The sequence below is a fragment of the Ascaphus truei genome, chromosome 4 (assembly GCF_040206685.1).
Source record: "Ascaphus truei isolate aAscTru1 chromosome 4, aAscTru1.hap1, whole genome shotgun sequence".
In the NCBI taxonomy this organism is placed as follows: Eukaryota; Metazoa; Chordata; class Amphibia; order Anura; family Ascaphidae; genus Ascaphus; species Ascaphus truei.
This window is the reverse complement of record NC_134486.1, coordinates 30,206,548-30,328,993: the sequence shown is the minus strand read 5'-3', so window position 1 is coordinate 30,328,993 and position 122,446 is coordinate 30,206,548. Positions and strand designations below refer to the sequence as shown.

Genomic DNA, 122,446 nt, shown 5'->3' with positions numbered 1-122,446 from the left:
GATGTTGCCCTAGTTTTCTCTGGCTGTGGCACATGGGAAGGTTACCATTGGGAAATCAATAGGTTTATTTTTTTAATTACAGAGAATATCCCCTGGAAGATTTGCCCTAGAGCAGGGCTGCCCCACTTCCAAGCAGTGAGGCACTGCGCATGTCACGGGTTTGAAGGGTTAACTGCTGCTGTGTACCCAGCACCACATCTGCCCGGGATTTCATCTGCCTTCTAACCCCCAGGACACGCTGGCATATTGCGGGTCCAACATACAGAGAACATTTCATTTGATCACAATTTGGCCTTTTCTGTTGTTTTTGAACTTGAACTCTGCTCATAAAACCTCCATATGTATTTAAAGTAAAGTAAAACAGATGGGTGCTGGCGCCACACGAGAGGGATTCAGTGGTACTGTAGGCCAATATATTTTGGGCTATTCTGGCAGTTACCGGGTTAATAGTTTTGGGCGTCTGAGTCCCTTTGCTACCAGAGGGGATAGCAGCATATTGATGCTTAGAGAGGCATCTCATATAAGGTCATTTTCAGCACCGGCTCATCCGGACCCCTCAATATCGCGGGGTGTTTTGGGGGAGAGGTTACGGGAGGAGTTGGCGGACGCGCGTTATATAATACGATGTATAAAATTCTGTCTGACGCTTTATAAGCTGGGATAAAGAGGACGCACCCAAATTTGTGCACGTCTGACAGAACGTCCTCTAACTAATGACTTGTACACTGCAAGACCGTAACGGTGTGTGTGTGTGTGTGTGTGTGTGTGTGTGTGTGTGTGTGTGTGTGTGTGTGTGTGTGTGTGTGTGTGTGTGTGTGTGTGTTTGTGTGTGTCATCTATTGACTCTCTTCCCCCATTGTGAAGCATAACGTATGCCTGAATACATTCACTCAGAATAAAATTCAAAACAGCTTTGCTTTTTTGAGAAGGCTGAAAGTGATTAATATTTTTAATGTAAAATTATAGTTTTGTTTAAAATAGGTGTTGTACAGTATAAGCATTTTTGAAAGGTTTCTTATATTGATATTGGTAAAAAAATCACTTTTATAACTCAAAATGACTACTACTTTTACATTTCTACAGTATTCTTCCTCACTATGAGTCCTGGGCAACGATTATGTGTTGGTTTTGTCTGTGGTATTTCACAAATAGGTTCTCGAGTTCCTATTCCGTGTGAACTGCTTTCATTTGGCTGGAGCTCGGAGCTTCCCTGACAGGGATAAACCGCTTCACCGGCTATTCAGTCAATCAATGTTTTTTAGCGTGCTGATTACCGAAGGGTTTTGCTGTGTAAATGAATATGGTGAGCCATTGAGGCTACTGCCCATATACATAGAAGAGGTTGGTCTCCAGTGATTTCTTTAATGTTTTTAAGGTAGACGTGATTTACTGACGTCGCTAGAAGGCTGCACCAAGGTCCTTGGTCCTTTTGGGATGTGCTGCCACCTGGTGATTAAATGATAACACTTTTTAACCTTTCTCTCGACAGGTATCGATATCCACTTTGTGCACGTGAAGCCCGTGAATCTGCCGGCGGGTCGCACTGCAAAGCCCATCATTATGGTGCATGGCTGGCCAGGATCCTTCTATGAGTTCTACAAGATGATCCCTCTGCTGACGGATCCTGCGAGCCACGGGCTGAGCGATGAGCACGTCTTTGAGGTCATCTGCCCATCCATTCCTGGCTACGGCTTCTCTGAAGCGTCCCACAAACAAGGTGCGTCTTCAGCGCAGAAGCTGATCTGTCACTTGTGTGCAATGGGGGGTTTGACACGCTTTACATACTGGCATTTATAATGTGGTGGTCCTGTGGCTTTTTGGGGTATAAAGAGTTACATCTGTTGAGCACAGAGCCAAAGCTATTTCGACAGAAATAAAGCTGGATACCATTCTAAAATTGCAAAAGTGCCAGAGTCTTCGTAAAATAAAACGCTCTTAATCTAAAGAAGGGTGACGTGTACGTTCAGAAATTAAAATGTTGGGGCACCCTGCATTTGGTAAATAAAACCAGTTGTAGTACACTCTACCCCCAGTAACGCTGACCGCTGTCCGTAACTGGCTACTTCCAAGTAAGTGTTTGTGAGTCATGACGGTTGTGTACCCCAGGGGAGCGCAAAGTGGGGGGCACGGTGGTTACGGAGGCCCCGCGCTTACCCAAAGGCATTTAAATTAAATGCCGGGAATCGCGTTACCTTGCCTTCCAGCGACGCGTCGTCATGGCAACCCGGCATCGAATGACACCCCAGGGTCACATGATGTCACATGACCCAGCGGCGTCATTTGACGTCGGAGCTGAGCAGAGTGGGGGGGGGGGGGGTCGGGGACGCAGGAAGAAAACCCAACATCACTGAAAGCCTTTTCTTCCAAATGTACTGCTCTGCAGTGTGATCTTGGGTATTCCTTCCAGAAAAGGTTTAGTAACGGAAGTATAGTAACGCTGAATTCAGAATGATCCGGCCCTGCGCCCGAGTCCATTGCTTTATTTTCCTCCATGCACTGCATGCTCTACTAGGGTCACCTTGAAAATGGTGCGGACACACCTTGCGATGCAACTGAGGCTTCAAAAGATGGCAACTCCCATGTGAGTTTATAGGGCGGTGTATATGCTCTAATATTGCCTTGGTACATAGGGGGCAGTCATCAAGCGTCAATACCGATTAGCACGCCCAATCCAGGGGTTACCTGCCATACAAGTCAGTAGGTGCTAACCCTGGGGTTCTCAACTCAAGTCCTCAACCTTCCCCTCCCCCCCCTCCCAACAGGTCAGGTTTTCAGCCGTGCTGAGGCTGGGTTATCCTGAAAACCTGACCTGTTGGTGGGGGGGGGGGGGGGGGAGGTGCTTGAGAACTGGAGTTCAGTACCCCTGTGCTAACCCATACTACAACTGGATGAACCTGCCTTATACTGTAGACCCCATTGTTTCTGCTCCATTGAAGCCTTGATGAAGAACATGTCCCACTTACCCCAAGGTCATTTTAACTTTTTGTTTCATGGCTCATTAACACATTTTTTTTAAATTTTGACCCTACTACTTTTCGGTTTGGGAGCGTCATTGTTACTTTGTACACATGTTCTTCTGGCAATAAAATGGTGAGACTTGGGTGCCGTCCCTCAGAATTCAGACTGACCAGGCCCTAGGCTCGTGGAGATCTTACTCTGTTGCTTGAGACGTGTTTCCCAGACTTGCTTCTCGATCCCGTTTTCTTAAGGGATTTCTCCCAGTGCCTTTAGTCACCGAGCTATGAAAAAAGTAGTGGCATTGCTCTGATGTTCAGGAGAACCTGTATTTATTATATAAAGGCGCAAAAGCTCTCATTTTAAGGAGGTTGTCTTAGGCTAGAGAGACGTCTATTTTGATATAAATCTCCTTTAAAAACATACAGGTTTGTAAATGAAGAAACCGTGATACTCCCTAACCTCGTGTAATATCACAAATCAATCTCCTCTGGGGGCGTCTGCAGTACGTTGTGCGGCCCATATTTACTTAGCAATGCTGTGCCTTAAGACCCCTTCTAGCACTGGAAGACGCCTCACAGCCTATTCTCTTGAGTAGACCATAATGATTCTTCCAGCCATGGAAGTTGTAGCACTGTTTGGTAAATATTGTCCCTATTTGACCCCGAATGTCTGATCACTCCAGCAGTTGGCTTGATATGCAGCCCGGCAGGCAGCTGAGGCTGGGGGGGAACTTCTTATTCCGTTTGAGACTCTTAGGTTCACAATTAAAGGCTTGCAAATTCTCAAGGAACATTTCCATAGTATTGTCTGTAAATGTTCCTGCAGCCTGGCCAGGTTATCTTCCATACTCCACGTTCACCCCTCAATTCCTCATTGTCTTTGTTGTTCAGCTGTCTGTTGACACAGAAGAAACTCGACTGGTGGAGACAAGGTGTAAGGGCCATAAAAATACAGGGCAACACTGACCATTTCGTAATGTCCTAAAACGGCTACATTATGTTTCCTAGCTTCCTTTTTAAAAGCATAAAGTACCTAAAACAACATAATAAAAAATAATATTAATTCTGTAGCAGTGCTAGAAGTACAACAATTAACTTCTTGTACCTAATGGTGAATTAATCTTAATATAATTCGGTTCTGGCCTGGCAGAGTACAATATAACTTTTGCTATTGCTACGGTATATAGAGGGGTACGCTGAATGCTTTGCAGGGTTAACATTCCTTAAAAAGAGATGACGTTATTTTTAGATGCATAATACAGCAATGCTGTCATTAGTTTACAATATCTTATCTAATACAGGGTTGCTAACCATGCACAGAACAGAGACTGCGGGCTTCCATTGAGAGCACAATAAAGGGGGTATAGCGATCAGAAAGATTGGAGAATAACTGCACTGAAGGACACAGATAAAAGTGAAACGTGATCATTCATATGCCACATACAAGCTTCTCACCTAGTTCCAAATGTTGCATGCCGCACAGGCAGAGCAAAGGATTCTGGGAAATGTCAGTTAAGTGAGCCTATGAAGCATGCCCGTACTGAACAAGAGTATCAAGGAAAAGCTCCACGAAAACATGTCATGTGGGGCAAAGCGAACCTGACCATTCTATTATTCTACTGAACCTCACATGCCAATAGATTTTTCTCTAGGGCAATCTGCAAGTAATCTGAATAAGCAATGAGAGCTGCAACACTGGATGGAGCGATCCAGCCGACTGCTCTGCTCTGTTCCAATGATGTTTAGAAAGAATCTGTGATATCAGCCATGAGTAGTAGCTGATGACCATTTGGGCCACTTAGTAGGTTCAATATATCTGTATTCTTCGCAGCCCGGAGGCTGTCCCAAATTCCAAACATCCCATTTTCCTTTCACCAAATCCAAAAGGATTAAAATAAAAGTTATCATTGGGTGGGTTATTGGCTCTATTCTTCCTGACCTAGGCTAGCTAGTCACCTAAGGTGGCAGTCCCACTCGGCAGACAAAAGTATTTGTTAAGCCACCTGCCAATGGTATTGACTTCCTTGAACAGATCTAATCACCGTTCATGGGACAATGTCCCTATTGTGACATGTAGAACACTGCATCTTATTCATGAGGAATTCAGCGTCAATCCGGTCTTCATGGTTCTTGTTGGCAAAGGAAGGGATAATGTGGGATGTTGGATGCGAAAAATGAGGCTCGGCAAATATCTTATAAAAGAGATGAGCTAAAGATTGTAAACCAACGCATAGCACTTCATTCGAACAACTAAACTTCTATAAATAAAGATAAGGTGCAAAGCTATACTTCTACACTAGTACAGAATGAAGTTGAGCTGTCTGTGTGTTTAACCTGCCTAGAGCCAGTAGGTAGCCATCTTGGATTTGTGAGGTCATTAGTTATACTGGGAGAGTGAAAGGAATCGAGCTACATTGTAACACGAGTGTTCTGCTTCTAACGCAGTACTACTGTCCATATTCCCCTTTTCACCTGGTGAATCGGCTGTAGTACCCGTGCCCTAGTGCTTGCCTCCTCTGAAACCTTGCATGGCTTAGTGTCACTTCCTCAAAGGGGAGGCACGGGGATGTCTTTAATACATGGTTCATTCAAGCATACATGAAATCCCTTTCCATGTAAAAGAGAGACTGAGCGCTATTTCACCTGCATCCACCCAGCGGGCGCAGGCGTCTGCTTCCATTTGGATGTGGGAGGTATCCAGTACAGGTAAGATGGGTCTCACTGGGTCTTCCTGGATACAACAAAGTCCTACAAAGGTATATTGACATAACTGGTTCTGCCATGGAGGCAGTGCGATGATTTCCTGATGATGGCTTTACACTATACTGGACTATTTTTAACATGAGTATAGTATAGCACCGCTTTTAATCTTTACTGCTCTAACTCCCTTACCAGCATAGCTCTGCCGGCCGATATTACTTTAGGACTCCTTTTTATTTGACCCAGTGTGACCCATATCACCTACAGTACATTAAATCAGAGGTGCTTAACTGAAGTATCCTTCAATCGGTCCCTGCTTCAGCACAGGTGCCTCAATCAGGGGCTCAATCTTTGCTGATGCTGGGCTATCCTGAAAATCTGACCTGTTGGGGGGGCTTGAGGACTAGAGTTGAGCGCCCCTGTATTAAATAACTCCCATATCTCACATGGTAGGGGACTTCTTTTGTGCTTGTATATAGACACTGCTTTGGCATTGAGCACTCAACATTTGGCTCTCCTTCCACTGCAGCAATTCATGATTGCAAAGACTAAATGACAACAAGAAGTGATAAACATTTAAAATGGCGCCTTCATTTTCTATGGAGGTTTTCAGTGGAACCGATTTGTATCTTTGATGTGTTCATATACATGAAGCGTTGTTGGGTTGTTCATATACATGAAGCGTTGTTGGGTTGTTCATATACATGAAGCGTTGTTGGGTTGTTCATATACATGAAGCGTTGTTGGGTGTCACGCTTGTGCTCTCCTCACAAGCGCAGGGAAGAAAGGGAAGGACCCGCTAGCGAGGTGGGGAGGCCGCAGGGGATACGAAGGGAGTAAGTTGCCGTGCAGCTGGGGATCGGCACACGCAGTCACGTGACCGCGCCGCGCGCATGAGAATGCGCGACGCGTCCGGAAGTGCGGTGCCTGCTCAGAGACACAAGTGATACAGCTGCACGCGCGCGCATGCTCTGACAGCAGAGCGGGAGTGCGCGCGCTCTCAGGCACCAACGCGGGGGTTGCGGGAAGCCATTGCTTCAGCACAGGAGTCTGGAAACGGAAACCAGGAAACATGGAACATGGAGTCCAGAGCACAAGGTAACATCCAGAGAAGGACTGCTTCTTGGAGAACGTCCAGACTTCTTAAAGGCATAGTGACAGAAACAGCAAGGTGCAGCAAAACTAAACATAACATAAGGGTTCTTAGTCTAATCCATTGGCCAAGGAATTATAAGCCTGCTACCACGTCAAGGTGAACCCTACTAAGCAGGTACCTACACTACCCGACGATAAACTAACCTCAGTAGTATAAGAGTGACTGTCTCAGTCTTCCGGAATCCACAGGAGATAAGTAAAGGTCCCAAGTAGGTCCAGACAGGAACAGTATGCGATGAGTACTAGCAGGCACCAGGGCTGGTAGCAAAAGACTAAATGCAAAGAGAAAGTCAAAGAGAGGCTTACTTCCTGTCAGGAGGAAGAGGGCAGGGTTTGCCAGAAAGCAAGATGGCGTTGCTTGCTTTAGAATCCTTAAAGACACAGGATCTTGACTCGCAGCTAGAGGGTGGCGATCAGAAGTAAACAGGTAAGGAAGGAACACGCCGCAGAGGCGTGTTCCGCGCATCGTTACATTGGGTTGTTCATATACATGAAGCGTTGTTGGGTTGTTCATATACATGAAGCGTTGTTGGGTTGTTCATATACATGAAGCGTTGTTGGGTTGTTCATATACATGAAGCGTTGTTGGGTTGTTCATATACATGCATCATTGTTGGGTTGTTCATATACATGCATCGTTGTTGGGTTGTTCATATACATGAAGCGTTGTTGGGTTGTTCATATACATGAAGCGTTGTTGGGTTGTTCATATACATGCATCGTTGTTGGGTTGTTCATATACATGCATCGTTGTTGGGTTGTTCATATACATGAAGCGTTGTTGGGTTGTTCATATACATGAAGCGTTGTTGGGTTGTTCATATACATGCATCGTTGTTGGGTTGTTCATATACATGCATCGTTGTTGGGTTGTTCATATACATGCATCGTTGTTGGGTTGTTCATATACATGCATCGTTGTTGGGTTTTCAGACCATTCTTGCTCTGAGTATCTTCTCCCCCTCCAGGCTGTAATTCTGTGGCGGTAGCCCGTGTGTTTTACAAGCTGATGCTGAGGTTGGGATTTCGGGAGTTCTATGCCCAGGGCGGGGACTGGGGATCCTTGGTCTGTACAAACCTTGCACAGATCGCGCCAAGGTAAGAACGAAGTCTTCTGCATCTTTGTTTCGTTTAGCCCTTTAAAGCTGCAGTTCAAGGAATATCCTACGTGTGTTTTAAAAAATAAAAAAAAATCAGTTCTGTGCTATGAGAAAATACTTGTAGCCTTAAAAAAAAAAAAAAAAAAAAAAACTCTGCAAGACATTTTTAATGTATTCTAATGTAACAAGCATTTTTGTTTCTACAGAAACCATTTACAAAGTCACATCCCCTTCCTCTTCTGAAACAGGCTCTGGCTCTTGAGCCCTGCCCTCTCTCTGGCAGTGCACCAATTGTATCTAATGCCTGAAAAACAAATGACAGGCAGGCGCACTGAGGGATAATGAACACTTTATTGTTAAAAAAGGGTGATACGACAATAGACAACCAAGGTCTACTGATAGGTAAATAATAAAAACAAAACGAAGGTAAATAGTGTTAGAATTACTGGTTTTGACACCAGTACGATCGGGGGATAACAACAGGTCAAAACTACATCACTTAGCACTACAGAGAGGGTCCGGACCGGTCTGAGTACATACCCTGTTGGAAGGAGGGAAGTGAAGTGTAGAGACCCGCTCCCTCCGACTGCAAAACTCCACAGGAACTGTCACACGTGACCTCTACGCGTTTCGCACGTAGTGCTTCGTCAGGAGGTCACGTGATGACGCTGTCCCTGGAGTTTAAATGAATAATGTCCAAGAATAAGGAGCAACCCCATGCACTTTCTTGCGGTTTTAAGCCATTGCTTAGTTTGTCACGCCGAGCGCCGCCAATATTTACTATACTACCTGCTACTAATACTTGGTATACACATTTCATCTTACCTTCCAGCCACGTGAAGGGTCTGCACCTTAACATGGTCATGGCCTCTGCTGCGAGTCTGCCACAGCTGCTGTCCATCCTGTTGGGACAACGCTTCCCGGGGCTATTTGGCTTCCAAGACGAAGACGTCAGGAGGATGTTTCCTTTCTTAAAGAAAGTTTTCTATCACATTGTGAAGGAGTCGGGGTACATGCACATCCAGGCCACCAAGCCTGACACCGCAGGTGAGCAAAAGGAACACACACTTTGATTGCTCGGGGGAGTAGGACATGTGGACTGTGTGTGTATTTTTGTACGTATGTATGTGTGGACGTGCCAATCTTTGCACACAATTGTAGGTATGTCAATGTGTCGGTGTTAGGACTGAAGCCCGGATTTACAAAGTGGTGCTATCCCATATGGCATCTTCCTGCATCAAGACTCCTTATGGCCCCAGCCAAGTAAATGGGCCATGTGGGGTCTTCCAGCACTGGAATTGCACCACTTAGTAAATATGGCCCTATTTGTATTAATGTGTGAGTACATCAGTGTGCCTGTGTGTCTTGGCAAAAAGTGGGGTTTAAGATCAGGTACTGGTGTTATGGGTCAGCAGAGGTAGAGGGCAGCATTAACCCCCTCACTCCCACTGTCACTCCCCTATTACAATAATGGTGCGGATCCCAGCATAGCTTTTTGGTCGACCTGCAGGTTTAGGAATTATCGCTGAGAAAAGCAATAAACACCCGAGTGTTATCCTGCTTAATGCTGGAGGGGACGTCAGGGTCTTGCAGTGCTTTGGCTGCACTCCTGAATTGAAGAGGTGAACTTTCTATCTCATTACAGAAAGATTGTGAAGGTATCTCCCCTTAAAATAAATACGAAACACCTTTTCTCTGACAGTGAAGGGGTTAAAGCAGAACGGCACCTAAACATATACGTGTTGCATTACAGCCGGAGTGTGACTGCACATCTATTTACTGAGAGTAAACCAGCCTACACCTCCCAGGATGAACAATGCAATACCCAGTGTGCTTTCTTCTGGTCAGATCACTCCATGTTAACCGATTGGAGGGTTACTGTACAGAACTTCCTTAGTTCTATTTGTCAATAGATTTCTAAGTAAACATATACTGGGCCCAGATCCAGACCTGTCAACTCTTACCGATTTTTCTGAGGGTCTCACTGATTCAGAGTCCGTCTTACCGATTTTTAGCCCCATAGACATCAAGGGAAGTCGTACTGATCGTACGCTTCCATTAAAATGCCATATTTCAGTCCCTCATTCCCCAAAATCACTGATTTTGGGGCCCTGGAGGTTGACGCCAGTTTGACTCTACAAATTGGGCACCAGGTCTGGCATGCTGGCAGTGATAGAGCTGGCAGTGATAGAGCTGGCAGTGATAGAGCTGCCAGTGACTGCAGTGAGATTTGTATTCTGAGAGGTTTTGGTGAACACCATTAAAATCTCCAGGGATCAATGGTGATAGATCAGATATCGAAAGCTTCATCTGACGAAGGGGTCACTCCCCAAAACGTTATGCAGTCCAGGGAGGGTCTCTCTGCTACTGTTAGTCTGTCTTTAGTTTTTTTGTTGTTGCATATATTGTACGTATGATGTTGCTTGTATGATAGTTTTATACATTGTATACGTTTTGGAGTGTGCAGTGTGTTTTGTCATCCTTAATGGGAGGTTGATACTATGTTCGGTATATGAGATATATCACGCAACTTGATGCTCTTCAGAGGTCCTTCCTTTTTATATATATATATATATATATACACATACATGTATGTGTATATATATATATATATATATATATATATATATATATATATATATATATATATATATATATATATATATATATATATATATATATATATATATATATATATATATATATATATACACATGTAGAGGTATCAGTACCGTGTTAGCCGAGCTTCAATAATCAAAAAATAAATAGACGATACCATTTTGTGGCTAACGAAATGCTTTTATTTGTGCGAGCTTTCGAGATACACTGATCTCTTCTTCCGGCGATGTTACAATGAATGAAGCAAGGGTATCAGACACTGTTTTTAAGTATACCCTTTGCTTACTTCATTCATTGTAACATCGCCGGAAGAAGAGATCAGTGTATCTCGAAAGCTCGCACAAATAAAAGCATTTCGTTAGCCACAGAACGGTATCATCTATTTATTTTTTGATTATATATATATATATATATATATATACACACACACACACAAACACACACACACACACACACACACACACACACACACACACACACACACGTGTCGACAAATCACCAAAAAATCTACTCACCACCTAGTACCAAACGTGTGCTGCTTGGGCTAATAGGAGCTCACCACGATGTTAAATCCACTCGCCCGGGGCGTGCAAATGTATAGGTTTGTTGAACACTGTATATATATGTATATGTATATGTATAGGCATTGGAGGTTACATTTAGATACTCTGCATTGTTACTCTAAGGACCATTTTCACACTGTCGGTTAACAATTTTGCTCCCAAAACACACAATACCCTTTCAACGCTGTCTGGCAGCAAAGGGCTCGAGCTGCATTTATCAGCCGTTCAAACTTCACCCACAATGCATCTGTGAATAGTAATTAGATGCAATTGAACATTTCAATATGTAAGCAAATCAAAACTGAGCGCAGGGCCGCAGGCCCCATCACTTCCGGATACAAAAGCATTGAAACACGAGTGAAAGGTAATTGCACCCGGTGACGTCTTTCAGCCATCTCTTGGCCAGTAAATGTTTCAAATTGCAGAGCTATTTAATGGATTGAATAATTCTATTTGCAGGGCATACTTGGAAACCAGCCGCTCGCCCGAACTTCCCATTCGCAGTAAAACCTGTACACTTCTATAAATAATGTGCTGCTTTGTGCAAATGAGTCAGATCTGGCAGATTGCATTGTAACGAAGTTACCGCGATGGGATTCTTTGTTGTTTCCATTGCAGCTGTACAATAAGAGAGCTGGAAATGGGGAAGCGTGCTCTTCTTGACACATTATGCACTAGTGCAGGGGTCTCTAAACTCAGTCCTCAAGTGCCGCCAACAGGGCGGCTTTTATGGATATCCCTGTTTCAACACAGGTGTCTCAGTCAAAGACTGAGCCACTGATTGAGCCACCTGTGGTGAAACAGGGTTATCCATAAAAGCCGGCCTGTTGGGGGCTCTTGAGGGCTGAGTTTGGAGACCCCCTGCCCTAGGGTAGGGTTCATACCCATGCATCCGGTGTGCCTGCGAATCAGTTCTGGCTCATTTCAATGAGATTTCTCAACCAGTTGATATGTCATTTGTTTCAGACTGCTAGAAAGCCCTTTATTATATTAAAATATATGAATGAGAACTTCTATCAAGACAATTAAAGGAGAATATGTTTAAAGCTGCAGTTCAGTCAATATCCTGCATGTGTGTTTTTTTTCATAAATCAGTTCTGTAGTAAGAAAAATACTTTTAGCATTTTCTGTTTTTAAAAAAACAACTTTGAAAGACCAATTTTCTTGTATTCTATTTTAACAGCCATTTGCTAAGGCGCTGCCCCTTCATGTCCTGTCACAAGCCCTGGCACACCCCTTTGTCAGCCCTGCCCTCCCTCTAGCACATGTCAGTGCAGGAGTGCTCATGAATATTCATGAGCTTCCACTGCCAGTCAAGCAGATTATAAACAAATCCCAGCTTTTAATATGTCACCAAATTTCGACCTATCAATACATGGAGAACGAATTGACCTGCAGCTATACAGTTCTTTAGGTAATTAGAGATTGCACACATAAAACTATTGAAGTAAAAAAATAAATGTAAAAAAAAAAAAAAAAAGACTGAACTGCAGCTTTAAGGTTTAGAATGCATATGTAGCCCAAAGAGATTAATTGCTGTTGAGGTTTAATGCATAACGGATGTGGGAGGTTGGTTTAGGAATCGCATTTCAGGCCTAGTCTGAAGTGGCTAGAGTTCTTCGTTACATGAAAACCATGAGGAGAAAGGGGGTGGAGTTAGTGATCAATAAATAAGTTGTATCCTGATCGGTTCTCTCTTCCCAAGACCTCATCTAAGGCTGCGCTTATAGTGCCGGCCACAGCGATGCAACGCCGCGTTAAAACAAACGCATTGCCGCCGTCGTGTGCGCTTGTAGTAAGCGCGAAGCGACAACGGCTTGGTCGCAATCGCTGGAAGTCATCTCAATTTGATTTTTCCAGCGACCGTAGCCTGACGTTGCGTCGCCGTCGCTGGCACTATAAACGTAGCCTTAGCTGCAATGTGGGAGACGAAAGGTTTCTTTCTCTGCTTTGTTCTCTCATTACCATCTGAGAGGGAGCACATGTTATCATCATAGATTGAATTTCCATCTGTAAGTAACGCGGTAAGAATAAACCATAACTTTTTCTGCTGAACAACAATCTTATGAAGCTTTGGAGTCTTTATGAACATGGAATAAAATAATTTCACTTGACAGACTGAAACTTACTTTTCAGTTAAGAAGGTGAAATTCTATTTTTATCATTCATTGCATATGTTGTTTTAAAGTATACGGATTTGTAAGTCTTGTTCAGTATACCGTTATAATTGTTTATACAATTATTGCTCTCACCCTCCTTCTCGTTAATCTGACACTTTTTTTAGCAAACGCCTTTAAAAAGCTCTACACTTCTGTATGTAGCGTACACCCGGTTACCATATACCAATCCGCCGTAGGATTGCGCATCCGATGTTAATCCGCAGCGGATAATGCGTTCAGCGGAATGCATTATCTGGCGTCGGGAAATCCCGTTCGGATAACGGACCGACGGATAGCAAGGACTGCCTGTATTGTACCCTCGTATGGCTTAAACTGTGATGGATACTTATCCTATATTTGTATTTAGCAAACAAAAAAACCCAGTGAAACCTCATCCAGTGATGTCGCATAAGAGGAAAAATAAATGATTTCCTGACTCCACACAACGGCAATAAGATTTTTCCCGGGATCAACATCCTTCCCGTGTTTACTTATTCGGCATATCCCTCTATACTTTTCCATTCTAAAAAGATTTTGAGCAGGTTATTTAAAGATCTTGGAACACGTACAGATATCGTGTAATGTTACAATCGTTAATGTAGAGTTAAATATTGGGGTGGCTTGTTTTGTTAAGTAGTAGAGGGGTAATTTAACCAAAGTGACTGCCTTTGCACGTTTCTTGTTCTTTGTAAGTAATGAGATATGTTAACCCCAGATTCCCTTTTACTTGTCAGCCTGCGTCGGACAGGGGTGTCAAGGGCACACAGAGCGAATCTGATTGTAAGGGGCCATTACAGGACAGGAATGAACAACAATGTGATAATAGAACTTACACTCATGCTAATAGGACTTGCAAACACACTCTGACATGTATTCACTCGTCTATACACGCATACACTTATGCACACAAACACACATAGATACGTTAAATGCAGAGCCGACTGGCATAGATGGACGTTCACATAAAGGGTTAGATCCACAGAGATCCATAACCGGCACATTGTACCTTGACGTGCATCTTCAAAGTCCAATAATTAGTCATGTTTTTGGCCAGGAACCGCTTTGCATTACGTTCAGCGCCTGTTATATGTGGGGGATGGGTGGGAGGTGAGAGAGAGGAAATATGCTCATTATAAATCTGTTCAATATAATCAGATTAGCATATATCCCAAGTATCTCAGGTGTGTTGTATAACTGGGTGTTTAGAGAGGTATAGAAGTCAGTAAGAACTCTTTATCCTACTCCCTCTTCCCTCCCGTTCGTAATTAATTCTGGACTTTGAGCACCCATCTGCTGCCTGAGCCCACAGATGCCCAGTAGGCCAATCCAAGCATGGTAGACTCCGTACAAGACCTGGGCTGAATCTGTGTTTCAGAGGTACAGAAGCATAATTTTATACACATTTAGACCACTCATTTAGTGTTTCCCAACCCTCTCCCTGGGACACAGACCAGATTTAAGGAATAATCCATCATATATTTATAGATGGGATTGTCTGGTTCTCCTTAAAACTTGACCTAGCTGGGGTGTTCCGAGAAGAGTGTTGAGAAACATTGATTTATATGCAAGGAATAATGTCTGTATAAACATATGGAGCACATTTCATGCAAATATTTCTTAGAGGAGATTCTCAGAACTGATTAATCCCAGGAATCCTGTTAACAAGGCACTCTTCTGTTATCTCAAGATAGGCCCCCCTGAACTTATACTAATATGCAGCATAACGTTTAGAATGTAAATCATTAGGCTAGGAACTTACCCCTTGTAAAGGGTCCTTATTTCTCTGTTTTCTATCAACCTAGCATCACAGACTCAGACATTTTGGTCACATCACATATAAAAAGAATTTATTTTTAAGATAAATGCTCGCATACAAAAATAGTACAAAATGGCGGTGACGTTCCAAATAAGTTAGGATATTCTTAAAGATAGTTGCATAGTTTTCTGTTTCTGAGTGGGATCCTTGTATTTGATCTTAATATCATGATACAATTCTCTCCATATTTGCAGGTGTTATCCCCTCTCTTTCCTTATGGTGGAATCCTTCTGTGCCTCTCCTGTGCTACCCTGCTACCTATTTATACAGATAATATCCTGTAGCAAGAGCTGATTATCACTAATTCTATTGCCTGATAAGGTCCTTCACCTTCAAACTGATGTCATCTGCTATGGAACTGCCTACACCTCCATACAGAGAATAACCTAATATGGCTTGCCTTATAGAAAGATCTCAGAACTCCTTGTTAATTCTACCTACTGCCATCGTCTCTTCCGGTTGCATCAGCCTCTAACCAGTTGTCCATAGTCACTCAAATGTCACCTAAACAGGGCTACTCTATAGAGAACTCAGGTCAACTGCACCTGCACTTCCAATATAACTAAATATATAATCCCAATGTAATTCAATCTATCAGACTAATTCTAATTCACATTTAAAACACAGAGCCCAAGAGACTTTACTTTCAGGTTAATGTGAACACCACTGAGCAGGTCTGTTTTCAAAGCGGCCACTGTCCCAGGTCTTGCCAATGCAGTTTTGTTCAATAAAAGGAACGATTTAAACCCATATACGCATTAAACCTGCTGAAGATAAAAAGGAAGTTTGCATGAATTGGTAACTTTCTTTTATAAAAGCCCAATTTATAATCCATTAACTACAATACCAGATGGGCATGTGACGCGTGGTGGTGTTGGGTGTTCCAGTCCCCTCCTTGGATGCGAAGGGGTTGAATATAATTTATAGTTTTCAACAAATTAATGTTTATAGCTCATCACGATTTCTAAAGCAGATTATGTGTAGGCTCAAACGCACACAAAGGTATGATATCTGTGCCGCAGTCATGGAATGATCTGGATTTTTGCCCTGTAATTTCAGTAATTGATCTTCATTTAAACAGCATCTGCTCCTGTCAGAAGCCCAAGTCCCAGTTAGTAGCATATTTGCAATTAAGTGAAAACACGATGTCTAATTTATTAACTTACATGTTTCATAGTTTACAATGTTTAGTCGCTTTTGCCAGCAGCACCAAATTTGATGTCAGTGCATGCATATGTAGAAGTGCTTATGTACGTTTATGTATATGTGCGTGTATGTATGTTTGTGCTCAGGAGTACATTTGTGTATGCATGAGTGTCTATGTATTTTTAAATGCATGATTGCCTACATGCAGTGCATACGGGTGTGCGTCTGTATGCGTCTATATGCATGTGTGCCCAAATGTGGTAACAAAACGGGTGAAAAAAGGAAAATGGTAAGATGTGTAGGTGGGGTAGGAATGATTTTTGGGCAATATGGTGTCCAGAGAATGAGAGGCTGCTAGCAGGGTGCCCAAACAAAGGCGGAACTACCCTATGTGTAGCTGCCCCAGGGTCCACCACCTTTAGAGGCCTATCCTCCGCACACCGGAACAATGTGCCTGCTCTTCTTTTAGCAGCTAGAACAGCGTTCTGACATTTCTAAAGGCCCCTCTCTGCACACACCCTCCCCGGACCCTACCTGTGGTACGTGGTCTTACCTGGCGGCAGTGGGAGCCCACACAGGTGGTCCTAACACGGAAATTAGGCTTCATTGTGTCAGGCCCAACTTCCGCAATCACTACCTGGGTGGGATCTAGAACAATAAAAAAAAATCAATACAACTACCAGTGCTCATGGTCCAGGCATCTGTGATTGGTATTCCAACTGAATATAGATAGGTAGAAGAAGCAAGGCACTACGGATTTTATATTAATGCAAATTTATTGCCAATATATCTATTGGCAATAAATGTGCATTAATATAAAACCCATAGTGCCTTGCTTCTTCTACCTATTTCCTTCCATAGTCACCACCGCACCCACTCCACAGGTGGTGCCCCATGGGGAGATGCATTGTACGGAACCACAAACCTCTCTAGTAGTGTGTCGGAGATCAGATGCATTGTAAGGAACCCCAACCCTCTCTAATAGCGCATCTGAGATCAGATGCATTGTAATTTTTTTCTCTATTTGTACAATTTTTAAATGACCTGAAAATTGCAGGGAACCATTAAAGGATGCCAGGGGAACCACTGTTAAACAAGTCCATGCACAATTTTAGTAGCCCTCCGGAGAATTCCATAGCTGAATTCAAAGGTCAATGAGTCTCATTACAGAACCCTCTTATCAAATAAGAGGTAGGTCGGGTTGTCCGGGCCTTGCTGACTCAGAGAACCCCCCCCCCCCCTCGCGGTTTCGCATATTCTACTTGCAGCAGCAACAAAAAGGGGGATTTAAAATGAGATTTGGTCTTTTAGCAAAGTTTCATGAAAAAGTATTTAAACCGCACGTGCCTTCGCCTGATTTAGACCTTGTAGTTTTCTGTGTACAGGTTTGTAGCGCTATGCATGTGGAGGACAAGAACAAGCAGGCCAGATACAAATATAATCGGACAACACCCAGCCACCCTTTGGTGGGTAAAGACTGCCATGGGAAACAGAATCTATGCTTTATACAATGAGCATGGACAATAACAAATTGAAGCTTTAACCGTGAAAGTAACATGCATGTTCCCGATGTTTAAAACGTGTTTGTGTGTGTGGTGCCAATGGTGTCAGCCATGACAGAACATGTGTGAATCTGGTATCAAGACAAAATGTCAAAGTATACAGTATATTGCCTGGTTCTTTTACATACTTATTATATATGACATATTATGTCACATATTCTTAATTAGAATTAGTCTGACGTAGTTTAAGTGACGAAACATGGAAAGTAGGGAGTGAATCATACAGGGAGTGGGGGTTTGGGTCAGAAATTGCAGCGTTTCGTAGGCCCTGGGTTGTGTTGGCCATGATAGCATCTCCTCAAGGCTACATGAATATTTAAGTAGCCTTTCCACACACGTGTGTGCAACTGCCTGCATCAAAATCACAGGCACCATAAACCCTTGTGTGAAGAGCTTGCAATCTAATTTTGAGACACATGGGTAAACAAATGTTTTGCTTAATGGTCACATGGCACGAACACCCTACATCCGGATCTTCCAGTTCCAATATTGTGCAGTTACTGTGAGCTTTCAATATTTTATCACATTCCTACTGTACATTTCTCCATATAGCCCCTATTGAACACGTAGAAAATCTGATCTCGGGTCTCTTCTGGTAAATGGCAGGAATACATGGCAGACTGGCTTGTGGTATTACTGGTAATGAGGACTGTAAACATACTGACTGGGACTATTTATCAGAAAGACTCGTTGATCATTAGATAAAGATGTACAGTATATAGATTGTTACTATAATTCTCCCTTAGGGGGGAAAAAAAATGTTTCTGTTGCAACCGGAAATCAATGGACGTTTACCAGATCTGTCATATTTCTCAAAAAATCTCCCAGGTATAAGTTTGCACATGTTGGACCATATGAATATCAACCAGCAAAAGAATAGGCGTCTTTCCAATGGTCTTGTGAAAATAAGGGCAAAGTGTATGCGACAAAGATCAACGTTTCGGTCCTACTTTTAGTGAAAACTTGGATCTTTGTTGAATAAATGTTGCACTTATTTTCACAAGACCATTGGCGTGCCACATATTCTTCTGATCTACATTGACTTTTCATCTATTGCTGGCAGGATGGGCGCCCTTGGTAGTAATTTGACAATACCATGAGTGCTCATCTCCAATACTATCAAAATAATAGCCGGTAGTTTGCCAGAGTCCATCATCCTCTTGCTAGGAGACTTTCTGCTGTTCTCAAAGTGGTTCTTGGACTAAATGAGATCCAGATACCTTCTAGTGTGTCCCAGAAGATGAAATGGTGATGGGAGAATTAACAAGGGCTAAATACGGAGTCCTTCCTTTAAGTGGCCTAGTAAAGGGGAAGGGTCAATGTGTAAAGGTACCTAATTTCCAGTCTGTTCACAGGAAGGTTATCAAACATAAAAAAAATGTTTTTAGTTCCCTTGTTTTATCTTGTACTCCACAAAACCGCATCGAACAAGAACGGACACAGTGGTAACATGTTCCTCATTTTCCTTTGTAAGATACATAAAGTAATAATAAAAACAAATAGCGCCACTTTATAAAAGTAAACACAACTGCAATCCGATTTTTTTTATTAATGCAACATCATTGTGGATAAGTACTATGCCCAGTATTGAGACATTCAACGTTTTATGCTGTGACGCAACGAATAGAAAAGAAACGTCTAAAACTATGTAAAAAATGCTGTCAATTTCCGTTCCCTGGACTTTCTCACTACTCATCCTCTACATCTCCAGTCTACACTGGTCTGCTTCTAAACACAGTCAAGAGCATTGTAAGGCAAGTGGTTCTCAAGTTCAACTTTGTTTGGACAGTCCTTGCAGAATCCCTCACACGTCAGTACAGTCTACAGAGCCAACCCACTGTTTGCATTACTTTCTCCTCATGCTATGGTCCTCTCTTTCCCCTTCAGGCTGTAGTTTGAATGACTCCCCAGTTGGACTTGCTGCCTACATCTTGGAGAAATTCTCCACCTGGACTGACGAGGAATTCCGTGATCATGAAGACGGAGGACTTGAGAGGTAAACTGGGAAATAATGTCCTTTATGGCCTGACATGGGTGACAGAAAATGTAATGGATAAACCTTTTGCTGCTAGAATGACCTACAACTTGCACAAATATTTTGACTGGGATTGCACTTCTAAATATTGGCGTTTATGTAGTCAAATGTATGTAAAGGTTACAGACATTACAGGGCATATTTACTAAATGGTGCTAAATCATACAGTAAGTTGTCTTACAGCTTGGCACTGCTGAGTAAATATGGCTGTGGGTGCCTTTTGGTTTTCTTTCACTTTTTAGCTTCTATCATGTATTACCACTTGCTTAGGAGATATAATATTTGCTCCCAAACAATGCCCGTACGATGTGAGATGTAGTTTCTTTGTTCTTGGTAGATATCCTTGTAGTTCTTTATTGGGTTTTATCACTAAAACTTATCCCCGTTTTTGTCCCGGCATATTTTAGGAAGTTCTCCTTGGATGACCTTCTGACCAACGTCATGATCTACTGGCTGACGGGCTCCATCGTTTCTTCCATGAGGTTCTACAAGGAGAACGTTGGGAAAGGGATCGGCGTTGCCAAGCATGAGAAGTAAGACCATCGTCCCTCTGCATTGCAGCTCTCATTATTTTTATATCCTTTTACGGATGCAAAGTTAAGTTATGTGAGAGGCAGAAGGAAATTTAGAGGGGAAAACATCATGATATATCATGATAAACATTTGCCGGAAGTTATTATTTCTACGTTCTATTATCTGTATTGGTCTTGAGGATGAGCAGATTTATCTCTGACTGTGATGTTTAGCACAACAAGAGTTATTTGTGTATATAACCATGTGTACAGAGGTTTGAAACCACATAGAACCCTTGTACATACAAACGAGAGACCTGTGAGATCCGATAGTTCTGTATATACAACGCTATTTAGCTGGTACATGAAAAAGCATTGTAGGGTATATTTACTCAAAAGTGCTACTCGATAAGACGCTGTGCATGCTGTAATACACTTGACAGGCCCCGTTCTAGTGAACGAGACATCGTTACGAAGCGGTGTGACTCCATAAGACACCCTCTGTGCCGGGAGACAGATTGTTTACCTGAATAGGGTATAAAAGAACACATTTACTAAGTAGTGGAGGAAGGGTTCTCATGGAGTAGCACTGCTTGGTAAATATGGCCCAATCTATCTTGTGATACACCTGTAAAAAGATAATACAATCTCACAGGGAGAAAATTAATCAAAAGTCATTTATAAACATGTTGTGCCATTTACCTGTCTAACTTGCAATTACCTGCTTCAGCACAATCAGTGGCTTTGCCTCTGATTGAGCCTCCTGTGCTGAAGCAGGGATATCCTTAAAACCTAGCCTGTTGGTGGTTCTTGAGGACTGATTTTGATACCCCTGCCTTAGAGGCTTAGGCTGCGGATATAGTAGGTGTGAGCGCGTGGCGCGTGCCTGTCCCAGAGGCAATCCATGGCCTGTAGGATGGAGAGGGGGAGGCGTGGCCGTGACGTAACGTGAGCGGGTCACCCTCATTGGCTGAACCGCTCACGTGACCCGGCCGCCGTAACAACATAATCAAATTATTTTGTCTGCCCGGAAATGGCGCGCGCACTCGTGCTCCAGCGCACGCTCTATGGCCTTCCTCATTGAGGTACAGCGTTTTGTTAGCCGCGCGCACGGTTTCACGAGCTATGGGCGCGGGAGGAGAAGGCAAAGTACAGCTCATTTGGACATGCAGAGGTGGCTGCGCCTAAAGTCTGTTCAGTTGGTAACGCGCTCTGGGATGGGACGGTGCCGCGCAAGTACAGAATTGTCGCTATTCGGAACGTTCACAAGTTAAATGTATTTAGTTCTTTCTCTCTCTGTCTTTTAATGTTTTGCAGAATACCAGTGAAAGTGCCCACAGGCATTGCCTCGTTCCCCAACGAGCTGGTGCATTGTCCTCTCTTCTGGGCCAAAAAGAAATACGTCAACATCGTCTCGTTTAATTACATGCCTCGAGGGGGGCACTTCGGCGCCTTTGAAGAACCAGAAATGCTGGCTAAAGATATCCTCCAATTTGTAGGGAAACTGGAACAAAAATAACTGCAGCCTGAATAACAGAGGAGGAGGAGGAGGAGGAGGTTTAGAATTGAGCTCTTTGAGCAATGCTTGTGGGTGATTTTGTTTTACAAATGATAGGATCACTTTGCATTATAATCAGAGCATAGGAAATGTAAGGCTACTACATACATATGTTTGTTTAAAAAAGGTATCTTGTATAGAAAAAAAAACAGATTTATATATATATATATATATATATATATATATATATATATATATATATATATATATATATATATAGCATGGTATACAAGTCCCTCACTGGATGTAATTTCTGCACTATATATATATATATATATATATATATATATATATATATATATATATATATATATATATATATATATAGTGCAGAAATTACATCCAGTGAGGGACTTGTATACCATGCCTTATACCCCCCGCGCAGAATAAAAGACCAAATAAGATATACCAATATCACAAGATTTTCATAGTAGTCAGGGATTGTTTTGAAGGTAAATCCTTGTAGGTTATTGGCCATATTTACTGAGCCATGTTCACTTGAATAGGCCATAGGGTGCCTTTATGGCTTGGTACACTTTAGAAAATATGGCCCCCTATCTTTATTTTTTGGTATGAAGATATTTTGAGGGTACATCAAGGGAAAATAATCAGAACACTTTAATGACCAAAACACAGTTTTTGAGCAGTAATGCTAAAAAAGTGCATTTTAAATGCACATCGAGATACTGAGTCCATTATGATGGCTTTATCATCAGGAAGTGACGGGAACTTCGGGAAGATGCCGTATTATACTGCGGTGTTTCAAATGCTTGTTTAATTTGTTTAAGAACTTTCAACGTGGCACAATCAGCAGAGTATGTTTAATTATTGAGGGCTATTAGAAATTTAAGTGTAAGACATATTACACGTACACTTGTGTAATCAGTAGACCAAATAAAAATGCCAAAGGTAACCTGATGGTGTCAACTTGCTTTTCCGTTTGTGAGCCGAGTCTCTCAGATTCTCTCTCGTGTGGTGGCAGCTGCTGCCAATTAAACACGACGCGTTCCACGACACGATGCAGTCTCGCGTGTCTTCAAACCGGCAATGCCGGCCCTAGGGCATGGCGACCGGCCAACCCCCACGCGTTCGGGGGGGAACCGGCACTACCTTCTCTTCATGCTCCTCCTGCCGGTGTCGGGATTGAGCTTTCCAAGATCGGAGGGGAGAGCTGGGGGTGGGAGCGCAGGGCCCCCCGTACCATCAGGACCACTTCTCACCCCAAAGGTGAGAGGTTTTTTTTTTTGAGAGGGAGGGGGGCTCTTGCCTTCTCCGGAGCGGCCCTTGTCATGGCAACTGATGACACATTGCCATGGCGATGTGCCGGAGCAGGCTGCCGTGATATCATGATGCCGCTTTATGGTACAGGAGGGAGGTCGCTCAAGGAGTCTCTCTTAAATACTTCTACCGGCGGGCCCCCCGCTGCCAGCATGCCACCTTGGGCCCCGCTAAGGCTGGCCCTGTAATTCAAGGCTTAAGTTTTGCAATTGCAGCATAAATTATGCTTTTGCAATCGTTACCACTGCAGGGGTGCACGTCGTCATAAATAGTCTACATCTGTAGATAACCAAGCAAACTTGTACCATACAAATGTATTTTTATTAGGTTATATTATTATAGACCAGAATTTAATGGATTGAATATAGTGGTTCTCATCCATATTTCATTATAAATATTGGTACTAAAGATTATATCTTATTTATCTAAAAATCTAAGAGCTTCCTGTACAAAGGATGACATAGCACTAGATCATTCTAAAATTACAGTTTTGTCCTTTTTAACGTATTAATAATTCACATTCCAACTTTAAAATATGTCCAAATCCATTTTACAGACATATATTTTTTTGAATGGAATGGTGTTTTTGTGTTTAACCTTTTTTAAGTCACTGGTTGTGGTTTAACATTCAAGATTTTGATGGATCACGTGGGTTCAATTTGCTACTGTCCCTTTTGGAGAAAAAGAAAAATCCAAGAGCCCCCAAATTTATTGATGGAATTTCACTGGTGCCTATATTTTTTATTTTTCGGGACTGTTCAGTGGATCGAATTCAAGGACTCATTTTTGGCATCAGAAATTCAGTCAACTTTAAACAATCCCGTAGACTTCAACTCAGTCTTGGTTTCACAACAGGGTTTTTAACACAAAATTGGCACATATCAAACTGCTTTTCCATTGCGCTTGTGTGCGCTTATTGATTAACCTCAAATTTCTGTACGCATCACCTGTATTAAAAATACCATTTCACAGAAATGGACTGCGCTTGGCGTACAGAGTTCAACTTGACATAAACCCCACAAATACTGTGGGGTTGGTGCCGATCTGCAAATGTAATGCCGCCCTAAATCCTCTCTTGGTTCCTCAATCCCTAATCTCGTCGCGGACATACCCCAACATTGCACCACTAAGATTATTACTAAAATGCAGCCGATCATGGGTATATTGCGGCGCGAGTTGCAACAACATAATGACACCGCGCCAATATTTCAGTTTTGGTACGTACAACCCAAAGTCTTTTCAGGTATTAAGCATCCGCCAGGAGCCCGCCATCTGTTTCAGCTGCAGCAGTGACGACCCATCCAATGCAGGGATCCTTATGAAGGACAATATTTATTAGTCAGTGCTACTCCATGATAAAAGATTGTAGCACAATTTAGTAAACATGGCCCCTTATTCTCATTTAAGTGAATGGGCTGTAGAGTAGAGCACAGGTGGTGTCATAGAGTGGCGCCAGTACATAGGGCTCTATATGTGCTGTTTGTCCTCTGTCTTTCCTTCACTCTCGGCTGGGAGCGGGCAGTGACGTTGGACTGTACGTAAGCAATTGAAGTAAATGAGCAGAGCATTGTCTCATGTTCTTTAGCGCTGCTTGTTGTAACTCTCACCATATCCACCTTACAGACTTACAACTATCGCTGAGGCTCTGGCCCCTTGTTACTTTCTGGGCCGCATGTGGACAACGGTCAGACGGCAGGAATAATACAAACACAGTATGGGTAATTCACTTGGTTTACTACACACTTATTAAACTGAGGAACCTTGTGATCCTCCGCAGAGCATCACTACACGCTGTACACTCGGCTATTCACCAACACCGCCTATTCACCAACACCACCTATTTACCACCTACCACTTAGGCCCATAATGTTTTCAGTGAATATTTGTATGGGAGCAGTTTTCCCAAGTACAGAAGCTATTGCTACGAGCACCTGTGCCTTCAAGAAGAAAATGTAAGCAACCACACACGCTCACTGGTTTGAGAAGGATTTGAAGTTCTAAACGTTTGTAAATCTAGCTCTAAAGTGAAGGCCCCAACTGCTACCGCTATTATCACCAGGGGAACGTGCGGGTTGGGGATCAAGAAAGCGTCCGTCTTTACAATTCCAATACCGTAAACACTTAATACCTGCGACGTGTATACATATTTTTAATGAGAAAAATTCAAGAAAGTGTGCGTGTAGGTTATAGTGACTATGTATTTTTATTTTTTTCCTGGTTTGGCCCGAGTCTTGCAGTCGGATTTAAGAATTGGCCCCCACGCTAATCTGAGTTTGACGGGCCTGTTGCAGAGAGTAACGGAATGACAAAATGGAACTGTGCAAAACTGCAATAAACGCCAACGGAGGGACCGAATTGTGGGTTGTAGGAAGTTTGAGGACAATACCCTCAGATTTTTTTTTATTGTTTAATCCTAAGAGAAGTATAAACTTCAAAATGTTGGTCCAACTCACGGTTTTCACTATATTAATTTCCAAGCCATATCCCCGGTCTGTCCCCAAATATCCCTAATTAAAAGAAACCTGGGTCTCATCCCAGCAGCCAATTTATCAGCCTTAGTGTATGGTTCAATTATTACAATACTAAGGCTTCTAATCATTGATTAATCTCAAATAACATACAATGTGCAATACATGCATCATTATTTAGGGATTCATTAAGTGGAAAATAAATAGTGCAACAATTCCAGTTGAATTAATCAAGGCTGACTTCTGACATACTCGGCAAACAGTACAATTAGCAGCCTTTACATGAACCTTGAAAATGATTTGCAAGTGTTTGTGCAATATAAAAAAAAAAATTCGGAAGTTTTTACAATGATCTAATTACAAAGAAGCAACAAAAAATAAAATAAAAAATTGGAAGCAAATCAACTTTTCCTGTATTTCCTCCCCCTTTAAAAACAAAAACCCATTAAGCGAGTGCCGGAAAGCCTTTTCATGCACCTGTCCCTCCTGACCTGCGACCCCCAGCACGGCCTGACCTAAGCTAATCACTCTGCCCCTGTGTGAGCAGCTGTTTCACTATCCCACACGATGGGGTGATGGGCAGTGCAGGAGGACACTAGAAGCATTCTTAGCTCTTTCACTTCTTGCACTCTGGATTCTATTGATTAGTCCAACATATGTCACTGCTAGTTTTGCGGGATAACCTTTGCTTTTCTTATTTGCAGCGTAAGCCTGGATCATATAAAGCGTCCGTGTTAATAACAAGCTCATTTAATCCTTTTTGCTCTCTGGCCGTTGTTCTACTCTTGGGATAGGAGAATAAACTCAGACACCAGGAAGTGGCTGATGAATAGTCTACTGCTATCTAAGAGCCTAGTTCAGGAGTCTCCAAACTCAGTCCTCGAGAGCAGCACACAGGGCGGCTTTTATGGATATCCCTGTTTCAGCACAGGTGGCTCAATCAGTGGCTCAGTCAAAGACTGAGCCACGTGTGCTGAACCAGGGATATCCATAAAAGCCGGCCTGTGGGCGGCTCTCGAGGACTGTGTTTGGAGACCCCTGGTCTAGTTATACAAATGGGTCACGTCTACTGTACATTTCTTAGGCAGATATGTGATGCCAGTTTGGGACAATACATTAAACTGATAAAAAAAAGAAAAGAAAGGTAATGGATGAATGTTACTTTTCTTCTTATTGCTTAATATCATCGTTTTCTAAATGTTAACAAACGCTGTAAGTTCATTTTTCTATTCAGTGTCTGGCCCAGGAGTACCTGCTATCCAAATAACCGCGGGTGGCATTGAATTGGCCAAAAAGCGTAGCGCTCGGGATTTAATTCAGGCATATGAAATCTATATAAAAAAAAGAATGAGAGAATATTTATGTCTACACTGTTCTAATTTATAGTGTGTGACAGCGGGATAGCATCATTCCCAAGCGTAATCTTTCACTTTTTTCAAAAATATAAAGTCCTTTTGCAACAGAATCTTACCCACTGTGTTTTTAAAAAAAAAAAAGTGTGTGTGTGTGTGTGTGTGTGTGTGTGTGTGTGTGTGTGTGTGTGTGTGTGTGTGTGTGTGTTTTCAGAAAAAACGGCCAATTTTATTTATTTTTCAGCACACCATGTAGAAGAATCACAACATTTTCATGTAAGTGTGAGCAATTGTAGGTCTGCCACAGTAGATTACATTTAAGAATTATTTAATCATCTAATACGTATTCTTTGTAATTGGTGACGGCGTGATGACCTCATCAAGCACATAGTTACAAAATCGTGCTTAGCAAAGACGATAAAGTAATGGAGACAGAGCAAGAATTATGATCCAAAACGCTGACATAAAATGACCCCTGATGAAGGGCGGTCGCTAGGAGGACTGAAAAAAACTACTTTGTTAAAACAAATTACCGTATCGTTCAGGAGTGGGAGCAGCTGGATCAGCGCGTTATCGATCATGCAATCGGACAGCGGTGTTCTCGTGTTCAGCCGGGCATTTCAGAGAAGGACATTTTGAACACACACTTTGAACCATTCTTTGATCTCGAACGTTATAGTCATCTTAGTATTTCGGATTAAATTACACCAGTTTAACACGTTTACGAGCTAGTTTAATGAACAGGAACCGCCCGCGGGGTATCTGGTAATTGTTGGCATGATACAGTGACATCAATTTAGTTAACATCAGTTGATGGTCTACTTTGTGCTTCTTATATAGTTATTATCTACATAAGAGACCTACAACTGTGCAGATTTTCATGGGGATGTAGTGAGAAATATATCAGATATGATGAAAAACAAGAGGTCTCACTTTCCCTGAACACAGTGTATATATCTTGCACCATCCTAAATTTCAGGTGCATACTAACCTTTCAAAATGAATTATTGCTACATCTCTTCAACCTTTCTCAGTAAGCACTGTGAGTGACTTTTTCTATTCAATCATTGCGCGTACTATTTGATCAATTTGTGTATACATTTTCAATCAGTGCCACTATTTTTATTTATGTTCTTCATTCAATGAACATACACAACTTCAAATGGTTTAACAGAAGTTGTTGATGTTGTGTGCATATGGATACACTTTCAGCAGATATCATATGCCCAAGTTTCCGTAACTAATTGTAATGAACTATTCTTGAATATGTATTTAAAAAAAATTAAATAAAGGGGGGCGCATGCGTGCGATCCAGGAAATAGTCACGCAGTGAATAAGCTCCGTGCAGGAGGGCAACAAAATCAGGGAGAAAGATAGACCATAAAATGTTTCTTTAAGTATGTCCTGGGCACAGAGTTATGATGACAAATACATGGTTACAAAATGCATATGTAGTTACATTAAGTGAGCAGGGTATACATTATATACAAGACATTGCACGCACAGTTAGAGATAATATATATTATTGGCGTATGTAACAGTTACAGACCAGATTAAAATGTGAGACCGCTTTAGTTTTGAAAGAATTTAGACTGGTGGTGGCTGTGAGAGTCTCTGCTAGATTGTTCCAGGGTGCACGGTAAGAGGAGGAGGAGCGGCCGAATACTTTGCTGAACCTTGGGACCATGAACAGTCTTTTGGAGTCAGATCTCAGATGATAAGTGCTGCATGTGGTAGGGGTGAGGAGATTGTTCAGATAAAATGCTCCCAAATGACACATGAACGTCCAAAACACCCAGTCATGCCCTTCAAGCCAAAAAAGACCCACATCAGAGGGAGGACTTGCTCTTACAGAACTTAAAAGATATTACAGGGAAGCCCAACTAGGACAACTAATTAGGTCGCATAGTAACCCAGCCAAAAAAAGGTGGGTGGAACTCGAAGACAGTTTGTTATCCCAAGGAGTTCCAGCACATTTTATGGCTAGAAAAGAAATCCAGACCTCAATCGATTTATATGAAAAACTTAATCTTCTCAAGTAATTTATGGGATTCCCTGAAGACCACAAATTATTTGACCACCCCTTTTTCCATGATGTACCCTTAAAATATTCCTTTTCACCGGGTTACAATAGGAACTGCCCAAATTTATGAACTCTACATGTAGTCTGTAGGGTGAAAGATGTGATGGACTTGAATGCCATCAATCCTTCCCTAAACTACAGCTAACATTCAAGATCCCGAATCCTTTATTCTTTGGATATTTACAACTTAGGTAACTCATTCAAACTCCCCTACCCTCCCCCCCCCCCCCCCCCCCTTCCTCTCTGGCTGCAAGGATAGTGTGTACTAATAATACTTGAGGTAGATATACAGTCTTTTGCCCTTGACACAGTGTTTTGTACCTGTTCCAAGGTGTGTGCTAGCTCAGTCAGTTACCTGTCTTCCCAGGGTATCCTTGATGGTATCCGTGCCAAGGCTGTGGTTGAGGAATGATAGAACAAAATAGAAAAGACGCCGGGAACATTTAACTTGATCTTTATTGAAGAGCAGCAGTATCATTCATCAACAAGACAGGTTGTAGCATACACTCATTTTTCGCCGGCTTACTAACCCCCCATTGGTTGAAGTCCATGTCTGATCCCAACTTAAACCAGAACATGGAACCCACTCCAGGACCTTGCATATCCCTGGGACAGGATTACTTCCTACACCAATGCAGATCATTGCAGCCTAGGCCTCCACAGGAATCACCTCCTAGGCATCTTCACCGTGAAGTCTGGGTATAGAGAAGCTTTCCTCCTTCACCCTTCTGTGATAGAACGCCGCACACTCCTGTAGTTATGGGGCCCTATTCTTGAGTAATACTTTCCCTGCCTGGAAAATAATAAAGTGTCTGCTCCTTACCCCACAGGCCAGGTGGACCTGGAGACCTTCCTGGAGTCCCTCTGGATGGAACAGGATCTCCTGATATTAACTGGGGTTCCTGGATTTAATGGAAGCCTCCCTGAGTCCAGTGGTCTGAATAAAAGAAGGTGGATCCCCACCTTTTCTATCAGGGAAATTGACCAATGATCTACCCCCAGTAACTGGGCAGATCTGAATCATGCCACATGCCAAGCAACCAGATGTGACCCTCCAGCACTTTCCCGATATCACCAGGCCAAACATGTGCCTGGAAGTGCAACATTGTAATTATGGAACTGACTCGCATGCACAGCCTTGTGATTTGCTGTTAACCCTGGCACTGCCTGCAGCTACCAGGGATGACATGCAGGACAGGGGAATCATTTAGCAGGGTGCTACATACACATTTGGTGGGAATGTCCAAAGATCAAACCCCTATGGGATAAATCCTCAGTTTGACAGAGGACATGTTCGGAATTAGTGTTCCCAGAGACCCCTTTCTTGTGATTTTGGGGGCGTCAATTCCCAATTTAAGCAATCTGGAGTCTAGATTAATCACCCATATTTTTAATGCTGCAAGGTGCTCCATAGCCCGCTTCTGAAACATAAAACCCTACCTCCTTTCCAGTGTGTCTGCAATAAGATATAGGATGTAGCGTATCTAGAGAGACTATCGGCTTATCTTCATGATTCCACCAACAGCTTTATAGCCACCTGGGAGCCCTGGCTCACACATTTCAATAAACATATAAGGTTTTAAATTATGTATAGATCTATAGCACAGAACCTGAAACATTGAAAAGCCTAAATATCTCCTTAAAAATGTATACATTTTAATAACTGTACGATATACTCTTTACTCTCATGACCCCCCCTCCCCCCCCCTTTCTTATCCAAATATTATTTAACATTTGTTCTTTGTTCTGTAAACCATGATATAATATGTTGATTTTGTTGTGAAACTGTCATGAAAATGTTAAACAGTAGTACAAAATAATAATAAATAAAGCATCCATCTAATATAGGGTACCTCTTAAACATATCCATACACCTTTCATTGGAAATGGTACCCTTTTTATATTATCTCCCTGATAACATTTCCCTCAGCCCAATGCAGGTCAAGAACATCCCATCCTTAAGCTTTGTTGTGCTGATCTGTCTCTCCAGCAATCAGGCTTTCTTCAGAGTGACATGTAGCGTAGTAACGGTGGTGAAGGCTCCTGCACTGGTCAGTGAACGGTTCCAGTGTGTGGATACAGATTTAGCTGTGTCTGTTGCACCGAGCAGGATGTTCATGCTCACTTATGGACTGCCATTAGGATTCACTTTCCTGCTGCATAATGTAAATCAGAAATCAAGACCTTGCTGAAAAGACCTTGTGGAGCCATTGCTAATATATATATATATATATATATATATATATATATATATATATATATATATATATATATATATATATATATATTATATAATACAGTGTATATATATAAAAAAAATTAAATGTGATTTATTTAAACATTTCCCATTGTAATACTTGTCTCCATATTTATTTATTTTTTCTTTATTCTTGTATAGCGCTGAACATGTACTCAGCGCTGAACATGTACTCGGCGCTGAACATGTACTTGACGCTGAACATGTACTCAGCGCTGTACAAAATGCGATACTCAATGACTGAACACGACAACCCAAGGTCAATGCAAGGACGGGTGCTTGTATAGGTTGAAACAATGGGAGTGGGAATCCCTGCCCCAAGAGCTTACATTCTAAGCAGTGTAAGGGGAGCAGATACAATAAGATATTATATACCTGCACAGGGTTTAACACGCTGAACGAGTGGAATCAGAGAGAGGCGGCTGCTGCAGGAAAGGTTAATAAGTCAATAAAAAGAGACGGAGAGAGTGCAACATTTGAATTTAGACCACTCAATATTCACCCAGCACCATCACTATCTGCATTCAAAGCCGAACAATCACCTTTTACAAGAAGTCTCTCATTAAATTATCTGCAAGTCTCCCACGGGCTCCACGTGCCCCTGACCTCCCTGACTGCTCTTTTTAATGAATGCAAGTTTACCCTTACTGCGCCTGCACGTCTCCCAGCACAGCACTCAGGCTGCGAGCTCTCGGGACAGGGCCTCTCTTACCTTAGGGCGTCATTTACCTGTCGCGCTTATCCCCATTGTTTGTACTGTATTTATTTTTGTATTATGTATACAATTAAACATATTGACTACATAGCAGAGGAGATTCATTGGGGTTGTGATCGTCTTCTGAAGAGCCAACAACGGAACCGAAAGCAGCGACATGAAGGAGACACAATCCACGCTGTTAGGCCGCGATTATACTGGGCGCGCGCCGGACCGCATGGCGTCGCGTGCGCCTGTCGCCCGAGCGATGGGTGCACTGCGAGGGAGCGGTTGGGGAGGCTTGGCGGACGCATCCCCAGGCTGGTTCGCCCTCATTGGCTGGATCGCTCACGTGACGCGGCGGCCGCTGCGTGAAAATGACAAATTCATTTGTAGCTTGAAAATGATGGCCGCCCTCATTAACTTCCACTAGTTTGTCCCCGAGGCGCGCGCCGTCGCGGCTACTGTAATGGCGGCCTTAGCCTGAGAAAGAACTGATTTAGGATGAATTCTGACCTGAAATAAATCCATCTGAGCAAAAAATGCCCCCAAATATTTTACAGACCAATGTTTTGGGATTAATAGAAGTTTACGTTTGCGAGCTTCATATACTCAGACGGATTATGCGGGTTGGAGACTCCAATATAGTTAAATGTCTCTTCCAACCTTTGCATCTCACAGTAATTTACAAACAGCCTCTCGGCATATTCAGCAGAGCTAGGAGGGGCCGCAGCAAGGTGTTGAAATCATTTTTTAATTATTTCATTGGCATTTGGCCAAGAACCTTTTAAATGTCGTCGTTCGGGTCATTGGACCGGGAGGTAGTGGTCGGTGGGTAATTAATTGTAAGAATCAGAATTGACTAAACCAAAACCTAAAAAGAATCCACCTCTTATCTGACCTATATTTGGAGACAGGTAACAATGAAGCGTGCGGGAGTAATGGGTGAGCGGAGTGGGGAAGAAACCCTCAGAGTATTCCTGGTTAGAAGCCAAAACAGAAGGCTGAATGCAGAGCTCCCCCTGCAGGTGAACGCTAGGTGAAGTCTGTCTTATTTACTGTGTCATCTGGAAGGATTCTCCGTCCCCTTTGTACAGTAACTGCAATAATAAAACCACCACGCTGTGCATCCGAGCTCATTACAGAGGCCGAAACAGCGCGCATGCGTGCTCTATGTCCCAGAACATACCAAAACCAGATTCATATCCCTGCGTCATACTTTATAGATAAACAAGCAATCACTTAGATTGTAAGCTCTGCGGGGCAGGGATTCCTTTTCTGAATGTTACTTTAATGTCGGAAGCGCTTATTCCCATTATGTGTTATATCATTATGTCACGTGTATTACTGCTGTGAAGCGCTGTGCATATGGATGGCGCTATATAAATAAAGATATACATACATTCATAGACCTAAAATCGTGAAACAGCTTGGGGTGAAAATAGTAAAGTTTCCCCCAGCTGCAAAACAGGGGCAAAAATGTTTCACCGGCATTACCATTTGCCCAAGTTATTCACAGCCATAGACTCACAATAGAGCATTAGCACATTGAATGTGGCGTTAAGTTAACATGCGTTATAAGTAACGCCATAGTCACTAAAGAACAGAAGGTGGTATTAATGATATTTTACTCCCGCTAAAAGGCTGGTGTTGATTTTTACTCCCGGTATATAAAATTGGATGGAAATTAGCTCATTACAACCTTACTCATACTCCCCCCAGATTCACTGAGCAGCGCTGTGGTTAAATCTGGGGAATAACGCTATGTTATTGTAAAAAAACAAAAAAGAATATACTCGGCGCCTAGTGATAAAGTCCATACGTTGTGTGATAATGGTCACACTGGTCTAATATACAACCGTTAGTTGACAAATGTCCTGGTTGCTGCCAGTGTTGAATTCAGTGATGGTGGATTACCAATGCATGAAATTAGATAAAAAAACATATATAGCAGAATACTGTAAGGTAGCTGGAAAGCACTAAATATTGTGCTAAATTAGAGCTTTAGAGGATTTGAATAAAAGTGACCGGTAAGTGAAAAAAAGAAAAGTACATTTATTTTAAAAAATATATATAAAACCAAATACAATGACGGTACAATATAACCACAAAATTAATAGTCGTATTGACGGCTTCCAATGGCAATCTGTTGCAGTAAATAAATCCCTACTTATTAGACATAAGTAGGATAAGCGCGGCGGATCATCTGAGAGTATCCCCTCTCATACACGTCAGGGTAGCCCAATAGTCCCAGACCTGCTGATGGCGACAAGCTGGATGGTGCCTGATTCGCGCCGTTTGCTCCTACTGCCTCCCGTAGTCTCCACAGGTTCCCTCACGTCTCGCGAGAGAGTGAGAAGCCGGTTCTGGTATCCGGAGATCAGCTGGAGTTAGTCACTAAGTGACAGCTTCAGTATGCTGACCAGCTCTGCTGTGCAGGGCCAAATGGAGTTAACCCTACGCGTTTCGAGAGATACACTCTCTTCCTCAGAGGTGTGAGTTATGTTATTGTGCCTTCATTTTGGTGTTATTGACACATTAGGCTGCGCTTATAGTGCCTTGTGACGGCGACGCGACGTCGCTCCAAAACAAATTCATTGACTCCGTCGCAATCGCTTACATTAAGCGCGACAGCGGCTGAGTGACGGAATGACCAAAAATTTTGAGGGCGGGTACATTTGATTTTTTAGAGACAGTCGCCACATGCGACTGTCTCTAAACCAATCAGATTGCGCTGCCCGCCCCCTTCGTGACATCACTGGCCTTGTCGCTGAAAACTAAATTATTACTTTTTCTAGTGGCAACGGCGACGGGTGACGTCATCGGTCGTGTCGCCGTCGCCAGCACTATAAGCGCGGCCTTTGCTGTGTTCCAGTAGATGTGTTGCTGGGCCTGGAAATGTGCAGGTTTGTTGTAAGTTGTACAGTAATGTTAAAGATCACATAAGCACGTCTCAGACAAGTCCCCGAACCTGCTTTACCCAATTATTGCACAGTGCTTCCGCTGCACTCAGGGATTCTGGGTAATAATATGCACAGCTTTTACTGCAACCCTACTTACATACAGCTGTTTCAAACTTTCGGTGTCACCGGTGTGGGGCTGGTTACTGGCCCGGGACTGGGAAGAATGTGTGTCTGGTTTGTAGCCACAACCACGTTTTTAGTGAGTAAAAAAAGTGACAAAGACCCTCCAACGTGCAGTAACAATAAAGAACACATTTCTGTGACAGTGGAAGGTTTTGTCACCCTAACCTGTTTGTGTACCTTGTGTAATTGTAAAAACACTCGTGAAGTATCAATATATCATCAAAAAAAATCTCCCTTTAACCATATTCCTTCCATTAACCAAAAAGGAATTACTGGAGTCATTGCTGCATGTAATTATTTACCTGAATCTGGCGTCAACTCAGGGAAAATACCACATGTTCCTGGTATGTGAACGCTGCATTGTGCATTTCTCTTCTAGACGTTTTAATGTGTCACATACACATACAAGAGTTTGTCTGACATCAGATCATCTCTTCATTATGGGCCTGAAAAAAGTGTCCGTTCTAGACAACTTTGAAACTGCCACAGAGTCCTAGAACCTGAACAGGACGGCAATTTGCATGTGATCTGGAACCTGAACTGGCATCAAAGTGGTACAACAAACAGGACTTTCTACTGGTGAAAAGTCAACCCTCGGACACCAAAATGTTAATTACAGTGCATGAAGATTAAATGAATTTTCAGTTTAACAACACACAGAACCCCAAGACGCTCATTTTGGGAACCCCTGGGCCCCCACAAAAATATATATGTATATAAGTGTCAAAAAGGAGCGCTACTGAGCGTGACAGATACATAAAACAAAGAACAAAAAAGCCCAATGCTACATCCAATATGATAAAAATACACAGTAAAATACTTATATATTCTCTTGAAAAAGGGTAATTTAGTTTAACCCTTTGGCCAAAGCGTCGTAAGCCTGTGAGCCACGACAAGGTAGACCCAGTTCACAGGTCCTAGCACTACCAGATAAAATACTAATACATCTATACTAGGATTATAATTCTCATTTACCTCTATTAGGAGGGAGAAGGGCCAACATTGGATCCATATCCAGTAAAATGAAAGAGACAGAACCAAAGTATGGTAGAAAGTGACACCGTTGACGACTAAAAACAGTGCAATCTCTCAGAACCACGCCTGGAGAAGGGACTTTAGTTGTACTGAAAGTATACACACGTTTTAATCATTGTAGCCTTTAAAGGTATCACTTGAACCTTATTTTAGTTGTGTTTATTCTACAGGCTGACACTGATCTTCTATCTAGTGTTAGTTCAGCATGAGATTTAGGGGGCGGGGAAACTGAATGACAAAACAATGGTATTTTTCATTTTTAGTGTCCGTTTTAGGTTATCCATCGTTTTAAAGAAAAAATATATATATATGTACAAAATGTACATTTTTGATCACTAAAGAAGGAGAAAACCAATGCACGTTCCCAGTATAAAAGCATGAGTATACATGATCAGCAGGTAGAGTTTAGCTGTGGGTTTAATCATGAAAGTGGAATAAGAAGTATACAGTATTGCAAATAATATGACAGCCCCCATAACTAACAGTCACAACCATCTGAGCAGGTGACGCTATATCCCCAGGGAGAGACTGTCTGCCTTAATGTCCTGGTCTCCGCAGCATATGTTCCCCAGGAACCTATCATGTGTGTTCTTTGTTCATAAGCAGCTGTCCCATGAGTAGGATAAAAAAACAAGGCCAGTTGTCTTTGAACTATGCGCCTCTGATGTGTGCAGCTGTTCTTCGGAGACAGGCCTGGGTTTTGCTGCTCGGGCACTGTACGGTTATATATAAATAGAATATGATTTCCCTTTATTTACATTTGATGCATATAAACACAATGGGAATATTTATCGGATAAAATCTGCTGGCTGCAAAACGGGCACAAAAATGCACCAAATGTATCCAGGGGAAGACATTCTCACGGAGATCGATCGGATATTCTTGTACTAGTAAATACTAGTATTATTTGCACTAGTTTTGTAACTGGGAGATTTTGATAAATGACCCCCTCGGGGGATAAATACCCCCATATTTGCTAAGCTTCACTGGAGTGGGCAATAAGGTGTCCCTGGCCCCGGAAAGATGGCTGTATGTCATTAGATAGCATTGTCACACCCGCCGTTCTCTCCCCCACGGTGCAATATGCTGCAGCTCCAACAATGTAAAAGTACTCAATCGTTTAAAAAATAAAAAAATAAAAGCAACAATACATTCAAAATCCTGGGTGTATTTTTTTAACATTTTTATAAATCAGTTGTGTAGTATTAGATAAAAATTACTGCATTCCCCCCCTCCCCCCCACTCATGGTGCATTTTAAAATGGGTTTTAATCTATTAAGCTTACATTCAAACTCCTATGTGGGTTTTTTTTTAGTACATTAGTCTGCGTAGTATTAGATATTGCTGTATGCTGTACGGTGGAGGATTTCTGTAAACTTTGTACTCACCATAACTTATTTAATATATGGTTGAAACCTATCCCAGCATCAAGTTGCAAAACCAGTATAGCCAGCCTCCCGCTGAAGAGACCCAAAAAGGTAGAAACAGCTGTCTGTGCGGCAGGTTTACTGGCTCTGCACTTTAACCCAGGCTGTGCATAAGCTTACAGGGGTCCATGTTAAAATGGATAAGAAGCAAAAGGTGACAGTGTGCTCCTTTGCATGTCATTTCCCAGAATCCCTTGCTGCAGTGGTAGCACTGTATGCTAAGAGATAATGGGGAAAAGCAGCGTGGCAGACCTGCCTGAGATGTGAACGTGCTCACATGTGCTTTTTCGTTTGCTGTAGTATTAGATAAAACTTACTGCATGTTTACATTTTTATCCCCCCGCTCTCTGTGTCCTTTTTTTTTAAATGAGTTTTAACATCTGAAGCTTCCTTGGGTTGCTATAGCAACCATTTACAAAAGCACAGCTCTTCATCTTTTGATCCCGGGGAAGCAGGATCTCTGCCGATTGATCACGGGAGAAGGGATCAAATACCTCATTACATTGCCCTAAAGCTAAGTAACTGCGGCATCTAATTTAAAACATGCACACAAACAAGGCAAACAGGTTTGCCACTTTACCTGCTCTGCCTTGCATGACCTTTCTGTCTCAACTCGACTCAACTTGATACGGTTTCACACAAGAGGTTGGTGTACAAAATAAAGCAAATTGGACTCAGTAATAATATATGCACCTGGATTGAAAACTGGTTAAAGGACGGACAACAGAGGGCTGTCATAAATGGAACTTTTTCAGGTTGGGCTAAAGTCGTGAGTGGAGTACCTCAGGGATCGGTACTGGGATCCCTTCTTTTTAACTTGTTTATTAATGACCTTGAGGTTGGGATCGAGAGCAAAGTCTCCATCTTTGCCGATGATACTAAATTGTGTAAGGTAATAGAATCAGAGCAGGATGTAATTTCTCTTCAGAAGGACTTGGAGAGACTGGAAACGTGGGCAGGTAAATGGCAGATGAGGTTTAATACAGATAAATGTAAGCTTATGCATTTGGGAAGCAAGAATAAAAAGGCGACTTACAAATTAAATGGGGATAAATTGGGGGAATCCTTGATGGAGAAGGATTTAGGAGTGCTTGTAGACAGCAGGCTTCGCAATAGTGCCCAAAGTCATGCAGTAGCTGCAAAGGCAAACAAGATCTTATCTTGCATTAAACGGGCAATGGATGGAAGGGCAGTAAACATCATTATGCCCCTTTACATAGCATTAGTGAGACCACACCTTGAATATGGTGTACAATTTTGGGCACCAATCCTAAGAAAAGACATTATGGAACTAGAGAGAGTGCATACTTTTGTAACCTCGCAATGTTCATGAGGGAGGAGATCGTAGAACTAATTATTGTGTATATAGATGGGATTTCACTTATGTCTTAATCAATGTCAATGAATGTATGTTCTTTTTAAGCATGTCATCTCCCCACGCGCTTTACTTACGCTTGTGATGGTCCTTATCGACCGACGCATAATATTTTGGTCTTTAGTTACTATATGTAATATGGATGAGAAGTAAAGAGTGGCACACGGTGCACATTTGGATGTAATTTCCCAGAATCCCTGGCTGCACTGTATGCGTAGAGATAATGGGGAAAGACAGGGTTGCAGACCTGTATGAGACTTGCGAATGTGCTCACATGTGGTATTTGTATTTACTGTATATGTAATATGTAACCTTTCTTTGCATTCAAGAGCACTCTGTATCTTTACTTGTTATGAGAGGATTCACCTTCCCGCTGCTAAAAGGGCCAGCAAAATAGTGACGCATCATATTGGCCAGTTTTAAACTTCTGCAGTAAGACGACAACCTTTTCTACTTCCTCCCAGTGCAAAGTTATTTGAACTACATCTGAGACAATGGAAGATGAAGAAATGTCCCAAATGTTCCCTCCAAATATCCCTGAAAGGAGCTTTCTCATATTGGTCACTGTCCAATTTGACCCCGGTTATGTGCTCAGGGCTGTTCAGTATTTTGCTTTTAGGCACGCATATGAAATGTACTTAAACACATCTTCAGTTGTATCCCCCCCGCAGCTCAACACTGTCCCAGGCGCCAAAGACTTTTGCTTGTCTGCAGCGACGAGGACAATACGTCTTCATACAACTGTACATATTTGTTGTGCTCATTGGTCCAATATTGAAGTCCCTTTGCACATTTGCGGCATGTTATTTACTTCGGCACATTAGCTGTGGTCGCGTAACACCAGCCATTCTTAAGTGATTTCAGGTTGTGTCAGCTATCTCCACTTTGGACATTAAGGCCTTGTTCAGGGTGCCTGCTTCGCGACGTGCGCGCGCTTACGTGTACGCGCTTACGTGTGCGCGCACGTTCGAAACAAAGTGTTTCAACTGAATAGCAGTTGCCAGGGTACCAGCTTTCATTGTCTCTCGAAGTACGGAGTTGACGCTTGCTACAGTTTCCATAAACAACTCAAGTAGTTTTTTTTCAGGCTGCAGCAGCGTCACTGGTACTTCGGCAGCCAATGAAATCATTCGGGAAATTGTAGTGAGAAGAGCAACACCCATCCCTAACCTCAGGTCTGCAGCCCCGCCTCCCCCAACGTTAGCAAAGGTCTGCTGGGGATGATGAGCACACATCGCTCAGCAGACTGACGCGCAGCCGCACACCCTCCACCTCCTGTCTCCGCCACCCTGAACGAGGCCTAACCCGATTCTGTATATTCACAGGAAGCCCAAAATGTGGGGGTGGCCAGAACACGAGTGCACTAATGTGTTCACTTTGTTCAAGAACGAGTTTAAATCTTTTAATAGCTGGAACAGTTTATATTGATTGTTTTAATCAAGTACATACCCCATCATGTCAATCCTAAGTACATAAAGGGTCGGTCATACATAGTTAAACATGTTAACGCAACTGGCTTGCAAATCGCCCATCGTGCTTGAACTTATTTGCGTCATGTAAAAATTGATATTTGACCTGGTTATCATTGCTGTCAAAGGGTCGGACAAGGGGTGGGGAGGGCAATACCAACCCCCCTTGCCAGTGCTCAAGATGATTGATAGGGACAAAAAAAAAAAAACTTTAATAAAGTCCTAATGTTAGCCACAATAAAGATCCAATAACGTAATGATGTTGATGACAGCCTGCATGCATATGACGTAATAAAGCAGGCAGGAGGGACCGGGGGGAGGAGAAGGAACCGGCTGCCGGGGCCCCTGTGGTGAGAACGCGGTATAACCACTCCCGTCACTAAGGCCTCGTTCAGGGTGCTGGCTTCGGAGGGAGGGCGTGCTGACGTGCGAGCTACCGTGGGACACAAAGTATTCAAATTGAATACTGGTTGTCAGGGTAGCAGCTGCCCTGTCTCCGAAGCCCGGAGTTGACGCTGGCTACAGTTTCAATAAACAAAAAATTCGTTTTTTGAAGCTGCAGCAGCGTTACTGGGACCTCGGCAGCCAATGAAATCATTCTTGAGAATGATTTCAAGACTGCAGCCTCGATCCCTAACCTCAGGTCTGTAGCCCTCCCCGCCTCCTCAACTCCTGAAAACGTCTGCTGGGGATAAACACACATCGCCCAGCAGACTGCCGCCCGCCCTCCCGAACGCCCGCCCTCCAACTCCTGCCTCTGGCACCCTGAACGAGGCCTTACTGATCCCCAGACGAATCCGGCTGTCCCACTGGGGCATTGCATCACTGAAAGGACAAGATAATAAAGCGACTCACAGTAGTCCGTGATCTCTGTCCTGTAGCCAAGTATAAGGCAGCGTTGCAGTTCCTGGTCAGCGCGTGCTTCAGCAAATGAAGATATACAGAGTAGAAAAAGAACAAAAAAAGCCGAGCACAGCAAAACGGTATAAAGACTGGACAGAAGCCGCGAAGAAAAAAATGTTTATTGAACTACAAAAAGAATCGCAACATGCCCACAGTCATCTCTCGACTTCATACCGTTTTTGCTGTGCTCGGCTTTTCCCCCCCTATTTTTCTAGTCAAAGACTGAGCCACTTGTGCTGAAGCAGGGATATCCATCAAAAGCTGGCCTGTTGGTGTGGCCCTTGAGGACGGAGTTTGAGACCCCTGGTTTAAACCAACAAAGGGGGAAGAGTGTAGCTAAGGGTTTGGAAACAGCCTCATCACAAAAGAAAGTAGATTTACATCGTAAAAACACTCCAAAGCATTTGGGTTCTACAAAGAGATTAAAAGTAATTAAAAAAAAAAAAAACAATTTACGTGATTGTTTGTATTTATCATTTAATAATCTATATATCTAATATAATTTTTATAGTGTATTGTACGGTTTTGTAGTGTATTATATTGTGTTGTATGTTCACTGCTATAAATATGTGGATAATAAAGAATTAAAAAAAAAACCAATAATTTAACAATGCTTATATTTGTCCGATTTAAAAAAATTATAGTAGTGTCTGTCACCTATAATTAATCTAATAAACATGTTACTGACATGAGTTCACCTTTGTCCTGGGTCTATTTCAAATATAAGCGACATTAATTTTTTTTTACTTTTTTACAACTTTATTGAATAGAGCACAAAATACAAAAAGGTCCAAAAATATCCGCCTTTTTTATTTTTATACAAAATTCCTGAATCTTTCCCTAAAAAAACCTCAGAGGATCCACAGAAAAGAACGTGAAAAAAAACCCACCTAAGTTTTATCCACTTTCACTGACAGGGGGGGGGGGGGGGCCTGCAACACCACTCCGGCAGTGGAGAGGTTAATGAGTTATCACCATGAGCTAGAATTCCCAATTAATTATAGGTTTGCATAAAAATATAGGTGGAAAAAAACTGAAAAGCACAATGACGTGTCAAGTAATATATATTTGACAGATTCTGCCTTTTTTTAAAAAATTTTTTATGGTTAGATTATCTCAAATCACTGAGGAAACAATGTAGCAGAAGTGGTAAAATTGCAGCAATCCGGGATATTACAGTATAAGGCAAGTCCCTGCAAACCAATATTCCCCCCCCCCCCCCCCCAAAAAAAGAGAACAGGCGATGACATTCATAGTGAAGTACAGAAGAACATGTTTGATCTGCTTGTGGTGGTCTGAGTTTGACATTGGTAAGCTTCAATGAAGCGAAGCTGGGGGTCAGAGCATCCGTTAGAAGTTTCCAGCTTTATATTACACATTATACACGTAACGGTGGGTAAAAAAGTGACAAAAGCCCTCTACCGTAGTGTACAGTAAATAAACTAGCACTTGTGAGCACATTCACGTCTCAAGAGGCTCCGAGTCAGCAGGCTCTGTGACGCCAGATGCCGTGACGCCGGACCTCTGACGTCAGCCTCCCCCCACGAGGACGCTGCGATCGGCGGTTTGGCTGCATTTGCGGCTGTCCTGATAGGGCTTTCTCCCTGCTCGGTCCCCTACGCCCTTGTTATCCCCTGACCTAAGCACCCCCTCCCCCCCCCCCCGCGCCTCGGCCATCCCCTATCCCTTTCCATCTGGGTGCATGGGAGACAATTCCTCCCTCTTTCCATCGGCTGGGACCTATCTGATTAAACAACTGGGGCCCGTTTAGAGGGAGATCAGAACCGATTATATCTTGTGATATGTACGTTTCTATAATGTACATTTATTTTACATAAAGTACTATATATTTTTATTGATAGCTCTCTCCTTGCGCTTTCCTTTTTTGCTCTAGTGTCAATTATTGATCACGGGAGAACCGACAAGCTGCAGGAGACATCCACTATAAGGGATATTAGGCGAACTAAGGGTCAGCGCGCACCAACTAGTAGCAAACATGTATCAGACAGGTTTAGAATCCCTGCTTTTCCCCATTATCTCTTAGTATGCAGTGCTTCCACTGCAGCAAGGGATTCTGGGTAATGACATGTAGATGAGCACTCAGTGTCACCTTTTGCTTCAAATCCATTTTAACATGGACCCCTACAGTAGCGGCACACTTTATTCTAACTCGGCTAGTTCCGCAAATTTGGGTATATCCCGGTGATATTCGGTTTTGTACTGTTTTCGGCCGGAGTGTATTGCGTTACTTTCCCGGCTGTGATTTAAGCATTTTATTCCCGCTGGCTGCAATACTGCAATGCCGTGTAAAAACACATGGGGGCGTTTGAGAGCTGTTGTCTTTAAAGCCGTCCCCTATAACCCCTAACATACAGTACTGTACATTTTTATTTATACTGTACATGTGCAGAGGGTCTCCGGAGCAGAACCGCTGTGGTTTTAGGTCCGGGGACCCCCTGCTCCCCGAGATACAGGCCCCTTTAGGGGGTGCCGGTATCCCTCTGCTTGGTTTACAGGCCGCGGTCACGTGATCGGGACCTTTAAACGCAGAGGGATACCGGCACCTCATAAAGGGGGCTGTATCTCGGGGAGCACGGGGTCCCCCAACCTGAAACCAACGCGCTTCAGCTACGGAGACCCCCTGCACATCTACACTATAAATAAAAATGTATTTCAAATGTATTAATTTATAGTCAATTATTTATTTATATTTATTTATTTGTTGGCGGCTGCTGTGTGTGAGTTTTTTTTATTGTGGGTAGTGGGGGTGGGTGAAGGGGGTATTAGCCCCAACGGTCGTTGTTTAGGGCTTGCGGGGGGTAGCGGGAGGGCTTAACCCCTTCATGACCGTAGCGGTATTAACTGCTACGGTCGTGAAGGGGTTAAGTGCACCCGCAACCCCCCGCAAGCCCTAAACTCACACCAAGGGCCAAATACCCTTCACCCATCCCCGCTACCCACAATAAAGCGGGCACGGTGGGTTAACCCCTTCATTGCCTTAGCGGCTATACGCTATGGTAATGAAGCAGCATTTCTGTATTTTTAATAATATTGTGCAGGAGCAGGGGGTCCCCTGAGCATTAATTTCTAGCTCAGGGAACCCCCTGCTCACTGTACAATATTATTAAAATACAGAAATGCTGCTTCGTTACCGTAGCACATAGCCGCTAAGGTAAGAAACGAGTGTTTATTTATATATGTTTTTATTCACAGTGTAGATGTGCAGAGGGTCTCCGGAGCAGAACCGCTGTGGTTTTAGGTCCGGGGACCCCCTGCTCCCCGAGATACAGGCCCCTTTAGGGGGTGCCGGTATCCCTCTGCTTTGTTTACAGGTCGCGGTCACGTGATCGGGACCTTTAAACGCAGAGGGATACCGGCACCTCATAAAGGGGTCTGTATCTCGGGAAGCAGGGGGTCCCCCGACCTGAAACCAACGCGGTTCAGCTCCGGAGACCCCCTGCACATGTACACTATGAATAAAAATGTATTTAAATAAATTTTAATGTGCCGATGTTTGCGCAGAGAGAGCAGCGGATCTCTCTCTGCTGCAAACACATCTCGCCCCCGCCGGCCCATAGTATCATTGATGTGCATATACAGTACTGTATGTGTACAGTACTGTATGTAAGGGGTTATAGGGGTTGTTATACAGTATATATATATATACTATACAGTATATATATATACTGCATTACAATTCATGCATTTATGCCATCTGGCAGACACGCAAAGCATTGCAGCCTAATAAATCCTGAACCATTTTAAATTAACACACCAGCCGCGCGTCAGCCGGGCATCACCCCTGGTTTGGAACGCGGCATGCTCCAGGTGAACAGTGTCACATTCCAGGAACCTGCCGGGTACAAACCGGTGATTTGTTAGAATAAAGTGTGCCGCTACTGTATAAGCTTATGCCTGTACACCATCATCTCTTAGCACACAGCGCTTCCACTGCAGCCAGTACGTGTTTTTACACTTGAAGGGATTTCCACGAAACGTTGTGCATTATATCTGCATCGTTAAAAAGACTTTAAATGTCTATTTGACTTTTGTCACTGAGTGTTTGAGTGCCACAGGATCCTGTTCTCCGTCTAATTCAATCCCAGAAGTCTGCAGGTGGGGGGGAAGGAGGGGGGTGGACACGCTGGAAATAATACTGGTGTCATGAAAATTCTATGTTTGGCAGCAACGCTTTTAGTTCGTGCTAAATGCTTCCTGTCTCATTGGATCATCTGTCAGCACCACTTCCTAGCATTTGCAAATGAGATAAGCACTAACCAAATATATCGTGTCTCAAAGTACTGTGTGTGTGTGTGCGTGCGTGCGCACGCAAGCACTCACGCACACACAGCAGAAACCTATTTTGTGTCTAACGTCCATAGGCTGGAGACGCAAACGCGCGCGCTCTGAGAACCCCCAAGTTGCCGAGATGCGACATGTTAACTTTACATTACATTTGCAACAGTAGAGAGGCAGGAATTCCCCACACTCATGGTGATGATAATGTAGCTGTACGTGTAAAATGTGTTGGGCATTATTTAATCCAACTTGTAAACCACTTCTTCTGCAGCATTGGCTGCTGGTAAATGACAATCCATATGGAGAGGGCTTCCTATAAAAAATAATACTGAAAACCAATTGCATTTTGGTCCAGAAAATGTCTATTTACCAATATTAAAAACCACTTCAAATGACAAAAAGGAATCAATCACTCAGATCTCTTTGCTGCGAGATCACTTCTTTGCTGCGAGATCACTTCAGTTCTAGGTGGGACGGCACCTTTCCCAAAATTTTCCTGTGATTTTTATGGCAAAGAAGGGTGGGGGGCCGTGCTGGTCCTTTCCTCCATGTAGTAACAAAGGAGAGAGAGGGAGTAGGGGGTATGATACCTTTTATTGGACCAGCAAGTAGTTATGTTACAAGCTTTCAATCCTCTCACGGTCCTTCATCAGGTATCACACTTGTAGGTCCAATATCATATCCCTTACTCCCTCTCCCTCCTTTGGTACTACATGTGACTTTTATAGCTTTACTTAGCTTTCTTCTAAAGCTGGAGGACTTCAAATGTGCCTGTTTGTGGTGCTTTAGGTATTAATGTGCCTGTCTGCGGTGCTTTGGGTATTAATGTGCCTGTTTGTGGTGCTTTGGGTATTAATGTGCCAGTCTGCGGTGCTTTGGGTATTAATGTGCCCGTCTGCGGTGCTTTGGGTATTAATGTGCCAGTCTGCGGTGCTTTGGGTATTAATGTGCCCGTCTGCGGTGCTTTGGGTATTAATGTGCCTGTCTGCGGTGCTTTGGGTATTAATGTGCCTGTTTGTGGTGCTTTGGGTATTAATGTGCCTGTCTGCGGTGCTTTGGGTATTAATGTGCCTGTCTGCGGTGCTTTGGGTATTAATGTGCCTGTCTGCGGTGCTTTGGGTATTAATGTGCCTGTCTGCGGTGCTTTGGGTATTAATGTGCCTGTCTGCGGTGCTTTGGGTATTAATGTGCCTGTCTGCGGTGCTTTGGGTATTAATGTGGCTGTCTGCCATGCTTTGGGTATTAATGTGCCTGTCTGCGGTGCTTTGGATATTAATGTGGCTGTCTGCGGTGCTTTGGGTATTAATGTGCCTGTCTGCCATGCTTTGGGTATTAATGTGCCTGTCTGCGGTGCTTTGGGTATTAATGTGCCTGTCTGCGGTGCTTTGGGCATTAATGTGCCCGTCTGCGGTGCTTTGGGTATTAATGTGCCAGTCTGCGGTGCTTTGGGTATTAATGTGCCAGTCTGTGGTGCTTTGGGTATTAATGTGCCAGTCTGCGGTGCTTTGGGTATTAATGTGCCTGTCTGCCATGCTTTGGGTATTAATGTGCCCGTCTGCGGTGCTTTGGGTATTAATGTGCCTGTCTGCGGTGCTTTGGGTATTAATGTGCCCGTCTGCGGTGCTTTGGGTATTAATGTGCCCGTCTGCGGTGCTTTGGGTATTAATGTGCCTGTCTGCGGTGCTTTGGGTATTAATGTGCCCGTCTGCGGTGCTTTGGGTATTAATGTGCCCGTCTGCGGTGCTTTGGTTATTAATGTGCCCGTCTGCGGTGCTTTGGGTATTAATGTGCCAGTCTGCGGTGCTTTGGGTATTAATGTGCCCGTCTGCGGTGCTTTGGGTATTAATGTGCCAGTCTGCGGTGCTTTGGGTATTAATGTGCCCGTCTGCGGTGCTTTGGGTATTAATGTGCCCGTCTGCGGTGCTTTGGGTATTAATGTGCCAGTCTGCGGTGCTTTGGGTATTAATGTGCCCGTCTGCGGTGCTTTGGGTATTAATGTGCCCGTCTGCGGTGCTTTGGGTATTAATGTGCCTGTCTGCGGTGCTTTGGGTATTAATGTGCCAGTCTGCGGTGCTTTGGGTATTAATGTGCCTGTCTGCGGTGCTTTGGGTATTAATGTGCCAGTCTGCGGTGCTTTGGGTATTAATGTGCCAGTCTGCGGTGCTTTGGGTATTAATGTGCCCGTCTGCGGTGCTTTGGGTATTAATGTGCCTGTCTGCGGTGCTTTAGGTATTAATGTGCCTGTCTGCGGTGCTTTGGGTATTAATGTGCCTGTCTGCGGTGCTTTGGGTATTAATGTGCCCGTCTGCGGTGCTTTGGGTATTAATGTGCCTGTCTGCGGTGCTTTGGGTATTAATGTGCCTGTCTGCGGTGCTTTGGGTATTAATGTGCCTGTCTGCGGTGCTTTGGGTATTAATGTGCCTGTCTGCGGTGCTTTAGGTATTAATGTGCCTGTCTGCGGTGCTTTGGGTATTAATGTGCCAGTCTGCGGTGCTTTAGGTATTAATGTGCCTGTCTGCGGTGCTTTGGGTATTAATGTGCCAGTCTGCGGTGCTTTGGATATTAATGTGGCTGTCTGCCATGCTTTGGGTATTAATGTGCCCGTCTGCGGTGCTTTGGGTATTAATGTGCCTGTCTGCGGTGCTTTGGGTATTAATGTGCCTGTCTGCCATGCTTTGGGTATTAATGTGCCTGTCTGCGGTGCTTTGGGTATTAATGTGCCTGTCTGCGGTGCTTTGGGTATTAATGTGCCAGTCTGCGGTGCTTTGGGTATTAATGTGCCCGTCTGCGGTGCTTTGGGTATTAATGTGCCTGTCTGCCATGCTTTGGGTATTAATGTGCCAGTCTGCGGTGCTTTGGATATTAATGTGGCTGTCTGCCATGCTTTGGGTATTAATGTGCCCGTCTGCGGTGCTTTGGGTATTAATGTGCCCGTCTGCGGTGCTTTGGGTATTAATGTGCCCGTCTGCGGTGCTTTGGGTATTAATGTGCCTGTCTGCGGTGCTTTGGGTATTAATGTGCCCGTCTGCGGTGCTTTGGGTATTAATGTGCCCGTCTGCGGTGCTTTGGGTATTAATGTGCCTGTCTGCCATGCTTTGGGTATTAATGTGCCAGTCTGCGGTGCTTTGGATATTAATGTGGCTGTCTGCCATGCTTTGGGTATTAATGTGCCCGTCTGCGGTGCTTTGGGTATTAATGTGCCCGTCTGCGGTGCTTTGGGTATTAATGTGCCCGTCTGCGGTGCTTTGGGTATTAATGTGCCTGTCTGCGGTGCTTTGGGTATTAATGTGCCTGTTTGTGGTGCTTTGGGTATTAATGTGCCAGTCTGCGGTGCTTTGGGTATTAATGTGCCTGTCTGCGGTGCTTTGGGTATTAATGTGCCCGTCTGCGGTGCTTTGGGTATTAATGTGCCCGTCTGCGGTGCTTTGGGTATTAATGTGCCCGTCTGCGGTGCTTTGGGTATTAATGTGCCTGTCTGCGGTGCTTTAGGTATTAATGTGCCTGTCTGCGGTGCTTTGGGTATTAATGTGCCCGTCTGCGGTGCTTTGGGTATTAATGTGCCCGTCTGCGGTGCTTTGGGTATTAATGTGCCTGTCTGCGGTGCTTTAGGTATTAATGTGCCCGTCTGCGGTGCTTTGGGTATTAATGTGCCCGTCTGCGGTGCTTTGGGTATTAATGTGCCTGTCTGCGGTGCTTTGGGTATTAATGTGCCTGTCTGCGGTGCTTTGGGTATTAATGTGCCCGTCTGCGGTGCTTTGGGTATTAATGTGCCCGTCTGCGGTGCTTTGGGTATTAATGTGCCTGTCTGCGGTGCTTTGGGTATTAATGTGCCAGTCTGCGGTGCTTTGGGTATTAATGTGCCAGTCTGCGGTGCTTTGGGTATTAATGTGCCAGTCTGCGGTGCTTTGGGTATTAATGTGCCCGTCTGCGGTGCTTTGGGTATTAATGTGCCTGTCTGCGGTGCTTTAGGTATTAATGTGCCTGTCTGCGGTGCTTTGGGTATTAATGTGCCTGTCTGCGGTGCTTTGGGTATTAATGTGCCCGTCTGCGGTGCTTTGGGTATTAATGTGCCTGTCTGCGGTGCTTTGGGTATTAATGTGCCAGTCTGCGGTGCTTTGGGTATTAATGTGCCTGTCTGCGGTGCTTTGGATATTAATGTGGCTGTCTGCGGTGCTTTGGGTATTAATGTGCCTGTCTGCGGTGCTTTGGGTATTAATGTGCCCGTCTGCGGTGCTTTGGGTATTAATGTGCCTGTCTGCGGTGCTTTGGGTATTAATGTGCCCGTCTGCGGTGCTTTGGGTATTAATGTGCCTGTCTGCGGTGCTTTGGGTATTAATGTGCCTGTCTGCGGTGCTTTGGGTATTAATGTGCCTGTCTGCGGTGCTTTAGGTATTAATGTGCCTGTCTGCGGTGCTTTGGGTATTAATGTGCCTGTCTGCGGTGCTTTGGGTATTAATGTGCCTGTCTGCCATGCTTTGGGTATTAATGTGCCCGTCTGCGGTGCTTTGGGTATTAATGTGCCTGTCTGCCATGCTTTGGGTATTAATGTGCCAGTCTGCGGTGCTTTGGGTATTAATGTGCCTGTCTGCCATGCTTTGGGTATTAATGTGCCAGTCTGCGGTGCTTTGGGTATTAATGTGCCTGTCTGCGGTGCTTTAGGTATTAATGTGCCTGTCTGCGGTGCTTTGGGTATTAATGTGCCTGTCTGCGGTGCTTTGGGTATTAATGTGCCTGTCTGCCATGCTTTGGGTATTAATGTGCCTGTCTGCGGTGCTTTGGGTATTAATGTGCCTGTCTGCCATGCTTTGGGTATTAATGTGCCTGTCTGCGGTGCTTTGGGTATTAATGTGCCAGTCTGCGGTGCTTTGGGTATTAATGTGCCCGTCTGCGGTGCTTTGGGTATTAATGTGCCTGTCTGCCATGCTTTGGGTATTAATGTGCCAGTCTGCGGTGCTTTGGATATTAATGTGGCTGTCTGCCATGCTTTGGGTATTAATGTGCCCGTCTGCGGTGCTTTGGGTATTAATGTGCCCGTCTGCGGTGCTTTGGGTATTAATGTGCCCGTCTGCGGTGCTTTGGGTATTAATGTGCCTGTCTGCGGTGCTTTGGGTATTAATGTGCCCGTCTGCGGTGCTTTGGGTATTAATGTGCCCGTCTGCGGTGCTTTGGGTATTAATGTGCCTGTCTGCCATGCTTTGGGTATTAATGTGCCTGTCTGCGGTGCTTTGGGTATTAATGTGCCTGTTTGTGGTGCTTTGGGTATTAATGTGCCAGTCTGCGGTGCTTTGGGTATTAATGTGCCTGTCTGCGGTGCTTTGGGTATTAATGTGCCCGTCTGCGGTGCTTTGGGTATTAATGTGCCCGTCTGCGGTGCTTTGGGTATTAATGTGCCCGTCTGCGGTGCTTTGGGTATTAATGTGCCTGTCTGCGGTGCTTTAGGTATTAATGTGCCTGTCTGCGGTGCTTTGGGTATTAATGTGCCCGTCTGCGGTGCTTTGGGTATTAATGTGCCTGTCTGCGGTGCTTTGGGTATTAATGTGCCTGTCTGCGGTGCTTTGGGTATTAATGTGCCTGTCTGCGGTGCTTTGGGTATTAATGTGCCTGTCTGCGGTGCTTTGGGTATTAATGTGCCTGTCTGCCGTGCTTTGGGTATTAATGTGCCTGTCTGCGGTGCTTTGGGTATTAATGTGCCTGTCTGCGGTGCTTTGGGTATTAATGTGCCTGGCTGCAGTGCTTTGGGTATTAATGTGCCTGTCTGCGGTGCTTTGGGTATTAATGTGCCAGTCTGCGGTGCTTTGGGTATTAATGTGCCCGTCTGCGGTGCTTTGGGTATTAATGTGCCAGTCTGCGGTGCTTTGGGTATTAATGTGCCTGTCTGCGGTGCTTTGGGTATTAATGTGCCCGTCTGCGGTGCTTTGGGTATTAATGTGCCAGTCTGCGGTGCTTTGGGTATTAATGTGCCTGTCTGCGGTGCTTTGGGTATTAATGTGCCTGTCTGCGGTGCTTTGGGTATTAATGTGCCAGTCTGCGGTGCTTTGGGTATTAATGTGCCTGGCTGCAGTGCTTTGGGTATTAATGTGCCAGTCTGCGGTGCTTTGGGTATTAATGTGCCTGTCTGCGGCGCTTTGGGTATTAATGTGCCTGGCTGCAGTGCTTTGGGTATTAATGTGCCTGTCTGCGGTGCTTTGGGTATTAATGTGCCCGTCTGCGGTGCTTTGGGTATTAATGTGCCCGTCTGCGGTGCTTTGGGTATTAATGTGCCTGTCTGCGGTGCTTTGGGTATTAATGTGCCTGTCTGCGGTGCTTTGGGTATTAATGTGCCTGTCTGCGGTGCTTTGGGTATTAATGTGCCTGTCTGCGGTGCTTTGGGTATTAATGTGCCTGTCTGCGGTGCTTTGGATATTAATGTGGCTGTCTGCGGTGCTTTGGGTATTAATGTGCCCGTCTGCGGTGCTTTGGGTATTAATGTGCCAGTCTGCGGTGCTTTGGGTATTAATGTGCCTGTCTGCGGTGCTTTGGGTATTAATGTGCCAGTCTGCGGTGCTTTGGGTATTAATGTGCCTGTCTGCGGTGCTTTGGGTATTAATGTGCCTGTCTGCGGTGCTTTGGGTATTAATGTGCCTGTCTGCGGTGCTTTGGGTATTAATGTGCCAGTCTGCGGTGCTTTGGGTATTAATGTGCCCGTCTGCGGTGCTTTGGGTATTAATGTGCCCGTCTGCGGTGCTTTGGGTATTAATGTGCCCGTCTGCGGTGCTTTAGGTATTAATGTGCCTGTCTGCGGTGCTTTGGGTATTAATGTGCCCGTCTGCGGTGCTTTAGGTATTAATGTGCCTGTCTGCGGTGCTTTGGGTATTAATGTGCCAGTCTGCGGTGCTTTGGGTATTAATGTGCCTGTCTGCGGTGCTTTGGGTATTAATGTGCCAGTCTGCGGTGCTTTGGGTATTAATGTGCCAGTCTGCGGTGCTTTGGGTATTAATGTGCCCGTCTGCGGTGCTTTGGGTATTAATGTGCCCGTCTGCGGTGCTTTGGGTATTAATGTGCCTGTCTGCGGTGCTTTGGGTATTAATGTGCCCGTCTGCGGTGCTTTGGGTATTAATGTGCCAGTCTGCGGTGCTTTGGGTATTAATGTGCCAGTCTGCGGTGCTTTGGGTATTAATGTGCCCGTCTGCGGTGCTTTGGGTATTAATGTGCCCGTCTGCGGTGCTTTGGGTATTAATGTGCCAGTCTGCGGTGCTTTGGGTATTAATGTGCCCGTCTGCGGTGCTTTGGGTATTAATGTGCCAGTCTGCGGTGCTTTGGGTATTAATGTGCCCGTCTGCGGTGCTTTGGGTATTAATGTGCCTGTCTGCGGTGCTTTGGGTATTAATGTGCCCGTCTGCGGTGCTTTGGGTATTAATGTGCCCGTCTGCGGTGCTTTGGGTATTAATGTGCCAGTCTGCCATGCTTTGGGTATTAATGTGCCCGTCTGCGGTGCTTTGGGTATTAATGTGCCCGTCTGCGGTGCTTTGGGTATTAATGTGCCCGTCTGCGGTGCTTTGGGTATTAATGTGCACACTGGGTCTAGTTTCTTTTGGCAGATTACTGTATGTTGCTTGTTGATTACATTTCTAAGAAGAAAAAAAAAACCACAGAAATCCAAAGCAAGAGATGTAAGTTTGGGGGCATTACCAAAACAGAACAATATGCTTTTCCCCTCTGACATTTGAAGTCACAAAAGAAACATTAAATAATAGATGCCTTCATGACAGAAAACAGGAGTCATTAAAAAAAGGGTGCTGAAACTATACCAAAACATCTAATGTTACCCGGTCGTGGGACTGGAATAGTAACAAGATATTGGTGAGATTTGGTAACCCAACTGGTTGAGTGTAGTTATCTGCTGGGGAAACGCCTTGGGCCGTGCGGAAAAGGTTTTGCGAGCTCATACATGTCTATGAAGACTTCTCCTGTTGACGCTAAGGATTCGAGCTTTGCAGCAAAGGTTTAAAATAACTCATCTCCAATACTCCGCAATGGGATTAAAAAGAAATAAATTAAAAAAAAATCATACATGAGAAAAAACTAAATAACATATTTTAATGCAAAAAAACAATATTCTTAAATATGTAATCACACAGTGGAAATATGCTGCTGGGTTCATTTTAATAAGTCCATCTTTACACCTTCAATTGTGAAATGGCTTGCAATGTGTGCCGTGGCAATGCACTGCAGGCCACACAGCCCAGAAGGGGTTAAAAACAGCCATGTAACATTTCAGCACACGTGAATATATAAATCCTCCTTGCATATAATACCCCAAAATGCAATGTCGTACACACAAAATAAAGTGAGCACAAAGGCCTTGTTTTCTCATAAAAAAAAGTAACATCTTTGGAATGCCAGGACCCAAATCTCCACGTTCCCGCTGTATGGTTAAGTGGTTTTCTTTCACCTGGGCACATTTCAGGAGCCGGGATAATAGGGGGTCTTGATTAATTCATAAATACCAGGCAACCCGAGAGCTTCCTAGCACCGACAGCTGACCTCTGACCTCGGGATGCTCGATAGAATAGTCAAGATTGTAGTGAGCGGTGGAGTTACTCCTCGTCTTCATACGTCCTCCAATCCTTACAGGAACGTTGTAACAATGCGGTGCACCCCCCAACCCCCCGTGTCATTCAACACGTGTTATATGATGGGTCCAGCTGTTCTGGGGACAGCTGCACAGTATTCTGAATCCCTTCCTAGCCTCCTTCGTGCAGCAATGGTTTGTAATCACGGTCCACCTTTTTCCCTGTGTGTTTTTTTTTACCCGCATCATACAAAACGTGAGGTGCAACATCTCCCTCTTGTGTTGAATGCTGGTAATGGCATTCCGTCTTCGGTCGCTCAGGAGTACTCCTGTACAAGCTGTGCTCGGTCGTCTGAACTAGTGCCTGCCCCTGTGTCTTCCATGGTGCCGTAGGACTGCTGAGCTTCTTGGTCCAACTTGGTTGTCTCGGAAGGTTCAGCCATCAAAACGTTGGGAACGTACATCTGGAACGACAGAAAATGACACCATTGACTAAGCAACGGATGGAAATTCCCATACAAAACGCTGTACATATCATACTTCTTATACAGTGCTTCCTGTGAACAGAGCACTACACGTAACAGAATAATACGACCACCACAGCTCCCTATACTTACCACCCTACTATTTATTTTCAAAACGTGAGTGCAAATGAACCAATATGTATATTTGTAATTATGTAGCACAAAGGCCCGAGTTGGCATGAAGACAATGGAAAATACAGGGAATTACAATACAGGAACGCTGGCAATTTTTATTTGATTACCGATTGGGCTTCATTTTAAGTCAGCCTCTCTCGCTATCCCTCCCCCACCCCTAATGTCCCCATTTCTGCCATCCATCATCTTGCTGTGTGCAGTCTCCGTCCCCCCCTCTCTTGCTCTTCTGTCTCCGTCTTCACCCTCTACTAACTCCACCACCATCAATTGCAACCAGTCACTGCCACCTCTCTTACTTCCTACAGCGTCTGCCCTGTACCTTGTTCTGTACCTAAAAGGGGGTGTCCCCAGGGCTGATCTGCTCTTCGCTCACCTCTGGGTCCCAAGATATTTGCAGTTCTTGGTGCTGGTGTTTAACGCACACAATATTACAACTAGGATCACAGGGTCACCAATAGAAAGTCCCGATGCCATCTCCCGATGACATCCCAGCTTTCGATTGGCTGCCAAAGCGATGCGGAACCGAGCGGCCACATTGTGTCCACTGGATCATCTCTCGGAAATCCACAGATACAGGCAATCAAAAACATACTCCCCCACCACAAAAACCCAGCAGGGTGGGCTGCTGCATTAAAGCAAAAACGTAAAACCTGCAACCTCATGATCTCCAGAGTGCTACTGTACAAAGGTACAACTTCAGACCTGTCCGGCGCGGGGCGCACAGACCTGTCCGGCACGGGGAGCACAGGCCCGTCCGGCACGGGGAGCACAGGCCCGTCCTGCGCGGGGCGCAAAGGCCCGTCCTGCGCGGGGCGCACAGGCCGTCCATCGCGGGGCGCACAGGCCCGTCCAGCGCGGGGCGCACAGGCCCGTCCAGCGCGGGGCGTACAGGCCCGTCCAGCGCGGGGCGCACCGGCCCGTCCAGCGCGGGGCGCACAGGCCCGTCCAGCGCGGGGCGCACAGGCCCGTCCAGCGCGGGGCGCACAGACCCCGGCCAGCGCGGGGCGCACAGACCCCGGCCAGCGCGGGGCGCACAGACCCCGGCCAGCGCGGGGCGCACAGACCCCGGCCAGCGCGGGGCGCACAGACCCCGGCCAGCGCGGGGCGCACAGACCCGGCCAGCGCGGGGCGCACAGACCCGGCCAGCGCGGGGCGCACAGACCCGGCCAGCACGGACGCAGAGTTTGACACTCATAAGCAGCAGTAGCTAAAGGTTATTATTTTGGGCCACTGAGGGACAGCGTGACGAATGCATCGATTGCTCAGGTGCTGCCAGCGTGGGAGAAATAAATGGCCTTGTGTTGCTATTCTAGGACTGGCGCCCGGCCCTACAGATAAGAAACCTGCCAAAGCAATTCTCTTTCAAAGCCCATTCAAGTATTAACTCCTGCAGCGCCGGAGGGGCTGGTAACGCATTGAAAAACTGGCGTTTTGTTTATTTCTTTTTCATACTTTACAGGTAATGTCTACTGTTTACTACAGTAGATAACTCCCTTTGTAGATCCCTGCACATCAATCTGTGTGTGTACACCCGGGCTCTGCTCTGGGCTCGCCCGTCTTGTCTATAGAATTTCACTCAATAATTCCCTTTGATTGAAGTATCACACACATATACAGTACATAATGTATAACACACCCATGCACAGGCAGTCCTCGCTTTACAACGAATGGCTTATCCAACGCTATGCAATGCATACCTATGTTCATTTTTACAACGCCAAAACGGCTTATCCAATGCTCTTCAACGTTGTTTATGTGTATGTGTGTGTGTATATATATATATATATATTATTATACTGTATTATATATATAATATAACATAATAAATATTATATAGTATAATATAATATTATATAGTGTCATATTATATAGTATATTATATATATATATATATATATATATATATATATATATATATATATATATATATATATAATATTATACTATATAATATGACACTATATAATATTATATTATACTATATAATATTTATTATGTTATATTATATATATAATACAGTATATACACTATATAATTTATGTGTGTGCTGCATATCTTATTGCCTGCATAAAATATTTGGTGTATTTTAGTGTTAAAAATGCCTCCAGGAACGGAACCTTTCATTTAAACAGTGTTCCTATGGGAAAACGTGTTTCGCTTTACAACGTTTCGCTATCCAACGCCATTTTGAGTAACGCATTGTGTTGGATAACCGGGGACTGCCTGTATGTGTGTATACATATATATATATATATATATATACACACACCATCACATTTTAAGTTATGGTGGGTGAAAAAGGCAACAAGAAACCTCCACCGTTAGCATATAGCAAATAAAAGATCACATGTCTTAGGCAGGTCTGCAACCCTGCCCTTCACCATTATCACCCAGCATACAGTGTTTCCACATTTTACAGGGGTTCCATGTAAACATGGATTCTGGCAAAAGGTGACACTGTGTGCTCATTTGCATGTCATTTCCCAGAATCCCTTGCTGCAGTGGAAACACGGTATGCTGGGTGATAATGGTGAAAGGCGGGGTTGCAGACCTTTAGATGCAGCACAACCATATCCTTTGTGTGGAATGGCCAAGTTACTCGAGTACTCTTCCCCTCATCTAGGTAACGTATTAGCTCTCATGCTGCAATATTTATACCTACAGTATTAATACAACTAGTGAGCACCATAAACACAAACAGTAACGTCACATGTTATGCATGTCTGTCCCCTCTCTTATTTTCAGTCAATTATGCACTTCTTCATATACTGGGGGAAAGCTGCGTGATGGCCCAGGAGGATTTATCGCTGTGGGGGGTCCGATCCTGAAGCATGGACCCCCCCACCCCCCCCCCCCCCCCCCACACACACAGCGAAGTCACAGCACCACGATCCCTGGAGGCATGGCTGCAGGGACAGTATGTCCTGCCATATCTGTACCGGACAGAGGTTCTTGACTTCAGTCCTCAAGACCCCCCCCCAACGAGGTCAGGTTTTAAGGATCTCTCAGCTTCAGCACAGGTGGCTCAATCAGTGGCTCAGTCTTGAGGACTGGAGTTGAGAACCACTGGTGTCTGCCCTAAGAAGTAAGAAGGGGAGGGTACTGTAGTTCCAATAGCCGTGTCACCAGGTTTAGCCAGCCTTAACATCACCGTGTCCATGATGGAGGGCACGGATACTGATAAGAACTCGCTCTCCTGCTGTTTCCTGCAGCTGTGCGTTTCTATATACTCGCCTGTCCATGCTGCCGTCCTGCTACCCCCACACGGCATTAGCAGTGCACTTTTAACCCATCCCATGCTGGAATTTTAAAACCAGTTTCTGTCTCTTTTGGTGGTCTTAAAGTCTAACATTTACTGTGATATATTACCCTTTAGAGCAGGGGTGCGCAAACTTTTGGCCCTGCGCCCCTCTGCCCGCACGCGCCCCCTTACCTTGTCTCAAGAGTCAAATGTTGCCGCGTTACCATGGTTACGCATCGCCCAAAGCCAAGGTAAGGGACTTTACAGAGGCCTCGCGCGGTCCCCCAGCATTTACTTTATATGCTTTGGGGAAGAGTGCGGGGCCTCTGTAAGCACCCCGCCCCCCCAAATAAATCTCACGTACCCTCCCCAGTTTGCACACCCCTACTTTGGAGTACCCTTATGTAATTCTTGGTATGGCATGGGTCCATAGGTGGTCCTCACCAGGTTTTCTAGGGGCAGACCTGGCTGAACGCTGCGACCGAGCGGCCCGCCCCGAAGTGAACCCCCTCCATTTCCGGCATCCAGGCCCCAGTTACGTCATGCGATGGCTCCAAGAGCGATCACGTGACGCGGTCGCGCTGAAGGTCCAGCAGCACACCCACCCGGCAACTCTACAGGTTTGTAGATTTCCTCTTAAATCCGCCAGGTCAGAGATGGCGCTAACCACTGCAGCCAAGAGACCCGCTTCCCAGGAGAGAAACGCGCAGGACATGTTTTATACATTTGGCTCCAGCCCAGGCTGAAGTGAGAAAAAATGGTTCGAAATGTGTAACAGAGCAAATGTCTTCATCCTCCTGCACAAACACTTACGGGCAGCAAAAAGGTAAAGCAACCTCTGAGGTTATCTAGGCTCATCTTACACAACAGAACCTAGTGGAGAATTCGATGATGAAGCACACACACACACACACACACACACACACACACACACACACACACACACACACACACACACACACACACACACACACACACACACACACACACACACACACACACACACACACACACACACACACACACACACACACACACACACACACACACACACTTTCATTCTGGACTCAAGTATTTCACAGTAAAATAAGCAGGCTGTTTATCTTTGTGCAACGATGGTCACAACACTTACAGAAGATTTCCGAGCTGGTCCTCCACTGAATGAGGCGTCTCCTGCTGATTGGGATTCTTCAATCTGCAGACAAACCCCAAATAAAACAGGATGATCAGTCATACTAAAAAATAAAAGAGGGGCCTGTGAAGCAGATCTGTCTACATAAAGTGACACAAATAAGGCTGCACAGGTTTTGTGTTTGTTTTCTAAAGTGGTACTAAGCGGTATCCCAAAAAGTGGCAGAACTAGGCATCAGCGGGCCCTCTACCCCGGGGTCCCACCTGTGGAGCGGGTGCAGCGCCGGAGGGATCCCACCCAGACAGTGATAGCGGAAGTTGGGCCAAACTTCCGTGGTAGGAACATCCTGGTCGACTCCCACCACCGCCTGGTAAGGCCCCACACCACAGGTAGAGCCGGGGAGGGGTGGTGCAGAGAGGTGGGGGTTAGAAATGGCAAGACGCTGTTCTGGCTGCTAAAATAAGTGCAGGAAGATCGTTCCAGCGTGTGGTGGATGGGCCCCTGAAGCTGGTGGGCCCTGGGGCAGCGGAACTGGCTGCACATGTGGTAGTTCCACTAGTGATCCCAATGTAGGACCTCACTGAGCTCCATGGGACAGGCAACAATTATCATCAGTGATCCAAGGAGTATCAGGGATTTCTGTGGGACATTCATATCAATATTACTGTATGCTGTAAGCCTATAGGGAACCATGTTAAAATGGTTTTGAAGCAAAAGGTGACACTTTGTGTCCATTTGCATGTCATTTCCCAGAATCCCTTGCTGCAGTGGAAGCGCTGTGTGCTGGGTGATAATGCTGAAAGGCGGGGTTGCAGACCTGTCTAAGACATGCAAATGAGCATACAGTAATATTTCCATTTGCTATATGCTTTGCTGTGGAGGGGTTTTGTCACTTTTTTTTACCCACCATAACTTAACTAAGTGTGGTAAACCCCATCCTCATTGCTTCATTGCATAGCCAGTTAACCAACCCCACACAGATGAGACAAATTAAGGTCGAAACGGCTGTCTGTGGGTGGGTTTTCTGGCTATGCATCCTAACCCTGGCTGTGCTCAAAGCTGTGACCATGCAGCAAGCTTAAGCCTATAGGGAACCATGTTAAAAATGGTTTTGAAGCAAAAGGTGACACTGTCTGTCCATTTGCATGTCACTTCCCAGAATCCCTTGCTGCAGTGGAAGCGCTGTGTGCTGGGTGATAATGCTGAAAGGCGGGATTGCAAACCTGTCTAAGACATGCAAATGAGCATACAGTAATATTTCCATTGTGTGTGTGTGTATACATTCATGTGTATGTGTGCATGTATATTCTAATCAGGTACACAGAGTTTTACACTTTATTAAGGGTTGAAACTACTTTCCAGCACTAAAATGTTGACCCACAAAACGTCCTTACAGCAGGGGATTCTCTCACAAGAACAGGTAATGTTTATAAACAGGAATTGGGAAGGGGTTTTAAACAAGGCAATCCAAGTGGGCGTGAACGGGACATTTACTGGATATAGGTCAAGATTGTTCATATAACCCAAGGTTTTCCTTTTGCCTCCTCTGCTAAGCAATGCCCCCCCCCCTCCCCCCCCCCCCCCGTGGCAGCGCAGGGTCCAGTGAACCACCTAAACGGGATCCTTTTTACGTTGAGTTGACGGGATACTGCGTGGTGGAGATGCTGAATGGTTCCCGTGTGAACGAGTTCAGGAGAGGACATGCTCACCTTATAATTCAGGGGACTCAGATGCTTGAAACAGCCAAAACAGGTATAAAGTAGGCAAATTAGGATCGTGATGAGAGAGATGATTAAAGTAAACAGCGTTGATGATGCTTTGAAACCTACAAAAAACAAGAAAAGATTAGATTTAGCCAGCAATAAGAACACACGTTCTCTGGAGGGACCTGTCGCAATATTTGCTCCCTGAATTGAACGCCCAGATATTGCTCAGTAAAGAAGCAGTGCAGGTGTCATTCACATTTTGTTTGTACAAGGTCACTGCGACCTTGATGTAACCCGCCTTCTAATGACCCTGGCAGCACACTTCCAATGACCCTGACAGCACACTTCCAATGACCCTGGCAGCACACTTCCAATGACCCTGGCAGCACACTTCCAATGACCCTGGCAGCACACTTCCAATGACCCTGGCAGCACATTTCCAATGACCCTGGCAGCACACTTCCAATGACCCTGGCAGCACACTTTTCACTCATAAGGCTGCGGTCCCAGTAATCACTACAGCACACGTCTCGGCGTGCGCTGTGCGATTAAACTCCGCCCCCCAGTACCTCCGGTCCCAGTTGCTACCCTGACGCGCAATTTCCTCCTGCTCTGCACGACAGCTTTTCAGGGAGGCAGGGGAAATTGAGTTTACTCCTAGCGACGGAGGCGTGGCCACGCCCCCACCGGCGGTTCACCCAATGAGGGCGAACCAGCCGCGTGACGCGATGGCCACGCCCCCGAAAATCCCCGATCACGCCCCCTCCCGTCGCAAGCTCCCTCTCTCCCCTCGGACCGCAGATCGCGGTTAGCGCTGTGCACGCGCCGCCCCACCCGCCGGGCGCGCGTGTCACAGACATGACTGGGACCGCAGCCTAACTTGGGAGAGAGTGGTCCTAACAGGTCAAAGTACTGTGGTTTAGCCCAAACGGAGGATCTCCTGCCGTGAAGGGCCGGAGACGTTCTTAAAGCAGCAAAACATGTAGCAGTGCGCTTTCCCCCCCCCCTTTTCCATACAGGATTGAAGCAGGGGGTCTGCAGAGCTGAACAGTGTTCATTTCATCTCCGGGGACCCCCTGCTTCCCGAGATACTTACCTCTGTAGGTAGTGCTGGTATCTCTGGGGAGTTTAAATGCCCCGCTCATGCGGGCCGATAGGAAGCCGCAAGCGATGATGTCACACAAGCCCGATTGGCCCACGGGACATTTAAAAGCCGTCATTATGTTAGGTTGCTTCATTGCTAATCCTATATCCACGCTGTTCTTCTTTCATCATGCATTCGGCTCCTGCTTGCATTGTAGGTGCAACGCTAGCAGGAGCCAAATGAATGATTAAAGAACAGCGTGGACATAGGATTAGCAATGAAGCAGCTACACCTGGGCGTTTTAGGGGCGATGTAAAGCATGTCCGTTTGTTAATTTCTATTGCCACTTCACTTGAGAGAGGACATTTGGCAGAAACGTTGTGTTTGCTTTTGGCAGATTAAAAGAATTTATTGGAAAAGCCGCAGTGCCCTCGTGCCTCTATTCCCTTAATCTTCCCTGGGACCTGGAGCACCGACCGGTAACTGGACCATATTCTTTCCCTTTTTACTGATGTGCAGCATACATTTCTGAATTGTCATTATGTTCGGCCCCGTTCCCTGGCTGCAGAACCCAGCACAGCTACGGAGGTATCTCTGGATGCAGGGGGTCCCCCCGGAGCTGAAATGAACGCAGCTCCGGAGACCCCCCTGCTTCAATCCTGTAATAATAATATTGTGCTTTAATTGCTGCAAAGTAATGAGACTCCCCCTGCTGGCAGCGATGAGTGGTAAGCCACTAAGAGACTGGCACATTATTTATTTATTATATATACTGTATGTGTGTATGTATATATATATATATATATATATATATATATATATATATATATATATATATATAGTATATATCTCTACATCTATATCATTTGGGACTCTAGTAAGATAGGTGTCTCTCTCCTCCCCCCTCTTCCACCCCCCTTCTCCCAAAACCCATATTTCAGGGCCTGAAGTTAAATGTTGTAACATTGGCGGGAGGATGTAATAGCACCCGCGGACTAATTGAAAACGATAGCCGATTTAGGAGCATTCGTCCACATTTTTAACCGTCCCATCTGCCTCCGAATATCCTTCTGCGGATCGCAGTTGAATTCTGACTAATTCGCCCATTTCTAAACACAAGTATGTACATGTTAAGCTTTGTATCCTACTCCAGGGGGGCGCAAACTGGCGGGGGGTGAGATTTTCCAGAGGTCCCGCGCTCTTCCCCAAGGCATTTAAATCAAATGCCGGGGGGGGGGACCCCACAAGGCCTCTGCAACTCACTTACCTTGGCTTCCAGCGACACGTTGTCAAATGACGCCCTGGGGTCATGTGACATCACGTTACCATGGCAACATGGCGTAATTTGACACCGAAGCCAAGGTAAGGGGGGGGGGGGGCGACGGGGGACAGCATGCAGGGGGGCGCAGGGGGAAACGTTTGCGCACCCCTGTCCTACTACACCCTTTTTCATACTTGATCACATTATATACATCCACAGAAAGATTTTTGAGAATAATTTCAAGGAAAGTTGTCGAATTTCCAAAATCTGGCCCCAGACATGTTGGGGAGACCGTTAAATACCGAATATATTTTTCTACAGTTATGTTAAATATATGGATATATGTTGCCAGCTTATCTATGCCAATAATGTTTAAATAAAAAGGAATTTACAAAAAAAAAAAAAAAAAAACAATTTCCCCTTTCCCTTCCAGAGCCGTTTGATAGGACAGGGGCGGCCAACTCCCGTCCTCCAGGGCCACCAAGAGGTCAGGTTTCAAGGCTATCCCTGCTTCAGCACAGGTGGCTCAATCAGCGCTGAAGCAGGGAAATCCCTAATACCTAACCGGGTGGTGGGGCCTTGAGGACTGGAGTTGGCCACCCTTGCATTAGGGGGGAACTGAAGCGGAAACAGCCCGCTCCATCTCTCTACTACCCTGCGGTTCAACGACCCAGCCCAGGTTGTCTACCCAGATGTCTCCTAAACGACTCCACAGCTTCCAACTTCCCAACGTGTTCCTCCATCCCCCCGGGTTGCAGACCTGCCTGAGGCGTGTGAACGTGCTCACAAGCTTGTCCATGAGCTGGACGCTGTACAGTGGGGGGTTGTGGTCACTTTTGTTTACCCACCATAACTTGTTTACGGTGTGGTTTAATCCACAACCTACAGGGAGCTGGCGCGGTGCTCTGGTGTTACACCTCCAACATGGACGGTGCTAGTGGGGGGGGAAAAAAAGAAGCGGGTTACAAAGTAAAAAAACACTTACCCATTCGCAAGAGGGAGAAAAAATAAAGCCACATGAGGCACAGTATCGGGGCGGCGAGAGCCTGGTTGACGGCCGCAAAGTGGATCTTCTTGTCCAGCTTGGTTGGCAGATACGCGTAGTAAAGATTGTGGCGATCCACCATGTGCTTCAGCAGCATGTAAATTAAACCTGAGAAGAGAACGCAGAAAGCGCGGTCAGGAGTCGAAGGTGGAAACATGTCTCTGTAATCACGCCGGGCAGGTCACGGGTTTTATTCGACCCTCCTCGCCCGATCGTTGGGGCGCTGTCTTTTTCTAATATAGATACGCCTAGAAAGAAGACGATGATCTCCCCCCGTGTGACAGGGACACTGCTAATCTCCCCGCTGCCGAGGGGGTCAGTAACGCACAAATATTATGCCTGGCGTGCCTCCACGGCAGAGAAAGGTGGAGAGAAGAGAGGTGGTCGAAGGTGAAATCCCGCATAGCCGGCCACAAGACAACCTTTTGCAGAGAACTGAACAATGTAAATCGGCTTCCTCATACCCATCTACATGTGCTGAAAGCAAAAATGTGGCTGCTTTTCAATAATTTCTATATAATTAATAGTTTTTTCTTGTATAGCGCATAGCATTTTTCCAAGCAAATGTCCCTGCCCCGCAGAGCTTACAATCTATGGTTTTGGTGCCTGGGGCACAGGGAGATAAAGTGACTTGCCCAAGGTCACAAGGAGCCGACACCGGGAATTAAACCAGGCTCCCCTGCTCAGTGTGGTTGTTTTCAGAGTCAGTGCCACTCCTTCAGCTTGTCTTAGGGGCATTTGAATGGGGACGGGTTTGTCAATCAAGTGTTCCATTATATATTTTTTTACCCTTCGCCCACCCCGTCCTTATAAGAGAGGCAGGAACGATAAGGGGTGGGGGTAAAAGAAGGGGGTTCTGGCTGTACAAACTCTCGCTGAACACGCAGTGACATCAGACAAAGGGAGCAGCCAGAGGAAATCAAACTCCGTCCCAAGTCTCAGCTCAACGTGTTTACAAACCAACGTTAAAACATTATTTAAATATAATTTATGGGTCATATTCTGATCAACAAGCATCAATCGCACAGATTCAACCCCTTAAACATGTCCCTGCCATTAACAGTCTTTGATCCGAGGATGGAGTGGACCTTTCCATCAGAAATCGGCCTCCTCGACCGCAAGAGATTACCTCCTGTATTCGTATCCCCTCAATCTGCGGCCCACACTGCCCCCCCCCCCCCCCCAACCCTGAGTTTCAGGCCCTCGTTAGTGACAAGGAAATGCCGGGATTTCCACTGAGCAATTCCGGTGTTAACTGAAAACCTTGGTTATGGCAAAGCGGGTATTGGTGTCCCATGGGCTGTAACGCAAAGCTTGGAGAATATGCACTACTCACATCTGCTGGGAACTCACCAAAGGGCACAATGATGGGGCAGGTGATGCTATACGCCATGATGACGGTGAACACGCACAGCATCCAGGCGTACATCGCTCCAAATTCATATCCGAAAGCCTGGTGCTGGAAAACAGAACGCGTCAACACGACAGCAGCATAGAGTACTAGGGAACACGTCGTTTTAACCCCTCTGAAGCCAAACACTCCTGCCGCCACGCGCCTGGCAAACGTAAAGTGTCAAAGGAAAGTAACTAAAAGATTGCAGTAAAAAGAAGTCCTGCAGTGAACCTTAAAAAATAATTTCTATAAGATATGGGAACGGTGGCCTCAGGTTTTTAGGTAGCATCCTGATCATGGTCGATAGTAATCCCTTGTCCCTTTTACCTTTTAGCCCTTAGGCATTCCCACCCTCCCCGTCCCATTCCTTTCCTCTCTGGCCCCCATCTTTATCTATCCCTTTCCTTTATCTTTTCTATGTAAAAAAATTCAAAAATAAGAATAGTTTGAAATTAAAAGAATCCAAAGAGATTTATAGATAAAAATTAAATTGATATGCAACATACAGAAAATAGTCAAGAAAAATTGTTAGGAACATAATTGTTTTTTTTTAACTAAGATAGATGTATAAATATTGTTCCTTTATCAAAATTTTACATGTAAGTAAGATGTTAATTTAAGTAAAATAATAAAAAAAATATTGAAACAAAAAAAAATATATATATATATATCCCAGAAATATAATAAGATGACATATTGGGGGTTATATTAATTACCTGTGGAGATGTTAATGGCAGCAAATGGGAGATTCGCAGGGTGTGGGGATAAGGACTAAAGTAGCCAGGCATACTAGGGTCTGCTAGGAAACCTATGAACCCGTAAGGTGAAGGAGGAACGCAGGAGATGCACAGTCTCTGCCCAAGCGCTACGAGAGTAATAGATTGGTATGGACTCCCTGATTTACACAACTCACATTGCTAAAGTTACAGAGGGTTTGTAAAATGCTGTTATACGGTAGGTTGAAATCCACCAGCCCTGAAGGAATGCATGGCCTGAAGCTAAACAGCAAAGAAAGCACGCTGAATGGCGCCCGTCATTGTGAGCCTGGACAAACCGTCTGCATCCTCCAGTATCTCGTAGGTGGTCACCAGACATTTTACATTTAGTTGTAACCTTTCAATAATTGGGTGATAAATTTGATAAAGCGCATGGGAGGTGTGAAACGCGTAAGAGATTTCCCATCTATGCTCACATAAATACATTTTTTGTGCACTTAATGGTCTTGCATTCAGCATTGTGTTCACACACAGGCTGGGCACCGCCAATTTTGTTTTTTCCTTACTTTGTGTGCAACACAACAACAACAACAACTCATCAAAATCAACACTCTTAAAAACAGAATAGTAACTACCACCAGGGCAGACTCCATGGGTTATGACTCCAATGGTTATTCACTAAAAACCTAGTTTTTAAAAATAAAATCGTTCTCCCTCCCCCCTCTTGCAATTGCCATTCTATAAACACATCTGCTTCGACCTTGTCGTAAAAGTAAAAAAAAAAAAGAGAAATAAGGCTACCTGCCTGATAATTTGACGTTGTCTGTATTATAACCAATGAAACGGAGGAAGAATGCAAATCTGCATTTACCACTCAAATGTTATCCAATTTCTATAGGATTGTGATTCTCCTGTACAGTGTAAGTTACTGGTTACTGAAGGCGAAGCGCGTAGGAATGCAATCAGCAAACACTAGCACTTTGCTCTACTGCAGGAATGGCCAACTCCAGTCCTCAAGAGCTACAAACAGGCCAGATTTTAAGGATATCCCTGCTTCAGCACAGGTGGCTCAGTCAAAGTCCGAGCCACTGAGTGAGTCACCTGTGCTGAAGCAGGGATATCCTGAACACCTGACCTGTTGGTGGCCCTTGAGGACTGGAGTTTGCCGCTCCTGCTCTACTGCGTGATAAGTATCTCGCTATATACTGGACAACAGTTCCTGCCCGGATCTCAGTTTGCCGTCTTGCCACAGGACCCTCTCCCCAACACATTCAGCATCTTTGTTCAATACCTGCTTTAAATTCCTCCTTTCGCCGGCAGACTTGGCCATGATCATGCGGATGGTGTACAGAATGAGACCCGGCAGGCGCATGAGCTCCATCCCGTTCCCGATGAATGCCGACGCAATCACGTAGTTTACGAAGAAGGCTCCCTGGTCAGGAAGGAAGACGCACCTACAGGGAGAGCAATGGGATGTGTCCAACAAACAGACGCCGGGAGAGTACGTGTCCCACAATAAGTGTACAGCACGTACAAATACCACTTGTGGGGACATCTGCACGTCTCTGACGGGGCTGCAACCCTGCATTACCCCATCATCGCTTAGCATCCTCTGCTACCACTGCCGCCAGGGATTCTGGGTAATGACATGCAAATGAGCACCAGCCCCACAATAATAATAATAATAAGGGATTCAAGCTACAGCACCGTCCCATCCTGTATTGTACCTTTCATTGTGTTTGGTCTCATTTATAACCTTAAATGTTTCCTTCTTTTTGCAACTGTAAAGTGCCTTTTTTTTTAAATTAGTTTTTGAATAACATGAAACAATATAAATACAATAGTTCCTGGGGTGAAAAAAAACAAAAAACAAAAAACTTATCAATAATTATTATACCCCTACACTCCAACAACACCCCTCCCCCCCCTCCCCCTCCCACACCATAGCTCATATATTATCTAAGAACCTTGGGAAGTGCTTTGAGTCCCATTGGGAGAAAAGCGCTATATAACGTTATTATTCAATAATTTATACTGTTCTCTCTCACAGTGCAATAGCAACACTGCATTATCTGATCAAGACCTCTCCTCAGGTGCGCAAATATAAAAAAAAACACACCAGAGTACGACCAAGTACCTTTAACAGTCTAAACACATGTTCCTCAACCAGGGTCCTGAGCCCCCCGAGGGGTGCTTCAGATTAACCTGGAGGGTTATCACATTATCATTTTAGTGCATTATTGATGATGGTGATGAGAGATTTTGCGTTACGTTTGAAGAGAGGGGGAGAAAAAAAAAACTTACACCATCCATAAACAATACTATTTTACTGTTCCAAGCTGTAGGTTTTAGGTCATTTCAGGTTCCAACTACGTTTTAGGAGCTATAACGAACGTAGTGGATGACGTGGGGGATTCATCAGACTTACAAGAATAAATGCTCCTTGTATTAAAAAAAAAAAAAAGTCAAGAAATATTAGTCTAAAAATGTAATTTCTGTAGAAACCTAAAACCCAATATTGAGGCAGCGCTACCAATAACCGCTACTGACCCTTCTCATCTCCTTTCTTACTGGAAGTTTTCCTCCTCGAACAAAAAATCTGATTATGTACACAGATGGCGAAGTACAATGGTATCAAGGGGTTAAGTTAGGGGTACCACAACTTTTTATTTTATTTAACAAATGTATACACTTTATTTTCAAAGAGAAAAAGGTGTATGTGAAGAGAAGCTCAGCTTTCATTTTTAAGAGGATAGTTATTCTGTAAACGTTATTTTTATTATTATTGATTTATAAAATGTTTTTACCAGGAAGTAATACATTGAGAGTTATCTCTCGTTTTCAAGTATGTCCTGGGCACAGAGTTATGATGACAATACACGGTTACAAATACATAGTTACATTAAGTGAGCAGGGTTATTATACATTATGTATAAGGACAATGCATGCACAGTTACAGATAATATATATTATAGGCGTATGTAGCAGTTGCAGACCAGATTAAAATGTGAGACAGCTTTAGTTATGAAAGAACTTAGACTGGTGGCGGCTGTGAGTCTCCGGCAGACTGTTCCAGCTGTGCGGTGCACGGTAAGAGGAGGTGGTTCAGAGAGCTCTGGTCATGTTACGAGGTCTACAATTTCCTAAGATCAGACCTGCTACGTTTGTGGAGACTCTTTGGCCGCTGATAATATGCAATTCTAAGACTGAGATGATTAAGGGGAAACGGTTGTACTTACTCCAGTCTCACTGAGCCTTTAGTGTCCAGCCCTTTGTCAAACAGCCAGCGAAAAAAGAAATCTAAACTGGAAAACAGAGACATCTCATTTTTTTTTCCGTTTCAGTGTTTAGCGTCATCATTAGAAACTATGGGGCCGGTGGCCAGGTGGCATCAAAGCCCGATCCGCGCTGTCGCAGCCGAATCAGCGGTATCTGCCATTGACTTTAATGGTCGGTATCGTCGATTCAGCTGCAAAAGTACGGTTCACGCTTTGATACATATATACACATACATACACAAGTGAGGGACACACAGGACAGCCTGCACGTCCAGGACAGCCTGCACGTCCAGGACAGCCTGCACGTCCAGGACAGGCTGCACGTCCAGGACAGCCTGCACGTCCAGGACAGCCTGCACGTCCAGGACAGCCTGCACGTCCAGGACAGCCTGCACGTCCAGGACAGCCTGCACGTCCAGGACAGCCTGCACGTCCAGGACACCACACTGCACGTCCAGGACACCACACTGCACAGGACACCACACTGCACAGGACACCACACTGCACAGGACACCACACTGCACAGGACACCACACTGCACAGGACACCACACTGCACAGGACGCTCCATGTCCAGGACACACTGCACAGGACACCACACTGCACAGGACACCACACTGCACAGGACACCACACTGCACAGGACACCACACTGCACAGGACACCACACTGCACAGGACACCACACTGCACAGGACACCACACTGCACAGGACACCACACTACACTGCACAGGACGCTGCATGTCTAGGACACACTGCACAGGACACATTGCACAGGGCCCTTTTTTTTAAATGATTTAATTTGAAAAAATATCGACGTTTCAACCAAAAACACAGACCTTCAACCAGGACAAACACACTTTGCTTATTCTGCAATTGTATTTAAAATCTTATTTAATTAATTAACCGTGAGTGCCCCCTAAACCCTGTGTGAAAATAAATAAATATATATATATATTTCAGGGCATATCAAAAGACTAAGAAGACGACAAAATGTAAGATGGGAGGATGAAATCAGAAAATATGTTAGGGCAGCATGCAGAAGAGAGGCTGTAAACGCAGTACCTGGAAGATCTTTGGCGAAGCTTTATCCAGCAGAGGGTCAACATGGGCTGAAGATTATGATATACACACACACACACACACACACACACACACACACACACGTATATATTACATATACACAAACACACATATGAAGCAAATTTACAACACAAAGTACCAGCGTTTGAGCTGACTCGCAGGGAAATTGCATCCACTTGCTTGTCTTTGTGCTGCAAAGATGTCCCATTGACAAGCGGACAGGACATATTCCTAACCTGGTGAAGCCAAGCGAAGGTAAAATCAGCACCATGAAGATCAGAAAAATGTAGACTTTGTGCATCATAATTCTGTTCTCTGCAGATCTGCAAGAAATAAAGGATCAATAACAGAGCATGAAAAAAAATTAAATCTCTCGAACACTAAGAAATACAAAAGGAAGATGTCACGGTCCAAGAAATCCCAAATACTTCCATGGGAATTGTTGGGCCATGCCCCTGTGTTCGTGTTGTTCTAGTTTGGAAAACATATTTCGGTTATTGCCACTTTTCCCCCCCAAAAAAAGATCTGTACCGTAATTATACTTTCTTTTTTTTTTTACGAATTCTATGCTTGCAAAACTTAGTAATAGGTTCATGCTGAAGCACAATTTAAAAGTGGGATTAATACAAACTGGCTGTTAAAAATGTTTCAGAGTGATTTGCATCTCTGTGCCTCTTCTCAAACAGTAGCAAGAAAATAACCAGGATTGGCGCTCAAGATGAGATAGTGGCACAAAGAAATAATCCAAATTAAAACAGTGAAACAGTAACACCCTCTGGTAACCAGGGCTCACTATAAGAAATTAACCCAAAAAAGTGCAATAAACATATATAATAAAACTAAAATGAATAAACTAAGGATACCCACTCAACCTAGACAAGATGGGAAAGTCTTCGTTTCCCCTGGGACGTAGTGGGTAGAGGTGACAAGGGAGCGGGACACCCTTGTCACCTCTACCCACCACCTCTTCTCTAACGCCCTGTGCAGCGATTGCTCTGTGAGCAGGTCGGTTTGAACAGTTTCAGGGATACACCTCGTCACAGGTAACATAATGCTCAGTAAACAATAATGTTTGTAATATCCTCAAGGGTAGGGGTGCGCAAAGTGGGGGCGTGAGGTTTTCTGTGGGGGGGGAGGGGTGCGGTGGTTGCAGAGGCCCCACGCTCTTCCCCCAAGGCATTTAAATCAAATGCTGGAGGACCGCGCGAGGCCTCTGTAGCTGCGCTTACCTTGGCTCCTGCGACGCATCGCCATGGCAACCATGTGAAGTCACGTGACACCCCGCCAAGGTACGGTGCAAGCAGGCAGGGGGGCGCGGGAGAATTTCTGGGCGCGGGAGAATTTCTAGGCGGGGTGGGGGGGGGTGGCGGTTACAGAGACCTGCGCTCTTCCCCACGGCATTTAAATGAAATGCCAGGGGAGGAGTGAGGCCAGTGTAACTCACTTACCTGCTGCCAGCCGGGTCTTCGGCGACGCGACGACATGGCAACGCGCGGAGTCACATAACACAGCTGGGTCATGTGACATCATACATTGCCATGGCAACGCACGTCAAATGACGTGACGGGGTCACGTGACATGACCCACGACGCCATTTAAAGCCGAGCCATTGGGAGAGGGGGGGGGGGGGGGCGCGAACGCTGCGGCTCCCGGGAAGGGGGTCCGCAGCTCAAGAACTTTGCGCACCCCTGGGTTAAAGCAGACGTCCCAAGCAGTGCAAGATATTTGTAACACTTTTCGGTTTGTGATCATTTGTTGCCAAATTTTCCCAGCAGTTTAAGCTGCAAATTGTAACAATAGATGATGCGAACTTAGTAATATAAGGATACATTGTAGCTGTTGAGCTACATTCACTGAAGGATTGATTGAAACAGAAAGGCAGCCATTATTGAACCCTGGGAAGTAGGATCTTTGTTGATCGATCACGGGAGAACTAATCAATCAGCAGCTTAGGAAATTTATTTTCAATAAAAGGTAATCAAAGGCTGCAAATATAAAAACAAAAAAAATAAGGTAATTTTTTTTGTTTTATTTAAAGTGCCGCTTGGATCGCCTCTTTAAAGTAGCAATAACTGCGATTTTTATTATTATTTTACATCGGTTTGAAGCAGGGGGTCTCCGTACACGATCCCCATTCATTTCAGCTCCGGGGACCCCCTGCTTCCCGAGGAACAGATCTCCAAATGGGGCGCGAGTAACTCAGCAAAGTATAACGCTCCCGCGCCACGCGTCCAATAGGAGGCGGAACCTGATGATGTCACGGCTTCCTATTGGGCCGCAGGGAGCTTTGAAACTCCGCCATTACATGAACCCTGCAAGCCGAGTGGAGCGGCTACCGTCACTCCCTAGGGAAGTAAGTATCTCCGGAAGCAGGAGGTCTCCAGAGCTGAAATGAAGTGGGTTCAGATCCAAAGACCCCCTGCTTGAAAGCTATGGTAAAAATATATATATATTGCATGCTTAGGTTGCATCTTTAAATGTAAGTGACAGGTGCACAGCAGCGAGATACTAAGCATGGCAGCACACAGAGGAAAACCATGAGATCCATTACTAGGGATGATTTAGTTGATTTGATTGATATTTAGATCTTCCTTGTGCTATTAAACACACCGTTATTATGTTGCATGAAAACATTTCATTGAGCGGTGTCCCTAATGGGGTTCTCCCTCCCCCACTTCTAGCCACATTGAAGAAGAGTCTGTGTAAGTGCTGGGGATCAATCAGGCTTACTTTGTCCAGTGAGATTCAAGCAGTGTTGAATAGTACACGATGGTGGGTAACAGCGCTGAAAAGGACCACAGCAGCAGTGTGGGGAAGAACTGGCTGATGACCGGGTTCTGTGAAGAGACATGACCTGGTTAATCACACCCCCCAAACAAGGAAGCAGGGGGCACTATTAACTGTTACAGTGCCGGAGGTTCAGCGGCTCCAGGCTTCCAGCATTTCTGGTCATGTGATCATTTCAATAGTGACCACATGACAGACATCAACTCCCAGCTGAGGGAAACGAGCGTATCCCCCATGGACATAAAGACCACTGCGAAGGTTATAAAGTCGAGAACCGCCCAACTGTCTGCCTCTGACCTTCCCTGTCTTTTATTAAAGAGCAATCCCACGTAGCTGGTCCAAAATAACCTGCGGTAAACAATTTCACAATCGCATTGTTTTCCTTAAATAAGTAACTAGCCGTGCAAAAGCAAAGATTTGACCGCTTTCTTGCTCTGAAAATGATTGAGAAGTTGCATTTTTAGGAGGCTCTGAATGGGGGGTGTTTGTCAATCAATTGTCTTCTGCACCTTTGGGCCACCCTGTCCTTATCGGAGAACCAGTACATATAAGGGGAGGGGGCAAGGAGGGCTCTGCCTGTGCAAAGCCCCTGCATGAAGTGACCCTCTTTCAAGGTTCCATAGAGAACCGAAAATGTTAACCTGTAACACACACACACACACACACACACACACACACACACACACACACACACACACACACACACACACACACACACACACACATAATGTAACGTGTCATGGGCCTGCACTGTTAATGCTGCAACATAGGACAAATCATGTCATTTAATCAACAATGAAGACCTGCCATGACTTTGTATATTACTATGACACGTGACTTACGTTCAGGTAGTAAATAGGTTTGGTGACGTTGAATTTGTCCATCGTACTGATAATGATGGAAGGGGTTGTCAGGAAGAATAATACGATAAAGAGACAAAAATTGATGGCTAGACACCGGACCCACCAGCGCAAGCCTTGCACGGAGATATTCCCCCTGGCAAAGGAGGACAAGAAAAGAAATAATCATTTATACATGTCACTGCCAGAGGTGAGTGCAATGCTAGTAACAGGCAGAAGCCTTCTTATTTGAGCGCGGGAGTTCCGAGCGCGGGAGTTCCGAGCGCGGGAGTTCCGAGCGCGGGAGTTCCGAGCACGGGAGTTCTGAACCAAGGTGTCTCCTGGTAAGCGTATTTCACTGGGATATTGTGTGGCCCGGAGAAATATTATTATTATAGCAGGCATAAGCTTAAAGGGAACCATGTTAAAAGGGACAAGAAAAGAGTGACACACTGAGTGCTCGTTTGCATGTCATTACCCAGAATCCCTGGCTGCAGTGGAAGTACTGTATGCTAAGAGATAATGGAGAAAGACAGGGATGCAGACCTGCCTGAGACATGTGAATGTACCCATAAGCGGCAATTTTATTTGCTATTAAAAAAAAAAGAGGTTTCCAAAAGTCACCAACCTTTTGGGACAGATTACACATATTTGCTTCTTTCACTGCCAAAGGGCCCAGCAACGTACACGGTATATGCAATACATCGCAGGGCCCTCTGGGCAGAGTTACAGGACGTTTTAAACTGCATTTCATGGGTTTTGCAAGACTTTCTGGTTATCAAAAATAGCACAACCTGTAGGCCGAGTGTAAGGGACTCAAACAGGAACAGCGGGGCCTGCTGAACTTACCAGCATATGTTTTCTGGGTAGGTGGCGTAGGCGACTCCCCACCTGGAGGTGCAGAGTTCTTTGCTGCATGCAGATGGCTGGGGCTCTGCTTTGCATTTGTAACCCTGGCATCTCACTGCGTTGAAATCTTTCAGAACGCTGCAAACACAGCAACAGCAGCAGCATCATGTAACAATCACCTGAACACGTGGTGGCACCCATACTGGAGCCAGGAAAAGCTGGTGGCCACCGTCTTTAAAACCCCATTGCCACCAAAACGATACTTTAAATTTTTTTTTTTTTATATATAACCTCAATGTTATAAAAGAAACAATCGCCTTTCTAATTAGTCTTGAAACCTCAAATAAGAGCAATGATCCCAGACTCTCTCTGTGATGATGTCTAACGTCTCAATTACGTACGTTACCTTTTCATGGACACCATGAACTTTGAAGGTGCAGCTGTCCCCCGTCCGTTGTATTCTTCGTATGATTAGAATTTGCCTCTCAGATCGGTCTTTTGTCAGAGTTAAAATAACTCGAGATTTGGTCAGTTGTCGGTCGCTATGCTGTTCTATATCATGTATAATGTAGGATCCCCATTGGTTACTCTTCAACGCCGTGCAGTGAAGGGGTTAAAAGCAAACAACACCCCCATTGGAAACAAAATAAATAAATACAAATGTCTGAATGTTTAAATGTGCGGTAACAACGGTGTGTTTAATATATTAAGAAAGGTCCAAATATCAATAATCAGGTTAAATGATAGCAAGGTATATACCTTATTCCCGTATGCACCCTGTTCCCTGTATACACACCAACACACTATCATATACAACCGGAGAGCGGTAGACATTTCTCTATCTACGTAATAAATGATAGCAAGTAATGGATCTCATGGTCTCCGTGCCGCCATGTTTAGTGATCTGCATTCAACTGCTGTCCAGCTGTCCCAGCCCATGATGTCATGGCATCCCTGCTTCAGCACAGCTGGCTGTCCTAGACTGAGCCACTGATTGAGCTACCTGTGCAGAAGCAGGGATATCCTGAAAAACTGACCTGTGTGGCCGTTGAGGACTGGAGTTTGCCTGATCCATGTGCTGGTAACATTGTATATTCCTGTGCCATCTAAAGAGGTCTGACAGTTATGTGAAACTCCACCGATATCTACTATGCCTGGATCGTCCCGTACCATAAATGACATCCCCCAAAGTGACAAGATGGCTGAACCCCGTTCTACTTTATTTACTGTTCATCACTTCAATGTGCCCTTTTTTTTTTTTTTTTTTTTTTTTTAAACGTCTTGTGTTAAAAACAAACCAAGAAGAGGACTTGGGGTGCAGCTGTGAGGCTCGTGGTAGTGAGGCGGTCCGAGGAAAGGAACAATACATTACGTACATGGTCGCCATGGCCTTGTCTGAAAAGGTCACAAAGGCCAGTCCCAGTGGATGATTGTGAACGTCCTGCCTCTTCCTTGTGTACTCCGCCAGCAGTTTATCTGTGACTCTGGCATAGTAGTCTATAGCATCCTCCTGTGTGAGGGGAATATATCAGATGGATATAGAGATACACACACACACACACACACACACACACACACACCCCCACACACACACCCCCAAGGTCACAAGGAGCCGACACCAGGAATTGAACCAGGTTTAAACCCAGCGCCATTGGGTATACAGAGTCCGTGCCCTTATTCACTGAGCCACTCAAGCGTGCCCTCTATTTAACCACTAGTTAGCCGTTAACCCTGTCAGTGCTCCACTTCCGTACCCTTCCCATCCCGGAGGACCGGCACCCGGTCACATGATCGCAACACCAAGCAATCGCAGGGTGGAGCGCGGGAAGACGCCTCCTGGCAACCAAAGGGTTAAAAAAGGTGCCCCTTCCCACTTTACTTCCATTACACATAACCCTGGCATTGATCGCCTCGAAGGGGAATAACTGGGCACGCACCCGTACACATCCAGGAATCTCGCAGCAGCAGAACTGGCCGCAGGGCTTGTGGTTTATCAGGACCCGTTTCCCGGTCTTATTATGCAGATTGTTAAAATAGGACAAATTTTTTTCTGCCTTTTTCCTAAGGGGGAAAAGAAAAGAAAGAAAAGGCGACTGTTACACCAACATAATATTATATAATATAGCAGGGGGAAACAATAGATCTGCACACGACAAATGGGTTACCAACGTGTATACCTGTCAGTGACGGGAGGGGGTAACCAGGCGCTTCAATAAAAGGGCACGCCCCGTTTTGGTTACCCCTGATCCGGGTATAAGGGTCCAAGTGAGTTAGCCCTTGGGGCCCAGAAACATTGGACCATGCCACGGTGCTGTACGTATAAAAAGTATTTTTCCCTTCCTGGGCACGCCATCAAACAGGTGTTAAAAGACCTGCTCTGCCGCGACACTGTCCTATAAAAATTATTTCTCAAGACAATACCATTGTGGTCCCATGGGACACACAGTCACCAAAGGTCGTGACTGCAGACAGAGGTAAAATGTCGCGTCACAATTATCACCGCCATCCTTTTTGTAATAATTGCGGACGTATTCGCTAGAACTGGGTGGCTATATTCATTCCTCTTTCTGAACACCTGAATATTGTGTAAACTCGGCATTAAATAATGCTAGCAATAAAAACAGGCGTTTTACTCACTGAAACCTGCATTAATTAGCGCTAGGAAAGGTATACAGGGATATACATAATAAGTAAATATGGGAAGAATATTGATCCAGGGAGTAATCTGAATGCCAATTCTTGGAGTCAGGAAGGAATTTATTTTCCCCGTTATGAGACAGCATTGGATAATATGTTACTGGGTTTTTTTGTTTGCCTTCCTCTGGATCAATATACTGTAAGTACGGATATAGGATAAAGTATCTGTTATCAAAATTTAGCATAGGTTGAACTTGCTCAACCTATGAGACGTATGTCTCTTTTCAACCTCATCTACTGTGTAACTGTGTATGTAATAGGATCTCTAACAAAACCCTATGGCAGAAAAGGACTTAACCCCTCTGATGCCCGAGACTACCAATGCATTACACAGAAATGCCTTCAGGTAACAAAGGGGTTAACATACAACACGCACCCTACAAATAAAGCTTATAACCTCCAGATGTGCAAATATTAAGCCTTTAGCACCTGCTGAAATAGCGTTTCCCTTGATGGGGTTAGCAGGTCTAAATCTTTTTTTTTTTATCAATAGATCCAACCAAATTACTTTGTTAAAAGACTTGGGATCAAAACGTGAAATCTCACGGATAAATTGCAAGCAATGTGGGAGGAGTGGAGGGTTTTCTGCATTTGTTTTCTATAAATGTATTTCTAATTCCCTTTCAGCATACTCTATAAAAGGCATTGAAAGTGATATACTGTTGCGTTGCAGATGCATTCTGGTGGAGGGGTAGCTCTGAGCTCACATCATTCTGTTGTGCTAAATTAATGGATCTGAACTAGCGGCCCACTTAGTTGCCTGATATCGCCATGTATCAGAGTTCAGTGAATAGCATGTGAAGAAGTAATTAGCCATCAATTCCTCATTTGCAAACATTTCCATACACCACAGGGGGGAAAAAAACACTTACAGCACATACAGTATTGCAGCTTTAACACTTTCTACGTGGCTTTACTGAATGTATTATTAAATGAATGTATCGCCCTTTAATGAAACGAAGTACAAACACAGAACGCCACCCATCCGGACTGGAGCAAGGAGTCAATACTTTGTTTTCATTTCTTTACATTTATATTTATTTTCTGTATACGGAAGCAGCAATCCCGGTACAACTTGCAAAGCGGATTTGTTAATGCAGGGGTGCCAATCTTTTCCCCCTGCTCGCGCGCCGCGCCCCATCCCCCGCTCGGCTCCGGCATCAAACAACGCTGCGGGGTCAAGTGACGACGCGTCGCTGGAAGCCAAGATAAGTTAGTTACAGAGGCCTCACGCGGTCCCCCAGCATTTAATTTAAATGCCTTGGGGGAGAGCGCAGGACCTCTGCAACTGCCGCACCCTCCCCCGCTCTGAAAATCTCGCGCCCCCCAGTTTGCGCACCTCTGTGTTAACTTACTCCAGTAGCCTTATGGTGCTTTATTTTATAAAATAAACAAGCCTTACTTTTTTTCAAATATTTAACTTAAAAAAAAAAAACAGATTCTTTAAATAAATACATACAGTAAATAATGAACTTGTGCCTGCACTGAATTGTCAGAGATTGGTAAAGTACGTACGGTTTTATGTATATAATGCCCGCCACAGATGCAACGCATCCGACACACTTTGTGTAAGACACCAAACAGCCGCAAAATATTGTAAATATGAGAATGAATTTATTTATTTAGAAAATGTGTTACCAGGGAGTAATACACTGAGAGTTACCGCTCGTTCACAAGTATGTCCTGGGCACAGAGTTATGATGACAAACACATGGTTACAAATACATAGTCACATTAAGTGAGGTCCCCATCCCAAAGAGGCTGTAGTGCAAGTAATAACTCAGCGTTTTAGGTTCATCCCTGGACCCATCATCAAGTGATGGACGTGAAACGCGCTCTGTACTCTCTGATTGTTCACAGATACAAGCACAAGATTCGGAAGTAAAGCATTATGGGATATGTTTGGCTCTTACGTACATATTAACTCTGTCTAAGGGGACCTGGACACTTTTTCACGTGATTATAGTTGGGTGTTGGCCGCACTCCTGGGTTCTGTTGCTCCTACGAGAACTATACGAAGCTCCTCTTTCCTTTCTATCTATTCATAGTAACACGCATGTCCGGTAACTCTCAGTCATACACCCATGCCACACACAAATGCATTGATGAGTCAAGACCCGTATTCAAAAAAAGACCTCACTAACCATCGTTTTCATAGCAAGAAGTTCATTTGGGCGCCTTTATACAGAGTGCTGGGCTTGCAGAAGTGGGCAGAGGCCATTTGCTTTTATACTTTTCTGCCGTTCATTTTAGGGGCAAGCGAGCGAGCTACCCAAGAAGTAAACTGCTGTTATAATACAGACCACCCTATTGTATATAGAGAAGGTTTTATACCTGGAGAGCCGAGACACAGCAAAAGGACTGTGCCGATTGTGTTGCTGTACCTAAGGGACAGCAGTTGGGCGTGCCAGAGGTTACACCAGCCGGCACTACATAGGTATTCAGAGCAGCGTCACGGGAGCGGCGAGATTGCCGCTTGGCAGCGAGACTTGTTTTATACCGGGTGTCTAAAACGCCTTCCTTTGTGGCACTATTGTAAGGGTTCACTTGGGAGACTCGGGCATTATTTTACTATAAGGAGTTGCAGAAACTTCTGCGCTATGGTTTTCTCTGTTCTTTCTTTGAGATAACCCACACATCAAGGAATCCGGTGGAAAAGCCACAGATTGTGAATTGCCCGATTTTCCCTCTCACAGAATAACTAGTTGTATCAGTCACTTTCTTAACACCAGCACCTGCATACTACCCCACTGGTTTTGCTTTGACACTTTTTGGCATAACGTATTGGACGTCCCCCGCTCCCTCATCTCTCTGGAAACATTGTGCATGGCGCATTTCTCACGGGAGCACAGTACCTCTCTTTGGAGAGCCGGGTCAGCGCAGCTACATCGTAGCACAGGTGCACCTCTAGCACTTTGCACGCAGGGTAAGCTTCGCTGCAGGAGAAGAGAAAGCACGAGATTATGTCGCTTTAAACTCTACCTCCAGCACATCTTCAGAAACTCTCAGCCAGGGATCAGCAAAGTAAAGACACACATGATGGATTCGGGAGCAGATCTGTCCATCACGGGACATGTGGGTAGCATAAAAAAAGTCATACTTTAAAAACAAACAAAAAAAAAACCTTCCGATGACAAATGAGTATTTTTAATGGGAAAAAAAGAGGTGTGTTACATTGAAATGAATGGGATATCGTACAGTATTATATGAAATGAATGGGATATCGTACAGTATTATATGAAATGAATGGGATATCGTACAGTATTATATGAAATGAATGGGATATCGTACAGTATTATATGAAATGAATGGGATATCGTACAGTATTATATGAAATGAATTGGATATCGTACAGTATTATATGAAATGAATGGGATATCGTACAGTATTATATGAAATGAATGGGATATCGTACAGTATTATATGAAATGAATGGGATATCGTACAGTATTATATGAAATGAATGGGATATCATACAGTATTATATGAAATGAATGGGATATCATGCACTATTATATGAAATAAACGGCATATCATACAGTATTATATGAAATGAATGGGATATCATACAGTATTATATGAAATGAATGGGATATCATGCACTATTATATGAAATAAACAGCATATCATACAGTATTATATGAAATGAATGGGATATCATACAGTATTATATGAAATGAATGGGATATCATGCACTATTATATGAAATAAACGGCATATCATACACTATTATATGAAATGAACAGGAATAAGGGATGGTTAGATTGCATTTAGATTAAAGACACACCCTAGCGACGCCTATCATTACTGCAGGTGCCACTAAACTAATTTTTTGTGATCGTGGCACTGTTGTTGCTGCCGCTACACAAACGGGTGGGGGAATGTCAGGGATTTAGCCGTTGGTTTTTGCGGTACCGAAAATCAGTAAGTCTGGCTACATCCAATAAGTACATGATGTTAATATATTTATAAAGCATTTGTTTTGTATCATTTCATTGTGCAGTTCAGGACTACTAAAAGTCCTTTGCAAAAATCTGCCTGAAGAAAGGACCTTACTAGTCCTAGAAACTTGCACGTCTTTTTCTCCATTTGCAGACCGTACTCATATGCAGAGCCGGAAACAAACTGGGGCCTAAAATGCCTGTTCAATAAATACATCGAGCTGTGCCTGGGACATACAGGCTACACCAAGAAACCTTACTTCTTAGCCAGGCCATGTACCTGAAGTGGAGGATGATGGTCTCCTTGTCTGAGTGGCGGGGCAGCCCAGTGATAAACAGTGTTTGCTTCACCTGCATGAGAAGAAGAATGTGTGCAGTGAGAGTAATAAGCACACACACGCACGCACGCACACGCACACGGAGTAATAGCTGAAAGCCGCGGTCCGTACGGCTCGTGGGTTATGGAACGTTTCTCTCTACCTTTTACCTGGACCCCGGGAGCAACGAGGTGTTTGGTGGACACAACATGGATGGAGGGTCAAGGCTCCGGCCGCCAATAGAGAGTCGCAACGTCATCACAATGATGTCAAGACTTTCTATTGGGGGCTACAGTGAGGCCGACCCCAGTACCCAGGTTGTTCCTTTGGACAAGAATTCCAGTAGGGAATGTCAAAATTAAATATCTCAGAAACCAGGGGATCGTGTCACTTGGAGTGCCATGCTTTCAAGAAGGTATAATTATATATGTGTGTGTGTGTGTGTGTGTGTGTGTGTGTGTGTGTGTGTGTGTGTGTGTGTGTGTGTGTGTGTGTGTGTGTGTGTGTGTGTTATAATATATATATACATACATGCACACTTTGAAAAAGCTGCTCACATTAAAAAAAATGATATATATTTTATATTGATACAGTATATCACCCAGAACACCAGTGCGACAGACAGCACACAGTCAACTGTAGCAAAAGTGTCTATGAAATAAATTGCATATTAAGGAATGTATTAAATCTTATTTTTGATGAGTGCACCACTAACCTTCAGTGATATATTGTACATATTATTGCTTTTTAACTAGTTTATTAATGACCTTGAGGTTGGCATCGAGAGCAAAGTCTCCATCTTTGCTGATGATACTAAATTGTGTAAGGTAATAGAATCAGAGCAGGATGTAATTTCTCTCCAGAAGGACTTGGAGAGACTGGAGACTTGGCCAGGTAAATGGCAGATGAGGTTTAATACACGTAAATGTAAGGTTATGCATTTGGGAAGCAAGAATAAACAGGCGACGTACAAATAAAATGGGGATAAATTAGGAGAATCCTTGATGGAGACGGATTTAGGAGTGCTTGTAGACAGCAGGCTTAGCAATAGTGCCCAAAGCCATTCAGTAGCTGCAAAGGCAAACAAGATCTTATCTTGCATTAAACGGGCAATGGATGGAAGGGAAGTAAACATAATTATCCCCCTTTATAAAGCACTAGTAAGACCACACCTTGAATATGGAGTACAATTTTGGGCAAAACTCCTTAGAAAATACATTATGGAACTAGAGAAGAGCCACCAAATTAATAAAGGGGATGGACAATCTAATTTATGAGCAGAGGCTAGCTAAATTAGATTTATTTACATTAGAAAAGAGGCGTCTAAGAGGGGATATGATAACTATATACAAATATATTCGGGGACAATACAAGGAGTTTTCAAAAGAACTATTCATCCCACGGGCAGTACAAAGGACTCGGGCCATCCATTAAGGTTGGAAGACAAGGAGATTTCACCAGCAACAAAGGAAAGGGTTCGTTACAGTAAGGGCAGTTAAAATGTGGAATTCATTACTCATGGAGACTGCGATGGCAGATGCAATAGATTTGTTCAAAAAAAGGTTGGACATCTTTTTAGAAAGGAAAGGTATACAGGGATATACCAAATAAGTAAACATGGAAATGATGTTGATCCAGGGATTAATCCGATTGCCAATTCTTGGAGTCAGGAAGGAATTTATTTTTCCCCTTATGAGATATCATTGAATATGACTCTGGGGGTTTTGTTTGCCTTCCTCTGGATCAATAAGTAAGTATAGATATCGGATAAAGTATCTGTTGTCTAAATTTAGCATAGGTTGAACTTGATGGATGCATGTCTTTTTTTCAACCTCATCTACTATGTAACTAAAGTGTCCGAAAGCTTTTTAAACATCTGCATCTTACAGAGCAGTATCTGCCAGATCATTCCAATCTCAGACGCTCCTGCGCCTCATTGTAATCATGGCCCAGAGATGCACGTGATCGCTGCCCCGTATCCACTTCCACACACACGCAGCTCATATCCCCGAACACGTCTGTACCTACTGTATTTTCATCTTTATACTTAATGGCAGAGGTGTGATGTCTCATGAACACGATGGTGAGGATCAGATAAATAACAGCAAACACCGTGTGAACCCACAGAAGGCTGTTTCTGCAACAAAACATATAGAGTTTACAACCGTGCAATGGTATGTTGTAGTTAAAATGACACGGAGGTGTGTGGGATACATTACACACTAAATAAGTTGTCACAAAAAAGTGACCAAAGCCTTTCACCACACAGCAAATAAATTATCACCTGTGAGCACAGTCACATGTCTCAGCCAGGTCTGCAACCTGCCCTGCCCCATTATCTCTTGGCAAACAATAATTCCACTGCAGCTCTGCCCTTCCCCATTATCTCTTAGAATGCAGCTGTCTCGCATATTCATCTTGTCTGTACCGGTTACATACGCCCATAATCATATCTCTAACGGTCCATGAAATGCCTGCAAATTAAGTATATAAACGTTGCTCACTTAATGTAACCGTGTATTGTCATCATGACTCTGTGCCCAGGACATACTTGAAAACGAGAGGTAACTCTCAATGTATTACTTCCTGGTAACACATTTTATAAATAAAAATAAGTAAATACAATGCTTACTGGGATCCATGTTAAACTGGATAAGAAGCAAAAAGTGACACATTGCAAGGGGTCATTTAAATGTCATTACCCAGAATCCCTGGCTGCAGTGGAAGCATTGTATACCTAGAGATAGTGGGGAAAAGCAGGTTTCTGGATGTGTCCAAGGCCGCGATTATAGTGCAGGCGAGCACGACGGAGCGCAAGGAGTAGCGTGCGCCTGTCCCCCTAGCAATTCCTGGACTCTGATGGGGATGGTGAAGCGAGGCCGTGACATCACCACGTTGGTTCGCCCTCATTGGCTGAACCGCTCACGTGACGCGGCTGTTGCGTGAAAAAAAACAAAATGATTTGTCTCTTAAAAATTCTGCCGTGCAGTCGCACGCACTATGGCCGGCCTGATAGAGGTACTGCATTTTGTTCGCGCCGCACGTACTATGGCCGGCCTGATAGAGGTACTGCATTTTGTTCGCGCCGCACGTACTATGGCCAGCCTGATAGAGCTACTGCATTTTGTTCGCGCCGCAAGCACTATGGCCGGCCTGATAGAGGTACTGCATTTTATTGCTTCAAACCTGTGTAAAAAAAATAAATGTATTTAAAAAAAAAAAAAAAAAAAGCGCTTGGATTGTCTCTTTAACTAAGAAATTCTAGAAATGAGACAATGTCACTACTGTCCCCAAAGCACTTAGCCCCCTCCCTGAGAAATACCTTTCCTCCCGACTGCGATCTGCGCCATTTACTTTTGTGGTGTAGTAAAACGCACACAACGTGGCGGCTATCCAACAGGTGACCCCCGCAGTACTTACTGATACTGGAGATTCGCAATGGTCGTCCTCCCAAAACTGAGGGGGTCCTTGTCTTAAAAACACAAAGGAAAAGACATCAGTGCGGGCGCCACAGGAGAGCTGCAGAGACGCATCGTTGATGAGGTTGAGAAAAAGACACATGTCCCACATGAGCGAACGCTCTCGCACCGGGTCAGGGGGACCAGATTTTCTAAAGTAGAGACCATGACACAATAAAACATTATTTGATAAAACAAATGGCACCACTTAAAAATAAATATGATGGTGGTATTTGTCCAATAGCGCCCACATTTATGCGGTATTTTTAAAATCATTTCAGTTTCCTAACATAACACAATCTCTCGAGTGTAGTCAAATGACGGTTTGGTTTATATTAAGTCGTTTAAAGGAGCAATTCAAGCGATTAAAAAAAAAAAAAACACACACACACACACACACACACACACACACACACACACACACACACACACACATATATATACACACACACACACATACATGTAGAGGTATCAGTACCGTGTTAGCCGAGCTTCAATAATCAAAAAATAAATAGATGATACCGTTCTGTGGCTAACGAAATGCTTTTATTTGTGCGAGCTTTCGAGATACACTGATCTCTTCTTCCGGCGATGTTACAATGAATGAAGCAAAAGGTATACTTGAAAACAGTGTCTCTTGGAATGTTATCTGTGCTGGTCCTTCCCCCGGTGTGGATGTGTTTTATGGCTAGAGGTGTCAAAAGGTTCCTGAAAGCAAGTGATGTAAGAGTGTGTGTGTGTGTATCTGTGTGAAAATAAATGAATGGAGAGCCCACAGTATATACAGTGCTATACCAAAGGTGTGTGTGGAGTGGGAGTGGATATAAATGGTGTGGGTGGGTGTGGAAATGTGAGAGATTGTAGCACAACTCTATATATATATTTTTTATACATTTGTTACACAGGGTTGAGGCAGGGGGCTGATTAATTCCTGCTTCGGGCCAATAGGAAGACGTGACATCAGTTCTGACTTCCTATTGGCCCAAGTGACTTGGGAGCTTTAAACTTTAAAGCCCAGCCGGAGCTACTGGCACCACATACCGCGGCATATCCGAAAGCAGGGGGTCCCCGGAGCTGAATTTAATCAGCCCCCCCCCCCCCGAGACCCCCCGCTTCAATCCTTGCGTAACAAAAATAAATGTTATAAAAAAAACAACAACAACAAAAAACACACTCTTTAATTGCTCCTTTAATTAGTTTACCAGCATACGCGGTGACTACTTTTATGGTTCTAAGAGGTTTAAGTGAGTCCAAACAGGGTAAAGCTAAAACAAAAACAATGGTGACATTTGAACAATTTTGAGGATAAAAAAATGGTCAGGGACGCCGGGACATTTAATGAAAATTCGTGAGTGTCCCGGCTAAACCGAGGCGTCTGGTCACCCTCACTGTAACCCTTTACCTGCTGGATCAGAATGTTGCTGTGGAGAAATATTGATGTACAAATATTTTCCAGCATTCTCTTAACTCCACGTCACGGCAGGAACTTTGGAATTGATGCGTTTTTTCCCCCCATACGGCAGGGGTGGGCAACACCAGTTCTCAAGGGTCAAGTTTTCAGGATATCCCTGCTTCAGCACAGGTGGCTTCAATTATTTATCCAGGGCCGGCTTGATGGGCCTCGCGCTCTTCCCCACAACAGTTAAACTGATTATCGGTGGGGGGGCGTGGGGCCTCTGTAAGTATCTCTGACTTGGTCCAGCTGCATCTCCCCTTACAGCGTCCCATCGTTTATCACCGCGGCATCAAATGGCATCACGTTGCCATGACAACGTGACATCACACGGCCCCCTACTTTGCCACGACAATGGCTATGACGTCACAACATTTGAGGAGATGCCGCGCCGGATCAGGTAAGAGCCCCCCCCCCCCCCCCCGCGAAAACCCTTGCACCGAGCCCCACAAAACGACAAGCCGACCAACCCAGAGTCAATATCCTGAAAACCTGACCTGTTGGTGGCTATTGAGGATTGGAGTTGGCCACCTCTGATCTAGCTTATCGCTCTCTAAAACCATTTTGATGCTTATTACCGGGATAGAGCTGCGTTAACGCGCTGGGGACTGCTGAGATCTCTACTCATGCAATTAACATCTCCCGCTAGAAGAAAGTAACATCATTGTAGCGTGCTGATTATTTCGTTAATATGGATATAACCCTTAAACCTGACCTGTTAGGGGGTCCCGAGGACTGGGGCTGAGAACCCCATCCTATGGGATGTCGTGCGTTGTTATTGTGCCTCTCTCACAGTTAAGTCCGGGAGAGCGGAGGATATACAGGCGGTGTGCGGTAATACATTTTATTCTTGCTCTCAGGGCCGAAAGTCCTGACTTGAATCCAAATCGAACATTTATGGCGAGACATGAAGATTGCCGACCACCGCCGATCCCCAACAAACTTATCAGAGCTGGGTCCATTTTCCCATGAGGAATGTCACCTTCCTACTGTGCAAAGCTGGTACAGACAGATCCAAAAGGACCGATAGTAATTGCTGCAAAAGGGGCTTCTGACAAGTACTCTGACTTAAGGGGCCATATATCTATTTATATATACTGTATATATGCAACCCTGCTAGTGGGATTACTATTGTCCACTGAAGGGGTAAATAAGCAGGGTTAATGCAGGGGTGCGCAAACTGGGGGGCGCGGCGGTTACAGAGGCCCCGAAAGCATTTAAATTAAATGCCGGGGGAGCGTTGAAGGCCTCTGTAACTTCCCTTACCTTGGCTCAGGAGGCTTCTAGAGACGTGTCACAATGGCAGCACGGCGTCAAAGGACGCCGCGTTGCCATGGTAACGTGACGTTGCGCCGTCAGAACTCCGGAGCCAAGGTAAGGAGTGGGTGCGTAAGGAGGGGGCAAGCTGGCAGGGGGCGCAGGGGAAAAGATTGCGCACCCCAGGGTTAATGTATAGGAAAAGCCCCAGCTAAATGTAGCTAAACCCATGCAATGTATTCTATGTAACATATATTTCAGGTAACCAGTATATGTTAAGATATACAGAAATTGGCTACTGCATCAGCTACAGTACCCCTGGGGGTGCATGCGGGGATAAGCATATATGGAAAAGGAAAGAAAAGATCCCCTTAAAACCACGCACTCCTCCTAGATCAATACGTGTTTACTGGAAAGAGGTGGTGTTACCCACCTCCACTGGATTAGAGAAACCTTATTTACAAAAATAAATCATAAAGGTAATAATGATTAAAAACATAAATCATAAGGTGCGCTCTATTAAATGGTAAGTATGTCGCCTTATCCAAAAATTACATCTCTATTGGGATCCTAGGGATACTACAAAACAGTCCCTATGTATGCACTACGGATAGCTATATAGAATGGTGCTAGCATACACTAAGATAGCTGTATCATATTCACTATTTGTATTCACAATAATCACCTTTATTAACTTACACTTGTTCTTAGTTTAATCACTATTTTACTAGCACCATTCTATATAGCTATCCGTAGCTGGGGAAGGGCAAGGGAAGGTGATGAAGCAGCGTGTACCTCCCTGGAACCCAGGGAAGAAGTATGAAAGCACACACGCACACACACACACACACACACACACACACACACACACACACACACACACACACACACACACACACACACACACACACACACACACACACACACACACACACACACACACACACACACACAATCTATACATTGCTTTCTTACCTCTGCTGGATGAACAGTCAGAATTAGTTTTATGTTACAGTTATCTATCATTTAGAAGTTGGATTTCACAAAGCAAACAGTCACACTGTGACGCGCGTGCAATGCTCTGCAGGGGGCGGCAGGCGTGCGCGGGGTATAATCCAGCAGCACTTACCCAAGAGATTCCCAGAGAGATTTACCGGCAGGATGATGGCCACGGAGAGGATGCTGACCACGATGAGCAGGCAGATGATGTGACGCTGGAAGGAGAGATAGTGAGTGGCGTCTTCCCCACATCGCTCATGGATCTCCTCATCACTGCAAGAGAGGGGAGCAGGGTAAAGGAGCAGCACAGAAAGAGGGGAGCAGGGTAAAGGAGCAGCACAGAGAGAGGGGAGCAAGGTAAAGGAGCAGCAGCACAGAGAGAGGGGAGCAGGGTAAAGGAGCAGCAGGGATCCACAAAAGAGCCAACTCCAGCACTCTCACAGGGGACAGCCACACATTGCGGATATTAATGCTAGCGGGCCATGGGGCCAGGTATACTAAATATGTATTAACCCCAGTCCTCAATGGTGTTTTGGTGAATAGATTTACAAAATGAACTTACTGCATTTGGAAGATAGATATCATCCAGGAGCAAAAACCCTGAAAAACACATGATACCCATGTACACAACATAAAGTAACAATACAACTTATATTATATTATTTTATATATATATATATATATATATATATATATATATATATATATATATATTCTAATCACTTTGGACTAGGAGTGGCCAACTCCAGTCCTCAAGGGTCACCTACAGGTCAGGTTTTAGGGATATCTCTGCTTCAGCACGGCAGTCGTTGACAGCCGCTTGTGCTGAAGCAGGAATATCCTTAACACCTGACAGGCGTTGGCCACTCCTGCTCTAGACGATGCAGACAAAGTCTGCAATTTAGTACAATGGTCATAAGACAGAAACGAACAATATAGCATGCAAAAATAATAATAAAGTTAACACGTACTGGTCAATAGGTCTCCGCTTGCATGTAAAAGGTGAAAGGAGAATGATTTTTTTTTTTAATGTATCAATTCATACCAACTCAAAAATATGACAGCATAGGATATCTGTATTGTGAATTGTATATTGTATTTTTCAGCTGGGTTTCGGCGGGCATCTCTAAAGAGTTCCCTGCCATTTCCTTCTCAGGGACCTATCCGTCAGCGGAGGGGACCCGCAACTTAGTCCCAGCCGGAAATCACCCACAACTTTCTGTATCGGTCGCCTTGGGTGGGAGGGAGGATGTTGTGAGTAAGAACAGGGGGTGGCGTGTGCGCCAGTAAAAACAGGAGGGGCGGGGCAAGGAGGCGCGTGGGCGGTGTGCGAGTAAAAACAGGCCGTGCGGGTGGCGTGTGCGCCAGTAAAAGGGAGGGAGGAGGATATATCTGTGTGATATATATATATATATATAAATAAAAACAAACGCACTCATAGCGCAATAAAGTTAACAAAATTTATATGGAGTTTGGTATTTAAAAATGCACACTCACAAACATAACGGGAATAAAAGCATTCATGAGTAATACTCAATCGCCAGCCAGGATGCAAGATAACAGCCGCTCCAGTATAACCGTCCGATGTGAAGGGAATACAGCAACACTGCAATTTTCCTCCGTGTACCGGAGCAAGTAGGAAGTGTCTCTCTACATACATACACATATATATATATATATATATATATATATATATATATATATATATATATATATACATATAGCAAATGGAAATATTACTGTATGCTCATTTGCATGTCTTAACCCTGGCTGTGCTCAAAGCTGTGACCATGTAGCAAGCTTAAGCCTATAGGGGAACCATGTTGAATGGTTTTGAAGCAAAAGGTGGCACTGTGTACTCATTTGCATGTAATTTCCCAGAATCCCTTGCTGCAGTGGAAGCGCTGTGTGCTGGGTGATAATGGTGATCGGCGGGGTTGCAGACCTGTCTAAGACATGAAAATGAGCATACAGGAATATTTCCATTTGCTATATGCTTTGCTGTGGAGGGTTTTTGTCACTTTTTTTACCCACCATAACTTAACCATATACATATACATATACATACATAAATACATACATACATACATACATACATATATACATACATACATACACACAAATTATCCAAATCAAGGTTTGCAACTTGATTAAAAGTCTCCAAAATGAGATCAGCAGTTGAATAGAAATACATACGCTGTCCCTTTCCAGTTCCTCGTTGGCTAAGGAGCACGATGATAATCTGCGGTACTTTGCCCGTGGTGCGCTGAAAGAGAGGACGTGGAACGCGTGAGAACTCATATGAAGATCATTAACACTGGCTGCCCAGTGGGAAAGGCCCCCAAGATATTGTACATGCATATTGGATACTTGTTAAACCAGCAATCCCCCCTTCCCTCCAGAAGCCTGCACGAGTTTAACTCATACCCAGTATAATAATAATATTGTTTCCTTGTATAGCGCTGACAGTGTGTGCAGCGCGGTACATAGAATTTTTGCAGACACAAGTCTCTGCCCCGCAGAGCTCACAATTTAGTTTTGGCGACTGAGAGGCACAGGGAGATAAAGTGACTTGCCCAAGGTCACAAGGAGCCGACGCGGGGAATTGAACCAGGCTCCCCTGCTTCACACTAACCATGTTAATATCTTGCAAAGATACCAACATTATATGTATTTTTTTCTTGCGCGTGTTAAAAATATGGTTTCCTAATTGTTAGCTTCTGAGGTTGCCCTGGTAACCTTTAAACTACACTGTGCTATGGGAAGAGCTCCATTTTACCCTCCCGGACACTTAATATTTCAAACGCTTATATCTCCTAAACGGAGAATCAATTAAAAAACATACAACATTGGAAAGGGTAATAAAAAAAATCTAGGAAATCAACAGAAAACGATGCAAAAAAAAAATGATAATGGGCAGATTAGCGTGTAATGCTGCTTTAAATTAAAAGCTGCCGGATGATTTAACAGTGAGGAATGTGGCTGATGAGGTCACAAGTGTCGGCTGACATCACACGCAGGAAATCGCGGTGCAATAAAAGCTTTGTACGAGAGGCATACTACAAGGCCCCTGTGTATCAAAACGTGTATAGGTCAGGGGCTCTCAGCTCCAGTCCCCAAGGGCCACAGACAGGTCAGGTTTTCAGGATATCTCAGCTTCAGCACAGGTGGCTAAATCAGTGGCTCAGTCTTCGACTGCATCACCTGTGCTGAAGCAGGGATACCCTGAAAACCTGACCTATTGGGGGGGGGGGGGGGCTTGAGGACTGGAGCTGGCCACCCTGCTATAGGAGAATAGGAGGAGAGTGGTAATGACTGCCCAGCTCCGCACTAACACGCTCGGGGCTTGTAACTGGGATAAAGTTACCGCAATTGTCCAACGGTGAGAGACAGCCAAGTCCTTGGAGATAAGGGACAAGAGGGGCTGGCTCTAAAAATATAACCCGGGGTGATCAATTTGTAATGGAGGAGCATCAAGATAGAAACATAGCATGATAATACACACACGTTGTGGATTTATTAAAGTACCTGTCAGCATCTGACACCAGAGCCACCCGGCCATAATCCCAAAACCTCTTCCGTATGATGGAAAACACCAACAGGAGAAACTGGAAGAGAGCAAGGAAACCCACCGCGGTTATCACATGAGAGTGACTGGAAAGGAGATACACATTGAAACAATGCAAACTATTTCAGCCAGGCCAGAAAAATACCGTATTGTTGATATTTCTAACTGGTAATAATGGCTTTAACTGTATTTATTGTGTTGTATAAATACTGGATGGTAAAAGGCAACACTATCTGACATGATGGCAGTGGTCAGTAACCAGCGTAGGACAGCAGATCCTGTTCTGTGACTCTGAGCGCCCCCAGCCCCCTGGCTTTATGGAAGTAACTATATTATTGCAGTGGTAGGGCTTATATATGTTACATGCATTAACAGCCTTCTATCCTATAGAATGCATCACATTACAGTGGCGCCCCAAGGTCTGGCACAGAGCTTTCCACACTTTTCATGTTGGTGACACACTTTTTAGACATGCATCATTTCGCGACACAGTAATTCAATTTTACTAGCAAACCGGAGGTTAAACTACTAACCCCTTATAAGAGATACGGACACATACATAAATGACAGAGAGAGGGGGTGGGGGACAGGCACTGGGGTGCGTGGGTGGGTGACTATGACTGACTGTGGATTGGTGTCTGTATTCTCTCATACTCCCACACACACACTCCCTCCCTCCCCCCCACACACACACACACACTCCCTCCCCCCCCCACACACACACTCCCTCCCCCCCCCACTCTCAATCTCACTCTCACACACTCTCAATCTCACTCTCACACACTCTCACTCTCACACACTCTCACTCTCACACACTCTCACTCTCACACACTCTCACTCTCACACACTCTCACTCTCACACACTCTCACTCTCACACACTCTCACTCTCACACACTCTCACTCTCACACACTCTCACTCTCACACACTCTCACTCTCACACACTCTCACTCTCAATCTCAATCTCACTCTCACTCTCAATCTCACTCTCACTCTCAATCTCACTCTCACTCTCAATCTCACTCTCACTCTCAATCTCACTCTCAATCTCACTCTCAATCTCACTCTCACTCTCAATCTCACACACTCAATCTCACTCTCACACACTCAATCTCACTCACTCAATCTCGCTCTCACACTCAATCTCACTCTCACACTCTCAATCTCACTCTCAATCTCACTCTCAATCTCACTCTCAATCTCACTCTCAATCTCACTCTCAATCTCACTCTCAATCTCACTCTCACACACTCAATCTCACTCTCACACACTCAATCTCACTCTCACACACTCAATCTCACTCACACACACTCAATCTCACTCACACACTCTCAATCTCACTCTCACACACTCAATCTCACTCTCACACACTCAATCTCACTCTCACACTCTCAATCTCACTCTCACACTCTCAATCTCACTCTCACACTCTCAATCTCACTCTCACACTCTCAATCTCACTCTCACACACTCTCAATCTCACTCTCACACACTCACACACTCTCAATCTCACTCTCACACACTCTCTCAATCTCACTCTCACACTCTCACACACTCTCAATCTCACTCTCACACACTCTCAATCTCACTCTCACACTCTCAATCTCACTCTCACACTCTCAATCTCACTCTCAATCTCACTCTCACACACTCAATCTCACTCTCACACACTCTCAATCTCACTCTCACACACACACAAACGGGGATCGGACACACGGGGGACAAAATCGGACATGGGGGGGGGCATGGAGCTGTACTTACCTTGCTCACTCCATGCAGGAAAAGGCGCCTCCTCAATGTGCAGCTCGGATAGAGATTGGTTCCGCGCCAACCAGTCAGGTGGGGGGATTTGTATTTATTTCCCCCAGCGCCTGTCACCCTGGGGTGACCAGTTTTGTCGGCGCACGGCCCGGCAAACCCCCTGATGGCACCATGACCGCCTGCTCCCCCCCAAAATAATCTTGCGCCCACCCCCCCCCCCCCCGGGCACCAGTTTGCGCACGCTCAGAGGTTTCTCTGCGCGACACACCTACACACTGCAGCCAACACACTAACATGGCACGACACACCTACACACTGCAGCCGACACACTAACATGGCACGACACACCTACACACTGCAGCCGACACACCAACGTGGCACGACACACCTACACACTGCAGCCGACACACTAACATGGCACGACACACCTACACACTGCAGCCGACACACTAACGTGGCACGACACACCTACACACTGCAGCCGACACACTAACGTGGCACGACACACCTACACACTGCAGCCGACACACTAACGTGGCACGACACACCTACACACTGCAGCCGACACACTAACGTGGCACGACACACCTACACACTGCAGCCGACACACTAACGTGGCACGACACACCTACACACTGCAGCCGACACACTAACGTGGCACGACACACTGCAGCCGACACACTAACGTGGCACGACACACCTACACACTGCAGCCGACACACTAACGTGGCACGACACACAGTTTGGAAAGCTCTGACCTAGCAGGTTAAAGAAATACTGCATTATGGCTTTAAGGTAACACGGCCGCCAAAAGATCAACCTGAATCCGTTTCATATATAAATCCCCCTTTAATTGCCAGCTCTGCGGGGCAGAGATTCCCTTTGAGCTACAGTTGCTTTTTCCACCCGTTAGAATAACCGAAACATAGCATACAGTATAAAAGGCACTACTACCCTTTTAGTATTAATATTATTTACTATAATGTGCACACAGCATTTTGCAGATACAAGTCCTTGCCCTGAAAGTCTTAAAAACCGCAAACCTCGCACGCTCTACTTATTCTGTAACCCCCGTTATTATTTCTTGCAGGATGGGAACCAGGCCGTCCCCTAGAGCTGATCCGCACTATTTCCAGCTTCAGGGTCCGTCCCACCCCCCCCCCCCCCCTCAGTTTCTGAGACATTTAAATCGGTGAAGTTAGAGGGTAAATATCCCTTCAGGGGAAACAAAATGGCTGCCGGATCTCGGCCAATAGGAAGCCGCAACATCATCGGTTGCAGCTCCGTGTAGGACTGCCATTCAAAAAAAAAAAAAAATCAGGAGGAAGGTAGCACAGCTCAGCTCCAGGGAACGCCCCGCTTCCGATCCGGTTAAATAAAATCAAAGGGTCGGGGGCTAGTTAGGAGGGATTGCGGCTTTAACTTTTGATGCATTATTCCGATGTAGACAACATGAGTTTATTCTTAATGAAGGAGGTTATATGCATCCATATATGTGCACACAGTAGGTGTGTATGTATGTATGTATGTATGTATGTATGTATGTATGTATGTATGTATGGGTAGATTCACCAAGGAATAAAGAAGACTTGTCCGTAGATGAAGGTTGTGTGGGACCACTCTGTATTGTGTATTTAAGGTTTATTATATATTTTTATTGTCACTTGTGTGTTTATATTTATACCCTGTTTAGACACTGGGGGTTATTGTTCATCCTGTCTCTATCACCATTAGACCACTTCCCTGAGCGCCAGTCCTGTTGCTCTTGTGTTCTGTGTATGTATGTATGTCTTTATTTATATAGCGCCACTAATGCACAGAGCGCTTCACAGCAGTAATGCACGTGACCATCCTATAAATAGCAAATAATACAAATAACACAAAGGGAAGAAGCGCTTCAGACATAAAAGTGACATTTAGGAAAAGGAGTCACTGCCCCGAAGAGCTTACAATCCAATTGGTAGGTAGTAAGAACGTACAGAGACAGTAGGAGGGCGTTCTGGTAAGTGCGTCCGCAAGGGCCAAGCTTTATGTATCATGTGTAAGTTATCAGACATAAGCTACTCGTATGCTTCCTTAAGCAAGTGTGTTTTAAGGTTGGGTCTTAAAGATGGATATCCCCATCAGGGCGAGTCACACGTTTCCTGGAATCAGGAAGACGCTACACCAGCCTGAACCCGAGGTCCACTCTGTGTGACCTGAAAAGGAAACATTTGCAGGTCTCTTGCATGTTGGGGGTTCTGGAAGAACCAGCTTACCCGTGACAGGAACACGAACATAACCTACCACGAAACACGCTACATCCAACACCAGCACAGTGGGGACCCCACCAAACGTCACCCCCTGCAGCACCGTGCTCCCCGGGGCCCCATTGAAACAGTACGGCTGGGTGCTGTTTGTCTGGTTTTGAAGACGTTCTTCCGACCAGGAGTAGAAGGCCGAGCCGTGAGGGGCTACTTCAAATGGAAAGAAATGCATCTTGAGCCTCCGACCTGGAAAAGACCACAACAGGTGTAACGGTTTAAAAACGAGCCACTTACAGCAGACTCGGGTACAAAATACACTTCCATTTGTGGCACTTAAACTGGTGCAAAATGATGGGATGTTTTAAATTCGCAACCCGGAGGGTTCACAAAAATAAAATATATAGTTATATCCCAAAAGCTGCAATTACTATTCATATATTGATAAGTTGGACGTTATTGTTATTTTGAGCCATATTTGGCAAACATGAGTCATACGGTAATACAAGAACTAAATAATTTTGCGCCACGTTTACTAAGCAGTGCTACTTCCACAACAAACTTTCCACCTCGTTTGCATGCGCCATAAAGTGCCTCAGAATTTAGCACCACTTAGTAAATGTGGCCCTTCAAACTTAGTAGGCTTCAATACCATCGAGTAACTTACGGGGCGGGATCCCTGCTCACCCTTTTCTGCCCCACAACACCGTTTTGCTACCACTGTGGCAGCTACAGGATGAATCCCTTTGAGTTCATCATGGCGCAGCCCGTCCGACACATTGAGATCAAGTGACCGCTGCTCGCTCGCCGCCCATTACGCGATCGGAAGAGGGGTCGTCTCGTCTTCTGCTCCCTCCAGGAGGAGCGCAGAACCTGATCTCCCCTTGAAAACGAGGCCTAAAGCACATGACGTAGCTACATCGTGGCGTCCGGGGAGCGCCAGACTACGTGACGTGCTGGCTACGCCATGGGTGATATCGAGGGGAGGAGCCCTGACACCGAGCCGGATTTACAACATATTTGGCACCAGGCAGAAATGAAGAATATAATATATATCTCAATAATCACAACTGATAAATATACATCAATAAACCATAGGAAAACTTTCACTACACAAACCAAATCAATTAAGTAATTCTTTGATTGCAATATTAAATTCTGTGTGTGTATGTACCGTACATTTATATAGCGTGTGTATGTATGTATGTATATATATATATTATATATATATACACACACACACACACACACACACACACATATATATATATATACACACACAAACACACACACACACACACACATATATATATATATACACACACACAAACACACACACACACACACACACACACACACACACACACATATATATATATATATATACACATATATACACACACACACACACACACACACACACATATATATACACACACACAAACACACACACACACACACACATATACACACACACACACACGCTACATATAAATGTACAGTACATACACACACACAGAATTTAATATTGCAATCAAAGAATTGCTTAATCAATATGATTTGTGTAGTGAAAGTTTTCCTATGGTTTATTGATGTATATTTATCAGTTGTGTCTCCCCACCAGCCCTTATTTTACTATGGCATGACAGGGTTTGTAAGGTGGCATCCAGGCGGCGTGCCTTCGCTGCCGGATGCATCAGTGAGAAGGACAGCAGCAATCACCAGTGATCGGTATGAGAAAACATGACTTGGGCTGCGCTTATAGTCCCGGCTATCGCGACGCAACGTCATCCGTCGCAATAGAGATTTCAACTTATAGTGTAGGAGAGAAGAGACAGCGACTGGGGGGGCGGGGGGGAGGGCGGCAGCGTGGCCATAAGCGATTCACTCTCATTGGCTGAACCGCTCGCATGCCGCTGACATAACACGGCGGTCGCCGGAAAAAAAATTTTTACATTGACTTCAGCGATTTTGGTCGCTGTGTCGCACCCACTATAGGCGCACGGGACGGATTTAATCAACTTGTTTTGACGCACCGTCGCTGGGACTATAAGCGTGGCCGTATTAAATAAAGGTAAACGAGCCAAGAAATGTAAGCATTGACGGAGCAAAGAAAAAAGGAGAAGGGATAAGGGAAGTTGGAGAGTACAAGATAGTGTACTGAAGAATAAATCTATGAGGTTGCATGATCATTGTATCTAGGTAGAAACATAATGTTAGTCCCGCGTAAAAGATATCACAAGCTACCACGAACCTACATTTCTCCCGGACCAATATAAGCTGGGAATAGAGAAGGCTGCGTCAGAGACGAGGCTGCGTCAGAGGCGAGGCTGCGTCAGAGGCGAGGCTGCGTCAGAGGCGAGGCTGCGTCAGAGGCGAGGCTGCGTCAAAGATAGGGCTGCGTCAGAGACAGGGCTGCATCAGGGAGAAGGGGGCATGAGATGGAAGAGGCAGGCATACAGCGTAGCAGCACTGTCTCACCACTCATTAAGTCCTGGCTACACCCCCGCCTACACCAAGGGTGCGGTTTGGTTCTGGGCCCCAGAAATGTGGTGTTGGCATAGGTCAAAATAACCAATGTGCAATATTTGTTATAATATAATTACTGAATGTTATGCAATGTCCCCGTCTTTAATCTGCCACGGATTATGCAGGGCACATGGTCACAATTTACCAATAAACAATGTAAGAAGCTATAATAACCATTTGTTCTGGGAGTGGGCTTTTGACCCTTTGTCATTTGCACTTACAGTTCGGCCACGCTTATAGTGCTGGGGACGGCGAGGCGACCAATGATGTCACCCGTTGCCGTTGCCACCCGCGAAAGTTATAATTTGATTTTTAGCGACGTCGCTGGCGACAAGGCCAGTGACGTCACTAAAAGGGGCGGTCCGCGCAATTTGTTTGGTTTAGAGACCGTCACACGTGGCGACTGTCTCTAAAAAAATCAAATTTACCCAGCTTCAAAATTTTTGGTCGCTCCATCGCCGTCGCACTTACTATAGGCGCTTGCGACGGAGTCGATGTATTTGTTTCGGAGCGACGTCGCGTCGCCGTCACAAGGCACTATAAGCGCAGCCTAAATGTTCTCCCATTCTTTCCCACCAATCATTTCTTTCTTTTCTGCCTTAGTAGCATTAGGCGGCAAGAATTGTGGTTTCCATGCAGAAAATGCACATTTTCACACACATCTCACCGCAGTCAATAAACAGTTCCTGCGTGTCCAAGCGGCGTGAATATGGCATTTAAGTCACAATTTGGTTCCGGCTGAGCAAGTCCATGCAGTATACATAGTTTGTATGAAAACAAGGAAATGCCACAAATTGAGGTATTTACATGCTGCGGGATTGCATTTTACACGGAAACGCTCAGACAGATCACGCTTCGCTCTTCTCTGGGGGAGGCGAGAAAGACGTATAGTGTCAGCTACCACAAATTTGATGCGGAAAAAGCCTGCAAATTAGATTTTTTTTTTAGCAATCTTTCTGCGTAGATAATTGTTCATGAAAACAGAGAATACCCCGGATTTTTACTTTAATAAAAAATTGCATTCCGTTTTTCGACTGATATTGAATAGCAAATCACGCCGTTTAGTGAATAAGTCCCTTCATTCTTTCTTCCCTCCCGTGTACCGCCATCATGCTACCTCGTCCCTTTTCTTCCACGCAGTTTCAATGAATCCGGGATCTTTCAACACATGTTCTCTGAGTCTTTGACTCGTGGAACTGTGAAGGTTTTTGTTTGTTTTTTTGTTTTGGTTTTGCAAACTAAGGAATTCAACAAAATTCAACAAAAACCTAACACAAATGTGTGTTAACTCTCCTACCTTCGCCCCCTCTCCAGCACCGTGCCCCACCTGCCGAATCATGCAAGAATGATTGTTTGTGAGCAATGAATGGGGGAAGGATCTTGTTATTTGTCTTCGGGTTAAGATTCAGACGCTTGGGCACATAATATAATCTCGTACAGGTTACGGGCCAATGGTAAGAGTGACTTTCTGCGGAGTCTGATTAATAATAAGCCAAGTAAAGCTACCAGCAGCGCTCTAACTTTGCAAACGTTCCTTGGCACAGAATAAAAGCACCTCGGTTTCTAAAGGTTATTGATCAGGTGACAGGCTGCGAATGGCGGGGCTGCTGCATTACTGCCTCAAACATCACCTCCCTCGCCTCCACCTCTTCTGCTACTTTTCATGGGCCCTAAATCCATCGACAGTGAAACCTCTCCTCCTGAACAACGTTTGTTAGGCCTTGCCCCCGCTGCCTACTACAGCGTCCGCTGTGGCGTCCGCTGTGGCGTCCGCTGCGCGCACGAGAGCCCTCCCAGCAATGGCGCCGGGCCCGCTGCGAGGGGGGGGCCGCAGCGCTCGCGCGAGACCTACTCCTGCTCTCAATAGAATTGAGAGCAGGACTCGCGTCGAGCGATTAGGCACGCCCCCCGGCGGTTCAGCCAATGAGGGCGAACCTGCCGGGTGACGTCATGGCCACGCCCCCGTCACTCCTCCGCCACGTCCCCTCCGGTCTCTCCTCCTGCAGTGAGCTGCAGACCGGGGAATCGGCTGAACGCGCCGCCAAAAGCGCGGGCGCGCGTTACAGCGGAGAGACCGGGGCCTTAGCCCAACTGTCTCTGCTCAGCCGTCTTTGCTCTGAAGGCCCAGGCGTACATTAACCTCTCGACTGCCAGAGGCAAACAAATTATTTAGTGCAGCCCAAGATCTTTAGTCTTGCCCCAGACGATGCCAATAAAAGACAGGAGAGAAAGTCAGCAGGGAGAATGTACCGCAAGATGGAGGATGAAGGAGGGCTGGGAGTACAGGGGAAGGAGGAATAGGACTACTTCGAAACTATAGGGGCCTCTCCACTTGCTCTCAATGCACCATGCGTACAAACAGCGCCCCCTGGTGACACTGCTAATAACAGCTTTGCTATTCACTCCTTACAAACTGGATAGCCCCACACTGTGTCGGTAGCTGCTCCGCACGGGTACCAGGGGTCGCATACAGTAATTGTCACTTTTCTAAGCTCCAGCGCCCTGTCGGCCAATAGGAAGCCGTGACATCAGCAGGTTCGGCTTCCTATAGGGCTACGAGCTCTGAACTTGCAGGAGGTACCGGCACCCCCTCCGGAGGCGAGTATCTCTGGAAGCAGGGGGTCCCCGTGGCTGAAAGGAATGGGGCTCAGCTCCGGAGACCCCCTGCTTCAATCCTGTGTAAATAAAAACAAAGAAAACGGCATGGATTGCTCCTTAAATAAATAGGAGGTGCTGTCTGTCTCACTAATATACGCCACGCTGTATATAGCACCCTAATATCACCACAGAGAAGCCATTCTACCGGCCTAGTGCACAGGTAGCCGCGTGCTGGGTTCGTGATATTGTATTGCAGACTTTCTGACGCGTGTGATATAGAATTAACAGGAATGAAACGGTTATATTTGGGCTTTTTATGCATCATTAATGAAAGATAACGGGGGTCTCGAATCAAAGCGAATAGCTCGTGTACTGCGTGCTAACAATACCAGTGAAAAGCAACGTCAGGTATTATTTGTTCTAGATCGCCTGGTGTCTGTGTTTTTTCTTCAAGGTTTACAAGGCTAACAAAAGGGTAAATAAAAATAAAAAACTCCATAGCTGAACACGATTACAAGACTCGGATATAGCTGTATGTTATGCAAATGCAAGAGGACTTTAATAATACCCAGTAATGTGTCTGATATAGTCACTATAAGAAGTGACAGCAGGTAGAGAACGGCTAAGTGCATAAACAGTACTGTACAGGCATACCCCACATTAACGTACGCAATGGGACCGGAGCATGTATGTAAAGCGAAAATGTACTTAAAGTGAAGCACTACCTTTTCCCCACTTATCGATGCATATACTGTACTGCAATCATCATATGCGTGCATTACTGATGCAAATAACGCATGTGTAACAGGCTCTATAGTCTCCCCGCTTGCGCACAGCTTCTGTACAGGTAGGGAGCTGGTATTGCTGTTCAGGATGTGCTGACAGGCGCATACGTGAGCTGCCGTTTGCCTATTGGGTGATATGTCCTTACTCGCGAGTGTACTTAAAGTGAGTGTCCTTAAACCGGGGTATGCCTGTACTTCACTACTTATCCAATGTACGATAAGAAGTGCAGAGTTTAGATGTGGATGGCTTGGTTCCATTAATGATTAAACACACCCTGCCCTTGAATCAAATGGTGCTTTCCAACAATACAGAGAAACAAAAAAGGGGAAGAGCCAAAACAAAGGATGGAACAGAACTTCAAAAGATCCGAGCGGGACCGGCACAAAGAGCTGCTTACACATTTGTAGATCGTGTGGCATACAAGACGGAGGGGAAAGTGTAAACCGGTTTGTGCTGCACGTCACGTGAAGCTTAGCGTTCAAGACACATCTTCAGCAACACCAATGTTAACACTGCAACTGCACAAAATCAGTCAGGGAGGGAAAGGACAGGGCCGGCCCGTGTGAGGTGGCAGTGTCCACATGCCATCAATATGCCCATCATCTCCAGGCAATGGGACATCACCTGGCTATGTACTGTACTTATCAGCGCTCTGCCTTCCTGGCTACTGCTGCTGCCTGCAACATATGGGGATAAAAGCGCTTTCTTAACCCCTCGTGAACTCTCTTGTAACCAGATCAGAGCAATAGGTTACAGCAGGGGGACTCGACTCCAGTCCACAAGCCCCCTTCTCCCCTCCCCTCCCCCCCCCCCCCAACTGGTCAGGTTTTCAGGTTATCCCAGCTTCAGCACAGGTGGCTCAATCAGTCCCTCCGGCAGCACAGGTGACTCGGATGCTCTAATTGAGCCACCTGTGCTGAAGCTGGGAAATCCTGGAAACCTGACCTGTTGGTGGGCTCGAGGAACGGAGTTGAGCCCCCCCGGGTTACAGGACCCTCTGGCAGGTAAAGAGAAATGAATCCGTAGGTACCGGCTGTGGGATTTAAAATGTGGCTATGGTCAATGAATGAATACTATTTATATTATGGTTATCGTTAATATTAATACATTGGGTATACTAATACGTGTTGCATTAGGATACGTATAAATAGTGACAGATCTTTCTTTGTGTTCATAGCATAATTATAATGTGGGTGATAGAGCAAATATATGCAGTATGCACACACAGACACACCCCACTGTTATTCCATGATATAGATATATCTATAATATATACACACACACACACACACACACACACACACACACGTATTTTGTCCCCTCTTTATTTGGGAAGCATTGGTAACGTAGAACCTGCTTGCACGGTTTACCTTGAAGTGGTTGCACGCTTGAAATGTTTTGGCCAAAGGACTGAACTAAGTGACCCATACTTGTGAGAAGGAGAAATATAGAATAAATAACACTAGCCTAATGTACCAAATAATGTTATATTGGAGGTGCATTGAGGTTCGTTTATCATGCTATACACACCACACAGCATTAATGTGCTGCCGGGACTCCACCTCAGGGGTGGCTGCATACATTCCTCTAAAGTTCTGCACTTAGGGGGATCTGCAGATATAAGATAATTTATTAAGGAAGTTGGGGTTCAATTCGCTTTTTAGGAAGGTTCATCCTAACTGGGTGAACATACAAACTAAAACGTGACTTCACAGCTGGTACAGGGCACACTTGAATCCCTGGAAGCTCATGGATTTGTAGATATTACAATGCGTTGTTAATTGTGAAAGCTGATCTTCTGCAAATTGTACAAGAATGGAAAAACAGGATGTATAAAAGTTTTTTTTCTTTAAATAGAAAACACCAATAGGTCATTATAAAGACCTACTCAGCTACTTCCAAAACAGCCGTCTGTGAGTAGGTTTACTGGCTATACACTTCTTTAACACACGCTGTGCTGAAAAGTTGTGTTATACGGCAGGAATAAGCTTATAGGGGTCCGTTTAAAAATTGATAAGCAGGAAAAGGTGACATAAGAGGGCTCATTTTCATGTCATTACCCAGAATCCCTAACTGCAGTGGAAGCATTGTATGCTAAGGGATAATGGGGAAAGACAATGTTGCAGACCTGCCAGAGACATGTGCCTGTGCTCAGAAGGAGTAGTTTTAAAGAGCAGGACATGCTTAAGAGGTAAGGTACTAACGTTAACAGGTCTTCCCTGTCTTTGACTCTACTCAGACCCGCTGTCTGTTACCAGACTTTCTTCCTCTAGTTCACCTCAGGACTTTGCTGGCTATTTCATATCAACGGTGGATTCTATTCCTCCTCACATTCTACACCTCTTCCTATCTCTCCCCCTGCCTTCCTCAACTCCTTTTACGCGGTCACAGAGGAGTCACAGAGGAGTCACAGAGGAGGACATGTCGCTATTGATCTTCTCTTCTCCCTCTACCACTTGCCTCTTGACTCCATTCCCTCCCATCTCCTCAAGCCTTTCGCTCTTACTCTAATCCCTGCCTACACTCACACACATTTTCAACGCTCCCCTCTACGCTGGTACTTTTCCCAACACCTTCACGCATGCAACAGTTATACCCTTACTCAAAAACAGCAAGCTTGATCCTACCTGTCTCTCTAACTATCGACCTGTCTCCCTCCTGCCTCTAAACTCCTGGAACACCTTGTATTCTCTCGCTTGCTCCCTTTTCTCACCACCTATTCACTCCTAGATCCTCTTCAATATGGCTTCCGCACTGCTCACTCCACTGAAACAGCCCTCACCAAAATAATGAATGACCACCATGCTGCAAAAGACAAAGGTCATTACACCCTGCTTATATTACTCAACCTCTCTGGAGCCTTGGATACAGTTGACCAGCCTTTTCTCCTTCACATTCTCCATACTATTAGTATCTGTAAAAAAAAATGATCTATGCTGGATCTCCTTTTACCTCTCCCATCGTATTTTCAGTGTCTCGTTTGCCAACACCTCCTTTGTCAATCTCTCTGTGGGTGTACCATAGGGCTCTGTCCTGGGACCTTTTCACACACTCTCTAGGTGACCTTATCACACCTCTTGGGTTCACATATCACCTCTATGCTGACGACACACGCACTTACCTTTCAACCCCTGACCTCACACCTGCTGTACAGACCAAAGTCTCTGAATGTCTCTCTGGTAGATCATCCTGGATGGCTATCTGCCGACACAAACTTAAGATGTCCAAGACAGAGCTACTCATACCTCCTCCCAAGCCAGCCCTACTGCTCCCTTCTATATTACTGTTGGCAGTACTATTATACACCCAGTATCACAAGCACGCTGCCTAGGGGTCATATGTGACTCCTCCCTCACATTCACAGTGTAGCTAAAACCTGTCGCTTTTATCCCAATAACATTGCAAAGATACGCCCTTTCCTCTGTCCCTCTACTTCTAAAAGTCTAAGGCCGTCGATGGCGACGGCGACACGACGGGTGATGTCACCTGTCGCCACCGGCAAAAGTTATATTTCGCCGGGCGGCGGCGGCGCGTAATTCTGGCAATTTCATTGGTTCAAGGGCCGTCACGTGACGCCACAGCTATTGAAAAATCAAATTTTGCCGGCTACCAGTTTTTGCAACGGCGACATCGCTCTGTCGCGCACTAAAAGCGCACGCATCAGCGGCAATGCTTTTGTTTTCGGGCGACGTCACATCGCCGGCACTATAAGCACGGCCTAACGCAGGCCCTCATTCTCTCCCGTCTCGACTACTGTAACCTCCTACTGTCCGGCCTTCCTGCCTCTCGCCTTTCCCCCATACAATCTATCCTAAACGCTGCTGCTAGAATCACTTTACTCCTAAATCTGTCTCAGCGTCTCTACCGCTTAAATCACTCTCCCGGCTTCCTATAAAACACTGTATCATTTACCAAATTCTCCTCCTCACTTTTAAGGCTATACACGCTTCTGCCCCTCCTTACATCTCAGCTCTAATTCCTCGCTATACACCTGCCCAAGGATGTCTTCTCTCTACCCCTTCTGTATCTAAAGCCCCCTTACACCTAACGCCTCTTCGGGACAGGGACTCCCTTTCTTAGGCTGCATCCATAGGACTGCAGCCGTGCTGAGGCGCGCAGAGGCAGAGGGAAAGCGGGTGCTTTCCCTGGCCTTGGTCTGCGCGCCGTCCGGGGGCGTGTCGGGGGGGGGGGGGTTATGTGATGTCACGGAGCTGGTTCGCCTTCATTGGGCGAACCGCTCACGTGACCGGCCCTGCGCTCCCTTGAGCGCTTGAATTTAAAATGTTGCTAAGACTTACGCTTCCGCACACTTGTGGAAGCGTAAGCGAGCCCCTGCTAAAGCCGCTCTCATTGCGGCTGCAGGGGCTCACTGCCGAGCAGCAGCGCGCCTCAAGACGGGTCAGCGCATAAGAGCTGACCATGCCCGAGGCCTTATTGTTACTTTCATGTATGAAGCGCTTATTCCCACTGTGTATTATATCACATTTACTGCAGTGAAGAGCTATGTACGTGGCTGGCGCTATATAAATAAAATTATACATACATACATATATACAGTACATACTTAAGTAATAATCCCAGAACAGGGCATTACTGGCCAATAATACCCTGGCTGGAAGAGTTGAAGGCCCGAGACGAAGCCGAGGGACTTTAACCCAGCCAGGGTATTATTGGCCAGTAATGCCCTGTTCTTCTGGGATTATTACTATTATAGGCTAAATGTAGGCTTATTTTTTTTTAAATTAATTCTTCATTAAAAAAAAAAGATACATTTTTGTAGTCATATTGATTTTTATCAGCATGATTGTCTACATTCTCATGCTTTTACTGCAAGTTTATAAAAAGGAAATTGTACACACACACACACACACACACACACACACACACACACACGAGCGCTGCAGCCCCCCCCCTCAATTCAGACAAACACACTCTGCAGTCCCCCCTACACACTGTGCAGCCCCCCACTTCTACACCCACAAAACACACTGCAGCCCTCCGTCACCCTCTACACTCACAAAACACACAGCAGCCCCCCCTCTACACCCACAAACACAAAACAGACACACACACACACTGCTGCCCCCCTCTACACCCACAAAACACACTGCGCAAACACACACCAACAAAACAAACTGCTGCCCTCTCACACACACACCAGCAGCCCCCCTCTACACCCACTGCAGCCCCCATGTAAACCAACACACTGCAGACACACACAAACCACTCTGCACCCCTCCTCCACCCATAAAACACACACACACACACACACACACACACACAAAACACTGCACCCCTTCTCAGCCCACAAAACACACTGCAGCCCCCCTCTACACCCACAAAACACACCGCACACACACACACACACACACACACACACACACAAAACACTGCACCCCTTCTCAACCCACAAAACACACTGCAGCCTCCCTCTCCACCTACAAAACACACTGCAGACACACACAAATCAACAAAACAGACACTGCCACCTCTACATCCACAAAACACACACCAGCAGCCCCCCCTCTACACCCGCTGCAGCCCCCTATAAATCCACACACTGCAGACACACACACCAACAAAACGCTCTGCAACCCTCCTCCACCCACAAAACACACACTGCAGCTCCCCCTCTACACCAACAAAACACACACAGCAGACACACGCCAACAAGTCTCTGCTGCCCACTCTACACCCACAAAACACACATCAACAGAAGACACACACACTAACAAAACACTCTGCTAACCCCCTTTACACCCACAAAACACACACAGACACACAAACCTTTCCCCCTCACTCTCCTGTGCGGAGCTCTCTGCAAGCAGGGAGGGGGAGGATTCAGTGCCTTGCTGCTGCCTTCTGTCCAATCACCTCCCCTGTCTAAGAGCAAATTTCACTCTTTGTGAATGAGAACTGAAAGCTGATTGGCTGAAAAACTTGGCAAGCTGCCAAAAATTCCAAGCCTTTACTGATTGGATAATGCCTGGAATTTTAACCAATCAGAAAGCAGGGATTTCAATAATGCCCGGAATTTACCAGCTTTAGCCTATAATGTTACATATCCCCTCTTTACACAGCCTCTAGTTGGTTGCCCTGGCAACCTCCAAACCCTTATAACCATATGGTTGGTTTAGCCCAGGTCCCTTGCCCCTTTCTGGTAGTTAGATTGGTCCTCAGACTGTTCCTGTCTGACAGGAAAAGTGTACAGCACTTCCTTTCCTCACTAGCAGCCTAAGTAAGTACACCCTTCTTCCATTCACTCCCTCTGCAAAGGCAATCCTTTTTTGCTTTCCCCCCATAACAAGGCACCTTCATCTTAGAGAAGCCCTCTCCCACTGCAGAACACCTTCCCAGCCATAGGTCATTCTCCTGACAAGAGATTTCTGCCAATAACATCATTAACATTTACCTTTTATTTCTGTAACTCCCCCAATAAAGTTGAAGAAATAGAAGGATATTGTGGGCTTTTAAAAGGGGACGAGTTAAGCTATCTGGACTCATTCACATCCTACATGGGACACTGGTTCCAGAATAGATCACCGTTACACATTTTCTGGCTTGTTTCCTGGTTCATACTTCCTGAATTTGTCCGCTGTGGTCGAGTGTCGGGAGGCATTTCCACGGTCAGGGGAACATCAACAAAAGATGCGGCTACATGCTCCCAGCGAGGGGTACGGAGCAGCGAGGGGTGCGGAGCCGCGAGGGGTACGGAGCAGCGAGGGGTACGGAGCAGCGAGGGGTACGGAGCAGCGAGGGGTACGGAGCAGCGACGGGTACGGAGCAGCGACGGGTACGGGCAGCGAGGGTCTTTGTACACCTGTGTGTATCTTTGCACACCTGCAGATTTGTGCACATGTCAGGGTGTCTGTGACATTGGTGTCTGTATCAGTGTCATGTTAAGAATGGGCCTGAACCCCAAGTTTTTGCAGCCCCTGCCACAGTCTCAGGTGTATCAGGCAGGAGAAATGATACTCATCGCTTAGCAGCCAATAACCCTGGGGCCGCACGCAGGTCACCCACATTTGCAGCCACTGTAGGTTATAAGGAGCGGGATGTTTAAGATCCGTGGTGACGGACTCCGATGAATTGCGTGACGCCTCTGGCAGTGAAAGTGTTAACGTAGCGGGGACGGAACAGTAACTTTTACATTTTGGGGCTTTTGCCGTTTACCTGCATTATTGTTTATTTTACAATGAAGGAAGTTGACATGGTAAGTCAGGCAGCGCAACCAATGACGGACATCACATAGTCCATCAGGTTAGTAGGGTGACATGCAGGGGGTCACTATTTATATCTGCCCATGTGAATGCAAAGAAAAGTGTTAGTCCTACAAACCGGATACCGTACGTTATTTTTAATGAGCCCCTCCTCTGTCTCAGGTTATTAGTACGTCACAGAGCACCCCCCCCCCCCACCCGTGTATGTATACACCTGTCCATATTAGTGAGTATGTGTGTGTTTATGTATACACCTGTCCATATTAGTGAGTATGTGTGTGTTTATGTATACACCTGTCCATATTAGTGAGTATGTGTGTATGTTTATGTATACACCTGTCCATATTAGTGAGTGTGTGTGTAGGTTTATGTATACACCTGTCCATATTAGTGAGTGTGTGTATGTATACATCAGTCCATATTAGTGAGTATGTGTGTTTATGTATACACCTGTCCATATTAGTGAGTGTGTGTATGTTTATGTATACACCTGTCCGTATTAGTGAGTGTGTGTATGTTTATGTATATACCTGTCCGTATTAGTGAGTGTGTTTATGTATACACCTGTCCTTTAGTGAGTATATGTGTATGTTTATGTATACACCTGTCCATGTTAGTGAGTGTGTGTATGTTTATGTATACACCTGTCCATATTAGTGAGTGTGTGTATGTTTATGTATACACCTGTCCAAATTAGTGAGTGTGTGTATGTTAGTGATTATGTGTATGTTTATGTATACACTTGTCCATTAGTGAGTATATGTGTATGTTTATGTATACACCTGTCCATTAGTGAGTATACGTGTATGTTTATGTATACACCTGTCCATATTAGTGAGTTACATAGTTACATAGTAGATGAGGTTGAAAAAAGACGTACGTCCATCAAGTTCAACCTATGCTAAATTTAGACAACATACTTTATCCTATATCTATGCTTACTTATTGATCCAGAGGAAGGCAAACAAAAAACCCCATTAAGGGGAAAAAATTAATTCCTTCCTGACTCCAAGAATTGGCAATCGGATTAATCCCTGGATCAACATCCTTCCCATGTATACTTATTTGGTATATCCCTGTATACCTTTCCCATCTAAAAAGATGTCCAACCTTTTTTTGAACAAATCTATTGTATCTGCCATCACAGTCTCCATGGGTAATGAATTCCATATTTTAACTGCCCTTACGGTAAAGAACCCTTTCCTTTGTTGCTGGTGAAATTTCCTTTCCTCCAACCTTAAGGGATGGCCCTGAGTCCTTTGTACTACCCGTGGGATGAATAGTTCTTTTGAAAGCTCCTTGTATTGTCCCTGAATATATTTGTTTATATTAGTTATCATATCCCCTCTTAGACGCCTCTTTTCTAATGTAAATAAATCTAATTTAACTAGCCTCTCCTCATAAGTTAGAATATCCATCCCCTTTATTAATTTTGTGGCTCTTCTCTGCACTCTCTCTAGTTCCATAATGTCTTTTCTGAGGATTGGTACCCAAAATTGTACTCCATATTCAAGGTGTGGTCTTACTAATGCTTTGTAAAGGGGCATAATTATATTTACTTCCCTTCCATCCATTGCCCGTTTGATGCAAGATAAGATCTTGTTTGCCTTTGCAGCTACTGCATGACATTGGGCACTATTGCTAAGCCTGCTGTCTACAAGCACTCCTAAATCCTTCTCCATCAAGGATTCCCCCAATATATCTCCATTTAATTTGTAAGTCGCCTTTTTATTCTTGTATCCCAAATGCATAACCTTACATTTATCTGTATTAAACCTCATCTGCCATTTACTTGCCCACGTTTCCAGTCTCTCCAAAGCCTTCTGAAGAGAAATTACATCCTGCTCTGATTCTATTACCTTACACAATTTAGTATCATCAGCAAAGATGGAGACTTTTCTCTCTATGTCAACCTCAAGGTCATTAATAAACAAGTTAAAAAGCAGGGGTCCCAGTACCGATCCCTGAGGTACTCCACTCACGACTTTAGCCCAACCTGAAAAAGTTCCTTTTATGACAACCCTCTGTTGTCTGTCCTTTAACCAGTTTTCAATCTAGGTGCATATATTATTACTGGGTCCAATTTTCTTTATTTTGTACACCAACCTCTTGTGTGAAACCGTATCAAAAGCCTTTGCAAAATCTAAGTAGACCACATCAACTGCATTACCCTGGTCTAAATTCCTAATTAGCTCCTCAAAGAAACAAATAAGGTTAGTTTGGAAAGATAAATCCATGCTGACTATTACTAATAATTTTGTTTTCCATTAGGCATTTCTGAATATTATCCCGTATTAAACCTTCAAGTAGTTTCCCTACTATTGAAGTCAGGCTTACAGGTCTGTAATTTCCCGGTTGTGATCTAGCTCCCTTTTTAAATATAGGCACCACATCTGCTTTACGCCAATCTTGTGGTACTGAGCCTGTGGAAATGGAGTCCTTGAATATTAAATATAATGGTTTTGCTATTACTGAGCTTAACTCCTTGAGAACTCTTGGATGTATGCCATCGGGGCCAGGTGCCTTATTTACTTTAATTTTATCAAGCCGCTTATTAACTTCTTCCTCAGTTAACCAATTGTTCATTAATATGGAGGTTGTGGCTTCCTCCTGCGGCACTACTATTGAACTTGATTCTTCCCTGGTAAACACAGAGGCAAAGAATTTGTTTAATACCTCAGCTTTTTCCTTATCTCCAATAATCTGCCTGCCCATCTCACACTGAAAGGGTCCTATATTTTCTTTTCTCATTTTGTTGTTATTAAGGTACTTAAAGAACTTTTTAGGGTTGACCTTACTTTCTATTGCAATCCTTTTTTCATTATCCATTTTTGCTAATTTGATTGCCCTTTTGCAATTTTTGTTACATTCCTTATAATTCTGATACGATGTCTCTGTCCCTTCTGACTTAAAGAATCTAAACGCCTTCCTCTTCTTGTCCATTTCCTCCCCTACCTGTTTATTTAGCCACGTTGGTTTTGACTTATTTCTTTTATACTTATTACCCAAGGGTATACACTGATAAGTGTGCTTTTCTAACAATGTTTTAAAGACTGCCCATTTATCTTCTACATCTTTCCCTGCAAAAACCATCATCCCATTGTATTACTACTAGATTAGACCTCAGTTTATTAAAATCTGCCTTTCTAAAGTTTAAAGTCTTTGTTGAACCCAAGTAATCTGTTTTTTGATCATTTATTTCAAATGAGACCATGTTATGATCACTGTTACCCAAATGTTCCAGGACTTGAATATTTGTTATTCCTTCTACATTGTTTGATATGACCAAATCCAGAACTGCCCCTCTCCTGGTTGGTTCCTCAATAATTTGGGTCACATAATTGTCTTTAAGCACCCCCAAAAACCTGTTCCCTTTTGTTGTAACGCTAATCTCATTGTCCCAGTCTATGTCAGGATAATTAAAATCCCCCATTATGCAAACATGACCCAGTTTTGATGCCTTCTCCATTTGCAAAAGTATTTTAGCTTCCTCAATCTCACAGATATTTGGTGGTTTATAGCATATTCCCACAAACATTTTCTTTATACTTTTACCTCCACTGCTAATTTCTATCCACAAAGTCTCTACATTTTCATCATTCCCTTCATAGACATCATCCCTTAGAATAGGTTTTAGATCCGGTTTAACATATAAACATACTCCACCTCCCCTTCTATTTGTTCGATCCTTCCGAAAAAGAGAATAACCCTCTAAATTAACTGTCCAGTCATGAGTTTCATCCCACCATGTTTCAGTAATGCCTATGATATCATACTGCTCCCTTGCAGCTATTAATTCAAGCTCCCCCATTTTATCTGTCAGGCTTCTTGCATTAGCAAGCATGCATTTCAGGTTTTTTTCAGCCTGTACTATTATCTTATCTGCTCCTTCCTTTCTGCTCCCACTTGGTTTAGTCTTTAGAAGTTTTCTAGTATTATCTGTATTTACTATGGGTGTCTCACTGCTTGTCAAACTTGCACTTGCCCCCATTCTACCTCCATACCACCTTGAATCCTCATCTATTCCATTTAGTTCATTATCTGTTTCATTCCCCTCCCCCCTCCATCCTAGTTTAAAATCTCCTCCAACCTTTTTAGCATTCTCCCCCCTAGCACTGAAGACCCCTCTTCATTGAGGTGCAATCCGTCCCTAGAATATAGATGGCACCTCTCAGAAAAGGAGTCCCAGTGCTCTAAAAACCCAAACCCCTCCTTCCTGCACCACTTTCTTAGCCATGCATTAACCTCCCTGATCTCTGACTGTCTCCCTGCGGTAGCGCATGGCACTGGTAGTATTTCAGAAAATACAACCTTGGAGGTCCTTGCCTTAAGCTTTTGGCCTAGATCCCTGTAATCATTTTCTAGAACCCTCCATCTTTCTCTAACTTTGTCATTGGTGCCAACGTGTACCAAGACCGGCGGGTCAATCCCAGCCCCCCCCCCCCCCCGGGTCAATCCCAGCCCCCCCCCCCCCCCAACAATCTGTCTACCCGATCCGCAATATGCCGAACTTGAGCACCCGGGAGACAACAAACTGTTCGGTTCACACGGTCACGGCAACAGATTGCCCTATCTACCTTCCTAATAATGGAGTCCCCTACCACCACAATCTTTCTTTGTATCTGAGCATCCTGAGTCCCCACTGTGCTGGAGGAACTATTCCCCTGGCTGCTAGAGGAATTAGTCTCCCCCAGCCTTGCCATTTCTGCCCCAACATTCCCAATATCTTCACTCAACACGGCAAATCTATTGGGATGTGTCAGCTCAGAAATGACCTGCCTCTCCCTATTGCCCCTGCTTCCCCTTCTAACTGTCACCCAGCTACCTACCTGCTCCTCACTAATGGCAACCAAGCTACCTACCTGCTCCTCACTAACCGCGCCACCATCTGCACCACTAGTAGAAGCAAGGGCCTGCTCAGTGAGCTCTAATTCCCTTTCAAGATTGCGAATGTCCCTCAATATTGCAAGTTGCCTCTTCAGATCAGCAATCTCTGATTCTAAAGATGCCACCCGCTCACACCTCTCACAGTGGTATGCTCCTTGGAACAGCTGCTCCAAGTGCACATACATGTGGCAAGATGTGCATTGAGTGGCATTTTCAATCCTGCTCATTCTAGCAACTATGAAGTTTAGAAGTACTAACAGTAAACTGTACTTCAATAACTATACCTTGTTTAAACTGCTTCTGGTTCTAACTGCACACACTTAAACAACCAGCACTTGAAATCAACCACACAGATCAGTCAGTACACACAAGCTCCCATATGTGTGTATGTTTATGTATACACCTGTCCATATTAGTGAGTATGTTTATGTATACACCTGTCCATATTAGTATGTGTATGTTTATGTATACACCTGTCCATATTAGTGAGTATGTTTATGTATACACCTGTCCATATTAGTATGTGTATGTTTATGTATACACCTGTCCATATTTGTGAGTGTGTGTATACATCAGCCCATATTAGTGAGTATAGGTTTATGTATACACCTGTCCATATTAGTGAGTATGTGTGTGTTTATGTACAGACCTGTCCATATTAGTGAGTATATGTTTATGTACGTGTGAATACGTAGGTAGAGTATAGATAGGGTATGGAGGTCTCCAAGTGTTGCTCACAATGATTTGAGACTGACATGTATATGCTACTGGTGTGCTCTGTGTGTACATCAGTGTGACTGTGTGTACATCAGTGTGACTGTATGTGTATCAGTGTGACTGTATGTGTATCAGGGTGACTGTATGTGTATCAGGGTGACTGTATGTGTATCAGGGTGACTGTATGTGTATCAGTGTGACTGTATGTGTATCAGTGTGACTGTATGTGTATCAGGGTGACTGTATGTGTATCAGGGTGACTGTATGTGTATCAGGGTGACTGTATGTGTATCAGGGTGACTGTATGTGTATCAGGGTGACTGTATGTGTATCAGGGTGACTGTATGTGTATCAGGGTGACTGTATGTGTATCAGTGTGACTGTGTGTGTATCAGTGTGACTGTATGTGTATCAGTGTGACTGTATGTGTATCAGTGTGACTGTATGTGTATCAGTGTGACTGTATGTGTATCAGTGTGACTGTATGTGTATCAGGGTGACTGTATGTGTATCAGTGTGACTGTATGTGTATCAGGGTGACTGTATGTGTATCAGGGTGACTGTATGTGTATCAGGGTGTTCATCTTTGTATAGTGTCAGTGTGTGTGTGAATCTTTGTATAGTGTGTGAGTGAATCTGTGTTAATGTATGTCTTTATTTATATAGCGCCATTAATGTACATAGCGCTGAACAGCAGTAATACACGTGACAATCATATAAATAACAAATAATACAAATAACAGATCATGGGAATAAGTGCTTCAGTCATAAAAGTAACATTTCAGAAGAGGAGTCCCTGCTCCGAGGAGCTTACAGTCTAATTGGTAGGTAGGGAGAACGTACAGAGACAGTAGGAGGGAATTCAGGTAATTGCGTCTGCAGGGGGCCAAGCTTTATGTATCATATGTCTAGTATTATCCACGGTGCTACTCATATGCGTCTTTAAGCAAGTAAGGGTGTCAGCGTGACTGTGTGTTAAGGTATTTACGGTGTCAGTGTGTTTAGTACATCAGTGCGACTGTATGAATGTCAGCGCGGGGGCTGGAGTCAATGTGGTATAGGGAGTCAGTGTGTTATAGGGAGTCAGTGTGGTGTAGGGAGTCAGTGTGGTGTAGGGAGTCAGCTGGTATAAATGGCAGAAAGCCCTTGCCTCTGCTGCTAGCGACTCTGTAAACACATTCCTTTGCAAAGTGTTGTTCACTCACCCGGCAGTGAAGAGGTTAAAATGTGTGCTCACAAAATATTTACCGTCTTGATCACGAGGAAGGCAGCTGCCAGGCTCCCAAACCCCTACTGACAAAGTGTCACACAGAATCACATTTACACCTGTGTCCAATGAGATGAGCGGACGTGTTTCTGTTACCGGTGCAATCCCAGCTACGTCTGACCTTGGGCAACTCACCATCTCCCTGTGCCACTAAACATTAGAGTGTGAGCTCTTTGGGCCGGGAAGTCATTGTGCCTGCAGCTTGTACAGTGAAGAGTACATTATCAGCACGGTGTAAGAAACAATACATCATTCCACTCGTGAAGTATATCCCAGCAACGCTACTTTTATTAATGCAAAACCAAAATTCGTTGCAGGTGTGATCTCTTTTAGTGGACCAACATTAGCGTACTGCATAGATGAAATTATACTGTACCAGAGCCCAATGGGTTTCTTCTTCCAGTGTGTGCGCTATACACGGTACCTCCATCTATGAAGAGCAGTAACGTTGGTCGGGTAAAAGGTATCACATCCTGCAACAAATCTGCTCTTCTCCAGAGCTTTCAACCATACGAAATGTCCCAGATGAAAATACTGTAGGTACATGTCTTTTACATCCCAATTCCCCACCAATAAAAGCCACTTAAAAATACAAACACCTTATTTGCTATTTCAACTGGCAGAAGTATATACGCTAGGAGTGAACAAAAATATAACATACTTAGGAGCCAGCCAGCATCTTGTTTCCCATCCCTGCAATAGCTACAGGTGAATTTAATAGGTACTGGACATCAAAAAGAGGTACAGGACGTTTGAACTAGGCGACTTCTCCTTAGCTTCCAGGCTCATGTGCTCCTCCCTACATGTCAGCGTGATGTCCCTGCGCTCTGCTCATACCCGTCTCCTTTCCACCTCTGCTGCTCACCTTTACAGGGCCCTAATGACGTACCTGGCATGCCAGAGGCCCGTATGATGTGCCAGGTGTGTCGTGGGCACTTGCTTTAGAGCAGTGGTGCTCAACGCCAGTCCTCAAGACCCCCCCCCCCCCATCAGGTCAGGTTTTTTAAGTAATCCCTGCCACTGATTGAGCCACCTGTGCTGAAGAAGGGATGTCCTGAAAACCTGGACCTGATGGGGGGGGGGGGGTGGGGGGGTCTTGTATTGTGTTGTGTGTCTTTATTTATATAGCGCCAAAAGTGTACTCAGCGCTTCACAAAGAATACGGTACAGGGAATTAAAATGATACATTAAGCGCAGGAAAATCAGACAATAGGAAAGGAAATCCCTGCCCCGAAGAGCTTACAATCTAAGAGGTATGATGGGAGACTTACAGAGACAGCAGGTGAGGGAATACGTGCTGTAGATGGCAGTGCTGGGTCACAATGGGTGGTAGGAGTGACTGAGTGTGGGACAGTAACCATGAGTGCAGGCTATTGGGATGCTTAACTTGTGGGAGCGAGTTTTAGGGTTAGTCAGTATTAAATCAGAAGGTTAAAAACCATTTACAGGGGAAGAGATGGCAGGGATGCATGGGTGAGATCAGGTGTGTATGTCTTGGTTCAGGCTTAGGGGAGATCCCCAGCAGCAGGAAGGAGTAGATAGAGGGTGTGAATAGAGGATTTGTGTGGGTGTTTTTTATTGAGGGGTAAATAAGTTGTTGGGAGAGTGGTGTATAAATAATGGTGCAGTGGGGAAGTTGGAGAGAACAGAGACGTTCACAAAGGAGTGAGGAAACAGTAAAACAGAAAAAGCAATAGGGAGGGCTGGCGTTGAGCACCCCTGTTTTAGAGGAATGATTGGGCTGACCGATCTGTTTCGATCACGCTTGCTACGCCATCGGGTGTGGACGACCCTTCACTTCCGTTTCCGGTGTCGGGGGCCCGGTGCCGCCGGACCAGCGCCACTGTAAAGGTTAAACCTTTTCACTTCCTCACTGCCCCTCTTACCTGTGGAACTCCCTCAAACTCCGTATAGCCCAATCACCTTCCCTCCCCACCTTCAAGTCAAAGAACCCACCTTCTAATTGAAGCATTTCAATAATCTAGACTCATGGCTATTGCCCCACACCCACACCTGCTCTACCAACCATGGTGGCTAATCACTGCTATCTACTGCACGGGGGACTCTCCGGGGCAAGGATTTCCTTTCCTATTGTCCGATATTACATGTGTTGCATTTATTGTAATAAAAATTCCCTGCATTGTATTGTCTGTTGTGTCAAGCGCTGCATATATTGTTGGCGCTATATAAATAAATATCCATGCAAGATACGAGCGACACATTTAACGGGTTAAACTAGATTGTTGCAGCATGTAACCCTTTAGCTGCCAACGACACAATGCATTGAATGCCCCCTGGCAGTGAAAGGATGAAGTGTTCGGGGAAAAAGGAAGATTAGGACAGGTTTTACCGCCCTAACGTTTCCTAATTGGCTCTCTGACAGAGAGCGTCCAGGGGGGCAATTATCTGATCACCGAGCTGAAGAAAAGAATGACGCTTGCCCAATTCAGAGAGCTCACGCTAGGGTCAGTCCGACATGGTCCCCTTCAGTGGGAAGGGGAGTGCACAGCAAGACCTCCCTTTCCTTGCACAAGTGTTACAGGAAATGTCAGCACGTGAACACAGCGGAGAAACAGCCCCCGTTCTCCCGGGCAGGGCTGGCTCATAGCACAGGCAGAGAAGCCATTTACCCAGGGCGGCGATTATACTGTAATGTAGCTTGCATAAGTGCTGTACTGTATGACGTGTGTATGGGGGCTGCACTCTGGGATCGTGCAAGAGGATGGGAAGTGGGGGGGGGGGGTGCGAGGGGCAATGAGGGGAAGCGGGTGGGGTGTACGGGGCAATGAGGGGAAGCGGGTGGGGTGTACGGGGCAATGAGGGGAAGCGGGTGGGGTGTACGGGGCAATGAAGAAAAGCGGGGGTGGATAGGGTTTACAAAAGGGGAGCGGGGGTGGATAGGGTTTACAAAAGGGGAGCGGGGGTGGATAGGGTTTACAAAAGGGGAGCGGGGTGTATAGGGTTTACAAAAGGGGAGCGGGGGTGTATAGGGTTTACAAAAGGGAAGCGGGGGTGTATAGGGTTTACAAACGGGGAGCGGGGGTGTATAGGGTTTACAAAAGGGGAGCGGGGGTGTATAGGGTTTACAAAAGGAGCGGGGGTGTATAGGGTTTACAAAAGGGGAGCGGGGGTGTATAGGGTTTACAAAAGGGGAGCGGGGGTGTATAGGGTTTACAAAAGGGGAGCGGGGGTGTATAGGGTTTACAAAAGGGGAGCGGGGGTGGATAGGGTTTACAAAAGGGGAGCGGGGGTGTATAGGGTTTACAAAAGGGGAGCGGGGGTGTATAGGGTTTACACAGGGAAGCGGGGATGTATAGGGTTTACACAGGGAAGCGGGGGTGTATAGGGTTTACACAGGGAAGCGGGGGTGTATAGGGTTTACACAGGGAAGCGGGGGTGTATAGGGTTTACAAAGGGAAGCGGGGGTGTATAGGGTTTACAAAGGGAAGCGGGGGTGTATAGGGTTTACAAAGGGAAGCGGGGGTGTATAGGGTTTACAAAGGGAAGCGGGGGTGTATAGGGTTTACAAAGGGAAGCGGGGGTGTATAGGGTTTACAAAGGGAAGCGGGGGTGTATAGGGTTTACAAAGGGAAGCGGGGGTGTATAGGGTTTACAAAGGGAAGCGGGGGTGTATCGGGTTTACAAAGGGAAGCAGGGGTGTATAGGGTTTACAAAGGGAAGCGGGGGTGTATAGGGTTTACAAAGGGAAGCGGGGGTGTATAGGGTTTACAAAGGGAAGCGGGGGTGTATAGGGTTTACAAAGGGAAGTGGGGGTGTATAGGGTTTACAAAGGGAAGTGGGGGTGTATAGGGTTTACAAAGGGAAGTGGGGGTGTATAGGGTTTACAAAGGGAAGTGGGGATGTATAGGGTTTACAAAGGGAAGTGGGGGTGTATAGGGTTTACAAAGGGAAGTGGGGGTGTATAGGGTTTACAAAGGGAAGAGGGGGTGTATAGGGTTTACAAAGGGAAGTGGGGGTGTATAGGGTTTACAAAGGGAAGAGGGGGTGTATAGGGTTTACAAAGGGAAGTGGGGGTGTATAGGGTTTACAAAGGGAAGTGGGGGTGTATAGGGTTTACAAAGGGAAGAGGGGGTGTATAGGGTTTACAAAGGGAAGTGGGGGTGGATAGGGTTACAAAGGGAAGCGGGGGTTGGATATGGTTTACACAGGGAAGCGGGGGTTGGATATGGTTTACACAGGGAAGCGGGGGTTGGATATGGTTTACACAGGGAAGTGGAGGTTGGATAGGGTTTACACAGGGAAGTGGGGGGTGGATAGGGTTTACAAAGGGAAATGGGGGTGGATAGGGTTTACACCGGGAAGTGGGGGTGGATAGGGTTTACACAGGGAAATGGGGGGTGGATAGGGTTACAAAGGGAAGTGGGGGTGTCTTGATAGCCTGGTTAAACGCTCTCAAGACCAGCTCACACACAGCACATAAAGACCAATGTTGTTTTGTGCTGGCAGCAATAGGCACCAAATACAAAAACCGCTCTTCCTTCAGCACCGCCATGTTTAACCCCTTCACACGTTCTCTGCACTGCATTTTAAGGAGACGCTGCAGGAGTTGGGCTACCAAACTCTTTTATATACTAAATAACTTTAAAAATATATATCCAAAGTGGGTTAACAACCCCTCCCCCCCGTTTCTTGCTTCACTAGTTATGGGGTTAAAAACGGCTTTGGATAAAAACAGCTCTGCCACTTCCATAAAGGGGTTAACCCAAGCATTGCACGCCCCTCTGGCAGCGAAGAAGTTAAATCTCCAAATGCGCACAGGGCAAACTTTCAGCAGGAATAAGACGCGTGTCAGGTAAGGAATTAAAGCAGCAGCAGCAGCAGCAGCAGCCCCCGGCTCCGGGAACATGCACAACACACAGATACACACACACTTACACACAGACACACACTGTCCCACACATACACACTCTTCCACTTACACAGACAGACACTTACACACTCTCCCACTTACACACAGACACACACTCTCCCACTTACACACACACACTCCCACTTACACACAGACACTCTCCCACTAACACACAGATACTCACTCACTCACTCTCCCACTTACACACACACACACACACAATAAGTTGCTTGCCTGCTGCTTGCTGTGAGCGGGGAGCCCGGAGATCCTGGGCTGTGGGAGGCTCCGAGGAAGTGAAACAGGGGCAGTGCTGCGCATGCGCATATACTGCCACCTACAGGACTCCCTCCCTGTGCCAGGACCTGCTCTGCTCCAGAGCTGTAATACAGTATGTACTCTGTTACAGCCAAGGCAGGGGGCTAATGCAGTACTCTGTTACAGCCAAGGCAGGGGGCTAATGCAGTACTCTGTTACAGCCAAGGCAGGGGGCTAATGCAGTACTCTGTTACAGCCAAGGCAGGGGGGTAATGCAGTACTCTGTTACAGCCAAGGCAGGGGGCTAATGCAGTATTCTGTTACAGCCAAGGCAGGGGGCTAATACAGTACTCTGTTACAGCCAAGGCAGGGGGCTAATGCAGTACTCTGTTAC

The 122,446-nt window shown here is 44.9% G+C and overlaps 2 protein-coding genes across 5 annotated transcripts in view; one reads left to right on the top strand and one right to left on the bottom strand.

Moving 5' to 3' along the window:
• The window catches only part of EPHX1 (epoxide hydrolase 1), an 80,719-nt gene extending 57,924 nt beyond the window's left edge, over positions 1-22,795 (top strand). Inside the window, exons 4-9 of the mRNA XM_075595497.1 lie at positions 1,490-1,717; positions 7,781-7,910; positions 8,745-8,959; positions 19,665-19,773; positions 20,220-20,345; positions 21,642-22,795. Coding sequence (XP_075451612.1) covers positions 1,490-1,717; positions 7,781-7,910; positions 8,745-8,959; positions 19,665-19,773; positions 20,220-20,345; positions 21,642-21,843 — 1,010 coding nt within the window. The 3' untranslated portion in view covers positions 21,844-22,795. The remainder of the gene's footprint in view (positions 1-1,489; positions 1,718-7,780; positions 7,911-8,744; positions 8,960-19,664; positions 19,774-20,219; positions 20,346-21,641) is intronic.
• Positions 22,796-53,670: 30,875 nt separating this feature from the next.
• Positions 53,671-122,092, bottom strand: TMEM63A (transmembrane protein 63A). Of its 4 annotated transcripts, none has more exons than XM_075595495.1 (24): positions 122,032-122,092; positions 99,178-99,338; positions 96,967-97,172; positions 92,881-92,960; positions 91,549-91,618; positions 89,915-89,952; positions 89,483-89,625; positions 85,606-85,657; positions 84,214-84,322; positions 82,149-82,219; positions 80,783-80,863; positions 77,168-77,291; positions 76,607-76,740; positions 75,231-75,368; positions 74,385-74,538; positions 73,486-73,592; positions 70,992-71,078; positions 69,636-69,701; positions 67,688-67,850; positions 65,641-65,746; positions 64,228-64,395; positions 60,901-61,016; positions 59,192-59,254; positions 53,671-54,623 (listed from the first exon to the last, which is right to left on the bottom strand). In XM_075595495.1, exons 3-24 carry the CDS (start codon positions 97,156-97,158, stop codon positions 54,477-54,479), a joined length of 2,409 nt encoding a protein of 802 aa, XP_075451610.1. In that variant the 5' UTR covers positions 97,159-97,172; positions 99,178-99,338; positions 122,032-122,092; the 3' UTR covers positions 53,671-54,476. The 4 variants fall into 4 exon arrangements, with proteins under 4 accessions (XP_075451610.1, XP_075451608.1, XP_075451611.1 ...); XM_075595493.1 differs by having other exon boundaries at positions 99,182-99,338; XM_075595496.1 differs by having other exon boundaries at positions 99,182-99,304.
• Between the last annotated feature and the right edge of the window lie 354 nt (positions 122,093-122,446).

Bases quoted from the DNA above. Each gene is read 5' to 3' on its own strand.
- TMEM63A (XM_075595495.1), bottom strand. From the start codon at position 97,158: ATGCATTTCTTTCCATTTGAAGTAGCCCCTCACGGCTCGGCCTTCTAC. The intron at 89,626-89,914 runs GTAAGTTCATTT...CCTCTCTTGCAG, and splicing joins ATATCTATCTTCCAAATGCA to TGATGAGGAGATCCATGAGC. The intron at 64,396-65,640 runs GTGAGTTCCCAG...TTCTCTTCTCAG, and splicing joins CCCCATCATTGTGCCCTTTG to GTTTAATTTACATGCTGCTG.